Below are 139182 nucleotides of genomic sequence, written 5' to 3'. Positions count from 1 at the left end.
TTGTGTCCTTGGAATGAATCTTACTTGGTCGTGGTCAATAATCTTATGGATGCATTGTTGGATTCTGATAGCTAAAATTTATTGAGGATTTTTGCATCAGTTCATTAGAGAGATGGCCTTTAGTTTTCTTTTTTGTGTTGTCCTTGTTCGGTTTTGGTATTAGTGTAATGTTGGCTTCATAGAACGTGTTTGGTATTATCCCTTCCTTCTTAATTTTTTGGAAGAGTTGTGAAGGATAGGCACTAATTCGTCTCTGAATGTTTGGTAGAATTCATTTGTAAATCCATCAGGTCCTGGGCTTTTTTTTTGGGGATTTTTGATTACCATTTCAATTTGCTGCATGTAATTGGTCTGTTTAGGTGTTCTATTTCTTCTTTATCTAACCTTGGGTGGTTGTAGAGTTGTAGGAATTTGTCCATCTCTTCTAGATTGTTGAACTTGTTTTTTTATAACTGCTCATAGTAGTTTCTGATTATTCTTTTGATATCTGCTATGACCGTTGTGATTTCTCCTCTTTCATTTGTGATCCTGTTTATTTGCACTTTTTCCCATTTTTCCTTTGTGAGCCTGGCTAGGGGTTTGTCTAATTATTTTATTTTTTGAAGAACCAACTTTTGGTTCATTGATCTTTTGGCTTGTTTTTTTAGTTTTGATTTCATTTATTCTGCTTTGATTTTTATTATTTCATTCTTCTACTGGTTTAGGGTTTTTTTGTTGTTCTTTTTCTAGTTCTTTGAGCTTTGAGATTAGGTTGTTTCTTTGAGTTCTCTCTTGTTTCTTGATGTGAGCCTCTATTGCTATATATTTTCTTCTTATTACTGCTTTTGCTGCATCCCATACATTTAGGAAATTGGTGTCCTCCTTGTCATTCAACTCAAAGAATTTTTAAATTTCTTCTTTGATCTCCCCATTAGTCCAGTGGTCTTCCAGTAGTTTGCGTTTCAATCTTCATGAGGTAGGAGAGTTCCTTGCCTTCTTTTTATGGTTTATTTCTAGTGTGATGCCTTCATGGTCAGAGAGGATGGTTGGTATGATTTCAAGTTGGTGTATCTGTTGATATTTGTCTTCTGTTCCAGTATGTGATCAATCCTGGAGAATGATCCATGTGCACTTGAGAAAAATGTGTACTTAGATTTTTTTGGGTTTAGTGTTCTGTAGATGTCTGTTCAGCCCAAGTGCTCTACATCCTTATTTAGAGCTTTAGTGTCTTTGCTGATTTTTTTTTGTCTCGTTGATCTATCCATTGTTGATAGTGGTGTGTTGAAGTTTCCTACTACATATGTGTTTTCTCTGATGTCTGTTTTCAAAGATGACAATAGTTGTCTGATATATTTTGGTGCTCCTTCATTAGGTCAGTAAATGTTAATGAGTGTTATTTCTTCTTGAGGTATTGTCCCCTTTCATCATAATACTACGGACTTCTTATAGTATTTTTTTGGAGTGGTGTTTTAGTCGTAATGAATATCTGGAGTTTGTGTTTGTCTGAGAAGTTCCTTATTTTTTTCTTCCTCAGGGAAGGAGAATTTTGCAGTTTAAAGTATTCTTGGTTGGTATTTGTTGTCTTGGAATTTGTTGAGTATGTCCCTCCATTCTTTTCTTTCCTGCAGTGTTTCTTTGGAGAAGTCTGATGTCAGTCTGATTGGTTTTCCTTTATATGTTACCTGTTTCTTCCTCCTCATCAGCTGCATTATTTCTCCCTTGTATTCATGGGAGCCCTACTACAATTAGGTCTTGCTGTAGTTTCCTTTCATCATGGAAATTTGGTATTCTTCTCGCTTCTTGTATGTCCATTTTTTTTTCTCATCTCCATGCTTGGGGAGTTCTCTTCAATTATCTCCTTAATAGTTTTAGTTCCTTATTCTCTCACCTCTACTTCTGGGATTCCTATTGTTACAGGGCAATCCTGCTCTAAAATGGGTTGCTTGACTGTATGTCCTCCCCCCGCATGCTGAAAAGGGACTCACTCTGCAGGCACACACAAAAGGTTAACAGAGGTTTATTTACAAGGGAAAGGGAAATGAGGAAATGTACAACTCAGGGAGAAAAGAGGGAGATGAATTCTTAAATGCGTCTTACCCATTCCGCCTATCTGGAATCCCAAATGACCCACCGAGACCCAACCTGCCTGGCCAAGAGCATGAGCCAACGGCCCCCAGATCCCACTAACCTGGCTGGTTTTATTTGTAAACTGAGAAAATGGCTACTTAACACTGCCCTTAGGTCCTTGCAACTTCCCATTGGGGATCATGGGAATTGTAGTTCCTAGTGTCTTGATGGAGTGGGGGTGGCATGCACAAAGCCTCTATGGAGTTCTCTCAGGATATCCTTTCCCTCTAACACTATGACTCTTATATTTCCTTTCCTCATGGAGTCATCTATTTCTCAAAGTGTTTCTTCATTCTTTTTCCTTTGTACTTCTCTTTTTCTGTTTTAGTTCATTTTATGTCTATATCTTCGAGAGCACTGATTCATTCTTCCATTTCATCAATTGTATTTTCATCACTTTTCCCAGCGTTCTTTAGCTCCTCCATGATCTTTGAATCTCCTACATTTCTTTTATTTCCTTCCTTAAGGTTTCAGTTTCATTCTTGGGTTCACTAATTGTTTCATATCATTTTCTTCCTTTTTGTCTTCTTTATGTTTTTTAATCATGACAATTTTAAATTCCCTATCTGGTGGGCAGAGAAGTTCTTCCATGTCATTGTTGTTGAGTTCTGGTGGCTTATTCCCTTTTGTGGTGTGTCCTTCTCCTGAGGGCTTTCTTGGTTATTTGTATTTTTCCTTCTCCCTGTTGTTTGTTTTCTAGTTTGTTCTGTATGTTGGGACACTGTGATGCTGGTACTGCCGTGCCTCTGTCTGGGGTGCTCCTTCTGGGATGTCGGGAACTGGTATTCAGACCAAGTCCAGCACTATTGGGCCACATCTCCACAAGGGTAGTGATGCTGTGAATATATGGATGGGTGCTGTCCCCAATGATTCCTGTCCTCTGTATTTCCTCAGTTCTAGGAGGGTATTATGGGGTCCCTAGTTTCCAACAATGGTGCAGGAGCTGCACATTGCTGGTGCTGGCAGGTCACCTGATGGCGGGTCCTGCCCCAGCCCAGTATGGCTCAGTCCAGTTCCAAAAGCGAGGGCTTGGGGCATGCAGGAGCTGCACTCCACTCTGCAAATGCTGTCCTTCTCACCTCTGTTTGTGGGGTCCTCCCTCTCTCAGTTCCAGAGGGGAGTGTTGTGGTCCGTAGCTTCCAAGAGTGATGCAGGGCCTGCACTCTCCCAGTGCCTGCAAGTCAATCTGATGGTGGATCCCGGCGGGGTAAGACCCTGTTGGGCTCAGCTCATTTCCCAGTCACAGGCTTGGGACCTGCAGGAGCCCCTGATCTGCTCAGTGCACGCTATCCTGTCGAACTTAGTTTGTTTCACCTTCTGATCTCAACTTCTTAGATGATTCAGTGTTTCCCCATTGCTTCCAAACTTTTGTTCCTCCTCTCTTGGAACACAGGTTGCAGGTGTTGGGGGTCCCACTTTCTCACTGGTGTGGTGTCTGAGGGTCTCTGAGGATGCAGGTGAGAGTGCTGAGAGCCCAGGATTGGGGTCCCCAGGGTTCTGTGCTGTTGGTGGCCTCATTGGCGTCACAGTTTCTTACCTGTGGGGTGTCTCCAGAGGTCTCCAATGTAGGTGAGTCACTGATTGCTTGGCACTGGGCTACGGCTGGTATCCTTCTCAGGCTTTGGATCTCCCTGAAGATGTTCTGATGTCTGACCAAAGAGTCTGGATTTTCCAGAGGCTTATTATGCCTCCCCTCTTTTTTTCTACAGATGCTTTTTGGAGAGGGGTCAATGTGGGTGCACTGCCATGTTGTGGGCAGGGCTTCTCCATGGTTGGTTTTGGATTAGATCAATAGTATGCTCCCTGAAGATTCTTTCTAGGGTACATGCTGAAGCATAAGTGTGGACCTTCCCACCCATAGCGCATACATGGGGACTTTTTTTTTAAGATTTATTTATTTATTTATAAAAGCACTGGGTACAGTCAGAAGCATGGGAGGGTGAGAGAATTCACCAGAGCCAGAGCGGGGAGCAGAACAGGCAGACTGATGAAGAAGTACACTGCTGAGGGGAGCAGTGTTGCACAATGTGGGACCCTCGCCCGTGGGCGGGGATCGAACCGGCGCTGCAGAGGCTACGGGCAGCTTCATAGCCCAGTGCTCAACCACTGTGTCAGCAGGGGAGGCCCCATACCTGGGAACTTGGTCCAGCTACCTTGGCATGTGTGTGTGTGCGCGCGTGTGTGCATGTGCATGCACGCATCTGGTTGTGGTTGTATGTTTATTACCAGATCTTCTGCTATGTTTTTGATGTTGACAGTTACTTTAAGAATGCCTTTCAAAGGAAGAATTTTGAGATCAACCTAGCAACATAAAAAATGAAAACCCTCTCTTTATCCAAAGGATATTATTATCAAAAATAAATTGGACCATGTGCTTACAACTTTTTTTTTTTTTAAATATCAGATAAAAATTTATCTTCTTCCTGTTTAAAAACAGGAATAGTTTTTTTTTTAAATCAACTAAAAGGAAACTTCTAACTTGAAATTGGACGTTTTGCAATACTGCAAGTGACCAGTGTACAGTGGAACAAACAGTTTGGGCCAGGTGGTAAAGGAATTGATGTAATGGAAGAGTCAAAAAATAATTTCCTATCTACTGTGTTTGTGGGGATGTCACACAATGGCACTTACTCTGTGGCTCACATTTCAATCTGTTTTCCCTTTTCAAATAGGCAATTAGGTGGCAAGTACCACATTTAAAATTATGTAGTTCTTTACCCATTAGTTAACTTCATTGTAAAATATTTTTAGGAAGTAGAGAACTGTAACATGCAATTATTTTTTCTCAGCACTGCTTAAATAGTGTATTCGGTAGGAGTCATGCAATGGATTATGTAAATAAACCACTACATTCATGAGATCATTTGTTATTCTAGAAAGAGACAGAGACAGATATGTTGAGTAGCAAAGATGTACATTGGGAGACAATTTAGTGAGGAAAAGCATTATTTGATAATACATACATCCCAGTATAAACTGTTAGTTGAAAATTTGTGCAAAATGTGATCCAATTTTTATTTCTGAGCTTCTGCATTATAACTAACACTTAAAAATCTGTTATTTTGCAGTGAACATGTATACACATTCTAGTATAAATTTATTATAAATGAAGTATTGCAGAGAACCGCAAGAATATGGATGTTCCACAGATAAAAATATTTTCTTTTTTCATTTTTTAAACATTTTCTTGAGGATTGGTATCTACTGACTTATTTTGCCTCTTCAAGAGTAAAGTGAATCTTTTTATATTTACTTGCTGATTATTATGTACATATTTATATAGATAGATTATAAATAACTTTATAAACAATTATAGATCAGTCATGCTATTTTACTGGCATATTTATGAAAATATAAATAGTAGGCATATATGATGACAATTACTATTATTATTGTTACAAATAATTGTCAGTGATGATTATTGTTATAGCAAATATTTTGCTTTATTTCCTAAAAGTTTTTTCTTTTTTTAAAGCATTGAATGAGTGGCAGCCTCAGCTCTCTTAGATGCTGTAGCTGGTGGTTGTTCAAGTTGATTATACTGACTCCCCAGCCTTTAGTGTTCGCCCATAGGTAGACTTGGTTTACACTACTTGAAAGGTTGCTACTTGAGTAATGACTTTCCCAGGGACAGTAGTGGAGATTAAATCATACACATATTGAAGTCTCCACCTGTATTTATCCATTCATTCAACCCAATTTTGTTCATCATTACATAGCAGATATATTCTACATATTTTATCCTTAAAAGCTACAAGGCCAGTCTGAGCAAGGTGAGAAATTTCAAACTGAAGTAATGAATTATCACCTATTCTCAGTGGAAGTTTTTCCTGCCTCCTTGGAAACAAAAGCATTTCTAAAAGCAGGGATTATAAAAGATAATCTTTACTTGCCTATTTGAAAATGTATAATAAGATTGAATACTAATAGTCATAATTGGCATACTGACTTCCACAGCATTTACCACTAAAAATAGTGCATAAAATAAGCCATTTCTATTCATAGGAATCATAAGTTTCTTTTGGCCTAAAGTTTCTTGAAATTTTGTAATAAGAATCTGCCTGGGACCAGCCTGCGGCAAAATGTCATGTCCAGGGTTGCTGTAAGGATGTGAGGTCCTTGGAGAAAACAAAAGGACTGAGGGGAAGGGGATGAGGTAGAATGAGGAGACACGGACACTAGGTGAGGTGTTAGTATCTTCTGCAGAGAGGCTCAGCAGGTTTTTTATTTATACGTTTTTTGCATGCAGTGAGATTACATTATCATGTGCATAGAAACAAAGCAGAAACAATCAGTGCATCTCTTTTTCTATGGGCTTTTGGCCACTACCTGCTCTCAGTAAGAAGGCAACCTTCAAGGTTAATAAAAAACTAAGCCTTTCACTAAAACTCACTGTTTCAGCTAAACAATAACCTAAGACAGTTGATAGCTGCCAGTACCTCCCTATCAGCCAAAGCCTAACCAAGAAAAGACTCCTTTTATCCTTATGGCCTTCAGCTGGGGACCGGCTGCTACTCAGCTAACAGAACTTTTTTTCTATTTAGAAACTACTAACTCAAATAGATTCTTTTAAAAACTTTCCCAAGAAACTTCTAGAGAAGGCAAAAGAAGGACCCACTGCAATTGTTGTGCTGGATTGCTTGTCGGGCATGCACAACAAACCGTCTCCCATTGTCAAGTGGGCCAAGGTGCCCAACAACTAATTTCTAAACAAACAATTTTCCGTGCTATTTACTTATAGTATGCTGATACATATAATTTATTGCCTAATATACTTTTTGATAAAGTTTTCTCTCTCTATGACCAAGAACAAAAAACAAAGTTATGCCAGATCTTCAGCCCCACGGTGTAAGGCCTTTTATCTTAGCTGTTTGTCAGTATCCTATCTGGCTGGGGCAACAATGCCCCCTGCAGCAAGAATCATTTTTTATACTGTTATTATTTTTTTTACACTGATGTCTTATTTGGGTCCCCTCTATTCCTCCTATAGGTGAAACCATCCAATATGGTTTTCTTTTTCTTTCTGACTTATTTCACTGAGCATAATTCTTTCCATCTCCATCCAAAAATTAGTTTAGCATTTTTGATTGTTGACACAACACAACAAAACCAGATAATTTTAAGCCAGAGGTATCCTGCAGGGGAGGAGGAGGGAGAGGTATCAGAGGGTGGGAGGGAGGAACCCAAGGGCCTGTGGTGATGATGCACTGGTGCACTGGTGAAGGAAATTCTATGGGGACTACACCTGGGGAGGGGAAAGCAAATATTGTTTAAAAATGAACAATGATGTAAAAAATAAATAATTAAAAAATTTAAAAAGAATCATTTTTAAATTATTTGCTTAGTTCTCTTGCCTCTTAATGCTTTAAATATAATTCATGAAACTTGAAAGGACAAAATAGGAAGCAAAAAATGTTTGCTGTACATAGAATAAAGCATGCATGTAAAGAAAAAAATAAAAACAATTACAGTTTCTTTAACTGCCAAGCATATAAGTAGAACTGCAACAGACCTGTTGTTTATACTATACTTCACTTAGTGTGCCATACTGTGGATGATGTGATACCCCACTATTTGATGTAGCAATGAGACTTTTTTAAATGCTGTTAATTATGGTTATGAGACATTATGAATTATATGTTTATGCATTCCAGTGTCAGGAGGTTAAATGTGAGAAGCTGGGAGCATCTTAGAATCAATGAAGGACAGTTCTCCCTCTAAACCTAAATATACCTGCAAAGTTGGTGTACTTGAATCATTTTATTTAATTGAGTTATTACCTTCACAAAGTGGTGCTAGTGGTAATACGAGTAATATTATCTAATAAGATTGAGTTGCTCTTTGTGCTGGGGACTATTCTGAACACTTTGCATAGAGTCTAATGTAATATCATCACAGTGTTCTGTGAGACAAGGACTGTTTTATCCCCCTTTCACTGAAGAGAAATTGAAGCATAGAAAGGCTAAAACAGCTGATAAGTGACAGAGTAAAGTTGGATTCAAGTCCAGTGGTACTGACTCCAAAGGTCAAGCTTTTCTATTCAAACAGGCTGCTCTTTCATTAATGTGGTGAGTGAGAAGAGCTAATAAATGTCCTTTTCCCCAAGAAAATGATGTTGTGGAGACATTGGAATAACTAGCTCATTCATGTTTATAGCTCCAAGAGTAGTGGTGTATTTGAGATCTTGCACTATGATTTCCTAAAGGTGCCTTTAACTCTCATAGGACTCCCCTCCATTTGGCCGCAGCCCATGGTCACAGTGCAGTGGTCACTCTGCTTGCAGAGAGAAAATGCAACCTTAACCTGTGTGATGCCGCGCACAGGACAGCTCTGGTGAAGGTATGTGGTAGCCAACTCAACCAGCATGGGATGGATTTGACTCAGTTTACTTGACTGGAAATGAATTTAGTACATTAACCTCATTTAAGTTAGCTAATTGCCAAAACCTACAAAATGTTTAACCTTAATTCCTAGAATTTACTATTTCTTTGTGTGATACTGACAGGCAGTACAAAACCAGGAAGAAGAATGTGTACGTATTCTTCTAGAACATGGTGCTGATCCAGATATTTTGGACGCTGATGGCAACTCTGCGCTCCACTATGCTGTTCAAAATGAAAATGAGTCCATAATAACAAAGCTGCTTTTACACAAAGCAAATACTGAGGTACCAAACAAGGTATAGACCAAGTAATTTTTTTTTTCTTACAAAACATAGGAACTGCATTTTTTAAGCCACAAAACATTTTATTATCTATATTTCTCTGCTACGTATGCATGCATACATTATCCTGAAGACTATACACAAGGGCCTATCACCACGATACAACTCTGAAGCCAAGTCAGGGAGATCTAGAGAACGATGGTGCCCACGGAAAGGCCAAAAGTCTGTCACTGCATCACGTATGCACCCCTGTTGGAAAAACTTTTCCTTAGTGCCTGGCAGTGGGTGTAGGCTCAGCACCCACAAAAGACTGAAGACATGATAGGTGCTAGGTACTCTGCATGGGTCCAAGAAATGGGTGCTACTAGGCTGGGTACGAGGGGGACTTGAGACGCCACAGCCAGCATGGTTACCCACGGAGAGAAGCAGCAGGCTGTCAGGGCCCAGCACCCTAGATTCCGAAATCAGGGCAAGGGGTCAGGTCATGTCTTGACATCGAACAAGGGCATCCACGTGTGTTGCTCACTATGCTGCCAGCTCTGAACCACTGTGGGCTTCCCGCAGCAAGAAGTCCTGCTCATTCTTGCATAGCTCATCAGTGGGGCATATCTGTACAGGGGAGCAGGTGAAAGGGAAGTCATTCGATCTGCTTTTCCATCTGGACATACATTACCTTCTGTAACCACAGCCCTGACATAGGTGGGTCACATGTACATATTGGAGGGTCGCGCACTCCCTGAATGAAAATGGTTTTAAATAATTGTCTAAAATTCCACTTTAAATAATAATGTGTCTAAAAGATACAGTAGAGGGGCTTAGCATTTTTATAGGGGTGTTTGCCAAGTATTTGTGCACTGAATTGGTTAAAGGTTATTTTTATTTTATTTTTTTTAATATTAAATTTTATTTTTATATTCTCCCATACAATTGCAAACGCCCCATTCTGACCCCAATCCTTCCCCTCCCGCCCCCACCCCCCAAAAAGTGTCTCTGGTGCATAGTTTTTTGTTGATTTTGATTTTCACTTTCTTTTTTGTTTTTTTTTTTGAAAGATTTATTTATTTATTTATTTATTTATACAAGCACTGGGTACAGTCAGAAGCGCGGGAGGGTGAGAGAATTCACCAGAGCCAGAGCGGGGAGCAGAACAGGCAGAAGGACCAAAGTACACTGCTGAGGGGAGCAGCGGGCGGCAGGAGAGGTCTGCGCGCCATGTGGGACCCTCCTCCGGTGGCCGGGGAGCAGCCGGGGATCGAACTGGCGCCGCGGAGGCCGCGGGCAGCTTCGCAACCCAGTGCTCAACCGCTGTGCCACTGGGGAGGCCCGATTTTCACTTTCTTATAGTTATTCATTTTCCTGGTCCCTTATTTAAGTTTTCTAGATTCCTGCTATGAGTGAGACCATCTGGTATTTTTCTTTTTCTTTCTGGCTTATTTCGCTGAGCATGATCCCTTCCAGCGCCATCCATGTTGCTGCAAATTGCATGTGTTTATCTTTTTTGAATGCTGAGTAATATTCCATGGTATATATGTACCACATCTTCTTGATCCAGTCATCTATTTTTGGGCATTTGGGTTGTTTCCAAAGCTTAGCTATTGTAAACAGTGCTGCTATAAACATAGGGGTGCAGGTGCTCTTTGGAATTCATGTTTCTGTGTCCTTTGGGTAAATACCTAGGAGTGGAATTGCTGGATCATATGGAAGCTCTATGTTTAGTAGGTCCAGAAATCTCCACACAGCTCTCCATAGTGGTTGGACCAGTTTGCACTCCCACCAACAGTGCAGAAGAGTTCCTTTTTCTCCACACCCTCGCCAACATTTGTTGTTGCTAGTTTTTTTAATATGTGCCATTCTCACTGGTGTGAGATGGTATCTCATGGTAGTTTTGATTTGCATTTCCCTGATTACCAGTGATGTTGAACATTTTTTTCATATGTCTGTTGGCCATTTGCATTTCCTCTTCAGAGAAGTTTCTTTTTAGCTCTTCTGCCCATTTTTTGACTGGATTATTTTCTTTGTTATTGCTGAGTCTCATCAGCTCTTTGCAGATTTTTGTGATCAGGAACTATCCTACCTCATGGAGATTAAAAGCCACACTACTGGAAGTCCACTGGACTAACGAGGAGATCAAAGAAGAAATTAAAAAATTCTTTGAATTGAATGACAAGGAGGACACCAATATCCTAAATGTATGGGATGCAGCAAAAGCAGTAATAAGAGGAAAATATATAGCAATAGAAGCTCACATCAAGAAACAAGAAAGAACTCAAAGAAACAACCTAATCTTGAAGCTCAAAGATCTAGAAAAAGAACAACAAAAAAACCCCAAAACCAGTAGAAGAAAAGAAATAATAAAAACCAATGCAGAAATAAATGAAATTGAAACTAAAAAACAATCCAAAAGAACAATGAAACCAAGAGCTGGTTCTTTGAAAAAATAAGTAAAATAGACAAACCCCTAGCCAGGCTCACAAAGGAAAAAAGGGAGAAAGCACAAATACACAGGATCATAAATGAAAGAGGAGAAATCACAACGGACACAGCAGATATCAAAAGAATAATCAGTAACTACTATGAAGAGTTGTATGGAAACAAGTTCAACAATCTAGAGGAGATGGACAAATTCCTACAACTCTACAATCACCCAAAGCTAGATAAAGAAGAAATAGAACACCTAAACAGACCAATTACAAGCAGCAAAATTGAAATGGTAATCAAAAACCTCCCCAAAAACAAAAGCCCAGGACCTGATGGATTTACAAATGAATTCTACCAAACATTCAGAGACTAATTAGTGCCTATCCTTCACAAATTCTTCCAAAAAATTGAGAAGGAAGGGACAATACCAAACACGTTCTATGAAGCCAATATTACACTAATACCAAAACCAAATAAGGACAACACAAAAAAGGAAAACTATAGGCCAATCTCCCTAATGAACACTGATGCAAATATCCTCAATAAAATTTTAGCTATCAGAATCCAACAATGTATCCATAAGATAATTCACCACGACCAAGTAGGATTCATTCCAGGGGCACAAGGATGGTTTAACATCAGAAAATCAATCAACGTTATCCAACACATCAACAAAAAGAAATATAAAAACCATATGATAATATCAATAGATGCTGAGAAAGCTTTCGACAAAGTGCAACACCCATTCATGATAAAAGCCCTTGAAATTCTTGGGATACAAGGAACATACCTCAACATCATAAAGGCCATCTATGACAAGCCAACAGCCATTAATATTCTCAATGGTGAAATGCTGAAAGCAATTCCATTAAGATCTGGAACAAGACAAGGATGTCCACTCTCACCACTGCTTTTCAATATAATACTGGAAGTCCTAGCCAGAGCAATAAGACAAGAGAAAGACATCCAAGGAATCCAAATAGGAAAAGAAGAAGTCAAACTATCACTATTTGCAGATGATATGATAATATACATAGAGAACCCCAAAATCTCCACAGAAAAACTAATTCAACTCATCAATCAATTCAGTAAAGTGGCAGGATACAAAATCAACACGCAAAAGTCAGTAGCCTTCCTATATACAAACAATAAATCTGAAGAAGTAGAAATCAAAAAAAAAAACACCCCTTTTATTATCGAAACAAAAAAAAAATGAAATATTTGGGAATAAATCTAACAAAAGAGGTAAAGGACCTATACAAATAAAACTATAAAACACTGTTAAAAGAAATAGAAGAAGACACAAAGAAATGGAAAGACATCCCCTGCTCATGGATTGGAAGAATAAACATTATTAAAATGGCCATCCTACCAAAAGCAATATACAGATTCAATGCTATTCCAATCAAAATCTCAATGGCATTCTTCAAAGAAATAGAACAATTATTGATGAAATTCATATGGAATCACCAAAAACCCCGAATAGCCGAAGCTCTACTGAAAAAAAAATAAGAAGGAAATGGAGGCATCACACTCCCAGACTTCAAACTATACTACAAAGCCATAATCATCAAAACTGCATGGTATTGGAACAAGAACAGACATACAGACCAATGGAATCAAATAGAAAATCCAGAAATAAACCCACAGATTTATGGTCAACTAATCTTTGACAAAGGAGCAAAGTCTATGCATTGGAGCAAAGAAAGTTTGTTCAATAAATGGTGCTGGGAAAACTGGGTCGCTACATGCAAAAGAATGAAACTTGACCACTACCTCATACCATACACAAAAATCAACTCAAAATGGATTAAAGAACTAGACATAAGACCTGAAACCATAAAATACATAGAAGGAAATATAGGCGAAACTCTATTTCCACATCAAAGACTTCTTTACAGACACATCACCCAAAGCAGTGATAGTGAAGACAAAGATAAACAGCTGGGACTACATCAAATTAAAGAGCTTCTGCACAGCAAAAGAGACAATAACAAAAACAAAGAGAAACCCCACCAACTGGGAGAACGGTTAAAGGTTATTTTTAAAAATTTTATTTTCAACCCAGTATTTTTTTCCTAATAATGAAAACACAGGAGAACAAAATTTGCCTGGGAAATAGTCTTTATTTTAAAACTCAAAACAAAAGTAATATGAAAGAAGTCTGCTGCTGATGATGAATTTTTGCTTCATAAACAATATTTTTCATAAAATGATTTCTCTCTCACTGGCCAAGCCTGAGGAGGGAAAAGGGAAAAGGAAGAGAGCAATCATAAACACGTGGGCTAACTTGGAAATTTGGCTATTCAGGGTAATTTCCAATAGAGGAGAATAGCTGTTTTTTCCCCTTTAGTTTATATTTACTCAGATGCTCTTCAGGGTTTACGAATCATAATTCTTATTTGGTAAAGGAAAATTCTGTGGTTTTTTTTTTGCCAAATTCTCAACATATGGAGGACATTGTATTTTTATTTCTGGTCCCCATTCTTCTAAAAAAAGAAAATAATTTTCAGTGGCAATGACAATGAAAACCAGACTAAAAGTGAATTTTAAAAACTGAATTTTCTCTCACTAAAGTAAGATAAAAAAGTTCCATCTTCTAATAGGGCCAACCCAAGGACCATTTAGTAATAAGCAATCAGAATTCATTTGAAGCCTATCTTTTTTTTTTAATTCAGAGCCTATTTCCTTAGTAATCCAAGTGAAGTAAGATTGCCGGATAGTGACATCAGGGTGCCAGGTACCACTGATAGCAGAGAACCAAGTAAATGTGCCTCACTGAGTAATATTCCATTGTGCATATGTACCACATCTTTTTTTTTTAAATAATAAATTTTATTTTTATATTCCCCCATACAATTGCAAACGCCCCATTCTGACCCCAATCCTTCCCCTCCCGCCCCCCACCCCCCAAAAAGTGTCTCTGGTTCATAGTTTTTTGTTGATTTTGATTTTCACTTTCTTATATTCATTTTCCTGGTCCCTTATTTAAGTTTTCTAGATTCCTGCTATGAGTGAGACCATCCGGTATTTTTTCTTTTTCTTTTTGGCTTATTTCGCTGAGCATGATCCCTTCCAGCGCCATCCATGTTGCTGCAAATTGCATGTGTTTATCTTTTTTAAATGCTGAGTAATATTCCATGGTATATATGTACCACAAAAGCAGTAATAAGAGGAAAATATATAGCAATAGAAGCTCACATCAAAAAACAAGAAAGAACTCAAAGAAACAACCTAATCTCGAAGCTCAGAGATCTAGAAAAAGAACGACAAAAGAACCCCAAAACCAGTAGAAGAAAAGAAATAATAAAAACCAAAGCAGAAATAAATGAAATTGAAACTAAAAAAACAATCCAAAAGATCAATGAAACCAAGAGCTGGTTCTTTGAAAAAATAAATAAAATAGACAAACCCCTAGCCAGGCTCACAAAGGAAAAAAGGGAGAATGTACCACATTTTCTTGATCCAGTCATATAGACAATGGAACATTACTCAGCAATCAAGAAAGATAAACACATGCAGTTTGCAGAAACATGGATGGAGCTAGAAGGCATCATGCTCAGCGAAATAAGTCAGAAAGTAAAAGAAAAATACTGGATGGTCTCACTCATAGCAGGAATTTAGAAAACCTAAATAAGGGCTCAGGTAAAAGACTAATTAATACAAAGTAAAAAACAAGATCAACAAGCAACTATAAACTAGAGACACACTACGGGTGCTGAGGGGCTGGGAGAGGAAGGATTAGGGTCAAAATAATGGGGGGTGCAATTGTATGGGGAATCTAACCAAAATGAAAATGCATACATTGTGCAAAAATGAAAAATGATGTAAGAATTATATAAAATAAAATATTAAAAAATAAAAATAAAAAAGAGCAAAAATAAAAGGAATAAAAAAAATGTGCCTCACTGGAAGAAAACCATCACCTTTAGTAGAAAATTCTCAAAATGATCCCTGCAACCCTTAATTCCTCAAATGTTAATGTTTGCCACAAGAAAGTATTGTTCAAAAGGGATTCAGCAAAGTTATACAGATTTTTTTAGAACTGGACATGTATTGTTTTGTAATTTTCTAAAGCAGTAAATGATCATGGAATGTTTCTAGTGGAGCATAGTCCTTAACTTCTGCCAAAAGTAGGTTATTTGGACTATAAGTTAAGAACCACTATTCCAGAGATGACCATTGAGATTATTAATTCAATAAAAAATGGTTCAAGCATTTATTACTGTTTCAGAATTTGGAGATACAGGGATGTAGGTCAGGACTGGACACAGGGCAGGTTTTCTAGGATCCCATGCAGACCGGGTAAAGGAGGAGTTCTGGAGCCCTCAGGGGTTTTGCAGGTCTTTTATTGGGGTTCACCAGGCATATGGCAGGCTGGGGTGCTGGGGGGCCGGGAGACTGGCAGGCCTCCCAGCCCCCAGCAGGTCTTCACTCCGTGGGCTCTCTGGCCTTCTCTCGGCTTCTGTTCGTTCTCGGCTTCTTGGCTTCTGCTCGCGTCCCCGTGATGCCGCCCTTAAAAAAAGCATAGTCTTAGCCCAGGTTAATCCCATCTACATCTGCCCACACCCTATTCCAGGTGCCTGCCATCAGGCATGCATTCAGGACCTCAAGGATCCATCATCTGTCCTGATGGTGGGAGGGCAGAAAAGCCTGACATTTTCTTTACCCTACAAGGGCTTAAAAAAACAAGCATCCTATGGCCTCAAGAAATTCTTGGTTTAGATGGTGAGGAATAAAATAACTTAAGTATACCATGGTAAATTCTGTAGTGGAAGCAAGATTCTTGGGACCAAGAAATTCTTGACAAGAGTGTTGGACAATAACTTTGCATCTGTTGAGGCTAGAGAAAGAAGTATTTTAAAGAGAAAGAACAGCACGTATGAAGTGACTGGTGAGAAGGAAGGGGTTACTTTTAAATTGATTTTTCTTATAGGTTTGAGTTCAGGAGATCTCTTTTAAGTTTTAAAATTCAGTTTAAAATATGTGATTTTGTAAACCATAAATTGTGTTTGTTGTTTACAGATTGGATATACACCACTTTTATATGCTGTGAGTCAAAAAAAATAAATTAATAGAGTTTTTGCTGAGCAAGGGAGCAAATATAAATGCTGTTGATAGGTTTGGAAGGTATGTATTTTAAATTTTATGTGGTTCTAGAGTGGTAACAATTACTGAAACCAGAAAGATTAAATTAAATAAGAAGCACATGGGTTTTAATTATTAATATCAACATGTCCTGTTAGGAAGAGAACCAATTCTTTTTTCCCCAAATATTTTAATTGTGTGTGTGTGTGCGCACACGTGCACATTTATTAAAGCAACATTAGTGTACAGCACTGTATAGAATTCAGAAGTAAAGGATCCCACCTATTCAGATGTATGTTACTATGCCACAACCACCACTATAACACCCACAACCCTCCCACATATCCATTGTGCACCCTCCCACACTGGGAATCTACACACTTCTCTTCATCCCCCACTGGCACATCAGTTCCACAGTCAGACTCCTAGGACTTGCGCTTGGAAAACCAGTTATTCTTACTGTGTAATATGAAGAACAACATAGCAGGATTCATAGTTCTTATGTTAGCTGATGACACAATCTGATTCTTTTGGTTGTATGCCCTTATGTTACCTCACATGGTTTCCTGTGGTTTATTAGTCTTGTGAAGTGTGGACTCTAACTTTGAGTTTACTATATGACACCAACCTGAAATTGCACATCCTTCTAGTAATACGACTTTAGCCTTTCCATTTCAATATTTTTCCTTAAAAGATGTATATTAGACATAAAAAGGTTGATTTTATTTTTTGGATAATACTTGTTATAAATTGCTTTCTTTGAAGATTACTAATTATATTAGCTTATATCCCTATGTGAATATTAATTACTATTACTAGATACTATAGGATCATTGGTTTTTTCCTTTGCCACTTCTAGTTTATTTTCCTGCTTTTACTTTCAATTGATATGGGTGGAAGTAAGAAAGAAATTTCTTCTTTATAAAGAATAAGTTTCTTCTTTATAAAGAAAATTCATAAGTAGGTGACAGAGAAGAGATGTGTTTTAGATTCCACAGGCCTGGGTTTAATTCCTATCTTTGCCACTTGCTAGGTGTGTGACCTTAGGAACATTGCTTATCATCAGCCAATATGCTCCTCATATGAAAAGGAAGATAATAGCACAATTGACACCTGAACAGCACAACTTGAAAAACTCACGAACTATAGCCTTGAAATATTGAAAATATTCAGAAAAAGTTAGATATGTCATGAATGCATAAATTACATATAGATAATAGTCTGTTTTATAATTTACTACCATAAATTTTATACAAATCTCTTATAAAAAATAAAAGTTTGGTAATACACACTGTACACCATCTGTGTGTACAGACTGTGTATGTGCGGCATTCTTAATCAAAGAAAATGTGAACCAATGTAAAGATGCAGTTTTAAATCATTAGAGCATAAAATTGACTAATATATACTAATGACTGACTAATAATTTAACGTCTACCTCCTGTTTCTATTGCAGTGAGCAGAAGGGGTGGGAGTAAACTTACACTATCACTCAATATACTGCAATACTGTGAACGCATCTTATCAATTTCTTCATAACTTTTTGTCTAGTAAGACTTCCAGTCAATAGCAGTCTATAACTAGTTAAAGTTTGGGGGAGTTCAAAAGCATGGATTTTCATTGTGCTGGGTGTCAGCACCCCAACCCCTACAAAGTGCAAAGGTCAACTGTATATCTTTTGAGGATCATTTTGTGTAAGATTGTTGATATAGCACTTAATTTGATGCTTAGCAATTCATTATCAGCATCATTAACTGCAGCTATGAGTATTGTTACCATTATTATCAATATCACTGTTTTAAGCTTGCAAATAACTTTTACTTACCTAACCTTTAACTGATAACAACAGACTAAGGAAGAAATGGAAAATAATTCATTCAGAGCTTCACCTATTTCAGATAAGTGATCTTGGCATTGTTTCTTGTCCATCAAAGGGCCTTAAATTAGCGGCTTCTACTGTGATGGGTCCCAATGGACACGATGCCGCCTTTTAGCCTTCAAGTTAAGTTACAGAGATGAATACTTGCACACGTAAATGGTCAATTCTAGAAAGACAGGCAAGGGATGAATTTCGTAGAATAGATCCAAGTAGCTCTCTAAGTAACTTAAGTTCCCAAGGGTGAAGTTATCTCTGCTATTTTAGCTCAGCCCTCGCGTTTGCTGCATGCCATGATTCACCAGAGGTCATTCATATTCTCCTCCAGCATGGCATTGATTGTTCTTCTGAAGATCGGGGTGGAAGGACTGCTGACCAGTATGCTCTTCTTCATGGTTATATTAAGTAAGTTTTTACATTAAAATGTTAGCTATCACTAACCTGAGGATTAAAAGAATTTAACTGCTGCTTCTTCTGTAACAGGTGGGATTTCATAGTTTGGGTAGGCAGTTGTGGAATGGCATTGCGGTAGTCCACAGCATCGGCCAGAAACCAAGCCATGACTAGACTAGTTGGGAGGTTGGGAGTAGCAGTGGGCACTTTTCGATCTTTATCCTTAGGGATTCTGATGTGATCCACTTCATTCCAGCAAAACTCTACAAAATCATGTCACAAAATCCCGTCACATGTCTGATTTTTCTGACTAGTTATTTGCATTTTGAAAAGTTCATTTTAGCAAAAAATCCTATACTTTCCCCTTAGATGCTATTGCCTATCTTTCCCCCTTGAATTTTCTAAGAACCTAAGCAACACATTTTTTAAATCCATGAGAGACAGTTCTTTTTCACAAGTTGCATGGAGGGCAAATGGTGAAAGGCATGCTGATCATTTTTTTGTCCCCATTGATTCTGTTACTGCAGTGTTGCTCCTGAAACTGCTCTTGTAGTCTGGTCACTATTGACCATTGCTCCCAGGATGCCTCTGCTGATCAGATTCCTCCATCTCCATGGTGATTTCCACTAGGACTTCAATGTCACGACTTTCTTTAGTTCATATACATATAGTCATATGCTCAGCCACTATGTTCTTGCGGCCCCCCCTCCAAGCTTTAGCCACACATACCCTTATTCCCCACTCAGAAACTTAGCCTACACCTTGACCATGAATTACCCTATGAGGGTCTTGTCTGTCTTTTTTGTTAGCAGATATTATTTGGACCCAATCTCAGCTATCAGAGAAGTTGAAGCAGTGGTGCAGGAAGTGCTAAGATTATCCTTTCTCTTTTGGTACCAGATCTGTACCCCAAAGCTGCTTTACATCCTGTGGGACAATTTTTATAAGTTGTGGAAAGTGCCATATTGTCCTTCTCAGAGTAGTGGGTGCTAACTGGTTCATTAAGGTTGATCCCTCAAATGATCTGTTTTTCATAATAGTGAAAACCCCCCAAGTGACTTGTATCTGTGTGAAGTTTCAAATATTTTTCAGAATCTCCTTCACAAGGAGGTAATTCAGTGGAATGGTTAGTTGGTTGTTAGGAAAGCTAAACCCCATCTGTGACTCTTCAATTTCCATGTATTATAAAAGCAGGTTGTGTATTCCAGGTAAGTTGGATATGAACCTGGGGATTACATATCATTCTAAGGACGATCTACTAATTATGAATTTGAAGAGGTAGAAAAGGAATAGAACTAGTCAAACCCAGGCTTGAATTTTTAGTTTTCTGTTCTTCATGTGATTGGTTATGGGGGAAAATTATGTTATCTATCACCTCATTAGGTGATATATTTATAAATATACTTACAAATTCTATAGTAGCTGAGATGCCTTTGAATTCTAAGCCCCAGGGGAAGAGCCATTCACTAGCCAAAATATAACATTTGGTTGTTAGAACTATAAAAAAAGCACACATTTAATGAAGTTTGGTATCCCAAGTTCTACCAGTAAAGTTCAAAAAGAAATTATTTCATTGCTTCAGTATTTCTCTGAGCATTAGTTTTTTTTTTTGTTTGTTTGTTTGTTTGTTTTTGTTTGTTGTTTTTGGGGTGTGGTGGGTATATTAAATTTCCTAATAACTCTGTGAATGGGACAGCCAGATATCTGTTTTAGAGGGGAAAAGGGAGCCAAAGGGAAGTGGTTTGTCCAGGATCAGATGGCTATTTGAAACTTGACATACAGATGCTTTCCATATTTTAATCTAACTCTAATTTCTGCACTCTACAGCCCCTTTTTACCTTTAAGTTACCTGTTTGATTAAAAACAAATTGTCGCTCTTACACATTTGAAGTGTGTGGGATAATTAAAGTTTTGATATTCTCTGTTATTACCTGAAATATTCTAAGAATAAAAATTTTGTTCACATGTGGAATTCTATTGAATCCTGGACCTGCAACATGAGGGTGAGGGAAATCAGACATGGGGGACTGTCATGTCCAGCATGCAGTGAATCTTTATTGTCTTAGTGCTCATTATATACTTTCTCAGAGTGCATTAGGCATAACATCAATGTGCACCATAAAATGACAGCTGAAATGATTAACTATTTTATTTTGCTGCTGATATTTGCCTGCTCTCGACTTTTAAGTGCCAGGTGGTCAGCTCTTATATGTAATCTGATTGCTCATTAGCTAGAGCAGAGGAGTTTTGCTCCTAATTGGTTTTTGGCTGTGGAGATACTGAGGCATGACTCTACACAGATCACTTTCGGGGCACTCAACAGCAGGTCCAGTCACTCAGAGGTTTTCCTCCGTGATGCATGTGTTTTCACATGCCTTAGAGACTCAGGTCAAGACCCTTCTGCTCACTGTGCAGGGTCTCTCTCAACATTCACATAAGTATTAAAATTAGCAATTTTATTAATTTCCTTTCTTTACATATAGCAATCACAAAATAATACTTGACCATAAAAGTGAAAAGGACAAACAGAACAAAAAGAATGAAAAGAACAAAAAGGAAGAAATGAAGGAAAATGATAAAAAGAAGGGAGAGAATGATCTAGGTAAGACTTCAGATAGTGAATTACTCTTGGTGGTGCTACCACAGAGGAAAAATAAGAATACAGGAATTTTGATAATGAAAGAGCAATGAAAAAGATGTACAAATTGCCTGTATACTTAAAATTTCTTAATTGCTTTGTTCTTCAGAATTAAAGAAATTACATGTAGTCATTTGAAATCTGAGACAGTATTGCCTTTCCAAAAAAAAGTTCTTAAAATTTAAGTTTGTATATATGTCCTCTAATAACATTCAAACAAATAGGACTTGTTTTAAATATGTTTATTTTTATAGATTTATTTTTATTTATACAAGAACTGGGCAGAGGTGTGGGAGGGTGAGAGGATTCACCAGAGACAGAGCGGGGAGCAGAACAGGCAGATGGACCAAAGACACTACCGAGGGGAGCCGCGGGTGAGACAGGAGAGGCCTGCCTGCTGCGCCATGTGGGAATCTTCCTGACTGGATGGGAATCGAACCCGTGCTGCAGAGGCTGTGGACAGCTCTACAGTGCTGCGCTTAACCCGCTGCACCACCAGGGAGGCCCCTAAACTATGTTTCTAGTTTTATAAGAAATTAAGGGAAGAATTAGAAACCAGTATTCTATAATCAGTATGTTATTATACATATGTGATAGTTTTATTTTTACATAATTATTCCAGTTACCTGTTGGTGTCACAACTATTATAAAGAGGAATAAAATAAACCCTGCTTAGTTGAAGAAAATTGACTATGTGAGCCTTTCATTTTCTTTACAGGAAATTTTATGCTATAGAACATATTGTCACTCATCAGTATTCTTTATTTTTAAATTCTTTTTAATATAGAGTTGTTACTTGTTTCATATTATTTCCTGATATCCTTGTTTCATCTGTATCTTTTATGCATTTAGTTGAATGGACAGAAGTACACACATTTTCAGGACCAGAATCAAGCACAGATTCAAGTAAAGGTATTCTGTGAAACATCATTTGGACAGTAATTATGTCTGACATATCAACCCTCAAGACAAGAATTTCATTTCATGTGGTTGTGTCAGAGGTTCCCTAACCACACCAGCTCGGGTTATTCACTGAACTGGCAGGACTCAGCATATAGTAGTTTTCATGCATGTGATTGATTTTTTAACATTTATTCATTTATACAAGAACTGGGGTACAGGCCAGAGGTGCAGGAGGGTGAGAGAATTCCCCAGAGACAGAGCAGAGAGCAGAACAGGCAGACGGACTGAAATACACTGCTGAGGGGAGCAGCGGGCAGGACAGGAGAGGTCTGCCGTGCCATGTGGGAATCTCCCTTCCTGGCCAGGAATCAAACTGGCACTGCAGAGGCTGCGGACAGCTTCACAGTGCTGCACTCAACCCGCTGTGCCCCTGGGGAGGGGAGGCCCCTCATGCTTGTGATTTATTATAGTGAAAGGATGCAAGGAAAACTCAGCAAAGTGAAAAGGTGTCTGGGGCAAACTCTGAAGGAAAACAGGTGCAAGTTTTAAGTGTCTTTTCCCTGTGGCATTCTCAGAATGTGCCTAGTTCCTCCATCTCAAAATATGACAGCACATGTAAAGTGGGTGTCTGCCAGCCCCAGTGCTCCAGTGTTTTGCTGTAGCCTAGACATCCTCTCCCTAGCATGTACTGAAATTCCACTTCCCCAGAAAGAAAGCAAATGTTCAGCAGAAACCACATTGCTTGTACTCCTAATTTAGCGCAATTGGGGAATAGAAGGAACCTTCCCCAAATCCACTTTCCCAGACACCCACCAAGGGTCAGCCATTTCAAGCAGGAATTTCTAAGGAGAGCAGTCTCAGGCTCACTGCCTGAAATCTTTCTAGTAGTTATGCTAACCTTAATGTTTGGCTTTATCTTAAAATTTTATTTTAATAGGCAATATAAAGATATAACATAGTATTAGTTTCAGTTGCATCATCCACCTTAAATTACAGTGCTGGTTGCATTTTTGATTTTTGATGAGTGCTTAACAGATATTTATACAGAAACTACTGTGGTTATTATAGATAATTACAATGTATTCTTTATATTCTCTTACTCTCTCAGGATAATTCTGAGACAAAATAAGCATTGCAAGTTCTGATTTAAAATTAAAATAAAAATTGCTTATTAGGCAGATGATCTAATTTGATTCTTATGATGCTGAATCCCATTGTAATTAGAAAACAACGTAGTCAATAATATTTATCAGATTTTTCCTCTTAAGTTTAAAATTAAAAGAGCTTATTTTATATATATTCATGTACATCAGCTAGGGAGATAATACCCATATTTGCTTACTTTATTCTCATTTTTGAAGTGACTGTGCCTTGATAAATTATTATGTGGTAGTAGCAGGTCAGAGGAAACCCTTTGGAAAAAAAAGTCTTTAGAAAAGGTTTAGGTTTACAGCAAACCTGAGCAGAAAGTACAGAGTGCCTGTATATCCTGGCTCCCACACATGTGCAGCCAAATGTGCTGTTGACATCTTGCACCACAGTTGTACCTTTATAAAAATGTGTGCGTCTACACTGACTCATCATTGTCACCCAGAAGTCATAATTAATTTTAACACTAGGGTTCCCTCTCAGTGCTGTGTATTTTATGTATTTTGAAAAATGTATATTGACATGGATCCACAATTGTTGTATTTTACAGAATACAGAATAGTTGCATTGCTCTAAGTATCCTCTGTGCTCTGTCTACTCATCTCTCCCTTCTTTCTAACCCCTGGAAACCACTGATCTTTTTACTGTCTCCATAGTTATGCCTTTGTCAGAATTTCATCACACATTTTCATATATTTGATATGATACAGTTCATATCATATCATATATCATATCATACAGCTTACAGTATCGTACAGCTTATATATCATACAGCTTACATATCATATATCATACAGCTTACAGTTCACATCATATCATATCATACAGTAGATCATATCATACAGCTTAAAATGTTCGCATTTAAGAAGTTCCTTGTTCTTTATGTTTTTTGCTGCTATTCATAAGCATAGCATGTGACAGTAATGCCTTACAAACTAAAAATCCTAATTTCTATAAATGTTGGATGTATAATGGGGAGGGTTGAGAAATATGACATCATTCACTACTATGCAGCATTAACTGAACCATCCTACTCTATGAAGTATATCCAGAGAGACTATTTATGGAAGGAGATAGTCTCCACAGGCTGTACTTTATCAAACTAGAGTCACAGTCTGAAAGTGTTTCCTGTTTTTCCTGCTGCATTGTATAGTGTCTCTAGACCAAGTTTCCTTGTTTTTTTAAATTGACGACATATCATTACTTTACATCCTTGTTAGTTTTCTCACAATGTAGGTTTTCTTCTCTCAGATGTGGTCAGTATAGTTTTCCTGCCACCAAAGCACCCATAGTCCTCCATCATAGTCCATGTTTTAATGTAAACCAAGTGGTGTTGTCTGAAAACCTGGAGAAGTTGTGTTATGTCACAGCAAAATTATTTTACTCTCCTCTAAGTATTTCTATTGGTGGCTGTCCAGAAGAATCATGCTATTTAGGTTTGACATTGTCAGTTTATGATGCTGATTCTGCTAATGATACCATTTTGTGTCAGTTCTATAGGTTTGACTAGAATTATGCTCACTGTAAATAGCAATTCACTGTTGGTACTAAATGTCATCAAATATACTTTGATAAGTGATATCAGATGTCTTGCTGTTCATAAATATAAAGGAGGGGTGAGCCCAAGAGTTCTTTTCTAGTATTGTCTCCAAGTTGGTCCCTAAGGAATATTTGTTAGCTGTCTTATACTCTTAATATTCTATACATTTTCTACTGTTGATTAAAATGTGTTTTTTTCTTTACTAGCAAAAAAGAATTCTCACAAGGACACTCTTAAGAGGTAGGATTTTACAGATTTTAAAAATGTCTCAATTGATGGAATGCAGAGAAAAGCAATCAGTATTCGTTGAGTGTTTTATTTCAGGCTAGACACTGTGTTATGTGCTTCCCATTTGTTATCTCATATAGTTGTTTCAATAGCTTTGCAAAGTAACTGCTGTTCCAGCCCACCACTTTTTACCAATTAGGCAACTGTGCTTCAGGAAGCATCGCATGTGACAATAATGCCTTACAAACTAGATGGTTTGTAAGGAAAATTTAGTTCATCCACGATTCCATAGTTAAGAAGGTATTTGCTCCATGACTTGACCATTAGCCTGCCTGGCTTCCCTGTCCATTCTCTTGTCCCTAGGTACTTGTGCAGCTCTGGCATGAATATATAGACCCAACGCAAACCAACTCAGAAAGTTCAATTTAGTTATGTGCTAATTTTTATTTTCAGGTTTCCCTAAGAAGCTGGCTTAGTCCAGGCATTTGCCCCAATACATTTAACAATGGCAGTGGTAACTAAAACTTTGCACTTACCATCAAAAGTTTTAGGGTAGATCTCAGCTATGGTCATAGACTGCAGGTTTTACATCAGCAAGACTCAATCATGTAGGTCTTCTTAGGTGTAAAGATATTTTATGGTCCTTGAGGTAAATTGTTCTTCTTTAGGTGAAGATGATCTGTGGTTTATAGAACAGCTTATGTTAACCTCAGCATCTATTTAGAGGATATTTCTCATGGATTTCTATACTTTGTGACTTCATAGTTTGGTGTAATCATTAGGCTAGTAGCCTTGGCTAGTACTCTGTAGTCTTTTCATTTTTGGTATACCCTTTTTTATTCTTTTTCCATAACTTTTCTATAAGTTCCATAAGCTTTTCTTGATTTTTTTTTTTAACTTTCTTCTCTGCTGTTCTTGATGATTGTTTTGTTCTATTTTTTTCTACGTCTACCAGGGAGTTATTCTCCAATTTCCTATAGCAAAATAAAAAGCATGTAGAATTTCAGAATTTTAAAGAATCTTAGAGATTCAGTCAATCAAATGCCCTGTGTTTATGTTCTGAGCCAAATAGCTGTTCAAATGAATAATTGAAATTCAAAGAGATTAAACGGATTTCTTTGGGTATGGCATATGGCAAAAATGAGATTTAAACTCAGATTGTTCCTTTTTATTTATTTATTTATTTATTTTTAAGGATTATTTATTTATTTTTTAAGATTTATTTATTTTTATTTATGCAAGCACTGGGTACAGTCAGAAGTGCGGGAGGTGAGAGAATTCACCAGAGCCATGGCGGGGAGCATAGCAGGCAGAAGGACCAAAGTACACTGCTGAGGGGAACAGCGGGCAGCAGGAGAGGTCTGCGCGCCATGTGGGACCCTCCTCCGGTGGCAGGGGAGCAGCTGGGGATCGAACCAGGCGCTGCAGAGGCTGCGGGCAGCTTTGCAACCCAGCGCTCAACCGCTGCACCACTGGGGAGGCCCAGATTTTTCCTTTTTAAAAGAGATTGTCTCTAGGTGACTTTTTAATAAAAGAGAGGTGGGAATTGGATCTAGTGAACACAATGGAAGAAGATAAGAATGAATTAGCAGAGGCGGCCAAACTTCAATACCACCACCGAGTTGATATGAATAAGGGTTTTATAAAAGAGTTACAAAATGTTGGGGTTTAAGCAAGTTATATAAAGAGAAACTACAGGAACAAGTATGTTGGGAATATTAAGTAGAGGCATATTAAATAGAAATTTTAAAGGAGACTTAAATAGTTTGCTGCTTTTTTGTTGAATTGAGGGAACTAGCATACTTCATTTATATCAAAACACATAAAAACAATATGAGCCACCAGGAAGTGTCTCTGTATAGAAAATAGGATTGTGATATCCTCCTCCACCCCAAGTGACAGAAGCTGCCTTAGATCCCCCACACCTACCACGGTAGTTGAGATTACTAACCTACACAGATCTTTCACCTAAGGCAGGTGTTTCTTAGTCTCGGCCTCTCTTTCCATTTCACCGATGTCCCTGTCCATGTGCTGGCAGGGTTGCATGGAGCTAGGATGACTGTCAGGTCAGTCACAGGGCCTCATCTGACTGCTTGATCACAGGCCTGTTTTGGTAGTGAGTGCATAAGCTTTGTTTCGCTAATTTTCCAGCAGCAGGGAAATGACCTACTCTTGGTCATTTGAGCCCAGCACAGCCTTGTTTCTGGAATCCGTGCCGTCATAGGTTGAAGATTTAGAGGTTGGAGACTGCCACTGAGCCTGGTAGATGTGGGGGAATGGGAGCCCTGTAGTAAGGGAGATATTTAAATTGTATGCAAGGGAAATAGTGGCAGAACTCAGGACATTGTCTTTGCAGTAGTCTCTCTCCTTGGGTATCTGAGTACTTATGAACATTTTTAAAGGCTTGCCAGTTTATGGGGACCTGAAAAAGGCAGGACCTATATAGGCAAAATAATCAGAATTTATAATTTTTAATGTTTTAATTTCTCTGAGATTAGTAATTATTCTTTGACTTCAGTACATTTAGTTTTCAAACATTTTAGGGACCTCCCTATACAATTTCAGAGTGAAGGGAAGGAATGAATCCTAATAAGTGGTTTGCATGCTGAAGGAATAAGACTGCCATTTTTGACTGACATAGATTGGTCTTTGAACCAAGGACAGGTTATGAAGAAGAAACAGTATACCTTTCTTCTTTCTTTAAGTTATCAGGTTTATTGTAGTTCAGATAATAAAAGTTATGCCATCTATTAATTGGATTTTCAATGTAACCATCAGTACTTTTTGTAAGAACTACTTTTTTCTCAGAAGCTCTAATTTTTTTTATTATGGGCACTAAGAATGGAATTTTATTGGACATTTTACAGGCTGGGGGAAATAGAGGCAGAAATAGATACAAAAGTTTTTTTTTTTTTTGAAAAAAAATGGATTGCAAATTTGAATTATATAAAGAAAATTGATTTAGCATGAAGGTAGCCAAAGTTTCGCTAGATTTTTCAATGTAGAAATGAAATTTTTTTGTATATTTTATCTCTAAAGGCATCCTATGAAACGAAACTTTGATGATTCGTGTTCTACATTATTCGAAATCATAGATTTTGAAACTAAGGTAATGTGTGCTCTTGTGAAATGTTCTGCTCTGAATTTCGTTTCCATTTAGTATCTCAGTGTGGCATTCATTCATTCATGAATTATTGCCCCATTGGTTTCCTTTTTTCTTCTATCTTAAAAAGCTGACTTTATTAATACATGTTTTAATGTTTACTGGTGTAAATTTGATTTATACACTGTATATATTCTAGGGATATAGTTTCACACCTCAAAAAATGTATGTTATTATACCACACCCGCCACAAAAGCCCCTATAATCCTGCACTATATTCACTGGGCCTTATCTGCACTTCACTTCCTCTCTGCCCCTCTGGTAGCCTCGTTTCTTTTTTTTTTTTTTTTAATGTTTCGAAGGTTCACTTTCTTTTTTTTTTTAATTTTATTTTTATATTCCCCATACAATTGCAACCCCCTAATTTTGACCCCAATCCCTCCCCCTCCCGCCTTTTACCCCACTAGAGTGTCTCTGGTTCATAGATTTTTGTTGATTTTGATTTTCACTTTCTTATAGTTATTCATTTTCCTGCTCCATTATTTAAGTTTTCTAGATTCCTGTTATGAGTGAGACCATCCGGTATTTTTCTTTTTCTTTCTGGCTTTTTTCGCTGAGCATAATCCCTTCCAGCGCCATCCATGTTGCTGAAAATTGCATGTGTTTATCTTTTTTGAATGCTGAGTAATATTCTATGGTATATATGTACCACATCTTCTTGATCCAGTCATCTATTTTTGGGCATTTGGGTTGTTTCCAAAGCTTAGCTATTGTAAATAGTGCTGCTATAAACATAGGGGTGCAGGTGTTCTTTGGAATTGATGTTTCTGTGTCCTTTGGGTAAATACCTAGGAGTGGAATTGCTGGATCATATGGAAGCTCTATGTTTAGTAGGTCTAGAAATCTCCACATAGCTCTCCATAGTGGTTGGACCAGTATGCACTCCCACCAACAGTGCAGAAGAATTCCTTTTTTTCCACAATCTCGCCAACATTTGTTGTTGCTAGTTTTTTTTAATATGTGCCATTCTCACTGGTGTAAGATGGTATCTCATGGTAATTTTGATTTGTATTTCCCTGATGACAAGTGATGTTGAACATTTTTTCATATGCCTGCTGGCCATTTGCATTTCCTCTTCAGAGAAGTTTCTTTTTAGCTCTTCTGCCCATTTTTTGACTGGATTATTTTCTTTGTTGTTGTTGAGTCTCATCAGCTCTTTGCAGATTTTTGTGATCAGTCCTTTATTATTAGTGTTGTGTGCAAAAATGTTCTCCCAGTTGGTGGGTTTCTCTTTGTTTTTGTTATTGTCTCTTTTGCTGTGCAGAAGCTCTTTAATTTGATGTAGTCCCAGCTGTTTATCTTTGCCTTCACTATCACTGCTTTGGGTGATGTGTCTGTAAAGATGTCTTTGATGTGCATATCATGTAGTGTTTCGCCTATATTTCCTTCTATGTATTTTATGGTTTCAGGTCTTATGTCTAGTTCTTTAATCCATTTTGAGTTGATTTTTGTGTATGGTGTGAGGTAGTGGTCAAGCTTCATTCTTTTGCATGTAGCGACCCAGTTTTCCCAGCACCATTTATTGAACAAACATTCTTTGCTCCAATGCATAGTCTTTGCTCCTTTGTCAAAGATTAGTTGACCATAAATCTGTGGGTTTATTTCTGGATTTTCTATTTGATTCCATTGGTCTGTATGTCTGTTCTTGTTCCAAAGGTAGCCTCATTTGTATAGTCATATTTTAACTGTTCATTTTTGTTTGTTCTCTTACTTTGCTTCTTTATTAAATTCTACAGTTAAGTGAAATCATCTAGAGTTATCCCAGAGTCTTATAATCATGAAAGGGATCAAAAAAGAGTCAAAATGAGAGAGATTGTTATAAAAACCTGACAGAAATAGTGAGTTTGAGTGAGAGCAGGAAATTTGTAAGAAGATAGGAGGGAAGTTCCCAGGAATGGATGGAGCAGACCCCATCATGGATGTGTGCCTGAAAGAGCCTGAACCTGTAATGGACAGATGCAGTGGGGGCAGCCACGGGCGTACCCCAGGAGAGTGGGAGCAGCCATGGGCGTAACCCCAGAGTGGCAGCAGCCACAGGTGTGCCCTAGGGGAGTAATCCTATTTTTGTGGATGTCCCCACATTGGGGAGGAACTCCCCTAGACCTAAGCATCCTCAGGCCTCGATATACTATCTATCTCTTGCACTCCCTCTTCTCTGGGTGGAAGGCAGGCTGCCTCAGAATTCCTATTTAAGAAGAACAGCTTGCATTTAGCCCACATATGGCTAATCTTACTACCATTTAACAAGAAAACCCTGTAGCATTTATGATGAGTTACAATGCAAGACCAAGAGGCCTAGCTCTGACACTGTAAGATCTAAGATAGGGCCTCCCCTGGTGGCGCAGGCGGTTGAGCGCCAAGCTGTGAGGCTGCCCACAGCCTCTGCAGTGCTGGTTCTATCCTGGCCGGCCAGTGAGGGTCCCACATGGCGCGGCAGTCCTCTCCTGTTGCGCCCACTGCTCCCCTCAGAGGTGTGTTTCATCAGTCTGCGTGTTCTGTTTCCCAATATGTCTCTGATGAGTCCTTTCACCCCCCCCCACACATCTGGCCTGTACCCTGGTTCTTGGATGAATAAGTAAATAAATCTTTAAAAAAAAAAAAGATCTAAGATAGCTGACTGGATTTGTGTTAGTCCCTCACAAATCTTGAAGGTAAGGCAGATATAACAACCTTCAGAGTTGAACCTCGAGTTAAAGGCTTGGGTCCACTTATTAACCAAGGAGAGGAAATCTTCTTCCCATAGCAAGGGGAGGAAACTATTAAATTACCAGTGATGTAGGAAGGCACTTAAGGGAACTCTCAGAGGGGGGACGCTACCTGAGCAAGAACAAGGCCGAATGGGTTACTGGCTACTTGTGGCTCATTGCAGTTGATTAGGATGAAAAGGAAGTAGTGAACGAATGTGGTTCGAGTTAGGGAAGAGCACTAGAAAATTGGTCATGAAAAGCAAGTCCAGGTCTCGTTTTTATAATCCCAAGAGGTGGAGAGCTGCGGGATGGGACATGTGGAATGCTTATTAGGAGTTCCTGCATTGCTGCACCCTTCTTGCGGTTGGCAGGACTAGAGCTAACCCAGGGTGCACGCCAACTTATCCTTTCACGGGAGATTTCTAGAAAGCAGCAGCCGGCCCTAGTGGCCTTTTACATGGCCGACCCGTGCCCACTATTTTTTTTTTTTTTTTTTTTGCGGCAAGAGTGAGGCCTAGTTTGAAAACAGAACTCAGGAGCCAGCTCTGTTCCCCATTTAGAGAGGGAACAGCGGCTCGACTACGATTGATTAGCAACGGAGTGAGGCAAAGAGAGAGGCATGAGGTGTTCACTCGGTCAGGCTTAGGGCAACTGGAAGGTCATGCCTCCATGTTTTGGGACCCGCTAAAGAGTAGCCTTGGCCTGAGCCCCTCAGTCTTTGTTGGACAGCCAAACAGTCACCAAACACCAACTCCTCTCAAAAAGGAGGTTATAATAGCATGAAGATAGAAAAAACTGGAGAAATCTTACTGATGCCATGGAAAACCAAATGTTGGGAGCCAAAATGATGTGGTTTTTTTTGGAGTGCAGGGTCCGTGGGTTCACCCTGGGAAAGTTTTCACCAGAGCTCCTGTTTCAATGACATGCAGCAAGTTTCTCCACGAGACAGAGATGATGGTTATATATTTTTTTAAGATTTATTTTATTTATACAAGAACTGGGGTATAAGCCAGATGTGCAGGAGGGTGAGTGGATTCAACAGAGACAGAGCAAGGAACAGAACAGGCAGATCTACTGAAATACACTGCTGAGGGGAGCAGCAGGTGAGACAGGAGAGGTGTGCTGCGCCATATGGGTTGCTCCGTGCCTGCAGGGATCGAACCGACACTGCAGAGGCTGTGGACAGCTTCACAGGACTGTGCTCAACCGCCTGCACTGCCAGGGAGTCCCCAGTAGTTATATTTAAATAGCAGGTTTATTAGAAAAGGAACAGGACAGTAAAAGACACTTGCATAGACACAAGTGGGCAGAAAGAACTGTTCCAAAAGGGACAGGTTTGCTAAGAGAGGCCTGCATGGTTGCAGGTGGGCGGCATTGAGGAGAGCCGCCTCCACTGAGGGAGATCAGTGAGGAGAAGTCCTGGCATGGTATAGGTCATGGACAGGCAGGAAGGCTGCTGCCCTGCAGAGGGAGAAGATTGGTGAGAAGAAGACCCTGCATAGTCACAGGTGGGCAGAGAGTGCTTCCCTGTTGTGGGAGCTGCCTTAGGTTTTATAATCTTCAGGAAGGGCCTAATCTTTGTGGGTGGATGGTTTGTGCCTCTATGGCAGTCTGATAGTTTCTGGGTGTTGCACCTCCTGATCTGGGCGTTGATGACTAAGAGTCTTGGTTTCTGTAACTGGGTTAATGGATTACGCTAATCCCTTCTACCCTTACCTCCTTGTATGAGTTAGGTTCCTGACCTTGTATCTCCTTCCTCCATCATCTGTCACTGATCATGCCATATAGGAGAAAAAAGATTACAGGAGGTATACAATTTCAAGAATGCCTGGGGGAGGGGCTCCCTGGTGGTGCAGAAGTTTCAGTCACAGTACTGTGGGGCTGTCTACAGCCACTGCAGCACGGGTTCAAACTCTAGTGGAGGAGGTGATCTACATGGCGCAGCAGACCTCTCCTGATTGGCCTGCTCCTCCCCTCAGCAGTGTGTTTCAGTCGGTATGCCTTTTCTGTACCCCAATCTTTTTCTGGTGAAGCCCCTCACCCCCACACCTCTGGCCTGTACCTCAGTTCTTATATCATAAATAGATAAATCTTTTATTTTTTTAAGATTTATTTATTTATACAAGCACTAGGTACAATCAGAAGCACAGGAGGGTAAGAGAATTCACCAGAGCCAGAGCGGGGAGCAGAGCAGGCAGACTGACGAAGTACACTGCTGAGGGGGGCATTGGGCATGGCAGGAGAGGTCTGTAGGCCAGGTGGGACCCTTACCAGTGGCCGGGGATCAAACCAGCGCTGCAGAGGCTGTGGGCAGCTTTGCAGCTCAGCGCTCAACCACTGCACCACCACCACTGGGGAGGCCCAATAAATAAATCTTTAAAAAAAAAATGATTGCATGGGAGCTGGAGGGAGGTGGAGTGGGAGGAGAAGAAGGAGTCTGTTTACCAGAGATAATAGCATACATAATCTATACATTATCTGCTTAAACTACTTCTCAGATCCCTTTTGAATGTCTTGATGTTATCTTGAAACATTTCCTAGACCATCCCTGGACACAGACCAACACATCCTATCAATGGCTACCTAGGCATCCCCAGGCCTACCTCACAGTGGGGCCCGTTGTCCTTGGGGCCATCATTCAGTAATGTAGTGTACAACTAGATCGGTTTAAATATAGATTAATCAGAACATTCCAGGTCAAGGTACAAACTGGTCAGAATATTCCAACTTAATGACTGTGCCGTCATTGAGGAAGAAAGATCCAGGCACAGCACCCACACATATGAATTTTCTCCAATGTCTGTTTTCAGATTTGATAGTAGCTGTCTGATGTATTTTGGTGCTCCTTTGTTTGTTGAGTACATATTGATGAGTGTTATGTCTCCCTGCTGTATTGTTCCCTTTATCATGGTATAGAGTCATTCCCCATCTCTTTTTTACTTTTTTAAGCTGGATGTCTATTTTGTTTGATATGTAACTATGGCTTTTCCTGCCTTCCTTTGAGTGTCGTTTACTTACAGGATAGTTTTCCATTCCTTTATTTTCAGTCTACCTTTCTCCTTGGTACTTAAATGTGTTTCCAGGAGGCAGCAGAAGATGGGATTCAGTTTCTGTGTCTTTTTATTGGTGCATTCAGTCCATGAATGTTTAGAGTAATTATTTGCATATGAAAGTCCATCACTGCCATTTTGTTCCAAGATGTGGTTCTTTTAATTCCTCACTAAATTGCGTTTGTCCCTCTCTCTGCTTTGGATCCTAAAGCTTCTTTTGATATTTCTTGGAGGAGAGGTTTAATGGATGCAAACTTCCGATCTCTCTCTTGTATAAAAAGGAAAGCCTTGTAGGATAGAGTATTATCTAGCATTCTTTTTCCTTATGAGTATTTTGAATGTCACTTCATTATCTTCCTGCCCATATTGTTTCTTCAGGGAGATATGTTTGTTTTATCAGTGTTCTTTTATAGGTTATCTGTTTCTTCCACCCCATCAGCTTCATTATTTTTTCTGTGTCTTAGACTTTTGGGTTTTTACTATTCTGTGACTTGCAGTAGTTTTCCTTTTGTCTAGGTAGTGTTACAGGGCAACCCGTATATGAAACGGGTTGCTTGACTGTGGGTCCTCACAGTGCGCTTAAAAGGGAGTTATAATAATAATACTCAACTGCAGGCACAAAACAAAAAGGTTAATAAAGGGTTTATTTACAAAAGAAGGGGAAATGAAGAAATGATTAACTCAGGGACACATATGGAGATAATTCATGAATGCATCCTACTAGTTCCACTGAGCTGGAATCCCAATGGCAATAAGTCAAGAGTCAAGCCAAGAGCTGAGAGGCCATGGGGAACCCCAAGGCCCACATGTCTGGTTTTATACCAAGCCTGGCTGCTAGCTCCACCCTCAGTTCCCAGCAACTCTCCTTTGGGTGATGATGGGATTTGTAGTTCCCAGTGTCTCAATGGCTTTGGTCTGAAGTCAGGGTGGAGTCCACAAAACCCGTGTGGAGCTTGTTCAGGACATAATTTCCCCCTAACAGTAGCCTAGTGTTTCCTTTGCTTCCTGTATTTCTATGTTCATTTCCTTTTTCAAGGTTGGGAATTTCTCAGGCGCTATTTCCCGAAATCAATCCTCAGTGCTGTTCTATTTCTTCTCCATCTTTGATTCCTGTGATTCATGCTGTCAGATAATTCTCAAAGGATTTCCTCATTCCTTCCCCTTTTCTATCTTGCTTCTTACTCTTTTTGATTCTTGAGATCACTGATTTGCTCTTCCACTTGATTTATTCTAATTTCATGGCTTTCTCCTGAATTTTTTGTTTCTTCCTGTAATTCTGTTAATTTCCTGTTTAAAGTCACACTTTCAATCATTGTTGCTGATTGGGTTTCTCATAGTGTTCATTTCCCTTTCTGAGATTTGTTTATTCCCATTTTGACATTTTCTTAACCATGGTATACTTGAATTCTGCATCTGATTGGTCAAAGAGCTCTTCTATGTGTTTGTCGTTTGGTTCTGGAGTTTTGTTTCTCTAGTGGTGTGTTATTTCCCTGATGGCTTGCCTGGCATTTCATATTTTTATTCTTGTCCATTTTTGGTTGTGGATTTTCTCTGCTGTAGTTTTGGGTTTTGTTGTGTGTCTTTTCCACTGCTTTGGGTATTCATTAGATGTTGGGTATAGTTACTAGAGTATTGTTGGATCTGGAGTGATCCTAGAGCCTTCCCCAAAGCCCTTTGGCTTTGTTCTGGTTGCTGGGAGGGTGGGTGGGGCCATTGGTTGTAGAGGGTCTGTCACTGGGACCTCATTCCACCCAGGGATGGTATCATTTTAAAATATAAGCATTGGAATGTTATTCAAAATGTAAAGAACATTCTTTGACTTTACTTTCCCACTTCTGTGTTTCCCATAAAATTATTCCCTTAGAGTTTTTAAAGTGCACGTAATAAAATAATTATGTACTAAGTGTACTACCACCACTATTACATCATATAAGTCTACTAATTGGCAAAAGGCACTTAATGAAACTAGTTTGGTATAGTGCCAAAAACTAAGGCTTAGAAGTCATAAAAATTCATGTTGTGTTATGAAGTTAAGTTTATCTAAAAACTAAAGAATTATTTCGGGTCTCCCTAAGGCCAGTCATTATTCTGTGATATACATGAGAGTAACAAAAAGACTAGTGAGCGTAGGTCTTGCACAATGTTACAAACACCATATTTGAAATCAAAAGACATGTTAGTATCTTGGCTTTGTCACTTCCTAGCCACAGAATCTTGAACAAAATTATTGAACCTCTTTATATGTCCATGACCTTGTTTATAAAAATGATATTCATACTTTCTTCTCAGGTATATGTAATGAACAGATGTAGTAACAAATAAAAATAATTGGTAAACTATAAAGAGTGTTATAGAAATATGACAATGCCATCAGGGTGATATTTAGTGCTTTCTACATATTGAATAACTTTTTGAAACTGTGAAGGACAATCAAATGGTAGTGGTATCAAAAAAGAATGGGAGTGTTAAAATTGGCATTTGGATTTCTTATTAGGGCTATGTTAATTGGGCTATTATTAGTGATATCCTTTGTATAGTGATAAGTTGTATATTGTGGTTTGGTACTTGAAACCTTCTTCATAATATTTTAAAGGTTTTGACTATTAAAGTTTCTATCCTTGAATACCAACGATGTGTATGGCACTTAAATACTGCATGTACAAGTTGAGGGGTAGAAGTTGCAGGAGCAGAAAAATTAGCAGCCGATTCATTGTAAGTCTTTCTAAGTATTTCATATAAAGAAACATGAGAATTTTAGGTTAGAATAGATTGGGGGAGTTCATAGTCAGAGTGGGAATGGGAGTAGCAGTAGTATTTTGATGGTCAAAAGTGATCTCTCTGAGTGAGCCAAAAGCTGCCAAGGGAAGGATGAGAAGGAGTCATTCCTGTGAAGGTGCAGAAGAAGGACATTCTGATGAGAGAAAACAGTAAGTCATATCTGTTCATTTTATTTAAACATGTCAGAATTTCTAACAAGGAAGCAGGAAGTGGGGTAAGCATCATCGTAATCCCTTCTTTTCTGTGTTGAAGATATGTGTGAAGGCTTAGCACATTTTAGAGAATTAATAAATGTTCTTCTCTTATGAAAGCTTACATGCTTTTTTTTTTTTTTTTGAGTTAACATAACTCAAGTTTTTGGTTAAAGACCTTAATGAAGAGATTTCGGAACTACTTTGCTGTTTTATTCAATTGTTTTCTCTTTCAGTAAAATTTTTAGTAACTAATTCATTAATGGTAAATTTCACCATTGAGTTTCTTTTCTTAATAAATTGTTAGATTACACTTTTTGTGATAAATCATCAGTATTTCTATGGAAATAATATGGTATTGTGAATGATAAAAGAATAGTCTTCCAACTGAATAGGCCAAAATCCACCACCTCAGACTCCCTTGCTGCATAGGATGACAAATTCACATAGCACTGAGGAGAGTCTGTGTTATCTGAACAATGATAGGCAGGTTTAAAGTTAAGATGTCTCTGTGAGATTAGGTTGGCAGTCAGTCCTGGGACCAGCAGCCATGATAGTGCTGGCTGCTAGAAGGCTACGTAGATCCTGTCATTGAAGATTCCAGGACTGAAATGGGCAACGTGAATGGTTCCGGTGGCAGCAACAAATATCAGCACAACTTGCTGGCTAGTGTTCCTGGAAGATATGACACTGATATCAGCCAGTTTCAATGACAATACAGCTCGAGCCACCTATGGAAGCTTCTTGCAGGTTATCTTCAAATTTGTGATGTAAGTACCATCACATTTCCCCTTGTAGATGTACTGTTCCATTTGGAAGTCAAGGTTAGTGGCGCGTAAATGGGTTCCTGCTGCAAGGAATGTGAGGATTTTCTCCTCCTTCATTTTCAGGCTTGCAAGGGTTCCAGACCCTGTGAAAGTTTTGAAGGAAAAACATTGGGGGGATATTAGTACTTATTAAAATCATAAGAAACTGAGTAAAATTATAAAAGTAGTGAAAACAAAAAGTTCTTAAATAAAGTAATAGCAATGATCCCTAATATCAAACTTTGATTAAAGGTTAAAGAAGGAAAGAAGCATGAAAGTAGTGACTTGAAATTAGAAGACATATCTGATTCTGATAGTGTCTGCAGTGGATTAACTCAACAAGCAAAGAGTGGAAAAACTGATAATCAGCACTGTTCTATTTCAATGACCAAAGAAGATCCTTATAGGTAATAATAGTTTACTATAGGTACTATTTATTTTTTATAAGTTATTCAAATTTGAGTGAGTATAATGATTAACAACTCAGTTTTTTGCTAGAGATATCTAAATTTGCCGAGTAGTCATAAAAATGCAAATTAATAATGAGATATCATGTTTAAAATCATAATATGTACTTTATTAAAACAATAATAACAAGGGTTGACAAATGTGAGGGGTATTCTTAGACACTTTGATAGAGGAATTTGGTAAGTTCATTCTGAAGGGGAACTCAATGGCGTCTTTCAGAATTTCAAGCATATTTTCTATCTTGAAGTAAATGCTGTAAGTACTTTAACAAATAGGTTGATCTAAAGCAGCAAAATTAGAAGGCAAAGAAATACAACACAAGATACATTGAGCTATCAAGGGACTGTGTTTTCATAAGGAGAGAAATATCCAAAGTTCAACCACAAATACAAGGAAAACTTAATCTCTTATCAAATACAGACTTAAAAATTGTCATAAAGAAGTGGAAGAAAACATGGAAAGGCAAGTCAAAGTGAACAAAGGAACTTAGAAAAGCTAATTAGAGTGATAGAACAAATGTCATGGAAATAAAAATACTGATTTAAATAAGAAAATAACAGAATTGTAGGATTGTAAAAAGACCAATAGAGGAGATAAAAAGTTTCTGGAGACAGCTATGGAAATAGATTACACCAAGTGGGGAATGAATCAGTGGTCTCAAAGGCCCCAGGTGGAAGATGAAAGAGAAAGACAAACAAAAGGAAATGAAGAGACATTTCAGTAACTACCTGATTCCATTAGAAAAGGCTCATGAGGATATTGGGTACTCCAGAAGAGGGGGGGGCAGAGCAGAGAACTTATTTCAAAGAAATAAGAGAAGAAAAACTTCCCAAACCTGAGAGAGGAATAAATTATACAGGTCCACAAAGCTAAAAGAATACTTGGTTATTTAAATATAATGAGCCCTACACCAAGCCACATAGGTGTGGCTACCTCATCAGATGAATATTCATGCCAACAGCAACCACCAGTGTATCAATGTTGCTTTACTGTAGGTGTGGGTCCCCTGTCTGTTTAGTTCTAACCCCCTCCCAATACTTTGTGATCCTTTTCTAGTGCAGTCAGTTGTAGTCCTATATTCTTGGCTTGTTTTGTTTTGTTTTCTAGTACCTTTGTTTAGTGAGTGTGAGGAGGAGATGCATTGCATACATACTTTAGTATCTTTCTGCATCTATTCATAAACTCAAAAAATATGTTAAATTCAATATGGAAGCACAATCAGGAGACATTTTATTTTTGAATTTTCCTTTACTTTTCTGATAAATATGTGTCACATGGAGCTGATTAGAAAAGAAGGAGGTTATTACTGAAATACTAAATAATCATGATTGTGTATTTCAAACTCGTCAAAAGAAGAATTGTAACCCACCATGGTATGCTATGAGCTGTAAAGGCCTACAAAACTACCTATCCCCAGTTTCCCTTGCTTTCATTATTGAACTTACAGCAGTAATGTTCCCACTCATTCCTGCTCAAAATTTGCTTTCTAATGGTTACCACAGATTTTTCACTTTGTGATATTGACACATAGTTTTTAGACCCATGGGCTATGTCTGCCTCAATGGAAATCACTCTCCTTTTACATACTTTCTTCATTTGACTCTATGCTGTGGGAGAGCTCACTTGCCTGGTATCCTACTCCCATTTCTTATACTTTGACTTCAATAAGTTTTTCCTACCTCTTTTCAACTGCATTGCCTTTGCACAAGTTGAAATATCCCAGGTCTTCTATCCATGACTTTTACTTCCATGAATATGCTAAAGATGTCCAAAGTTATAGTTACGCTACAGATATCTTAATTTCCGAACTGTACTCCCTGCACTTGCAGGTAGGTTCCTCACATGATGTGCAGTTCTGGGTCAATCAGGACATAACTGCAATTATTTTTATACATGACAGAACTAATTGTTGTTTTGAGTAGGGGAGACTTCTTTGGACATTACACTGATGTCATTTCATTTAGGTTTCCCAGGATCTTTGGCCCCATGACTTTTACTTCCTTGAATATGATAGATGCCCAAAGTTGCATTTACGCTACCAGCCTTACCTTAATTTCTGACATATATTCACTGCACCTGCTCTGGGTCCTCTCTCCAGGTATATCGTACTGGATTACTGTGATCAGAAAGACAACTTTTGTTTTTGTCTATGGGTGATACCATTTTGAGGTTTGTGGCAGGTGAAACTGATGAGGTACATCTTACGTGCATATGACCCTGATGTCACTGCAAGATATCTGTAGTGATGTTTTAAAAGTAAAACTTTTTCACCCATGAGAATTTATCAGAGACCTTCCAATATCTGTTCCCAGTACAAGTTCAATTAGGTGCTCATTTTTACATTAAAAAATACAAAGGCCAAAGAACAGTGCACATTGAATAATTAGTCTCTTGTCTAAGCAGCAGTAGTTTTCCACAGTGAACTCAGATTTTCAGTGTGGCATTGAATATGTTTTAAAATTTCTGGGTGCACTGAACTCTCAGTTATTGTTCTTTCCCTTTCAAACACAGAGGAAACGCAGAGATGTGTGTTTAGGAAACACAGAGATGTGATGTGCCCTATCATTCTGTTTACGATCGATTGTCTATGTAGTGTGGTTTCTCCACCAGTACCTTTGGTGACCTGCTGTATTTCTTTTTCCACCTGCGTATAGCCTCCCAGCATGTCAAAAATGTACTCTTTACCATCACATTGTGTCATAATTGTACATGTGGCTTTGAAGCAAGGAGTAATCTCCTTGCTTATGGTTTTTTCTTCATCACGGTTTTAAGATAATACCAGTGAATGCAGGTGGATAATGTTGGAATGTTGTAAAAGTTGTTTCATTACACTTTATCTTAGAAAACACGAGGCTTACATGGTTTCCTCTTTCAAAGTAGGGTTTCTGACACAGTGAAGAAGACAACCCAACGTGATTCAGCGTCTTGCCCAGTATCTGCGGTTATAGCTAGTACAAAGCCTGTTGTGATTCCAGTGCATGCAGTCGGCGGGAGACACAAACCAGATAAGAATGTCACAAGGTAAAAACAACTCCTCCTTTAAGGTTCAAGGACAATTTGCTGTGATTGCTTTTGTCAGTCCAAGCAAAATAAATTCTCTATTATAGGCAAACACTGCTGAAAGTTGAATGATGTAGATCATTGTGTTTTTCTCACTTCATCGAGGCAGTGTTTTTTTCCAAGCGGGTGTGTGCTTTAGGAGATATGTTCACACCTCATCAGGTGAATGCAGTGCTTGACACCCACCACTAATGTCCCATAATGCTTTGCTAAGGAAGTTAGGCCCCATCACTATTTTATTCTCCTCCCAACCCTTTGTGCTTCAGTCATATATTCTGCTTTTTTTTTTCAGATTTCTAGTTCCTTAGCTTAGTGACTGTGAAGGAGACCTATTTCAATAAATACTTTAATATCTATCCATCAACGATTTATAAATTCAATAAATAGATTCAAGTCAATAAAAGGAAACACATTGAATATATCATCATAGGGTTTGTTTGTTTCTTTTTAAATTTAACTTCAATTTGTTAACCATTTTGTTTCACATGCAAGTGGTTAGAAAAGAAGTACACTATTACAGAAATACCAAATAATCATTGTAATGTACTTGCAACTATTCAAACAAGAAGAAACGTTTATCTCCATTGTATCCGATGAGCTCTTGAAGGCTCACAGAACTATCTTACCCTCTCTCTCCTGTTTTCACTCTTGAACTTTTTTTTTTTTTTATAGAGGCATGTTTATTTATTTATTTATTTGTTTGTTTGGTTTTTGTTTATACATGCACTGGGTACAGTCAGAAGCGCGGGAGGGCAAGAGAATTCACCAGAGCCAGAGCGGGGAGCAGAGCAGGCAGAAGGACCGAAGTACACTGCTGAGGGGAGCAGCGGGCAGCAGGAGAGGTCTGTGCGCCATGTGGGACCCTCCTCCGGTGGCCGGGGAGCAGCCGGGGATCGAACCGGCGCCGCAGAGGCTGCGGGCAGCTTCGCAACCCAGCGCTCAACCGCTGCGCCACCGGGGAGGCCCTCACTCTTGAACTTTTAACAGTAAGGATCCCACTCATGCATGGTCCAAACTTGCTTTGTAAAGGCCACAAGGATTTTTCACTCTATGATAGCAACACATATCTCTTTAGACCCATGGGCAATGTCTGCATCGATGGCGATCATTCTCCAACCACATAATATTTTCATTTGACTTTAGGCTCTGTTAATTTCAGTGGGAGAGCTCACTTACCAGGTTTCTCCCTCCCATTTCTCAGTTTTTGACCTCACTCTGTTTTTCCTATTTCTTCTCAAAGCCCATTACCTTTGGACAAATTGAGGTTTCCCAGGATCTTTGGCCCCATGACTTTTACTTCCTTGAATATGATAGATGCCCAAAGTTACATTTACGCTTCAGGCCTTTCCTTAATTCCTGACATGTACTCACTGCACCTGCACTGGGTCCTCTGTCCTGGTGTATGGTACTGGATCACTGAGATCAGAAGGACAACTTCTGTTTTTGTCTATGGGTGATGCCATTTTGAGGTTTGTGGCAGGGGAAACCGATGAGGTACATCGTACATGCATATGACCATGATGTCACTGCAAGATACATGTAGTGAATGTTTTAAAATTAAATCTTTTTTCCCAAGAGAATTTATCAGAGGCCTTTCAATATCTGTTCCCAGTACAAGTTCAATTAGGTGCTCATTTTTACATTAAAAAATACAAAGGCCAAAGAACAGTGCACAATGAATAATTAGTCTCTTGTCTAAGCAGCAGTAGTTTTCCACAGTGAACTCAGATTTTCAGTGTGGCATTGAATATGTTTTAAAATTTCTGGGTGCACTGAACTCTCAGTTATTGTTCTTTCCCTTTCAAACACAGAGGAAACGTAGAGAAGTGTGTTTAGGAAACACAGAGATGTGATGTGCCCTATCATACTGTTTACGATCGATTGTCTATGTAGAGTGGTTTCTCCACCAGTACCTTTGGTGACCTGCTGTATTTCTTTTACCACCTGCGTATAGCCTCCCAGCATGTCAAAAATGTACTCTTTACTATCACATTGTGTCATAATTGTACATGTGGCTTTGAAGGAAGGAGTAATCTCCTTGCTTATGGTTTTTCTTCATCATGGCTTTAAGAATATATCAGTGAATGCAGGTGGATAATGTCGGAATGTTGTAAAAGTTGTTTCATTACACTTTATCTTAAAAAACACGAGGCTTACATGGTTTCTTCTTTCAAAGTAGGTTTCCTGACACAGTGAAGAAGACAACCCAACGTGGTTCAGTGTCTTGCCCAATATCTGCGGTTGTAGCCAGCACAAAGCCTGTTGTGATTCCAGTGAATGCAGTCCGCGGGAGACACGAACCAGATAAGAATGTCACAAGGTAAAAACAACTCCTCCTTTAAGGTTCAAGGACAATTTGCTGTGATGGCTTCTGTCAGTCCAAGCAAAATTAAGTCTCTATTATAGGCAAACACTGCTGAAAATTGAATGATGTAGATCATTGTGTTTTTGTCACTTCATCGAGTCAGTGTTTTTTTCCAAGCCGGTGTGTGCTTTAGGAGATATGTTCACACCTCATCAGGTGAATGCAGTGCTTGACACCCACCACTAATGTCTCATAATGCTTTGCTAAGGAAGTTAGGCCCCATCACTATTTTATACTTCTCCCAAATCCCTTGTGCTTCAGTCATATATTCTGCTTTTTTTTTCATATTTCTAATTCCTTAGCTTAGTGACTGTGAATGAGGCCTATTGCAATAAATACTTTAATATCTATCCATCAACGATTTATAAATTCAATAAATAGATTCAAGTCAATAAAAGGAAACACACTGAATATATGATCATAGGGTTTGTTTGTTTCTTTTTAAATTTAACTTCAATGTGTTAACCATTTTGTTTCACATGCAAGTGGTTAGAAAAGAAGTACGCTATTACAGAAATACCAAATAATCATTGTAATGTATTTGCAACTATTCAAACAAGAAGAAACGTTTATCTCCATTGTATCCCATGAGCTCTTGAAGGCTCGCAGAACTATCTTTCCCTCTCTCTCCTGTTTTCACTCTTGAACTTTTAACAGTAAGGATCCCACTCATGCATGGTCCAAACTTGCTTTGTAAAGTCTACAAGGATTTTTCACTCTATGATAGCAACACATATCTCTTTAGACCCATGGGCAATGTCTGCATCGATGGCGATCATTCTCCAACCACATAGTATTTTCATTTGACTTTAGGCTCTGTTAATTTCAGTGGGAGAGCTCACTTACCAGGTTTCTCCCTCCCATTTCTCAGTTTTTGACCTCACTCTGTTTTTCCTATTTATTCTCAAAGCCCATTACCTTTGGACAAATTGAAGTTTCCCAGGATCTTTGGCCCCATGACTTTTACTTCCTTGAATATGATAGATGCCCAAAGTTACATTTACGCTGCAGGCCTTTCCTTAATTCCTGACATGTACTCACTGCACCTGCACTGGGTCCTCTGTCCTGGTGTATGGTACTGGATCACTGAGATCAGAAAGACAACTTCTGTTTTTGTCTATGGGTGATGCCATCTTGAAGTTTGTGGCAGGGGAAACCGATGAGGTACATCATACATGCATATGACCATGATGTCACTGCAAGATACATGTAGTGAATGTTTTAAAAATAAATCTTTTTTCCCAAGAGAATTTATCAGAGGCCTTCCAATATCTGTTCCCAGTACAAGTTCAATTAGGTGCTCATTTTTACATTAAAAAATACAAAGGCCAAAGAACAGTGCACATTGAATAATTAGTCTCCTGTCTAAGCAGCAGTAGTTTTCCACAGTGAACTCAGATTTTCAGTGTGGCATTGAATATGTTTTAAAATTTCTGGGTGCACTGAACTCTCAGTTATTGTTCTTTCCCTTTCAAACACAGAGGAAACGCAGAGATGTGTGTTTAGGAAACACAGAGATGTGATGTGCCCTATCATACTGTTTACGATCGATTGTCTATGTAGTGTGGTTTCTCCACCAGTACCTTTGGTGACCTGCTGTATTTCTTTTTCCACCTGCGTATAGCCTCCCAGCATGTCAAAAATGTACTCTTTACCATCACATTGTGTCATAATTGTACATGTGGCTTTGAAGGAAGGAGTAATCTCCTTGCTTATGGTTTTTTCTTCATCACGGTTTTAAGAAAATATCAGTGAATGCAGGTGGATAATGTTGGAATGTTGTAAAAGTTGTTTCATTACACTTTATCTTAGAAAACACGAGGCTTACATGGTTTACTCTTTCAAAGTAGGGTTCCTGACACAGTGAAGAAGACAACCCAATGTGATTCAGTGTCTTGCCTAGTATCTGCGGTTATAGCTAGTACAAAGCCTGTTGTGATTCCAGTGAATGCAGTCCGCGGGAGACACGAACCAGATAAGAATGTCACAAGGTAAAACCAACTCCTCCTTTAAGGTTCAAGGACAACTTGCTGTGATTGCTTTTGTCAGTCCAAGCAAAATAAATTCTCTATTATAGGCAAACACTGCTGAAATTTGAATGATGTAGATCATTGTGTTTTTCTCACTTCATCGAGGCAGTGTTTTTTTCCAAGCGGGTGTGTGCTTTAGGAGATATGTTCACACCTCATCAGGTGAATGCTGTGCTTGACACCCACCACTAATGTCCCATAATGCTTTGCTAAGTAAGTTAGGCCCCATCACTATTTTATTCTCCTCCCAACCACTTGTGCTTCAGTCATATATTCTGCTTTTTTTTTTTTCAGATTTCTAGTTCCTTAGCTTAGTGACTGTGAATGAGGCCTATTGCAATAAATACTTTAATATCTATCCATCATTGATTTATAAATTCAATAAATAAATTCAAGTCAATAAATGGAAACACACTGAATATATGATCATAGGGTTTGTTTGTTTCTTTTTATATTTAACTTCAATTTGTTAACCATTTTGTTTCACATGCAAGTGGTTAGAAAAGAAGGAGACTATTACAGAAATACCAAATAATCATTGTTATGTATTTGGAACTATTCTACAAAAATAAGTTTGACCCACCATTGTATCTATGAGCTCTTGAATGCTAAATGAATACTGGGTTATTTAAATATAAAGAAATCTCCACTAAATCACATAGGTGTGAATCTATCTAGTGATCAAGGCAAGAATTTCGAATGTGGATAGGGAATGAAGACAGATAACCTATAGAGGTACTCCTCCCACCGGCTTACAGCAGAATTTTCTGAGCCAAGTGAGAATGGAATGACATATTAAAAATACTTAAAGAATAAATCTGCCAGCTCTGAATACTGTATCTTCAAGACTGTCCTTCACATCTGAGAGAGAAATGAAGGTCTTTGTAGAGCAATTGAAGCTACAGTAGGTTGCCAACACTAGACCTCCCTCATAAGAAATGTTGAAAGGAGTGATGATAATTAAATTTAAGAGAAGAAAATCTACAAAATTCTAAACAAGGAAATAGGTAGAACCAGAAAACTAAAGGTCAAATGACAGTGACATGTGCTTACAGAGCAAATACCTCAAAAATCACCTCAAGCACAAGCCTGCACTCATCAACCAAAAGGTACACAGCATCTGGTTAGATAAGAAAACAAAACCCACCTTTTTGCAATCTCCAGGAGCATAAGTGAGCTCCAAAGATAAGCATGTAGTTGGAAAACATCCTACAGGCAAGTGGGCCCTAGATAAAGGCAGTGCTAGCCATGCTTATATCTGATAAAATAGGCTTCAATCTAAAACAGATAATGAGAGACAGAGGTTGACATTGTATAATGAAGTGATCAATACATCAGGAAGACAAATCACTCATCAGTATATATGCACCAAATGAAGGTGCATCAAAATATATAAGACAACATTTACCAAATCTGAAAACAATCATTGGCAACCACAGGACAGTAGCGGGGACATCAACACCTCATTTTCATCAATGGACAGACAAACAGACAGAAAATGAGCTTGGAAACAATAGTCATAAATGAGGAATCAGAACACATAGGCTTAATAAGCAGTTACAGGGCACTATCCCCACAAAGCTTAGTACACATTTCTTTTTTTTTCTTTTATTCTTATATTCTCCATACTATTGCAGCCCCCTTATTTTGACCCCAAACCCTCCTTTCTCCACCCCCATCCATAGTGTGTCTCTGGTTCATAGTTGTTCTTTGATTTTGATTTTTTTCTTTTTTATAGTTATTCTTTTTCCTGGTCCCTTATTTAGGTTTTCTAAATCCCTGCTATGAGAGAGACCATCTGGGATTTTTGCTTATTTCTCTGAGCATGATCCCTTCCAGCTCCATCCATGTTGCTGCAAATTGAATGTGTTTATCTTTTTTTGATTGCTGAGTAATATTCCATTTTGTATATGTTAGTACACATTCTTGTTAGGGAACATGGAACATACTTCAGGACACACCACATGCTGGATCACAAAATGAATGTTAATTCATGAAGATTGCAATCATAACAATGTCTTCTCTGATCACTGCTGCAGACCAGCACAGCAGTAGACGATGAGGCCACCTCAGGGTTGAGAGAAGCGTGCAGGGTGGTCAGGGCGTCAGCGAAAGAAATGACAAACAGACACACTTCAAGAGTGAAAATCTGAGTACGTTTCTTTAAGTTTGTGACCAGTATATATATATATATATGTTTTCCAAAAGCACAGGAATGAATATCTAAGAAATTAGCTTGCTCATGGGCTCAGTCTATCACCATCAGGGAGGTGATCTACATAACAAGCAATGACCATTATAGAAGAAAGAAGGAAGTTTAGAAAGACAAATAAGGGATTAAAGTTTGTAGTTCTAGGAAGACTGGATAAGATTTTTAGCATTCTTGTAGTGGTTCTTGGTGGTCATTATCTTTTGATAAGCTTCTGCCTTTTCAGGGAACTTCTGCTGCACTTCCTCACTTCCTCTGCTTCAGGCTGTTCCCCCCCCCATGCTGGTTGCCCAGCAGGATCTAGGGACCATGGGGAAAGCCATTCCTAAAGATCACTGCGGGGGGAGGTGCAGCAGGTAGGGTTTTGCTGTTCTCCCCCTGGGCACTGGTTGCCCCGTGGACCTAGGGATGGTTAGCCCTAAAGGTCACTGCAGGGGGAGGTGCAGCAGATCACAATGGTATCAAATGAGAAATCAACCACAACAAAAATGGGAAAAAACACTAATAAATGGAGACCGAATAACCTACTATTGAATGTTTATTGGGTTAATGAGGAAATCAAAGAAGAACTTTACGAATACTTGAAGATAAATGAAAATGAACACATGAGTATAACAGAACATACAAATTACTAACAGTGAAGTACATAGCAATACAGGCCCACGAGAAATATTTAAAATATATAATCTCTAACCTTATAATTTAAGAAACTTGAACATGTAAAATCAAAACCCAGGAGAAAGAAGGAAACTATAAAAATTGGAGCAGAATAGACGAATAGAAATAAAAAAAAGGCAGTCCAAAATATCAGTGAAGCAAGAAGCAAGTTCTTCGAAGAACACACAAAATAGACAAACTTATAACTAGGTTCACAAAGCAAAAAAAGGAAGATTCTTAATAAATATAACCAAAACCAAAAGAGAAGTTGTAGTACATATCTCAGAAATACAGAAGATTGTGAGATCATATGAACATCTACATATGAGATCATATGAACATCTATATAACAAGAAATTGGGTAACACAGAAGAAATGAAAAAAAAAAGTTAGAAAAATACAGGCTTCCAAGACTGAATGAGGAAGAGATAGAAAACCTGAGCAAAGCAATTACAATGGAATCATTAAAAGTTTTTAAAGTTTTCCAATCACGGGCTTCCCTCGTGGTGCAGGCGGTTGAGTGCAGCGCTGTGAAGCTGTTCGCAGCCTCTGCAGTGCTGGTTCGATTCCCACCGGCCAATAAGCAACCCACATGGCATGGGAGACCTCTCCAGTCCTGCCTGCTGCTCCCCTCAGCAGTGTATTTCAGTCAGCCTGTTCTGTTCCCCACCCAGTCTCTGATGAATCCTCTCACCCTCCCCCACATCTGGCCTGTTCCCCTGTCTTGTATAAATAAATAAATCTTTAAAAAAATAAAATTAAATAAATAAATAAATAAATAAATAAATAAAAGTTTTCCAAACACCAAAAGCCCAGGACCAGATGGTTGCAAAAGTGACTTGTACCGAAATATCTAAGATGTCTACTACTTACCCTTCTCAAATGCTTCCTAAAGGTTGAGGAAGAGGGAATGCTTCTATGAGGCCAACATTACTCTGATACCAAAATCAGACCAAAACCTTCCAAAAAGAGAAAACGAAGTCCAACCTACCTGATGAACATAGATGCAGAATACCTCAAGCAAGTGTCTTGACTATTTGATAGTCTTTGCTCTTTTAAATAAAGGCAGCTCTTGCAGGTGCTCTATCATAAAGTTGGGTGTCATCTGCTATTCCTGCCTTTTTCTGTTGCACCTGAAAACTAACGTTTCAGTAAATCATCTAATGTCTAACAGCCAAACATATCCACAAACCGGTGACATTTTCCAAGCTGAATCCAGATCATCTTCTCTCTTGTGTAATATAAGAGACCATTAATATGTCCCTTATCGCCCTTCCTTTTCACTCAACACATCATTTTATTTTTTAAAATATATTGTTTGTTACAGTTTAAGTTATTTTTTTTAAGATTTATTTATTTATTTATACAAGCACTGGGTACAGTCAGAGGCGCGGGAGGGCGAGAAAATTCACCAGAGCCAGAGCTGGGAGCAGAACAGGCAGAAGGACCAAAGTACACTGCTGAGGGGAGCAGAGGGCACAGCAGGAGAGGTCTGCGTGCCATGTGGGACCCTCGCTGGAGGCCGGGGATCAAACCAGTGCTGCAGAGGCTTTGGGCAGCCTTGCAGCCCAGCGCTCAACCACTGCGCCACCAGGGGAGGCCCAAAACATCATTTTAATATCAGTGGGCCTAGTAAGGCATAAGTCAGATTATGTTGTTCCTCTCTTCTCAAAACACTCTAGTTGACTCCCAGCTCACTCAGAGTACATGCCAGCATTCTTCCAATCTCTATCTGGAACTAGCCACTGTTCATCTCAGATGAGTTTCTATACTTCCATTTGTGGTTTCTCTCTGTTTGTCTCTCTCTGTGTCACTTGTATTTCTATATCTTGTGCCTTCCATTCCTTTCCAGCCCCCTTGAACTTTGACTCTTCCTTCATCCTGGCATACCTCGGTACTTGCTGTTCATTCTAACTGGAGTGCTCTTTCTTCTGAAAAAGCATCTGCATATTGCAAAAAGCCAAAACATTTGGAAAAGGTGTATAATCCTCACGCCTGCTCCCTTCATTCCTACAGTTGGTTCCTCAAGAGCCATTTTCTCAGTTAGACCTGCCTTGGCCATTCTGAGTGATATTTTGACTGCCACACTCTTACAAACCTCCAAATTTCCTTTTCTGCTTTAGTGTTGTCTAACAGGAAGTGTATTTTCCTTCTGGTTCAACGTCTGTAACTTCATTCTCAGGGTAGGAGTTTGATTATTTCTCTTCCATACATTCAGTGCTTTTAAGAGGGGCTGAAAATTTACTGCTCCTTAAAAATTTAGTGAATCAATGGAGTTGAAGCTGTTTGTATTGTGTTACATTTTATACTAATTCTCACTTGGACCAGACAGTTTTGTGTGGTTCCACGCTGAGTCTCCTTTATCAATTGAATGCCTGATTGTTGTGGCTGTTTGCAATATGCAGATTTACCTTGTTGAATGTTTGCCTATTTCAGGACTACAGTCTAATTGTATGCTTCCTCTTTAGGCCTCTTACTGGTACTTATGGTATTTTTAAGTAAGGTAAAATAGTTAGATGAGTAAGAATTTTTTTTTTTTTAAATTTGAGGAAAAGCGTAGTATTGGTAAATTATCATAGGAGTTGAAAGAAATCTGGCCCCAGAATTATGAGCCCTCAACTTGTGCACATAAAAGATGCTGTCTGGGGCCTCCCCGGTGGCGCAGCGGTTGAGCGCTGGGTTGCGAAGCTGCCCGCGGCCTCTGCGGCGCCGGTTCGATCCCTGGCTGCTCCCCGGCCACCGGAGGAGGGTCCCACATGGCGCGCAGACCTCTCCTGCCGCCCGCTGCTCCCCTCAGCAGTGTATTTCGGTCCTTCTGCCTGCTCTGCTCCCCGCTCTGGCTCTGGTGAATTCTCTCACCCTCCCGCACTTCTGACTGTAACCAGTGCATGTATAAACAAAACAAACAAACAAACCAGCAAACAAATAAATAAAGCATGCCTCTATAAAAAAAAAAAAAACACATTATAAAAGATGCTGTCTGTATTGTGCCATAATTAGGGAAAAGTAAGCCGATAGGACACAGAGTTTTCCAACACAGCCACATGTTCCTCCAGTCTAGAGACTGGGGAAGAGTGGAGATTAAGGACTGCAGTTCCATGAGCACTGTGGCTAAAGATAGGATTTTCAGCTATTCCTGGATGCAGCTGAGTTATGTGGAGTCAGGTCCTGGGCCTTGCAGGGTCACTGTAGAAATGTGGTCTGTGAGCCTGTACACAGTGCACTCGAGACTGGGACTCCTCAGAGATGTCATGGTGTATGGGACTAGAGCACTCAGCTCTCAGAAAGGCATTTTTTTTTTTTTTGTCCATGGGTGATACCAAGCTTTTTTCTTGATATGCTGACCTTATGAGGTAGACATGTTTGGTCATTACCCTGATGTCATTCCAACATAAACTTATTTTAAAGTACATGTCATGTCTCCCCCCCAACATATATCTCTGATTTCTTCCATCATATTACAGTGCCTCATACTTTTCCATAAGTTGCACATATTTTTTTTTTCTCAGTCATTTTTATTTTGCTTGCATGTTAAAAAGATAATATTTTGGATATACATGGTCAAACTGCTGATGAGAACTTTTGAGGTCTACTTTCTGCAACTTTCAAATACGCAATAGAGTATTATATGCTCACCATGCTGTATTCCAAGGCATTTCTTTTTTGTTTTGTTTTGTTTTTACATTTTCAGTAATTTCTTTAATATGCCTTCTGGTTTATTCTTTCTTTTAATATATGTTTTACATCATTCTTCATTTTTGTACAATGTATGCTTTCTTCTCTCAGGTGTTGTCCCTCTGAAGTTCCCACCACCAATTCACCCATGTACCATCACCGTAGTCCCTTGTGCTCTTCCCACCACTGTTTTGATCTTTCTCCATTCTCCTTCCCTGCAGAATGTCTCTGATTTATAGTTGCTTCTTGGTTTTAATTTTTTTAAAGATTTATTTATTTATTTGTTTGTTTATTTATACAAGCACTGGGTACAGTCAGAGGCCTGGGAGGGTGAGAGAATTCACCAGAGCCAGAGCAGAGAGTTAAAGAGACAGAGTGACGAGGTACATTGCTGAGGGGAGCAGCGGGCGGCAAGAGAGGTCTGCATGCCATGTGGGACCCTTGCCCGGTGGCTGGGGATTGAACCAGCACTACAGAGGCAGCAGGCAGCTTCGTAACCCAGCTCTCAACCACTGTGCCACCAGGGAGGCCCTTGGTTTTAATTTTTGATTTATTATAATTACCTTTTTTTTCCTCATATCTTATTTGGATCCTCTACATTCCTCCTATAAGTGAAACCATCTGCTATTTTTCTTTTTCTTTTTGGCTTATTTCACTGAGTATAATCCCTTCCAGCTCCATCCATGTGATTGCAAATGGCATTAGTCTATATTTTGGATTGACTGGATCTTCTTGATGCAGTCATCTATTTTGGGCTTGGGTGTTGTTGCCATAATTTACCTATTGCAAAAAGTGCTGCAGTAATCATTGGGGTGCACGTGTCCTTTTGATTTAATGTTTTTGTGTCCTTTGGGTAGATTCCTAGGAGTGGAATTACTGGATTGTATGGAAGCTCCATTTTAGTAGTATGGGGAACCTCCACACAGATTTCCATAGTGTTTGTATAGTTTGCATTCCCACAAGCAGTGTAGTAGAGTTCCTCTTCCTCCACATCCTCGCCAACATTTGTTGTTACTAGTTTTTTTTTTTCAATATGAGTTGCACCAATTATTTTTAAAATCAAAGCTAAAAGTGTACTATACATTGAATTCCTGGTTCTCTATATTAATTGTCATAACACGAAGGAAGTGAACTCAGACTTTTAAATATAACAGTAAGGATGTTTCAAAGTTTCTAGACCAATCCCTCTCTCAGTATTTTATTCGTTGCCTTTCACATTTAGAAAACACTTAGATACATGTGCCTTGTGTTGGGCTCATTCAGTAATCTCTGTGGAATGGATTCCTCCCCCGGTAACTTACCTCCTCATTAAAACCTGCCTGTGCTGGGCTTTCCCTGGTGGCACAGCAGTTGAGCGCTGGCCTGCGAAGCTGCCCACAGCCTCTGCAGTGCTGGTTCGATGCCCGAACACTGGCAAGGGTCCCACATGCGTGACAAACCTCCCCTGCCATGCCCGCTGCTCCCCTCAGCAGTGTACTCTGTCAGTCTGCCTGTTCTGTTCCTTGCTCGGGCTCTGGTAAATTCTCTCATCCTCCCGCACTTCTGACTGTACCCAGTGCTTGCATAAATTAATGAATAAATCTTAAAAAAAAAAAAGCCTGCCTGTGCTCACTTAAAGGATGTCATATATTGTACTATTACCCTCAGATTGAATCCAAATTATACGCATGCCTTTGAGGCAAGGAATGTGTTTCCTTGCTTATGGTTGTGACTTTATCACTATCTTAAGAATAATCAATGAATGAAGATAGGTAAGAGTTGGCATTTTACAAAAGTTCTCATTCACCATTATAAGTAGAGATATTATAAAATATTAAATGTTCAAAGTTTCCTTTTTAAAAAAATAGGTGTTCTGGCTTGCTTAACATGGGAGTAAGGGAAATGGAAGTATTTCATGGTCTTCAGTAGAATCTATGGATGTAGCCAGTGTGAAGGCCGCTGTTGTGTTCTCAGGGAATAAGGAGAAGACGAGAACAGCTGCACTTGCTGTGGGTGTGGAGGACAGGAGATTTGAAAAGATGCCACAAGGTGAAATCTATAAATTTTCCTTTCATATCAAAGGAATATGACCAGTCATTGCTTTTAAGCAAATCATACAGGATAATGTAGTGAACGGGAGAAGCAAAGAAAAATCTTACTCTTTAGGACAAATAATTTTGAACGGTGAATCATGTGGGCCATTCAGTTTTTGGCTTCTTCATAGAAGGGGCATGGAACAAGCTTGTGTATGAATTAGGGCACAGTTTCATACTTCTTTTTTTTTATGGTTTCATACTGCTTGAGATGTATGTTACTTCACAACACACACCACGGAAGCATCCATAGCACTCTATCCTAGAATATTTGGCCCCCATGCCTATGTGTTCACATCCCTCCTACATTCTCTCCCTGGTAGCCTGAATTCTTCAGTCCTATATTCTCGTTATTTTTATGTTTGCCAGTTTTTTGTTAGGGATTTGGAGAGGAGCTGTATTCAAAAGAAATGATTTGTTTCATAGATGTCTATTCATAGATTGAATACTTAAGTTGTATTCAGTAAATTGGACCATTTTCAAGAGTCTTTGCTGATGTGATTTTATGAATTCTTTTAAATTTTTATTGTCTTTTTTTTGTTTTAACTGAGGGTCACAGGAAGGTGATTTAAAAAGAAAGAGGGAGTACTGAAAAATGTAAATAATCATAACAGGGTTTTGCTGGCTACAGTCAAACAGGAAGAAAATGGATCTACCTGGTCACGCCACTTAGCTAATATGAACTACAGGACTATCTACCACTTTCTCTGGAATTCACTCTTGAACTTGCATTGGTAATTTTCCCAATCACCCATCCTGCAATATTGGTCTCGAAAGGTCACCACTGATTTTTCAGTTTAAGGAATTGACACATACCTTTTTAAACCCAGGAGCTATATCAACCTCAATGGAAATCTCTTTCCTCCAACATCATTTCTTCATTTGACACTCAAAAGTTATTTTCAGAGGGAGAACTCTCTGGGTGTCCCCCTCACATATCCTATTCTTCCATCTCAGTCTGTTTTTCCTATTTCATTTCAACTCCATTTTACCTTTAGACAAATTAATTTATCTCATGGTCTTCTCTCCTATGACCTTTACTTCCTTGTATATGCTGATGACCCCCAAATTTATACTTACACTGCAGTTCTCTTATCTTAATCCTGGAATGCATTCGCAGTGCCTGTGCCTGTGGCCCCTCTCAGCTATCTTGGTGTATGGTACTGGAACACAAAGATCCCAGAATGTCATTTTCTGTCCATGGGTGATGCCAGATTTTTATTCATGGTAGGGGAAACTGATGAGGTACAACTTAGTTGTTCATGAACATGATATCATTCCAAGTATGTGTTTTTTAAAACTAAATCTGCTCTCACCCATGAGATATTTTTTGGCTTTCTTCCATTATATTATATAGGCCCAATGCTATTTTTCAACAAGTGCACATTATTACATGGAAAGCCAAATTCAAAATAATACTGGACATCTAATTAATAGATCCACGTCTAAACTTAATTTCTTTCCCACAGTGAACACAGACTTTTCAGTGGAGCATTTAATATGTTTCAAATTTTCTGTAGCATTCAATGTGTTCCCAAAACACTCAACTCTCAGTGTTTTGTTCTTTCCCTCTCAAGTATAGGAAACCCATTGATGTCGTGTGCCATATCCTTGTATTTGTTACAGCCATGTGGAGTGGTTTCTCTCTCAACTCCTTGCCTGATGACCTGCTGTATTTTTGTACCCACTTTTAAAATCCCCTGGGTGCTCACTTACAGCATGTCATGAATATACTCTTAACTATCTCATTGTATCAAATATACTCTTAACTATCACATACTCCTTGCTTGTGGTTATTATTTCATCATGGTTTTAAGATATATCAATGAATGAAAATGGATCAAGTTTGGAATATTGCAAGATTGGTTTTATAATCTTTTTTAAAGATTTATTTATTTATGCATAGAAGAACTGGGGTACAGGCCAGAGGTGCGGGGGTGGCGAGAGGATTTACCAGAGACAGAGTGGCGAGCAGAACAGGCAGACTGAGTGAAATACACTGCTGAGGGGAGCAGCAGGTGAGGTAGAAGAGGTCTGCTGTGCCAAGTGGGTTGCTACCTGGCCGGGGATCGAACTCGTGCTGCAGTGGGTGTGAATCGCTTCACAGGCTGCGTCCTAACCCCTGCGCCACCAGGGAGGCCCAGTGTTTTATTATTCTTTATCTGTAGATTTCGTAAACAAAATGAACTTACATGATTTCTTTTTTTAAGTAGGGTTCCTGAGCTACAGAAGAAAGTAGTAAAGGAAAGCCAAAGTGATGTAAGGTCTTCAAAATCTTTGGACCTATCTATTAGGAAACCTGTTGCTGTAGTTCCAAGGAATGTCAATGACGGGAAACATCAACCAGATGAGAATGTCACAAAGTAAAATCTCTATTCTTCCTTTCTGGTTACAGGAATATTAGCTGTGACTGATTTTCTGAAATGAAAGAGCCTGTTGTAGTGGACAGGCCAAAGCAAAAACCTATTACTAGTGTCAGACAAATACTGCTGAAAGGTGGACAGCGTGCCCTGTGAGCATTTGGTCAATTCATAGAAGGAACCTTGTTTTCCAAGTCTGTGTAACATTTAGGGAGTAAGTTCACACTCATCAGATGCTACATTACCACATGGCATCCACCACCCAAATAGCCCTAGTGCTTTGCTCTTGACCTTAGGCTCCCCCCTAAAGTTCCCATCCCCCCATCCCTTGTGCTCCTCTTCTAGTGACTCACTCCTCTAGTCCTTTATCCTGGTTTGTTTGGCTTAATTTATCCTATGTGGAGGAGATGTATTGCTATAAACACATTAATTTTGATTAAGCATCCATTCATAAATTCAATAGATATATTCATTCCAATCAATGCAAATGCATTCAGGAGACTTTTGCTTAAATGATCACATGAATTTTTTGAATTGTTATACCATTTTGTTGACAATTGGTGTCACTAGATGTGATTAGAAAAAAAGTACACTAATGCAGAAATATTAACTAATCGTGAGTAGGTATTGCAAACTACAGTCAAACAAAGACAATGTGAACCACCACATGTATCATGTTGCCAACCAAACCTACAGATCTACCCCCAATTTCTCTTGTTTCAACTCTTGAATTTACACCAGTAATTTTCCTATACATGTCCTTTCCTAAAGCTCACTTGCTTTTTTTTAAAGTATTCATTTTATTTTTTTATGAATACAAGAATTGGGGTATAGGACAGGGGTGTAGGGATTGAGAGGATTCACCAGAGACAGAATGGGGAGCAGAACAGGCAGATCTGCAGAAATACACTGCTGAGGGGCACAGCAGGTGAGAGAGGGGTGGCCAGCTGCACCATGTGGGTAGCTCCCTGGGCAGGGATCAATCTCAGGCCACAGTGGCTGGAGATAGCTGGATAGTGCTGAGACTTAACCCCTGAGCCACCAGGGAGGTCCCTCTAGTATTGCTTTCTAAAGCTTACCACTGATTTTCCACTTTAAGGTATTGACAGATCCCATTTTAGATGGATGGGCTTTATTTGCCTCAATGAAACACTCTCTTCTCCAACATAATTTTTTTCATTTCACTCTGGGCTCTGGTATTTTGAAGGGGAGAACATACTTATCAGATGTCCTCCCCCCCATATCTTGTTCTTCCATCTCAGTCTGTTTTACCTATTTGTTTTCAACCCCCTTTCCTACAGACAAATGGAAGTCTCCCAAGATCTTCTATCTCAAATGTTACTTCATGAATATGCTCATGATCTGATAAATTATTTTACAGAACAGATCTCATACCTTAATTTCTGGAATGCATTCCAGCGCCTGCAGCCATGGCTCCTCTCAGATCCCTGGGTGTATGTACTGGACTGTTCACCTCACAAATCCAATTATTTTTTTGTCCATGGGTGATGCCAAATTCTTGTTTTTGGTGGGGAAACTGATGAGGTACATGTCCAAACATTTAGGCATGACCCTTAGGAAACACAGAGATGTGATGTGCTTATCTTATTGTTTACATTGTAATCTCTGTGGCGAGATTTCTCCTCCAACTCCTTCTCTGGTGACCTGCTGTATTTGTTGTTTTCTTTTTTGCCTATGCTGTCAAATCTCCCAGTTGCTACCTACAGGGTACTCTAACTATCACATTGTGTATCACAATTGTACATGTGACTTTGAAGCAAGGAGTAGTTTCCTTGCTCGTGGGTGTTACTTCCTCATGGTTTTAAGAATATATCAATGAATAAAGATGGATAGTGCTGGAATTTTTTAACAGTTGTTTTATTATATTTAATGAGTAGAGTTCTTAGAAACCATGAGGTTTACATAGTTTCTTCCTTTAAAGTAGGGTTTCAGACAAACAGAACAAGCCAAGCCAAAGTGATTCAAGGCTTTCAACCAAATCTGTGGGTCTAGCCAGTACGAAGCCTGCTGTGATTCCAGTGAATATGGATGGTGGGAGATGGGAACCAGATAAGAATGTCACAAGGTAAAAATCAACTCTTCCTTCAAGGTTCAAGGAAAATTAGCTGTGACTGCTCTTCTGAAATTAAACAGCATATTGCACTTTCAAGCCAAGGTGAAAATCTTCACCATTATCAGACAAATAACACCTAATACTTGAGTGATATGGACCAGTAAGTATTTGGTTACTGCATAGAGGGAGCATTGTTTTTGAAGCCTGTGTATGTTCTGGGAGATATGTTTCCACCTTATCAGATGAATATTACTGCCAACAGCAACCACCAATATATCCGTACTGCTTTACTGTAGACCTTGGTCCCCTCCCTTTTTGTTCTAACCCCCAATGCTTTGTGATCCTTTTCTAGTGCACTCAGTTGTAGTCCTATATTCTTGGCTTGTTTTGTCTTGTTTTCTAGTCCCTTTGTTTAGTGACTGTGAGGAGGAGATGCATTGCATACATCTTTACTATCTTACTGCATCCATTCAGAATCTCAATATATAGTTTAAATTCTATATGGAAACACAATCAGGAGACTTCAATGATCATATGAATTTGTTTCAATGATCATATGAATTTTTGAATTAATTTGCTTTAATGATCCTATGACTTTTGAAGTAGGCTATTACCAATATTACTGAAATACTAAATAATCATGATTGTGTATTACAAACTAGTCAAACAATGAATTGTGACCTACCATAGTATGCCATGATCTCTTAAGTCCTACAAAACTACCTATTCCAGGTTTCTCTTGTTTTCACTCTTGAACTTTTACCAGACTCATGGGCTCTGTCTGCCTCAATGGAAATCACTCTCCTTCAACATAATATCTTCATTTGGCTCTATGCTGTGGTAATTTCAGGGGAGAACTCACTTACCTGGCATCCTGCATCCATTTCTTGTGCTTTGACTTCAATCTGTATTTCCTACCTCTTTTCAACCCCATTGCCTTTGCACAAATGGAAGTATCCCAGGTCTTCTGTCCATGACTTTTACTTCCATGAATATGCTAAAGATGTTCAAAGTTATAGTTACACTACAGATATCTTAATTCCCGACCTGTACTCACTGCACTTGCAGCTGGTGCTCCTCTCATGATGTGTGGTTCTGGGTCACTGAGGACATAAAGGCAATAATTTTTGTCCATGACAGATGTCAAATTGTTATTTTGGGTAGGGGAAACTAAGTTTGGACATGACACTGATGTCATTCCATGATTTGTGCAAGGAATATTTTAAAAATAAATATTTTTCCCCCATGAGAATTTATCAGAGATCTTCTAATATATGTTCCTAGTACTATTTCAGTTAGGTACGCATTTTTACATTGAAAAAAACACAAAGGCCAAAGAACAGTACACATTTAATTAGTAGTCTCTTGTCTAAGCATCCATCAGTTTTCACAGTGAACTCAGACTTTTCAGTGTAGCATTCAATATGTTTTATAATTTCTCGGTACACTGAACTCTCAGTTCCTGTTCTTTCCCTTTCAAGTTTAGGAAACACAGAGATGTGATGTGCCCTGTGCTACTGTTTATGTTTTATTGTCTATGTAGAGTGGTTTTTCCACCAGTGCCTTTGGCGGACCCCTGTATTTCTATTACCCGCTGTATAAAGCGTCCCAGGTGCTCACTTACAGCATGTCCTAAATGTGCTCTTAACTATCACATTGTGTCATAATTGTACATGTGGCTTTGAAGCAAAGAGTATCCTCCTTGCTTATGGTTATTACTTCATCATGGTTTTCAGAATATTCAGTGAATGAAGGTGGATAATGTTGGAATTTTGTAAAAGTTGTTTCATTACACTTTATCTTAGAAAACATGAGGTTTACATGGTTTCTTCTTTTAAAGTAGGGTTGCTGACAACGGGAAGAAGACAACCCAATTTGATTCAGCATATTTATCAGAATCTGCGGGTCTAGCCAGTACGAAGCCTGTTGTGATACCAGTGAATGTAGTCGGCGGAAGACCCGAACCAGATAAGAATGGCACAAGGTAAAAACAACTCTTCCTTTAAGGTTCAAGGACAATGAGCTGTGATTGTTTTTGTCAGGCCAAGGCAAAATTGTCACCATTATATGCAAACACTGCTGAAAGTTGAATGATGTAGATCATTGTGTTTTTGTCACTTCATCGAGGCAGTGTTGTTTTCAAGCCTGTGTGTGCTTTAGGGGATATGTTCACACCTCATCAGGTGACTGTGGTGTCTGACACCCACCACTAATGCCCCATAATGCTTTACTATAGACGCTAGGCCCCATCCCTATTTTATTCTCCTCCCAACCCCTTGTGCTTCAGTTGTATGTTCTGTGTTTTTTCAGATTTCTAGTTCCTTAGCTTAGTGACTGTGGAGGAGACATAGTGCAGTAAATACTTTCATATCTATCCATCATCAATTCATAAATTCGGTAAATGGATTCAAGTCAATAAAAGGAAACACAATCAAGATATAATTTCTGTAATGATCTTTTTTTTTTTCAATTTTCCTTCACTTTGTTGACCATTGTGTGTCACATCAGGTGGTTAGAAAAGAAGCAGACTATTAAAGAAATACCAAATAATCATTATTATGTATTTGTAACTATTCAAATAAGAAGAATTGTGTATCCCATGTGCTCTTTCAGGCTTACAGAACTATCTATACCCAGTTTCTCTTGTTTTCACTTTTTTTTTTAATAGAGGCATGTTTTATTTATTTATTTATTTGTTTGTTTGTTTTGTTTATACATGAACTGGGTACAGTCAGACGCGGGAGGGTGAGAGAATTCACCTGAGCCAGAGCGGGGAGCAGAGCAGGCAGAAGGACCGAAGTACACTGCTGAGGGGAGCAATGGGCGGCAGGAGAGGTCTGCGCGCCATGTGGGACCCTCCTCTGGTGGCTGGGGAGCAGCCGGGGATCAAACCGGCGCCGCAGAGGCCGCGGGCAGCTTCGCAAACCAGCGCTCAACCGCTGCGCCACCGGGGAGGCCCTTGTTTTCACTCTTGAACTTTCACCAGTAATGGGCCCATTCATGCCTGCTCCAAACTTGCTTTCTAAAGATTACAAAGATTTTTCACACTATGATAACAAAACATGCTTTTTTAGACCCATGGGCAATGTCTGCCTCAATGGAAACCATTGTCCCACCACATAGTATTTTCTTTCTTTTTTTTTTTTTTAATAGAGGCATGTTTCATTTATTTATTTGTTTGTTTGTTTGTTTATACATGCACTGGGTACAGTCAGAAGCACGGGAGGGTGAGAGAATTCACCAGAGCAGGGAGCAGAGCAGGCAGAAGGACCTAAATACACTGCTGAGGGGAGCAGCGGGCTGCAGGAGAGGTCTGCTCGCCATGTGGGACCCTCCTCTGGTGGCCGGGGAGCGAACCAGTGTTGCAGAGGCCACAGGCAGCTTCGCAACCCAGCACTCAAACGCTGCACCACTGGGGAGGCCCCCACCACATAGTATTTTCATTTGACTCTAGGCTCTGGTAATTTCAGAGGGAGACCTCCCTTACTAGGTATCCCCCTTCCATTTCTTGTTTTTTGACCTCAGTCTGTTTTTCCTGTTTCTTTTCAATCCCATTTCCTTTAGACAAATTGAAGTATCCCATGATCTTCTGTCCCATGACTTTTATTTCCTTGAAAATGCTAAAGGTGTCCAAAGTTTTTTTTCTGCTCAGATCCTATCTTAATGCCTGGCATGTTCTCACTGCACCTGCAGCTGGGCTCCTCTCTGGGTATCTGGTAGTAGATCACTCAGGTCAGAAAGGCAATTTTTTTTTTGTCTGTGGATAAATCCAAATTGCTGTTCTTAGTACAGGAAACTGATGAGGTACAACTTATTTGGATGATCCTGAGTCATTCCCGAGATATGTGTATTGAATATTTGAAAGTAAATCTATTTCACTGACAAGAATTTCTCAGATTTCTTCCAGTACATGTTCCCATATATTTTTTAATCAGGTGCACATTATTACATTATAAAAATAAAAGCCAAAGAACAGTACACATTTAATTATTAGTCTCCTGTCTAAGCATCAGTAGTTTTCCACAGTGAAATCACCTTTTCAGTGTAGCATTCAATATGTTTCAAAATTTCTGGGTGCACTCAACATTCAAAGTATTACTCTTATCCTGTCAAGTTTGGGAAACACATTGATGTGATGTGCCCTATCAAGTGCTTACCTTGTAATCTCCATGTCATATGGTTTCTCCCCCAGCTCCTTGCCTGGTGTCTTTCTGTATTTTTGTACCCACTATTACAGCCTCCCTGGTGCTCACTTACAACATGTCCTAAATGTACACTAAAAAACTATCACATTGTATCAAATAGTACTAGTGGCTTTGAAAAAGGGAGGATTTTCCTTTCTTATGGTTATTAATTCATCATGATTTTAAGAATGTATACATGAGTGAAGATGGGTGTGTTGGAATTTTGTAATAGTTGTTTTGTTATGCTTTATTAGTAGATTTCTTTGAAACCATGAGGTACACGGTTGCACTTTAAAGTAGGGTGCCTGACACCAAAGAATCACCAATGTGATTCTGTGTCCTGATCGGTATCTGAGGGTCTAGCTGGTGTGAAGCCTGTTGTTGTATTTCCAGTGAATGTTGATGGCAGGAGACATGAACCAGATGAGAGTGTCACCAGGTTAAAATTAACTCTTCCTTGAAGGTTCAAGGAAAATTAGCTGTGATTGTGTTTTTTTTAAATCATTGCAGTTGTCAGGCAAAAACTATCTCACCATTATAGATAAGGACTGCTGACAGTTTAATGATGGGGACAAATGAGTTTTGGTCTCTCATAGGGAGAACATTGTTTTCCCATCTTGGGTATGATTTGGGCCATATGTTCCCATCTCATCAGATGTATGGTATTGCCCGACACCCATCACCAATGCCAGTATTGCCTTACTGTAGATCTTAGGCCCTGTCCTGGTTTTGTTCTCTGCACAATCCCTTTTGCTCATCTTCTAGTAAACTCCTATCTGTAGTTTTATATCCTGTGTTTGAAATTGTTTACTTTTCTAGTTCCTTTGTTTAGTGACTGTGAGGAGGAGATGCATTGCAATCAATACTTTAATATCTAATCAATATCTATTCATAAATTAAATACATAGATTAAATTCAATAACGGACACAATCAGGGGAGGTTTGCTTTATTGATCATATGAATTTTTGAATTCCCCTTCACTTTGCTGATCATTGTGTGTCACATGCAGTTAATTAGAAAAGAAGTCAATGTTACAGAAATTCTAAGTCATCATGGTTGTGCATTGCAAACTAGTCAAACAAGAAGAATTGTGACCCACCATGGTATGCCATGAGCTCTTTAAGGGCCACAGAACTATCTATCCCGAGTTTCCCTTGTATTCGCTCTTGAATTTACACCAGTAATGGTCCCACTCATTGCTTGTTCCCTGACCTCAGACTCTTTTTCCCACTTGTTTTCAAAGCCCATTTCCTTTGGAAAAATTTAAATACCTCAGAATATTCTGTCTCATGTCATTTACTTCCTTCTATATGCATATAATCCCCAGTTTTATTTTGGTACTGCAGACATCTTACCTTAATTCCTATCATGTACTCACTCAGCCCGTGGCTGGGGCTTCTCTCACATCCCCTTGCATATGACACTAAAATGCAGAGATATTAGAGAGGCATTTTTTTTTCATCTGGAGTGGATGCTAAATTGTTGTTCTGGACAGGACCCTGATATCATTCAAACAGAATGTATTTTATAAATACATGATGTCTGACACACAAGATCTGCTCGGATTTCTTCCACTATATGTGCCTAGTACTGATTTCAATCTATGCGCATTATTACATTAAAGAAAACAATGTCTATATGCAGTACACGTTGAATTCTCAGTTTCTTGTTTACGAACGCTTTTCAACAATGAACATAGGCTTTTCAGTGTAACACTCAATATGTTTCAAAAGAATAACTATAAGAAAGAAAATATCAAAATCAACAAACAACTATGAACCAGAGTCACTCTATGGGGGGTAGGGAGTGTGGAAAGGAGGGATTGGGGTCAAAATAAGGGAGTTGTCATTGTATGGGGAATATAAAAATAAATTTAAATTTATAAAATAAAACAAATGAAGGGAAAGAAGTTTTCATTAAAAATGGATGTAGAAGGAGCATACCTAGAGATAATAAAGGCCATATTTGACAAGCCTAAACCAAAAAAAAAAAAAAAAAATTCTGGGTGCACTCATCTCTTAGTGTTTTGTTCTGTGCCTTTCATCTTTGGGAAACACATAGATGTGATGTGTCCTATCCTATTGTTCATGTTGTAATCTCTGTGTGGAGCCATTTCTTCCCTGGTAACCTGCTGTGTATTTATACCCCCATTTTAAAACCTCCCAGATGCTCACCTACAGCATATCATAAATGTACTATTACGTGGTATCAGAATTGTGGCTTTGAAGCAAAGAAGTATTTTCCTGCATATGTTGTTGTTACTTTTGTTTTTAAAGGAGGGTTCTTGGTTTCCTGAAGAAGTTAGCAAAAAAGCGAAACAGTATTTTATCACCTTCATCAAAATCTGTTGGCCAAATCAACAAGAAGAGTGGTCCTGCCCTTCCAGTGAATGTGAATTGCAGGAGTCATGACCCAGTTGAGATTCCCCGAAGGTAAAATCTATAAACTTTCCTTTCAGTTTAAAGGATTATTAGCAGTGATTACTGTGTGGGAAACAAGCAGCATAATACATTTGACAGTCCAAGGCAAGAGAAATCTCACCCTGATCAGACTAATACTGCCAAACTATGAACTATGAGAATCACTTTGTGTTTTGCCCCTTTGTTGAGGGAACATTCATTTACAACCTGTGTATGATTTAGGGGATAAGTTCACACCTCATCAGATGGATGCTACCACAGGATACCCTCCACCATCACACCCACACTGCTTTATTCTAGACCGTAGGCCCCTCCTTTGTGTTGTCACCCTGTCTAACTCTCCCACACTCAGCCTCAATTTTTCAGTCCTATGTCCTATATTTGTTGTTTTTTTTTTAATTTTGTCATTTGCTTTGTTTAGTGACTTTGTTGAGGAGATCTGTTGCTGTAAATACGTTGAGCTCTATTTACAGTGATCTACAAATTCAATTAATAGAAACATTCAGAATATTTTGCTTATAAGATTTTATAAATTTTTATTGTTCCACCGTTTTGTTGTCCATTGAATGTCACAAAGAGGTGGTTTGAAATAAAGTAGAGTAGTACCAAAAATACTAAATAATTCTGATTGGGTATTGCAAAATACAGCCGAAGAAGAAAATGGTCTCCTCCATGGCTGTGACACTAACCTAAGTCCTACAGAACTGTCCATCCCCTAATTTTTCTGTGTTCACTCTGGTGTGAGAAACAATATCAGTAATTCAATTGGAGAAAAGTGAAACTTGCGTAACAACAGCCATCCATAAAAAGAGTGAACACTTTTGCATAATGGAAATCTCTCCTTCAAAATAATTTCTTCATTTGCTTCTCGGGACTTGTATTTTCTGAGGTTAAACTCATGTATCAGGTTCCCCCCAAGCACTTCTTGTTCTTCCATCTTAGTCTGTGTTTCCTATTTCTCTTCAACTGCATCCTCCTTTTATCCAAATTGAGGAGGAGCATTAACATTCAGTCCTTGATCTTCTGTCTTCTAACAAAAACATGACTGTTACTTTCTTGTATGTGCTAGTGATCCCCAACTTTATATTTGAACTGCAGACCTCTCCTGTCTCACACGCAGCTCCCTCAGCAGTGTCTTCAGTCTGTCTGCCTGTTCTGCTCCCTGCTCTGGCTCTGGTGAATTCTCTCAAACTCCCATGCTTCTGACCTGTACCCCAGCTCTTGTATAAATAAATAAATAAATAAATAAATCTTAAAAAAAAAAAGAAAACAGGACCCAATATGCTTTTTGTCACTTCATGCAAGAGATAACGGCTTACAAGCCTGTGTATGATTTCGGTGCTAGTTTCATAGTTCATAAGATGTGTGTTACCATAAAATACCCGCTACCAAAGCACCCATAGTACTTTACTGTAAACTTTGGGTCTCTCTCTCTTCTGTCTCATCACCTTACCTTCAAATAGATTTAATTCTCCAGTTATATTTCCAGTGTATGTTTTGGTAGTGTTTCCAATTCCTATTTTGACTATTTGTGGAAAAGCTTATTGCAATAAATTTCTCAGTTTTCTATTCATGAATTCAATGAATAGAATCAATTCAATAAATAGACACATTCCAGAGACCTTTGCTGTTATTTGCAGGTATTATATGAATGCTTTGAATTGTTTGCCATTTAGTTGACTTTTGAGTGTAAATGGATGTGACTAAAAAAAGCATTGCAATACAAAAATAGTAAATAATCATGATTGGGTATTGCAAACTACAGTCAAAGAAGAAAATGGGATCCTCCACAGTCATAGTACTAAGCTTATCAGTTATACAGAACTGTTTGCCCATCCCCTAGTTCCTCTTTTATATTCACTCTTGAACTTGCACTTTTAATTTCTCCACTTACCGCTCTTCCAAACTGCCTTTGATCAGTCACCACCAAGTGTTCATTTTATCCACACATACTTTTTACACTGATGGGCTATATTTTCTTCAGTGGAAATCTCTCTCCTCCAACATCATATCTTCATTTAACTCCAGGACTCTTTTTTAAGGGGGAGAACTCATTACTAGGTGTCTGCTGTGCACTTCTCATTCTTCCACCTCAATATATTTGTCCAATTTCTTCAATCCCACTTCCTATTTTAGGGATTGAAGTATCCCAAAATTGGCTTTGATCTTTTGTCTCATGACTGCCACTTTTTATATATGCTAATGTCCTCCCAAATTTTCATTATTCTTTAGACCTCTTGTCTTAATTCCTCACTTTATACACTGCACCTAAGTCTCCTCTTAGATCCCTTGGTGTTGGTACTCGAACCCGCAGATATTAGAAAGGCCTTTTTTTTTTTTTTCTATGAGTGATGCCAAATTGTGGTTCTTGGTGGAGACCTGATGAAGTAAAACTTATTTGGTCAGGACCCTGATGTCTTTCCAACAGATGGTTGTTTTAAAAGTTAATCTATTCTCACCCATGAGATATTTCTTAGAATTTTTCCATTATACCTGTTTCATACTGTTGGACTCTTGGAAAAGTCATGATACATTTTTGCTTGAAAAACACAGAAAAAATATGTCATGACTTTTCCAACAACCCAAAATTTTTCAATCAGTTGCACATTATTGCATTACAAAAGGCCAATATCACATGACACATCTTATTAGTACATTCTTGCCTAGAGTCAATAGTATTTGGCAGTGAACTTAGACACTTGTGTAGCTTTCAAGATATATCAGAATTTCTGGGTCACTCATTTCTCAGTGTTTTGATCTTACACTTTCAAGTTTTTGGGAACACATAGTTGTGATGTGCCATATCTTTGTATGCATGTTGTAACCTCCATGTGGAATGGTATTCTTCCCTCTGTGTCTTCTTACCTCCTCTGCAAAGCCTCCATTGTGCTCACTTTCAGCATGCCATATATGTGCTCTTAGCTATCAGATAGTATCATGATTGCATTTCTGACTTTGCAGCATGGGGTTTGTTTCCTTGCTTTTCATTTTTACTTCTTCATAAATATTTCAAAAATTAATCAATGACTAAGTTGTGGTATTTATAAAAGATGTTTTATTAGTCTTTATCAGAAGATTTCTTAATAAACATTAACTTTTACATGGTTTGTTTTTTAAAGGACAGATCCTAGCTTGCAGAAGAATGTAGTAAAGGAAAGCCAAACTGATCCCTGGTCTTCACCAGATTATGTGGGTCAAGTCAGCGAGCAGGCTGGTGCTGAACTTCCAGTGAATGTAGATGTCAGGAGATATGACTCAGATGAGAAAGCCAGAAGGTAAAATCCATAATTCTCCCTCTAATTTTAAAGGAATATTAGCAGTGATTATTTGTTTGGAAATTAAGCAGCATGGTATAGTGTGCTAGGCAAAGTATGAGAAGGCTCAGTCTTTTCGGACAAATACTGCTAAAAGTGGAAAGAGGAGGTCCAGTGACATTTTCTTATTTCACTGAGGGAACATTGTTTTTCAAGCCTCTGTATGTGTGGTGGGATAGGTTCACACATCACAAGATGTACTTTACCACAAGACACCCACCATCACAGCACTCATAGTGCTTTAGTGTAGATCTGGGCTCCCTCTCTGTTCTGTTTTCTCTGTCTCCTGTCACCGTATAGTAGCATCAGTTCTGCAGCCATATTTCCAGGGGCTGTTTTGGTTTAATTTTGCTTGTTTCTTTGTTTAGTTATATTGTGGAGGAGCTGTTTTACATTAAATACTTTGCTTTGTATGAATGATTCAATGAATAGTTTCATTTCCATGAATGGAAACATTTCAGAAACCTTGCTTTCTTAATTTTATAAATATTTTGAATTGGTCTGCCATGTTTACCAATTATTACCACATTGAGGTAATTAAGAAAAATTTTAGTAATAAAACGTCCTGAATAATCACTATTGGGTGTTGGAATCTACAGTAAAACAAGAAGAGAACAGGATCCTCCACTGTCATACTACTTAGCTAAGTCCTACAGCAACATCTATCCTCCTCCTTATTTTCACTTTGAATTCGCTCCAGTAAACTTCTTACCCACCCCTCCTCCAAAGTTGCTTTTTAAAGATTACTGCCAATTTTTCACATCACTGTATCCACACATACTGTTTTAGACTGATAGGCTAAATTTTCCTTAATGGAAATCTCTTTACTGCAACATTGCTTTCATTTGATTACAGGTCTGGCATTTTCAGAGGGAGAACTCACTTACCTGTGTCCCTGATGTATTTCCTTTTCTTCTACCTCAGTCTGTGTTTCCTAGCTCTTCAACTCCACCCTCCTTTTGAGTAAAATAAAAATCCCAGGATTCAGTCCTTGATCCTCTGTCACATGACTTTTATTTCCTTGTATTTATTAATGATTCCAAAATGATATTTCCACTTCAGATCTTTTTTTCTTGATTACTGAAATCAAATCCCTTGCTGGATATCATTCTTTTTGATGGACGGTTGTTGTTATGCAAGTTTCCCTTTTCTCCAATTGAATTACTGATATTGTTTCTCACACCAGTTCTTCTGTTCATGTCTTCACTCTTGCAGAGTATCGGTTCCTTAGTGGCATCTCTTGTTCTGTCAATGTTTTGGGTGTCACTTCGGTTGTTGTCTTTCTCTTTCTTTTGCTTCTGACATTGAATCTGATGGTCAATCTTGTCAGGTTTCCCTGCCAAATATATCCCGAAGCCAATATCCTGTTACATGTTGAATCCCAAATCATCTGCTCTCTTTACTAGTGTCCGAAACTTTTATTTGGTTTCTTAGTATCTGTCTTTTTTACTCTTTAAAATCAGTGGCCTATTTTGACATAGCAAAGATTATGCTGTTCCTCTGTTTTGACTCCCTCTTCAGCCGCAGTACATGCCAATGTTCTTCAAATACAAAGCAACCCCTACACTTTATGTTCCTCTTAGATCAGTTTTTGTCTCCCTGAAGTCTCTGTCTCTCACTGTCACTTGAATTTCCATATTCTAGGGGGCCTCCCTGGTGGCACAAGGGGTTGAGCACAATACTGTAAAGCTATCTACAGCCTCTGCAGCATGATTTTGATCCCTGGCCGGTCAGGGAGGTGACCCATATGGCACAGCCACCTCTCCTGTCCAACCCGCTGCTCCCCTCAGCAGTGTATTTCAGTCAGTCTACCTGTTCTGTTCCCCACTCTATCTCTGGTGAATCCTCTCACCACCTCCCGACACCTCTGGCTTGCACCTCAGGTATTGTATGCATAAATAAATAAATCTTAGAAAAAAAGAATTTCCATATTCTGTCCCTTCCGTTGTGCTCCAACCACGTTGACCTTTTCAACATTCTGTCACCCTGAAGACATACCCCTGTACTTGCTGTTGATTCTAACTGGAATGATTTATCTTCTGATATCCTTATGATTGCTCCTTTCATTCCTTCACAAGCTACTTTCTCAGCAATATCTGAGGGGTTGGCCATTTTGAATCTTATTCTTATGCCTTCCCTGCTTACAAACCTCCAAATTTCCTTATCTCTGCTATAGTATACTCTAGCAGGATATATGTTTTGACATCGAGTTCATCATCTGTTTACTTCATTCTCAAGGGTAGGATTTTGGTCTGATCTCTGCTATTATTTCAGTGCCCAAACTGGGCTGGAATATTATCCCCTGAAGGCTCACTGAGTGAATGGAGTTTCATCTGTGTGTTTTATTTTACATTTTATACTAATTCTCACTTAGACTAAACAGTTTTGTGTGGGTCCCTGGTGAAAGTCTACTTGTCAATTATATGCTCTTTGGGATTCCTTTGGCTCTCTGCAATATGCTGTATTTGCTCTATGCATGTTCTGCATTGTGTGGTTTAAGCTCAGTCATATATTTCCTCACTTTTAAACCTTTTACTGGTATATGGTATTTTATATAAGGTCAAATGGATCTGATGAGTAGAAAAAACTGTTTATATGCTATTACTTAAAGAAGCAACTAGTAAATTATAGGAGTTAAAAAAATTCTTGCCACAGAATTATGAACTGTCAGTATGTAAAATTAACTTACGATGTTTGTCTGTATTGTTCCCCATGGTAGGAGAAATGTATGCTGTGTGACATGGTGTTTTTGAACACAACCACCTGTTCCTCTAAATAGGCTTTGGGGAGAATGGAAATTAAGGTCTGCAGTTCAATGAATGCTGCCCCATCTGGAGTGATTGCTGAAGGCAGGGTTTTCCAGCTGTTCCTGGATGCAGCTTAAGAGTGTGTGGAGCCAAGTCTTGGGCCCTGCAGGGTCCACTGCTGAGACTGGTCTGTGAGTCTGTACACACTACAACGAAGCTGCCATCCCTCTGAAATCTCTTGTGTATGGGACTGGAGCACTCAACTCTCAGAAAGGCATTATGTTTTGTCCATGGGTGACACCAAATTGTTCTTGGAAGGGGGCATGATGAATTATGACTTATTTGATCATGAACCTGAAGTCAAACCAACATATAGGCATTTACACCCCAGCCCCAGCATATTTCCTGGATCTCCTCATTCATATTGTATGTGTCTAATAGTATTTTTCCATTTACATGTTATTATATTTAAAAAGAAATTGATAAGCATCATATATGGCTAATTAGTATTTCCACATCTGTGTGTCATAACGTTGAGTCAGTGAACTCTAGGTTTTAAATTTAGCATTTAGTAGTTTTTAAAATTACTGTGGTGGGCCTCCCTGGTGGCACAGCGGTTGAGTGCTGGGTTGCGAAGCTGCCCGTGGCCTCTGCGGCGCCGGTTCGATCCCTGGCTGCTCCCCGGCCACCGGAGGAGGGTCCCACATGGCTCGCAGACCTCTCCTGCCGCCCGCTGCTCCCCTCAGCAGTGTACTTCGGTCCTTCTGCCTGCTCTGCACCCCGCTCTGGCTCTGGTGAATTCTCTCACCCTCCCGTGCTTCTGACTGTACCCAGTGCATGTATAAACAAACAAACAAACAAAAAAAAACAAACAAATAAAGAAAGAAAGAAAAACATGCCTCTATATAAAAAAAATAAATAAAAAAAAATAAAATTACTGTGGTGACTTCTGTTCCAGTATTTTACATTTTGTAACCTGATTGTTCTTCCATTTTTGTTTTTCCTGTTTCTCTTCAACCCTTCCCATTTTATTTTTATTTTACAAAAGTTGTGTTTTAAATCATCATAAGTATTTTTTTTAAATTAGCTTTATTTTGTTTCTTTTTCAAAAGTAATATTCCTGGCTTGCATAAAAATGGAGTAAAGAAGAGCAAAAATGAAACATGTTATTCAACAGTATCTGTGCCTAAAGTAAGCAGGAAGTCTGGTGCTTTGCATTCAGTGACTGGTGACAGCAGAAGATATGAATCAAGACAGAATAATGGAAGCAATGTCTATAATTTCTTCCTGTATAGGTAAAGGAATATTAGCAGTGATTACTCTTCTGGAACTCAGACTGTATGATGTAGCTTATAGGCTAACACAAGAAAAATCTTACACTTGTCAGACAAATACTGCTGAGAGGTAACAATGAGGACCAGTCAGTTTTGGGTGACTTCATCGAAGGATCATTGGTTGACAAGCCTGTGTATGTTTGAGGGGACAGGTTCCCACCTCATCAGGTGGATGTTACCACACGATCCCCACCGCCAAAGCACCCAGAGTGCTTTATCCTAGACCGCTGGATTCTCATCCCTGTTACTTTGTCACCTTCTCCTTTCCTTCCCCTCTTTTAGCCTCAATTCTGTAGTCAAATTTCTAGGGCTTGTTTTGTTAGTTATCTGGTTCCTTGGTCAGGGTCTTTTGTTAGTGATGCAAGGAGTATGTTTCCTTGCTTGTGGTTGTTACTTCATCGTGGCTTTCCGAGTTAATAAATGAAATAGGTTAGATAAGTTTTGGAACTTTTCATTTTTTTTAATGTTTACAATAGATTTCCTCTAAAACATTAGTTTCTTATGGATTTTTAACTAGAGTTCCTGGCTTTACTAGAAAAAAAGGAAAGAAAAGCACCTATGAAATTAATATGCCAACAGAACCTCTGACAGTAACACATGAGATGGCTGGTGTAGTATTTCCGGAGCAAGGTGACAGCAGGAGACATGAAAACAATCAGGATGTTGGAAGGTAAAATCTATAAATTCTTCCTGTCTTGACAAAGGAATATTAGCAGTGTTTACGTTTTACTGAAAATAAAACAGCATAATCTGGCATACTTACTGAGGCAAGAGAAAATGAACTTTATCTGAAAGATACTCCTGAAATGTGATAGATGAGGATGAGCGATTTTTTTTTTCTTTTTATTACCAAAACGACCAACAAGAACAAACTACGCAGCAAGCGTAGGGACTGTGAGTGGAAAGGATCTATTGCAGCCACCACACCCCGTGAACGGGAGCTGCGGAGAACCCTGCAGGATTCGCCGCGGGGGTGAGCTCCAGGCGCCATTAAACAGAGACCCCGCCCCCCAGGAGGAGGCCAGGACCAGCACACAGCCCCGGGCCACCCGGTAAGCTTGCGCGGAAAAGCGGTGCGCTGGAAAAGCAAACGCGGATCGGGATCGCGCGGAAAAGCAGCGGGCTGGAAAAGCAAACGCGGATCAGGATCGGGATAGGGATAGTGCGGAAAAGCAGCGCGGTTGAAAAGCAAACCTGGATTGGGATGGCGGCTGCCCAGGTCCGCGCGCCTGCGATGTAGGCGTGCAGGGAGACGTGCGCAAAGACCCTCACTGAGGTGAAAGTCCCTCACTGAGTATCCAGGAACCAGGCACCCAGGCACGGGAGCGGGGTGCAAAAGACGCCATTCTGTGGACACTGAACTGGGCTACAGCCCACGTCCTGGACCTGAGGGCTTTGGAACTGAGATCCGGGGCACAAAATTCGGGGTGTGGGTTCTCCACGACGGTGGGGCACAAGGCAGACACAGCACCCCAAAGCCATTGAGGTTTACCCTACCATTCCCGCTCTGTTTCCTGTCCCACGGGGTGAAAAAAAAAAAAAAAAAAAAACAGCTCCCCAAGTGCTCTAGGAGAGATCTCTGGCGCCACCTAGTGACTTGAAACCAGCAGAGGCTCCTGAAGGAGCCAGTGGCCAGCTGGGAAGTTAGCCCACGCCGGGCCCCTGCCGACCAGTAGTCTGAGCCCACAGGGGGAGCGAGTACCCAAAGCCAGGGCAGACCAGGCACGCAGAAGAGTGTGCCTGAGACTGGACACGCAGGGAGTGTGCCCCGCATCACCATTTTAGAACAGGGACATTTCTTCAGTAAAGACTACCTGCAGAAGGCTTCCTCAGGAGCCAGAGGTGAGTGGGGGAAGTTCGCCCACGCCAGACCCCCTCTGGCCTGCAGTCCAAGCCCAGAGGGGGAGCAGGAACCCACCGCGGGGCAGACCAGGAGCACAGGGGAGTGTGTCCCCACATCGGCATTTTAGAACAGGGACCTTTCTTCAGTAAAGACTGCTTGAAACTGACAGATGGCTCCCGGAGGAGCCAGAGGGGAGCAGATAAGCTCACCCAAGATGCCGGCCAGTCCCAGCAACACATTGTCCCAATGCATACGGCAAATTAGAAAACAGACAGTAGGGAGTAGGAGAACCACAAGCAACATAGCAACTCCTCAGGGAAGAAGCACACCACAAAAAGAAAACCAGCCCCCAGATTGCAACGACAGTAACTTGGAAGAACTTCTGAGCCTTCCAGAAAGAGAATTTAAAATTGCCATGATTAAAAAAATGACAGAACTCATAAAGGAAAACAATGATAAGGGAAAAATAATCAATGATCAGAAGAATGAAATTGAGTCCCTAAAGAGGGAAGTAAAATAAATGCAGGAGATCAAAGAATTAATGGAAGAACTAAAGAACTCTGGGAAAAGCAATGAAAGCAGAATTGATGAAATGGAAGAACGAATAAGTTCTCTTGAAGACACAGAAATAAAAAGAAGCAAAACAGAAAAGGAAAGAGAAGTACGAAGGAAAAAGAACGAAGAAAGACTTCGGGAACTATCTGACACCATGAGGAAAGGAAATATAAGAGTTATAGGAATACCAGAAGGAGAGGAGAGAGATGTAGGAACAGAGAAAATATTCCAGGAGATAATTGAAGAGAACTTCCCAAATGTGAAGAAGGAGCTGAAAATTGATATACTAGAAGCAAGAAGAACACCAAGCTTCCATGACAAAAGGAAAAATACAGCAAGACACATAATAGTGAAGCTTCCAAGAATCCAGGACAAGGAAAAAATAATGAAGCTGACAAGAGGGAAGAAACAAATAACATTCAAAGGAAAACCAATCAGGCTGACATCAGACTTCTCTGAAGAAACATTACGGGCAAGGAGAGAGTGGAAGGACATAGTCAACTGACTCCAAGAAAACAGATGCCAACCAAGAATACTCTATCCCGCAAAGCTTTCCTTCCTCTATGAAGAAAGAATAAGGACCTTCCCAGACAAACAGAAACTATGGAACTTCATTACCAATAAACCCTCACTCCAAAAAATACTACAAGGAATCCTAAAGCCAGAACCTCATAGGGACGAATAACAACAAAAGAAGGCAAGGAAAAAAAAGATATTAAAAGAATAAATAAAATCAAAGGAAAGACAAACACAATGACAAATACAGATGCTAACATATCAATATTAACCCTAAATGTAAATGGACTAAACTCTTCAATAAAAAGACACAGAGTTGCAGCCTGGATTAAGAAACAAAACCCAACCTTTTGCTGTCTCCAGGAAACACATTTAGCTACAAATGATAAAAATAGACTCAAAGTTAAAGGATGGAAAACAATCCTACAAGCAAATGGACCAAAAAAGAAAGCAGGAACAGCTATACTTATATCAGATAAAACAGATTTCAAACACAAAAAAATAAAAAGGGATCCCAACGCTCACTACATTATGATCAAAGGGACAATACTTCAAGAAGAAATAACACTAATTAACATATACTCACCAAACGAAGGAGCACCAAAATATATCAGACAACTGTTGTCATCTCTGAAAACAGACATCAGAGAAAACACATATGTAGTGGGAGACTTCAACACACCACTATCAACAATGGATAGATCAACAAGACAAAAAATAAATAAAGAAACTAAAGCTCTAAATAAGGACCTAGAGCATTTGGGCTTAACAGACATCTATAGAACACTAAACCCCCAAAAAATGGAGTACACATTTTTCTCAAGCGCACACGGATCATTCTCCAGGATCGATCACATACTGGGGCACAAGACAAACATCAACAGATACACCAAGATTGAAATCATACCAACCATCTTTTCTAACCATGAAGGCATCAAGCTAGAAATAAACCATAAAAAGAAGGCAAGGAACTTTCCTACCTCGTGGAGACTAAAAACCACACTACTGGAAGACCACTGGACTAATGAGGAGATCAAAGAGGAAATTAAAACAATTCTTTGAATTGAATGACAATGAGGACACCAATATCCTAAATGTATGGAATGCAGCAAAAGCAGTAATAAGAGGAAAATATATAGCAATAGAAGCTCACATCAAGAAACAAGAATGAACTCAAAGAAACAACCTAATCTCGAAGCTCAGAGATCTAGGAAAAGAACAATAAAAAAAACCCAAAACCAGTAGAAGAAAAGAAATAATAAAAACCAAAGCAGAAATAAATGAAATTGAAACTAAAAAAACAATCCAAAAGATCAATGAAACCAAGAGCTGGTTCTTCAAAAAAATCAATAAAATAGACAAACCCCTAGCCAGGCTCACAAAGGAAAAAAGGGAGAAAGCACAAATAAACAGGATCAGAAATGAAAGAGGAGAAATCACAACGGATACAGCAGAAATAAAAAGAATAATCAGTAACTACTATGAAGAGTTGTATGGAAACAAGTTCAACAATCTAGAGGATATGGACAAATTCCTACAACTCTACAATCACCCAAAGCTAGATAAAGAAGAAATAGATCACCTAAACAGACCAATTACAAGCAGCAAAATTGAAATGGTAATCAAAAACCTCCCCAAAATCAAAAGCCCAGGACCTGATGGATTTACAAACGAATTCTACCAAACATTCAGAGATGAATTGGTCCCTATCCTTCACAAACTCTTCCAAAAATTGAGAAGGAAGAGACAATACCAAACACGTTCTATGAAGCCAACATTACACTAATACCAAAACCGAATAAGGACAACACAAAAAAGGAAAACTACAGGCCAATCTCCCTAATGAAAACTGATGCAAAAATCCTCAACAAAATTTTAGCTATCAGAATGCAACAATGTCTCCATAAGATAATTCACCACGACCAAGGAGGATTCATTCCAGGGACACAAGGATGGTTTAACATCCAAAAATCAATCAACGTTATCCAACACATCAACAAAAAGAAATATAAAAACCATACGATAATATCAATAGATGCTGAGAAAGCTTTCGACAAAGTGCAACACCCATTCATGATAAAAGCCCTTGAAATTCTTGGGATACAAGGAACATAACTCAACATCATAAAGGCCATCTATGACAAGCCAACAGCCAGTATCATTCTCAATGGTGAAAAGCTGAAAGCAATTTCATTAAGATCTGGAAAAAGACAAGGATGTCCACTCTCACCACTGCTTTTCAATAAAATACTGGAAGTCCTAGCCAGAGCAATAAGACAAGAGAAAGACATCCAAGGAATCCAAATAGGAAAAGAAGAAGTCAAACAATCACTATTTGCAGATGATATGATAATATACATAGAGAACCCCAAAATCTCCACAGAAAAATGAATTCAACACATCAATCAGTTCAGTGAAGTGGCAGGATACAAAATCAACACACACAAGTCAGTAGCCTTCCTGTACACAAACAATAAATCTGAAGAAGAAGAAATAAAAAAAAAAACATCCCTTTTATTATTGAAACAAAAAAAATCTAATATTTGGGAATAAATCTAACAAAAGAGGTAAAGGACCTATACAAAGAAAACTATAAAACACTGTTAAAAGAAATAGAAGAAGACATAAAGAAATGGAAAGGCATCCCCTGCTCATGGATTGGAAGAATAAACATTATTAAAATGGCCATCCTACCAAAAGCAATATACCGATTCAATGCTATTCCAATCAAAATTTCAATGTCATTCTTCAAAGAAATAGAACAATTATTGATGAAATTGATATGGAATCACAAAAAAACCCCGAATAGCCAAAGCTCTCCTGAAAAAAGAGAAGGGAATGGAGGCATCACACTCCCAGACTTCAAACTATACTACAAAGCCATAGTCATCAAAACTGCATGGTATTGGAACAAGAACAGACATACAGACCAATGGAATCAAATAGAAAATCCAGAAATAAACTCACATATTTATGGTCAACTAATCTTTGACAAAGGAGCAAAGACTATGCATTGGAGCAAAGAGAGTTTGTTCAATAAATGTTGCTAGGAAAACTGGGTTGCTACATGCAAAAGAATGAAGCTTGACCACTACCTCACTCCATACACAAAAATCAACTCAAAATGCATTCTATTTTTTTTTTCTAGCTGAAGCTATTATGGCAGAAGTGAATGTTTCATCTGTACTCACTCAGAGCTTTGCTGTCTTTGAAGTTTTAAATTTTTAAAATACAATAGGGAAGGAAATAACAATACAACTATGAATTGCATTTGTAGAAGGCAGAATACATTGAATATACTACAGCTTACATATGCATAATGTATATATTGCTAATTCAGGACCTACACACTGTCACAGTACTATCTTCATAATTTTCTCCTCCACAGTTATAAGACTGACTATAATTTTGTAGTCTTAAAAAAAAACCCTACCATTAAATGGCACTGAGAGCTAGTGTTGAAACTTTTAACTCCTCAGAAAATGAACAAAAATAGAACTAAAATGACCTCCCTACATACACGCACAAGTCCGCATCAAAACGGCTTCCTATAAATGGAACAAGTGTGGTTCCACATTCTTAGAAAGAAAAAAAGATCCGTATTTTCTTTGTGGAAGCAACACTGAGTGTTCAAGTAAGAGGAAGTTACAGGAACTGAAAGAACCTTTCAAGGAAGAATGAATAGCTAAGTGAGTTAATGAAGGGAATGAATAAATAAATGCATTCAGGTCATGATACTATTAATTTGGACCAAGCTGTCTTCAAATGTTCAGAAATTATCCCAAAGAAAAGCAGACTAAATCTTAGTAATATGGCATAAATTAGAGTAATGCGGTAAAACTAAGTAGGACTGGAATAATTATTTTATTTGAATACCAATTTTGAACAATCCTGGGATAATTAATGATGGTGTGAAAATGATTTTTGGGAAATGAATGATTTTGCTAAATATTTCTATAGAGATTTTCTTTTAGGGGTGGGAGAACACCAGCCATTTATGGCTGCTTTGCTCTGGTAAAGATTTCCACTCCTTTCTTGCCATCTGCAAACCTGCTGCAGCTTGGAGTCCCCAGTTCTCTTTTGTACTCCTGCAGCTGAAACGGGAGATTCAAATCACAAGAACTGGGAAGAAGGGACCATCAGGTAAACTTTATGTTTGTGTATATTTGTACAATCGTCCACAGAACTCTAGATTAAGAACTGGAAGCTCCGAATCAGACGCTCAATAGCTACATGGTTTAGAACAAGCTGTTCTGTTCATCATAATTCTGTTTTTTCCCATCTGTGAGTTATGTTGCTGACATCATTGGGTTACAACAGGGATCAAATGTGTTGTGGAAATGCAAAGTGTATTATAGATTCATTATTATTAACTCTAAAGTAATTCTGTGCTGCTTCTCCACCCCACTTTCCCAGCATTTTTGCCTCTAACCCAACACTGCCCTTGTTGATAGGTTGTCAGAGGCAGTGCCCTGCACTATGTGAGATGAAGAAGCTCAAGAGAGAGGCACCAAGAGGTCAGTTGCCCCAGGTTACCAGCTACACCCCCCACTAAGATTCATAGCCTGGAAGAATATTTCTGATAATTACTGTGCAATAACAGAAATGTTTCTGAACAATTATTTATTCTAGTTCTGAGTTCTCTCATTCTCATCTCTAAAATTAAGACATAGGATTGGTATGAAGAAGGCTCTTACCCTGAAAGTCACTGTTTCTGTACTAGAAAGAGTTCCATCCACTTTATGAAGTTATGGGTTGTGTATGATGGGGCTTGGTTTACTGAGTTTTGCATGAGATGGGTTTTCAAAATGACAGCATGTTACAAAATACACATATTTTATTATGTATAAAGTACATATTTTAGTGGGTGTGGAAAGGAATGTCTACTGACTTATATGAGGCAGAGCAGAAACTTGGTATTGATATTATAGGTGCATGATTTATAGGTCTGAACACATAATCAGAAGGGTTCTTTAGAAGGAATTTTTTTCATTCTTTATGAGGGTTCACAGACTAAAGAAATAATAGTTTAAGGTTAAGGAATATTAATATGTGCATAGGCATCAAAAAGCTGAAACCATAACTAACTAGACTACCGTCTTACCACCAACACAGGGTTTCTCAACAAGGCCATTCCTGACAATTTGAGCTGGATAATTCTTTGTTATGGGGCAGTCCTGGGCATTGGAGCATATTTTACAACATCCTTGGCCTCCACTCACTAGATGCCATTAACACTCTCCCACTTGTGACAAACCAGAATGTCTCCACACATTGCAAAATGACGCCTATGTTTGTTGGGGGCAAAATTACCCTTGAGAGGCAAAATCACTGCTGGTTGAAAATTACTGTTTTAATTTTGTGGTTAACAATAAGCACTTAACAGCTACATTCTGACAGCTTTAAGCTGCTGGTGATAGAAGGGGGGAAGTGAGTTGAGAAGACTCTCTACTCAAGAGAGACAGCAGAAGAAGTTCAAGCTCAGTTCAGAATGAGTTCAGGAAGACGTTTGGAGGCACTATGGAGGTCTTTCCTTGCAGAAGGAAATTCAGCCCTTTTTTTCCTTTCATGTTGCCACATGCCTCCTTTCTCTGACTCTCCAGTAGGAAGTTGTGTCTCAAAGCTCTTCTTTGAGACTTCATCCTGCCTTCACCTGGATGATTCAGTATTTACACAATGGCCGATGACATGAGAAAGCATCCCAGAGGTGACATGGTTATTTGCCCTGGCCTCATCCACAGATATGTCTCTGACTCCTGTAACAGACTTGTCCATAAGTTTCAAAAAATGTAATTGGAAATTCCACTTCTTCTCTTCAGACTTTTGTAAAGATAAGTTTTCCCCTTTAATTGCTCATTTCTTTCAACCTAATATTTTCCTGTTAGTAGAATGCATGTATACTTAGTGATTTGCTCCAAACTTCATACATCTAATAGATGTCTTTGCTGGAAGATCCTTATTATCCTTTTTTCTTAATTTTTAAAAACAAAATGTTTGTCAATATATTAAGGGAGAAAACAGATACAAAATGGTACCATAAATAAAAGGTGGGAAAATTGTTCTACCAATGAAAAGCTAAAGCAAACAGAAGTGAGCGATTCTGTCCAATATATCAGCAGGGAAAATGTGATCTAAAGCATGAGGACATAGGCTTGCTTTGGAACAGGACAGCGGGAGTGTTGGATACAGAGCCAGGTCTTGCTAAGAATGATCTTAGAACTGGAGAGCAAAAGAACGAGACCCAGCCCCCAGGAAATGGGACTGGCAGGAATGAAGAAGGAAGCAGTTTCCAGCCAGCTGGCTTGCGATCCAAAAGGCACTGACGTCATAACACTAAGGGTATTAACTCATGAGTCCTCAAATGTTGTAGGTAGAAGAGTCAGGTAGAGCCTGGACTTACCATGTTGTGGATTTGTTAATACATTTAGGTGTACTGGAACCATAGACATACTTAGCGTAAGCACACTTAGGTGAGCAAGGGTAGAAGAGGGCAGGGAGCCTATTCCTAAAATGGATGAACCTCTGACAGTGTAATTGGGTTTAGAAGATGTGAAACAAGCCCTGGCAAAATCCTCCATATGTATCAAGGACTGTGGCATTTCATACAATAAATGATTATTATTTTTAAGATTTGTTTATTTATTTATACAAGAACCAGAATACAGACCAGATGTGTGGGAGGGTGAGAGGATTCACCAGAGACAGAGCATGGAATGTTTTAAATGCACTAAAGAAAGACATTCTTCTTAAATTTGAGCTTATGACAGTGTAGATTATTCTTTATTATTCAATAGATCTAGTGAGAAACTAGTGGGTCATGCATTACAAAAATCAAAACAACTGTCCAACAAATCTTTTCCAAGTAGAAGAGTGAGCTCCTGGGAAGTCCTGTGGTGGTAGCTTGGGGATGGAAAAACAACTTCTATACTCAGGGAGTGTGGAAATCTGGCACCATTTCCCTTTTTCTTTCTTGTACTGTGCCTCCGCCTCCAAGAATTCAGTGTCAGCAAAAGCAGTTGGTACAGAAGTTGCAAACTGCTTTTGGAGATCTTTCCTCTCTGTTTAGTGGAATTCTGGTTTGAAGATGTAGAGGCCAAACTACTGCTTTTCTTTCTCTCAGTTCTCCCACCATTTGACTATGGACTTGGGCTTATTTGTGAAAATTTCCAGCAACCAGAGTTAACTACGGTCTTTGTTCTCTGGCTGAACAATGGGAAGAGGATCTACAGCGACTGGAGAACATTGGGCAGATCACCACGAGGGAAGTTCTTGGGAAAATGACTCTCACAGTTGGAAGGTGGGATGACTCAGGTGGTTTGCATTTTAGGAACAGCATTTTGGCTACAGCATAGAGAACAGTCTGAGGGGTGAGGAGAATGGAGGCAGGATCGCCAAACTAGGCAATCTGTATGTAGCTCATTCAGCCACAAGATGATGATCTATTCATAGTAGTGATTAATAGAGACCAAAAAACATGGAAAAATTTCAGGGATACTGGGCATCCCTGGTGGCTCAAGGGGTTAAGATGCAAGCTATGAAGCTATCCACAGGCACTGCAGCATGAATTCGATTCCCAGCCAAGGAGGTGACCCACATGCTCAGCAGACCTCTCCTGTCTCACCTGCTGTTCCTCTAAGCAATGTTTTTCAGTACATCTGCCTGTTCTGCTCCCCTCTCTGTCTCTGGTGAATGCTCTCACCTCTGGCACCTATTCATTTAAGCAATATCCCATTCATACAAGAAATACAAGAAATATCCCATTTCTTGTATGAATACATAAATAAATCTTAAAAAAAATTCCTGGCTGCTTAAGGGACATAGAGTTTTGAGTACTCAACATGGGGAATGAGAGAAAGTTCAATGGGTGGCACTGTCATTCTCTTGAATGAAATAAGGAGAAATAGCAAGTACAGAGGAGAACATAATGAGGTCACAGTCAGTGATGTGCTCCATCTGGGCACACCCCTGTGGAAAGGGCTTGGCAGTTGTGTCTGCTGACCTACCCAAAGTACGACAATATTGAAAAGATGAGCAAAAAGATGAGCAAAAAACCCAAAAGTGGTTAAGAGATAGGAGGAAATGATATTGCTGAAGTAGGTCAACAAACACCTCGTGGAATATCAATATCCAGGACTATTATTGACAAGCTTACATTTTTTTTTAATTATATTTTTATGTGAATAGTACAGTGCGTCAGTTCTCATACTTTTTGGTTCTATAATGTATTGTCTACTTTTTCGAATCATTGAAAACTCAAAGATGATTTCATGGCTATAGCTATCAATATTTATTCTACTAGAAATAAAAAAATAGAGAAATTTTAGACTTGAATGAATTCACTATAAATAACAAGTGAATTACTAGTTAATTTTATGAAAATAACTATTTTAATACAAAAATTAGTGATCAGAATAACATTATTTTTTAAAAGTATGCTTTTTTCAAATCTCTTTAATGTCTGGCTTAATAGAAAAAAACTGAATTACCCTATCTGGTTCTGCCAGCATTGTGTTTTGCTATCACGGTTTATGCAGCACTTGGAAAACTCCCGTTTGGTTTTGTGGTATCACAAAACAATAAGAGTGAAAAAAAAAAACTAAATAACATCTTAAATATTTATTAAGAGTTGGATCTTGCAGATTCCCAGAAATGATCTCCTAGGATTGTGGGACTACACTTTTAGAATCCCTGCCACACGGCAGGGAAGCTTGACTATACTGAGAATCTCAGAAATACATTCTTGATGCCACAGCCAGGATCAGACTGGAATAGACCAATTGAGATTTCAAAGATGATTTTATGAGAGGTTGTCTGGTTGATATCACTTTTCAAAGTTGGGAACGGAGTCTAGAATGTTCACTCAGTTCATTCATCAAATATTTACATTATATGCCAGGAAATAGACACCAGGGCTCTTTCTGTTCTCTTTGGGGAAGATGAGACAGTGAACAAATAAACTAGTAAAATATGTATAAATATAAAGTAGAATTTATTTATCATGTATATGTAAGGATGGCAAATTCTATGCAGAAAAACAATGTGAAGAGGTATAGGGAAGACGGGAAGGCTGTGCACAGGACAAAGGAAGGCCTCCTTGGGAAGGAATTATTTGAGTAAAGACCTGAAGGAAGTGAAGGAACCCATTGGATATGTGGCAAAAGTGCTTTCCCAGATTAAAAAAAAAATCTTTAATTTTCCCCCTATTCCTTCTGTAATCAAATCTATTGTATCTGACATTAGCTACAAGTGTAAGAAGATGAAATAACTGTTCAGTGTCTGCTAAGTACCAAGCACTTCATTAGCTTTCATTTCCATATGAGATTTGGGACTTTCAATAAGATTTACAACTTAGTGAAGGAAAGAAAGCACATGTACACGATTACTGTATTTGTGTAGTTTTTATGAACAGAAATAGCTGGTTTGAAATTGCACCACCGTAAGTTTCTATGCACCAGATCTATACAGAGTCTACAATTCCCTTTCAAGAGGTACAGATGTAGGAAGGGAATTCTTCATTAAAGGAGGGTAAATCAGGAAATTCGTACCTGGTTACACTTAAATGGTTTACTTGCGTTTACAATGTGTGTTCATAAACGATCACACTTACTCTTCACAGCAATCCAAGAAGCTGGTATTATTCTAAGATATACAATGGCCTCCATTTCTGAGCCGAGCTAACAGGTTCAGAAGGCGAGATAAATTAGCTGGCCATGTGGAAGTGTTGGGACCAACTTTTACCCTAATTTGCCTTTCCGCACAGTGCTTCCCCACGCCGTATGGCTGTTATGAGCAGCAACTAAACCAAAAAATCGTTACATTCCCCTGACTCAGCCCCTTCCCTTTGCCAACTGCACAACCAAGGCCAACGGAGGCCAGGGCCGGAAGGAGGAAGTGCGCAGGCGGGTGAGGTCACACACTTCCGCCCTCCGGGTATGCGCTTGCGCGCAAGAGGACTAACCGCTCGGGGAAGCCGCCTGGAACTCTGGGTTGGCGCAGACGCAGAGCAACCTCCAGGCGGAACTGGGGCTTCGCCGGCTCCAGGGACTAACACACCCGGTGTGAAAAGGTGGTTGCACGCGGAGCGGTGCGCATGCGCGGGCAGTCCTCGGGGTGAAGGGTTGAGAGCCGGACTGGGCGGCCAGCTGGGCTGGAGCGGAGCAGCGTCAGGATGGACGAGGACGTGCTGCCCGCCCTGAAGGTCCTCATCATCGGCGAGAGCGGCGTCGGCAAGTCCAGGTGAGGCGGCCCCGCGGTCGTGACGGAGGCGGCGTAAGGGGCCGCAGTGGCAGCGTCTCCCAGGCCGGCCAGGAACCGTCAACGGCGCGGCCGAGTGGCCGCGCGGTGTCCCCACTTGTGCACCGCGGGCCCCTCCGCCTCGCGGCCCGGCGGCCCCGGCTCCCGCGGCCTCGCTGCCCGCCCTGCCCGCCCCGCCCCGCCCCGCGCCCGCAGCCCGCGCCGGCCCGCGTGGCGGGTCTTGCTCCCCCGTCGTGGCGAGAGCGCCCCGCGGCTGCCGCCCGCCGCGCGAGGCCTGGGCGCCGGGGCCGCGCTGGTCCCGAGGCTCGCCTGGGCGAGGCCGCGGCCCCGGGCTCAGGCCGCTCGTGCCCCGGGGAGCTGGAGTCGGGACTTTATCACTTCGGGATTCAGGTTGGACTTTCTCTAACGACGTGACGCGCAGGGAAGCCTCGTGACGCCGCAGGTCGCAGTCCTGGCCGCGCTGCAACGCCCGCCCCGTCTGCTGCTGTCGTGTTTCATGAGTCAGCCCTGAAAGATCTCTTTGGTCTTCCAGCTGCTTGAGTCACTCCCTGTGCTCTGAGATAGTTTTGCTGAAGCTGTGAGCCACCCTGACAAATGATGGTTCCATTCTGCCGCAGCACAGAAGATAACAGAGTGTTGTTTTTTCTTTCTAGGCGCGAGGGGAGTGATACTGACAATAGTTAGACTTGAGTGTGTGGCGGAGACATGGAGCTCGCGGTGTAGGAAGAGCGTCCTGATTTCGTCCAGGTCTGTGGAGTAGTTCCCCGGGTGAATTTATCCTCACCATATTTCCTGTTATCGCTCCTGATATGCTTATATGTCAAGTCACTTTCTTAATCGCTACAAGTTAAGGATTTTTAGAGACTTAAGGATTTGAAATCTTATTCTCTAATATGTTCTGAAGTGTTATGTATTAAGTATGGTAATCTATTTTCATATTTTTTTCTCCTTTAATGTCCTCTGCACCGGAGTGAAGGATTTGTGTTCAACAAGGATTGCAGTCATGGAACACTGGGTTAGGGAAAGTATAGGGTGTGGGTGGGAGGCAGAGGATGGTGGGAGAGAGAGAGAAAGGGGTAGATAGAATGATCACCATTCGTTTTGACGTTTAAAAGGTAAATACTGGCATTATCTCAATAAGATCTCCATAGCCTTATGACCTGTCTTAGTTTCTTGAGATGTGACTCTCATTTCGGTTAAGGTATATCATATTGCTAAATCTGAAGTCAAGATAAAAATCATTTCATGTGATTCAACCCAATAAATGGCAGGGCACTTTTTCTAAATGTATTGGGTGGATGACTGCCTAGGAAGGCTCTGCGAGAGGTTTTTTGAAGATGCACTCGAAGTACAGTGTTGATTTGATTGAGGTTCTTCCACCCCACCACAGTCTTTTAAGTGATTTCTTGTTCTTTGTTCTCCTCCCTCGAAGGTATGTGGATCTGATCTGTTCCAAACTTTTCCTCAATACTTTGTAGTGACTTGTCAGATGCTCACTGCAGTAGTTGAACATCTTTAATAGCTCTTTCAAGAAAGGATGGCATTTGTGAAAATGTTGTCTTATTTTTCTAGCTAGATAAACATTATTTATGATATGCTATGTAAAATAAACCTTGATAATTACCTTTCTGTATAAGATGAGAATAAATAATTCCACTAAAATAGAAATACATGCTTTTTAAAGTGAGTTAGTATAAAATTATAGGTCTTGGATATAATCTTAAAGGGTTCTAGCCACTAGTTGGTTTCTGTTTTTGTAGATCTAGAGTTAGTTGCATTGAGAGATCACTTGTGTTGTTGAGAAATCATTGCTCAAGAGTCTTTAATTCAAATTTGTGGGTTATTTTTCAAGTTAATTTCAGACTGTTGGAGAATAAACTATGTGTGAGATCAGGATTTTGAAATTAATGCTTCCATTTATGTGACCTTATATGAACACTGAAGGCCTTCATTTTCCGTTTGACAAATGAGGGTAGAACAGAAATTTCTCAAACCCTACCTGATGTTAAATATGTCAAATTCTTTGATTCTGTGGCTAGGCATAGTGAACTATAGTAGCAAAGTGTTTCAGAAAGGGTTAGAGAAACCTATTATCCAAATTGCTTTCCCTCCAATGCCCTTTTTATCCCCTTTCTCTTTGGGCAGTTTCATACCGGGGATTGAACTGGTGCTGCAGCGGATGTGGGCAGCTTTGCAGCCCAGTGCTCAACTGCTGCGCCACCAGGGGAGGCCCAGCTTTTAAAGTTATTTTATGTTCCAGAGTGATATGACCTTCACTTTAACAGCACAAATAGTGTAGGAAATGGATGGTATTTCTTGTTCAGCAATCAGAAAAATTCATAATATTTTGCCTCCTCTTGGACTCTCGGGCTCCTAGCTAGGCGCTCGCTCACACAGAATTTCCATCAGAGAAGATGAAAGATGCAGGTGCACTTTTACAGGGAACATTATCTGGTAGCCTGTTATTCAAATAACATTTTGAAAGACTGCATTAGAGAGACAATTAATATGGGGAGAAGATAGAAAATGAGGGAGACAGCCCAGGTTTGTTCATGTATTTGTATGATTTCATCAGTTGCCCATCTCAGAGAATAAAATATGTCTTTAGAAGAAACAATTCAGTAAAAAGAGAAAAACATAAAATAAAACCTTGACATATTAGTAAATTCAGGAATCTAGTTTGCAATCTCTCTCCCTCTCCATCTCTCTCCACCCTATGAGAGAGAAGGAGAGAGAATGGCTGTCACCCCTACTGGTAACAACTCTTTAAAAATTGTGCGTGCATACTAAGAACATCTTGCATTCATTCAAATATCTGTTTCTTCAATAAATGACAAAAAAATAAATCTTTACAGCTTCATCATGGTCTGCAGTTGAGTCTTGGCTCAAGATATAGTTGGCTTCAGGATTATATGGATGAATTGTACATTATTTTAACACCTGGATTATAATTGTTTTTATTGTTGTTGTCTAAGAGAGAGAAAAAATAGAAATTTATTAAATTTCTTTCCATTCAGGGTCTTTTAAAATCCTTATCTTGATGATTTTACTCATCATCTCAGTGGTGATAGTTATTATTTGGATGATTTGATAGTCACATGGGTTTACTCAACCTAAACCTTCGAGTGGATGAGAATCATTTTATTGGAACAACACAGCAACAGAGGAGGGAAAAAGTGGCATCATTCGGATTTCTTTAAGAAAACCCCTGGGTGTTGGACAAAGCTGTACAAAACATTGCCCATCACCTGCTTTCATGCCAAGCATAGATGCACGCTCCTTGGCTCTGTTTTGCTGTTGTTGATATAGTTGTGTTTTACCCTGAAGTAAGCCCGCCTCCATGTGTTTGTAGTATCTGATAAACTGAGTCTCCAAATACTCATGGGAAGACTTTGAGTTTGAGGAACAATTTCCATTTGGTTGCATTTGGTTGTGTCACATTATGGAATTCCTTTTCCTCCTCTGCCTTTCTAAAAGGTCGCTCTCCATAGAGAAATTGAATGGTTCCTGTATTTGGGATTTTGCTTCAGCTCAGCCAGCTTGTGCTGAAGATCTGGAGGGCGTGGCTAGAGTCCCCAGTGAGTGATGACCTTGTTACAGTGAAATGAGTGTGGGCATTTTCTTTTGAAATCCCCCTAGAATGTCAGTTCACATTATGGCTTTTCTACTTTGGAAAAGCTAAAAACCTTATGTTGAAACTTCAAATCTAAAAAATTGTTAAGATAATTAGTGCCATTTGAATTTTAATTCAAAATCAGTTTCTTTTAAATACCCCCAAAATTGATGTTGATGCCCAGTTTTTTAGAAAAGAGAATAATCATGATTGATAATGTCATAGTAGTATACTTTTTTTACCCACTTTTTCAAATTACAAGTCACTGCATGTTAACACACATAGATAAAATACACGTTTCTCATTCCCTTACACGTTGCAGCTACCTTCCCATCAGCACGAGCACAAGCATGCAGCTCCCTGTGTGGTGCTGAGTGCTCATATGACCTGTATGGGTTCCACGGTGATTGGCAGGTTTCTCCTTGACAGGTATCACTTCCTAACATATGCATTTGAGTATCTGCCTTGAGTGTTTCTTCCTCAGCCCACGGGCAGAGACCGCTGTTCACTTTCTTCATTGTTTTATGCTAAAAGCCTGGAAGAGTGTTTGCCACAATGCAAGTGCTTTAAAACAAATTGTGAAGTAAATGAATTGTGCACTTTTAATACTGGGAATGTAAAACCAGGAAAATGGCCTATTAGTACAGCTGTTAAAAAAGGCAAGAGCACCCTCAGCCCAGTCCCCCGTGCTCCTCCCTCCTTCCCTCTGCAACCTGTCCTTCCTCCTTCCCTGCAGGAAGTCTCTGATTAATAAGTGTATGCTTCTATTTTGTGTGTTGTACTGTTGTTATTCTTTTACACTGATATCTTATTTGTTTTCCCTATATCCCTGCTATAAGTGAAACCATCCATTATTTTTCTTTTTCCTTCTGGCTTACTTCACTGAGCATAATTGGTGAAGGAAATTCTATGGGGACTACACCTGAATGGGGTTGCAAATATTGTTTAACAATGAACAATAATGTCTAAATTAAAAAAAATAATATCCTCACCAAAATAAAAGGGCATCTGTAACCCATCTCCTTCTTCTAATGGAGGGCATTCTTTGAATCTGTTCTTCCTACTGGGTTTAAAATGGGTTTAAAATGGGTTTAAAATGGCTAATGAAAGAAGTGCTTTTAGTGGCTCCTCCTTGTGGGTGACTTCATTGCCAATCCCTGACCTGCCGCTAGAGATGATCTGGACAGGAAGAGTGAGTTCAGGGCATCATCCATGCAGAGTGAGGAGAATGAGACACTTAGCAGTCAGATGCCCTTTGAGAAAATATTGAACTTGAGAAGTCTCAAAACCTTTTCCTTTCCAAAGAAAGAATTTATCCATTTCAATTATATAATAAGAGAGATCGTGATATTATTCTGTATTGTCAAAAAAAATAAAAAGTAAAATAGCTGGGACTACATCAAATTAAAGAGCTTCTGCACAGCAAAAGAAACAATAACGAAAACAAAGAGAAACCCCACAAACTGGGAGAACATTTTTGCACACAACACTAATGATAAAGGATTGATCACAAGAATCTACAAAGAGCTAATGAGACTCAACAACAACAAAGAAAATAATCCAGTCAAAAAATGGGCAGAAGAGCTAAAAATAAAATAGTTTTAAACTACAATTACCAAATATCAGTTCCTTTCTTTACAGCAATAGGTAATACTTATTTTTATTATCTGTATCTGTTTATCTATAAATGAAACATATATCCATTATCGTTTAAGTCTCATTTAGGTATCAAATTTAACTGATAAAGAAAATCCAAACAGATCAATTACTAGCAAGGAGATTGAATCAGCAATCAAACCCCTACCAAAAAACAATAGTCCAGCACCTGATGGCTTCAGTGGTTAATTCTTTTTTTTTTTCAGATTTATTTATTTATACAAGAACCAGACCAGATGCACAGAAGGATGAAAGGATTTATCAGAGACAGAGTGGGGAGCAGAACAGTCAGACGACCTAAACACACTGCTGAGGGGAGCAGCAGGTGAGACAGGAGAGGTCTGCTTCACCATGTGGGATTCTTCCCGTCTGGCCAGGATCGAACCAGCGCTGCTGAGGCCATAGACAGCTTCACATTGTGGCGCTCAGCCACCCACGCCACCTGAAAGGACCCTTCAGTGGTAAATTCTTCAAAATTAAAAAAAAAATTATTGATAGCAAATTTAGTTCATCCTAATATATGATTAAGAAAGTGCATAGAAAAGTCCCAGTATGGAGAATAAGTAATAATAATTTGAACCTTTACATAGTAATGCATATAGGAAGTATAATACACATAACATACCACTGATAGTATATATAATGTAGAAAATTCTTAATTCCAGGCATAAAGGCTAACGATAAGAGGAAAAAAATAGAACAAAAACCTGCAAAGTTTTACCTTACACACAATTTTTATAGTTTACAAAAAGATGACAACACTTCCTAATTTAGTAAAAATATGTTAATGTAGGACTAATTAAATTTTCTCAGGATATTTTAAAGAACATCTTGGAATGAGATTTCCTAATCAAGGAAACATGCCTTTGTTTTCAGTTTATCAACGATCCTTAATAGAGCATTTTTACCAGACTGTGTTGGGGCAGTCAAGAATTCTATCATTGGGCACTGATTTGTTAGTGGATATTCCAACAAATCTTCAAAAAATGGTTAAGAATATGGAAATAAAAACTAGGGCATGAATAGCACCCAATACCATGACAAGAAACATAATCTTAAAACATGTCCTGAAGATGTATGTGTTAGCTAAGATAAAACACACTCCTATTATTGTTGACAATGCACTTTGTAACACTGGTTAATCTAGCAAAAACAATGCCTCAGTTGCTTTTTGGTTTGCTGAGGGTTTAGAACTGGAAACAAATGCATATGAAATATGTGCACAAAAATCAAAAGAAAACCCTATACAAATCACAAGATTCATCATGAATACGGAATCAAGGTTGACATGCCAGAATCCCATGAAACCTGTTATTCCTACAATCACAGACCCAATAGAAAAAGTGATCCACAAGGATCAGAATGGGTGGGGAATTAACAATAAAGAAACAATAAACATAGCTACAGATGCAAAAATGACACTGCCAATAGAGTTTTCTAAGATTGCAGAATAGTGATCAAAATAGATAAATGCTGGGTTATACTCCATTAGGGGAATCTCACACCCTTTAGCAATACTTCCTAATTGGTATAACATGTTCTTCGTACTGTGGGAAGAAGAAAAACACCCGTGGTCTGAATGAAGGCCCGGGAAGAAGTAATGTCATGTGATGATGAAATATTAATATCATATGTAAAAATTGGAATATGCACTAAAAAAACAGGAATGTTGTTTATAAAACTACCTCTGTCATTTACAGCGAAGATGTTGTCTTCCATATACTGTACATATGCTTGTAACCAAAACTGAGTTTATTTTGAATGACATAGTCACTGTTTTCAAAAGTGGTCAGACATTTCCCCAATGTTTGCCTAGTGTCTTTATCCCAGTAGTCAACTGCTTCAGTCATGATAACCATCACTATGGGACCATAATCTGAAAAATGCTCTTCATGGATGTTAAAAGAGGGTGTGATATAGGAATCGTCACTTGCCAAATGTCGAAGACCTAAACCTTCCTGCACTTGGAAGCAACCATATATACTGAATGCAATGTACAGAAGGTATAAAACCACTATCACAAACTTGGACTTAGTGTTTGTGAGAAAGGGGCCAAAATAACCTCTAAAGAACAAGTTCATTGGATGGATGCTCGATTCTTCATCAGTTCAAAGAGAACTATATGGGAGGCAGCAGCACCTTATCAGCGAGGAAGAATTTTGGTCCAGGTTACCCTCTGACTTTTGCAGCCTGCGCTGAGAGGCCACTTCTCTCCTACCATCCAGGGCCATGCATGCGCCAAAACAGGTGATGTTATAAAAATAACAGAAGAGGAAGGTTGTCCCTGTGTAAATGCAAAAGTAATGCATGGACTTAAAGGAGGTCATCACCCCTGTAAAGAAGGCCAGGATATTTGTGAGAGTGGTGATGGAGATGGACACTGCCACGTGGGAGAAGATGTCAGACATTCGCTGTTGTACTCTGCCCATGATATAGGTTTTCTGCCAGGCAGAAATCATGAAAAATATGTCATCAATGCCAACATCTGTTAAAAAAAGTCTTAATGCACATTCATATCCATGAAAGTGTAAATAGCACAATTCAATAGGTTTCCCCCTTTTCTTCTTTTGAATGAAGCAACATTGTTTTACATCCTTGTTGAGTTTTTGACAGTCTAGGATTTCTCCCCTCAGGTGTGGCCACCTTCGCTCTCCCAGCACCAGCGCACCTGTGGTCCTCCACCAGAGTCCTTGTGCTCTCCTCCCTGTCCCTCTTGCCACCCTCCCCTTCCTCCCCCTGCTTCCTGGATGTGTCATCTCTAGGTCAGCTTTCAAGACTTGCTTTGAAAGTTTGACTTTGACCCTTTGTCTAGATTCCCTATCTTTCCACATCTAGGTGAAATGATCCTTTGTCCCTTAAGGTCTTATTCTTTGTCCCTTAAGGTCTTATTCATCTTGCACAATCTGTGCCGAGGTAACACTTTCCTTGGTTGTCAATGAGTCCACAACAGAGCACTCTCCTCCCTCTGTAATAAGCTTTTGGTTTGCACGGATTCCTATTATTTCCACACAGCACAGTATACTCCTCCTCTCCAATTATGGTGCCTCGGTGTTGATATCAGGAAACCTGGTGGATGCGTGTTAGTTCAAGCAGGATTAGCAATCTGTTTCTGATTCCACTAGAATACTTCAGAGGCCATTTTCTCTCATAAGCCATTTCACAGAAATGCACAAACACTTTCAGCCAACATTCTGTTACTGAACCTATCTGACCACCAACAGCATCAGTCTATCATTGCAGTATGAATTGAGAGGCACAACATCATTTACAGGCACGTGCACACTAGTTTTCCTGCTAGTGTTTTTCTTGGTGGGAATATAGAGGTTTCCTATGTTTGAATTCACCAATCTCCTGTGGAAAGGGGAGATGGTTTTCAGTTAGTTTTCAATTCTGAATCACATGGAAATGAACATACTTACTCTACATTTTGGAGCATTTATTCAATTATTAGGACAAATTCCTAGAAATAGAATGGAGAGGTGAAAGACATGCACCTTGATTCCCATTTTTAAGCCTTTTGATTTGATACAAATATTGGACTAAGAAAAGTATGAGCCAATTGGCAATCTTCTCCGAGCAGTAGAAGACAGTGTTCATTACACACAACCACCCCAAAAGTTTCAGTCTTGCAATACTTAATCTAATAAGAAAACAAGGCATCTCACTTTTGGTTTAATTGGCATTCCTTGATTGAGATGTCATATATTTGTCTCCCTTACATTTTCAGTGACTTGTATTTTCCCTTTTCAGTGTTGTGCGTGTGTGTGTGTGAGTGAGAGAGAGAGAGAGAGAGAGAGAGAGAGAGAGAGAGAGACAACTGCCTGCTCATGTCATTATCTTTACTTTTGCATTTGGGGTCCTTAGTTTTTCCAGTTCTGAAGACACAATTTAATGTTTGTCTTCATTTCTGACACCTCATTTTGGATCTGTAGTCATCTAAGCACTGTTTTTTTTTACTTAATCTATCATAAACTCTTTCTGTTATCTACTTTCTCCCCAATACACTCATAGTGTAACCTCACATTTGCTTAACTCACCTAGTATTAGAAATGGTGCATTTGCAACTATTGGCACAAATGGCACCCCAATGTACAACATAAGTCCAAAACACTCACCACTGCCAAGGCAACAGAAATCACTACAATGACTGCATTAAATATTTTGTTTCGTATACCGCTAAACCTGTAAATAGGGAGGGAAAAATGATGGATTTTTGCAGCAGCTTCCATATTTAAATTTCATCAATTCATGACATTTTTGATTTGGACCTGTTCTGAAATCTCTTCTGCAATTATTCTACACCTGTCTCCTGGAGACCTTTAATTCCCATGTGCTATCCCAGACCAACTACACCAATTCAAAGAGGGAAAATAAAAGTTGACATTTTGTGCTTTAACTTAACTATCTTCTAATGCAGCTGGCCAAGCACTAATTCCCTGATGGTGTTTCAGAACCACATACATGTACTGGAGCACAGCAGATGGTTAATTCCACTCTAGTGTTCAAGGAGTTGTGTGTGAATAGAACACAACACTAAAGGGCAGGCATCTGTAGTTGAGAAAATACCCACATCCAATTATCTTTGCACTCATTTCCTGAATTCCAACTAGCTATTAACACCAACCTAAAGGGTTCCTGTACAACAGAGATAGTATGTGGTTAATAAAATGCATGAAAGCATCCTGCTAAAACAGTTTCAAGATTATCCTTTATTGATGAAGTGGGTTCTAGAAAAGTTGCTATTAATTGCAAAAAATTGTTTTGAAATGTACTGTTTTTGGATCAACACAAGACTTTTCTGTTTCTCTGTTGAACCACCAGATATTGGAATATAGAGAGAGCATTTGGAAAGCATGTATACAGTACTTTGCCTCCACAATTATCACATTACATTTTAAAATATTGACAGCCACCTGTGGTTTTATATTTTAATTTTATGTGAACAATTTTAAAACAAATGATTGATAAAAGTCTCTCTGGATTTCTATAGGAAAAAGAAACTGAGTTTGAAGACTATGAGAGACAACTAAGGAAATAGAGCTACTGATTCCAAAACAGAATGTGACTAAAAGACTTTTTCAGACCATATTCACATAGCAAAACTTTCTTTTTATTAAAAGTTTTCTGCACCATTGATGTGGTCCTCTTTTTCTGAAACTGCTGGTGCCTTGAGTTAAATTTAGGGTCCAAACACACACACACAAATTTCAGAGCAAAAGTAAATCGCTTGGGTTAAAATAAATTTGAACATAATGAATATTTTCCTTTTGCAATACTTCTTGAAAACAATATTTATAAATGTTTAAGATAAGAACATAACAAAGATAAAGTTCAAATGCAAAAAGATTAGTGAGAGCTACACAGGACATGTTTAGTCTCAGGCCCTTTTACAAGATTCTCATTTTTATGTGAATTTCTAGACACTGAAGTAGGAAGGTAAATTGTTGGCTACAGTGACTTTACTTTGACTAGTTGTGCTGAGGTTCTCTAAGCAACTGTTAATAATTGTAAGTGAAGGAAATATATGAAAATGGACACTGTAGGAGACTGATGAATGCACTTGCAGATATTCTAAAACCCTACAAGAAACTTAATAGAAGCAGTTTATCAAAATGATTAGAGAATGATCAAACTTCAGATTTCCTAAGACCCCAGATCAGCAGATCTTGATTCACTAGGTTTACAACGACACTGCAGAACCATTGTGTCTAAACTTTTCCTCACATGATTCCAACGGTCAGTGAAATTGAGGCATTTCCTGGCAACAAAATGGCCAATTTTCTGAATATTCTAAAAACTTGACAGCATCAGGCTGAATTGGAAATGATTACACTTTGGGGAGGAGTTCACATCTTTCTAAAAGATAACAATATTAAACACAGAACAATTAAAGTATATTTGAGAAGAGAAAGAAATTCCAGGTTTTATCAGAAATTGATCTAATGGTATAATATGTTTTGTCATTTCTAAAATGCAAATTTGAAATAGTCTACAAAATCAATATACCACTACTTGCCATAGAATGGTGTTCAATTTGGCCATACTCTCTTGGGAAGGTCTTACTATTGTCCAAATGATTTCATTCCAAGCCAAAAAATATGGAATGCTCAAATGTGTTGAATCCCTGAGCTAAGCAAACATAAGATAGTTGCATTGATAACAGAGAGAGGGAGGGCGAGATGTCAAAAGAATCTACAAAAGCACTAGCTGGAAAATCAGTTACATATATTCAAGTCCAAGAAAGGCAAGTATTAGGACTATACTCAGCACTTGTGCCAACTGAAATTTCCTGGTCCTTTTCCTCTTTTGCCTGCTCTAACCCAGGAAGTAGTCTTGCAGTATGGAAAGGAGGAAGGCATACTAGACAAATACTATGAGAAACACTATCTTAAATATGCACAGAATACTAAAGGAGAACACTGACAGGGAAAGCAATATATGAATGAAATAATAATATATATAGAAAAACTTAAGAGGAACAAAACACATTCTGGAGCTGAAAAGCTATAAAACCAACCAACAAACACACACACAACACAAATAAGTGTAACTTAGAGATGCTGACCAGATAGCATTGTGCTGGAATTGCTCGCCAGAACAATTAGTCAGGGAATAGAATAAAAATCCAAGCTGGAAAGGAAGAAAAGTCAGTATGCTGTTTCACAGATTACATAATCACAGATAGGAAAATTCCAAAGCATCCACAAGAAAACTACTAGTTACAAAAAATTCAACAAAACTATAAGATACAAGAACAATTTATAAAAATCAGCTGTGTTTCTATTTATGTGCAAAAAGGAATTGCAAAAGGAAATTAAGAAAGCAATTCTATTTAAATAGCATCTAAAAGAAGAAAATACTTAAGAATATATTTGACCAAGGAGGTAAAAGATGTGTACACTGAAAATTATAAAACACTGGTGAAAGAAACTGAAGAAAACCTAATTTAATAGAAAGACATCCTTAGTTGATGTGAAGGATTAATATTGTTAAAATGTCAATCACCTAGCAGTCTACTGATTCAAAACAATTTCTATTGGAATTGCAATTTCCATTTTTCTTTTTCAGAAATGGAAGAGCCAACCCTCAAATTCACTTGAAATTGCAAGGAGCCCAGGATATACAAAGCAATCTCGACTAAGAAGAAAAAGTTGCAGGAATGAGATTTCCAGATTTCAAAACTTAAAAAGAGGTACTGTAATGAAAACAATGTGGCACTAGCATGCAAATAAACATACAGACTGACAGAATAGAATTGGGAGTCCAGAAATAATCCATAAATAAAGCCAGTTGATTGACAAGTGTATTAAGTTTAACAGAATGGAAAGGTCTCTTCAATAAATGGTTCTTGGTATACTGGATATTCACATACACAGGGATGATGCTGGGATGTTACTAAATACCATAAACAGAACTGAAATAGAGATTGATCAATAATCTAAATAAAACAGTTAAAACCATAAAACTTGTAGAGGAAACACAGGGTCAATGTGCATGACCTTGGACTTGTCAATGGACACTTAGATATAATACCTAAAAGACAAGTACCAAAAATAATTAGATATGTTGGATTTCATCACAAAATAAAAAAAAAAAAAATGTTAGTCATTACAGGCCGTTGTCAAGAAATTGAAGAGACAGTCTACAAAGAGGGAGAAAATATCAGCTAATTAGATAGCTGATAAGGGGCTTAATAACTGAAATATGCAAAGTGCTAATGAAAAACGTGAGTCAACAACAAAAGGGCAAACAACCCAATAATAAGAAGTGCAAAGGACTTGGATAGACATTTCTCTAAAGAGAATATACAAGAGGCTGATAAACAATTGAAAAGACAATCAACGTGATCAGATATTTACAGAAATGCGTATCATCACCACAATGAGATACCCTTGACACCAACTAAGACAGGTAAAATCGATAAAAGGGAAAAGAATGAGTGTTGGTTTATAGGAAGACTGTGTAAAAACTGGAACCCCTATCTACTGCTGGTGGGATTGAAAATGGTGTAGACTCTGGAAAACAATGTGATGGTTCTTCAAATAGCTTGGAATTCTCATGCAACCCACCAATTCCACTTGTAAATGATTCTCTTCACATGAGCACACCATGTTCCTTGCAGTGTTACAATTGTCAATAGAAGGAAATTTTCCAAGTGCCCACAAAAGACCGTGGGTAACCAAATTGTGGAGCACACATACAATGGAGCACAGAGCCATCGAGTGGAATGAAGTTGTCACATGTGCAAACCCTGGAAGCATTATGATAAGTGAAATAAGTCAGTCACAAAAAATGTATGATTCCATTGACATGAAAACCTAAGAAAGGCAAATTCATAGAAAGAATAGAGTCAAGGTTAATCAGGACTGGAGGAGAGAAGGGCAGCAGGAGCCACTGCTCACTGGTCACAGAGTTCCTCCTTCGGGTTATGAAAGATATTTGGAAACAGTCACGACAGTATGCAGCCGTGGGGATGTGACTGATGCCAGTGAACTGTACACTTAAAATGGTTAGAATGGCACGTGTTACGTTAAATATCTTACAACAAATATTTTTAAGTTTAAAAACTAATAAAAGTTTTTTACCTGTAGCATGATATGATTGCAAATAATATGATCAGAAGGTATGCCGTGTAAAACAAAGGTACCTCTTTCCTAGCAGTCACCTCAAATTCCAGTTTCCTAGAAAGTGATGTGAAGTAGACCATCTGTCGTAAAAATACACGCAGGTAAATAACTTTTAATTCCAATATTTGTGTATGTGTGATAAGATCTATCAAAATATTATAGCTTATTGATTGAAACATATTACAGTTCTGTAAAAGAGTAAAATATGTGAATTATGATTTTAGAATAAAGGTAATAAAAAATGTTCCCCACCAATCCATGCCATGCTTTCTAAGATTTATTTCGAAATCCAATGTTTGGGCCTCCATTGGTGATGCAGTGGTTGAATGGTGGGCCGCTGTCGAGGGTCCCACCTGATGCGACAGACCTCTCCTGCCACACTTGCTGCTCCCCTCAGCTGTGTATTTCATCAGTCTGCCTGTTCTGTTCCCTGCTCTGGCTCTGGTGAATTCTCTCACCCTCCGGGCATCTGACTGTGCCCAGTGTTTGTATAAATAAATAAATATATCTTTAAAAAGAAAAGCCAATGTTTACCATTCCTGAGTATACAAATTCTGAATTTTCTCTAATACTGTGTAATCATTAATAACTGTCAAAATTTTGGCTTTTTCTAAATGATGAGTAGGTTGCTATCTTTTGCTATTTATTTATTTATTTATAAATAAATAAAAAATTATTTATTTATAAATAAATAAAAATTTATTTATTTATTTGTTTGTTTGTTTGTTTGTGTGTTTACAGAATCACTGGGTACAGTCAGAAGCCTGGTAGGGTGAGAGAATTCACCAGAGCGGGGAGCAGAGCAGGCAGAAGGACCAAAGTACACTGCTGAGGTTGAGCAGCGGGCGGCAGGAGAGGTCTGCGCGCCATGTGGGACCCTCCTCCGGTGGCCCGGGAGCAGCTGGGGATGGAACTGGTGCTGCAGAGGCTGCGGGCATCTTCGCAACCCAGCGCTCAACCGCTGCGCCACCAAGGAGGCCCTCTTTTGCTATTAAATACAAAATATAATTTCAGCAGGGCCTGGTATTCAAAGCCTTTTCCCAGCAGGTGTCTCTCACCAGGCCTGGCCAAAAGTATTAGCATGTTTGCTCAACATCTAAGGTGCCTGGCAGGATGCCAGAAAATACTGGAGAAATCTGAGCTAGTTGTGTTTTTCAAAAACACCAGGGAACTTCAGCTTAAAGGTTTGTTTTGTATTTCAGTGACACCAGGCAAGTTTTCGGGGGCTACAGAAACAGCACAGATGTGAAGTGAGAGAATTCTGACTAGAAAACCCAAAGGAACCCTGAAGATCAATGTCTGCCCTGAACATGCCCACCCCTGGGGTGTAGAATGAGTTTTTTCCACTAGAATGTGACCCAGTATCTAGGCTGGCGGCTTCCCTTGGTGTCCCTTGAAGAAAGCTGGCTTAAGCATCAAAGAGAGTGGAGCAGACCCGGTTTCAAGTCAAGGCCTCCACCAAGTAGCCAGGCGTGGACACATCCCTGGACAGGTCTTATCCCTCCCATCTTCTCCTACCTCTAAACCCAACCCAGGGCACCTGGATGTTCTTCAAGGCCAGAAGCTTTTCAATGGTGTGAATTTGGTCCAGGAAATCGAGCAGCCACTTCTGGCTGCGCGTGCTGTCCTCTGGGTCCGCGGTCTTCAGGTAGTACTGCAGCCACACGGCCTTGGCTTGCAGGAGTAACCAGCTAATCCCCGAGCCAGGACCTAGGACGGTTCCTCCCAAGAGGCCAGCCAAGTAGAGGGGCTCCAAGGAGGTGTTGTAAATAGGGAAGTTGATGCTTTTCAGGTCCATGTTGTTATTCTTCTGCCAGATGAACAGGAGTGGGTTGGAGGGCATGCAGGTGCTCTGGTACCTGGCACACACCTGAGGGTAGAGGACCTGGGTCCTGTCACCCTGGGGCGTGGTCAGCGTCTGCACCGCCTCGTCCAGTTGACTAATTTCTGAGAAGATGACTTGATCCAGCAGATTGGCAGTGTTGGAGACCATCAGAATGGAGGCGAAGTTGACCACAGTGCTGGACCGCAACGGGGAGAAGAGGTGTGACTCGGTGGTGGAGAAATGTGCCTGCACTAAGCACTGCTCGGCCTTGGCCTGGCTGCCCAAAGGGGTGTAGTGCTCCTCCAGGCTCTCTTCCGTCTCCCTGGGCAGGTAAATGCACTGGTGCCCAGGACAGCTGTCAGCACCAGGGGTGCCAGCAGGAAGAGCCAGGGGTGCGAACCCAAGCCAGCCCCATCCTCTGGAAGCCCCAGGCGAGGGGCTGGTCCCGGCAGTTGGTGTGGCAGCAGGGCCTCCCAGGGGGTGGCTGCTGCCCCTGGGCTTACGGGACCGGTGAATCCCCTCTCTCAGACGGCTGGCGGGGTGGGTCTGAGGAAGGCCCCGAAGCCTGGCTAACGTCGGTCTCCTACCCCTCACTGGACATCAGGACCTGCTCTGGCTGCCCCGCGCAGGCGGGGTGCTGCTGGGGCCCAGACGCCGCCTCAGGATCTGCTCTGCTCTAAGACTCTGGCTCGGGCCAGTCCTCCTGCCCCTGAAGCCTCCCCTTGCTCAAATCCCCCTTGGGGTGCAACCTTGGAAGAATGGATACCCATTTCCTGATGGACCCACCAGTTGTTCAACAAGAGAACGAGAAAGCAGTGACTGGATGGCGGGCCCAGGCCCTCCCCGCAGCGGCTTCCAGGAGCAATCCACAGGGAGGCTGTGCCAATGGTCACAGCTCCTGTGACCTTGGACCTCTGCTGTGCATACAGGGATGTGGGCGGGGAGCTGCGAGGGGGGTGTTTTGCTGGAGAGTGGTGTCTTCAAGCTGGCCTAGTGGAGGGGAAGTGGTTTCCAGCGGGTGTGTGCTCCTGCCCTTAGGAGTCCCCTGCCTGAGGGGCCTGCATTTGCTACACTGTTATCAGTCGTGGTGTTCACTCCTGTGGCCTGGCAGGGAGAGAAGGGGAGAAGGATGCCAGAGAAGCCCAGAGTGAAGACCTGCCTAGGGCTTTTCATTTCATTTCCTTTATTTTTTTAGAGTTATTTATTTTTATTCAAGAACTGGGGTACAGGACATATGCGAGGGAGGGTGAGAGGATTCACCATAGAGCAGGGAGCAGAACAGATTGACTGAAATACACTGCTGAGGGGAGCAGCAGGTGTGACAGGAGAGGACTGCCGTGCCATGTGGAACCCTCGCTGGTGGCCGGGGCCACGGACAGCTTCACGGTGTGGCACTCAACCTGCTGCGCCACTGGGGAGGCCTCACTTTTCATTTTTAAAGTGAAGAGAAATCAAATTACTAATAAAATGCAAGTCATGAAAGTTGAAGTAGTTAGATTACAATCACTGAAAGTGGATATTCAGAAGAATAAAAAATATTGCAGATAAAGAGGTGACCACATAGTGAAAAAGAGTTTGATTTATGGGGCAATCCTCAAATGTGAGGAGATTGTAGTCTCAAAATATGTTTTTAAAATTCCAGAGCAGAAGAAAATAGTGAATATTACAATGTCGTGCATAAATTAGAGACTTGATAGAGAAATCAGTGCAATCCAAAAGACTAAAGTCAGAAACGAAAGATTACCATGGATCATTCTGAAATTTAAAACAATTATAAGAAATTACTCTGAGAAATGACATGCGAACAAATTGTGCACACTGGATGAAACAGACAAAAATCTTGGAATAGAAATGGTACCAAAGCCAAATGGACCTTCTTCTCTCTAGTAAGGAATGATTCAGTCAGTGAAAAGCCTCTTTGAGCATGCTTTTAACTGGGCTTTGGAAAGGCGGGTGATGTACAGTTCCTATTATAAGGACATTTGCCTTGCATTTTCCCATGATTGCAATCACTTTGCATTAATAGCAATTATGTTTTTTTTTTTAAATTTAAGTAGAAAAAGCATTTGCATAAAATCTCCAGATTATAAGGCTACACTATCCAAGAGTTTATGGGAGTATCTTTTACAATCTCTTAAAGGAGAAATAGATTTTGAATGTTGGTTTTCCATAAAGTCATGGTTGAAAGGGGGAAGGGCTGTTGGCCTGTTGACTTCGGGGCCTGTGGACCTTTGGCTTCCCGGGAGCAAGGCCACCTCCATCATGGCTGCCTTCACTGCGTCCAGCCCGTGGTCATGGTTGGGGTCATGGGCTCGCCTCCGTGTGTGCCCACACCTCTGTCTCCCGCCTGCGGTGTCTGCAGGCCGGCCGGGGCATCGCTGGCGAGATGGCCCTCGGCCCCTCGGCCCTTTGCTGTCGGCCTTTGGCCGGACCCCGGGGCCTCTGCCGCTGGCCTGCACCTGGGCTCCACCCACTCCCACAGGCCCCGGGCCCCTCCTGCCTGGGTCCCTGCGCTGACCACTGGCCCCACCCGAGTACACCTGGTCATCTGCGAGGGCCTCGCCGCCCCTAAGATGCATACAAGTGCTTACCTGCGGGCACACACAAAGATTCACACGCCGGTGCCGGCCAGGCTCCAGGAGAGAAGGCTGGTTCTGGCTGTACCACTTGGGGTCCATGGGTTTCATTTTTTTGGTTCTGGGGATGGCAGTGGGCCCTGGGTGCGCCTTTGGCTGGCCACTGTGTGGTTTGTGCTGTGTATTTCTTGGGCAAGCTTTGGGGTTGGGCGACTATTTTTGGAGTATCAGGAGTGGGTAGAGTGCTGTGGATTATGGCAGAATATAGGAAGGTGATGACAACAGCTAGGAAAACAACCCAACTGCTAAAAACACTGATGAATCTACCCATGTTGGGGTTTGCCTTTCATTTGGGTAGAAAGCAGGATGCTTGAATTTAAACGGGTAAATTAATCCTTGGAAACCTGGGCAGGGATGAAGGGGTGGGGGCCACAAGTAGATGGTACTCAGGGCCAGCCTCCTATCCCAGTGGGCACCTCCCCAGGAATGGCCAGAAGTTGATGAATCCCTATTGCAGTTGGTGCAGGCCATATACAAAATAGAAGAGACTTCAGATAATATAGCGCCTGTGAGGCAGCAGGGACTGCATGCGGGTGGTTCTCACAGCTCTGTGAGAGTCTAGGCACAGAGAGTGATCCAGAATCCAGCAACTGCAGGACTAGAGGCAAGATCTGCAACAGTGTTTGGTGATTCTTGGGTAAGAAGTTCAGAGAAACCAACCCACCGTTATGAAGACACCAGACTCCTCAGGAGAGGAGGAAAGGGAGTCTGGCCCTTTGTCCGAGTGTCATCCAGTAGTGGCAAACCAAGCTGCCACCTCAGAGTTGCCAGACTCCTCTGGAGAGGAGAAGGCTGGCTCCATGTTCCGGCTCGCCGGGTGGTGTCTCAGAAAAGGAAGTGGCTGGCGATAGCTTGATGGCGCTCTCTTTACCCCTGTGCCACCCGGGAGGCCCCTCTATCATGCATTTATAAAGAAAATGGTTCCTCCGCAGGACATGGGCCACCCTACAGAAGCCACAGCAAACAGCGGTGGGCTCAGGGCGGCCCTCTGGAAGGGGACTCCTGAGACAGGGGCGGGGCCGGGGCTGAGGCGCCCGCTCTGTTGTGCGTGAGACTGGGCGTTCTGGGCAGACAGACGGAGGGAAGAGATCTGAGACATCTGCGTGGGACAGGGGCCCCCACGGCGCTGTCTGTTCACAGAGCTGGACGCAGCTTCCTCCGAACAGAACGTGCTGGAATCAGCCCCCTCCGAGCGGCCTGTGGGGCCAAGCAGAGACCAGGCGCCCCCCACGCACAGCGGCTCACCGTGTCTCCAGGAGCCAGAGACTGCCCGGGCCCTTTTTGGAGCAAACTTGGGCTCTGGGGCGCCCCTGCGTGTGCGAGGCGGGGTGTGCGTGAGTGTGTGTGCGCGTGTGTGTGTGAGGGGTGATGATGGGGGTGGGTTGTGGGCCTGGCCATGCCAAGTGAGCCCATGGGGGGCAGCCCCCCGCCCCCCGCGGCACTGGGGCCAGCTCTGCCCCTGGGTCCCTGCGGAACCACCCGCGCTGTGACCCCGGGGCCCGCGGCAGAGGCCCGGGCTGGAGAGCCCAGAGCGGCGCGAGCAGCGCCTCTCCCTGGGGCCGCTGACGCTGGGCGGCCCTTGGCTCCGGGCGGGCAACCGGGAGGCTTTTCTCGGCGCATGTCGGGCGCGAAGCGACGCAGGGACCCGGCTCCGTCCCTGAGCGGGAGACCCTGTCCCTGGCTCTGCTGATGCTGACCCTGAGCGCGTCCCCCCCCAACCTCGCCTCTCCCTGGGTGCGGGCTCCGGGCTCCTCCACGGCCCAGACAGTGCGGTTCCGAGCTCCTGGCCAAGCTTCACCCGCTGGGCTCCTCCTTCCTGGGGCGGCCCTGGCCCCTACCCTCCCCGCCCCCACCCCGCCCCGGCCCCGCCCCAGACCCGCCCCCCTGCACGACCACCACACCCCTGGCCACACCCTGGACACGCCCCCCAGCTCCACTCCGCTGGCCCGCCCTGGCCCCGCCCCGCCACCCCAGCCCTGCTTCAGGCCGCCCCTGCCCCGCCCCCAACCGCCCGCTCCCCCTCCTCCACAGCCCGCGCAGCCCGCCTGGGCCTATGCCCGCCCTGCCCTGGCCCGCCCCTGAGGCGCAGCACCCCCATCCCACAACTTGGGAGGGGCAAGCGGCGGAAGTGGAGTCGGGCATTGGCTTCCTGGGCAGGGACAGGGACAGGCGCCATCGTCCACCCTCCTCTGGCCTCAGCGCAGTTCCAGACGCTCGTTAGTGGGGTCGTTTCCCTGAAGACTCTTTCTGTCTGGTCGCTGTCAGGGGAGAGAAACACAGCTGAGCTTCGTAGTTGATTTTGTGTCCTGCCACCTTCCTGATTTCATCTTCTCCAAGTTACGTTTTTTTTTTTTTTTTTTTTTTTTTTTTTTTTTTTTTTTTTTTTGTGCAGTGACAGAGACTTGGAATGAAAGATTGCTGCTGTTTCTACCACAGCCCGGGTCGTCCGCCACACCCGAGGCAGTAGGTCTATTGGTGGAATCTCCACACACAGCCTCTTCCTGAGACCGGAACCCTCAGCAACATGGCCCTGGAGGGATGCAACCTCGGCCCTGTCGCTGACTTCCTGGGAAATGCCGGCTGCCTTTCTTCCTGCCACCCTCCTGTTGCCCAGTGAAGACAATCAGGGATTGACTCTGATATGCGCTTTGATCAGATCAGCATGCTCCAGAGAGAGCCGTGGCCACCTGCTCTCTCACAGGCATCTGATGGAGTTCAGCCTAGACGGGAGTGATCCCTGAATGGCCTTCACGGCAGACCCTTCAGGCCTGTCTCCCTGGCAACTCCCCCTCCCCTGGCCTCTGGATTCATCTCCCCTCACCCTCCTGGGATGGCTCAGTCTCTGACAGAAATGGCATCCTTCCGTGCCTCTTCCAGGAACCTCCTGGAGTAGGAATTGAACTCAGAGCAAACAAGTTACGCGTCAGAGGAGGGGTGCCTGTGCAGATCCCTAAGCCGTGGGCAGTGCCTTTTTTCTCATCTGCAGCCTGGGCCCCTCACCTTGGCCCTCCATCACCCTTGTCAGTGTTTTCTCTGTTCTTCTGGAGAGGCCTCCTGACAAGGAATTGACTGTCCTTTCCTTCACACGCACAGAAATCTTTCATAGCAGAGCACTCTATCTCTACACAGGGATTCCCAGCAGCCTTCCTCCAGCGCAGATTTGAACTCACCACATTGCATTGTGCTTTCTTCACACCATGCCATTGTGCATTTTCACCAAGCTATCCCAGGGGGCTACCACCTAGGACCCAGTGAGTGGTCGTCATGGTGTCCACATGCTCATCCAACCCACGGGCCCATTTCAGCTCCCGTCACCTGCCCTGCCCGCGTGAACAGGTCTTAATTCCATTCAGATCCTTTTTTGTCACTGCTCCTGAGTCCTTTCCTCACTTTCACAGGGATGAAGAACAAGGACGACTCCTGCATGGGTGGCCTTTTCTGGGTGGCCTCTTTCAGTCAGGAGGTCTTCATGTCTAGGCCTCCTTTTCTTTCTACCTTTTATGTCTGTCAGTTTTCCGCTGGCTGTATTGACAGTGTACGCTGAAGACAAAGCCTGTCAGCCTGAGTGCTTTGGCCCCTGAGGTTCTGTGTGCTTGAAGGGCCTGTTCCCTCACTTCCTTCCCACAGAGCTCCCTCCTCAGAGGGGCCTTCCCAGAACACTTTGCTCAAAACACCCGTCTCAGTCACCTTCACCTCTTTCCAGCCCTCTCTCCATCACACCTACTCTTCTCTACCTGGTGTGGCTGCTCCCCACACTGCATTTCCTGACCCCGCAGCTCTGTGGCCACGTGGGCAGGCTGTGCTTGCACCAGATGGCTTAGCATTTCCTCCTCCTGGGTGGACTGGACACCTTCACCCCATCCTGACAGCCGTGAGCACCTATGTGTGTCGTCTTCATTGACTTCACAGTGTTGGGCAGTTTCCAGGGTGTCCATAGGTCTCCTAGGGATCCCCACTCAGTGCATTTTCTGACCCACTCGCCTGCTCAGGAATGAATGAAGCCGGACCTCTGTGCTCCTCCATGCCCATAAAGCAACCCGCCAAAGCCTGACAGTTTTCCACATCCAGCTCTCTCTCCCCCGAGTTCCCCTGAACGTTACTCCCCAACGCTGCCATAGGCCGCCCATAGGGAGATACTCCTCACTTTGCCTTCCCTCTGGGGTCTCACTTTCTCCCTAGTTGAAAGCACAGAGGGTGCTGCCCCACTGGATCCTGCTGGACCAGGTTCATCCCCTTCCCCAATCTCTGCCCACAGGCCCGGGCTGGGACTCCTCTCCAATTCTTAGGGTGCTTCTATTGGGAGGATGGGACTCACTCATGTTGGCATCACCCACCCGACAGTCCTGCTGCATCATGGCGGTGTGGAAATTCAAAGTGAAATAGAGGTAAATAGCCTCTGTCTTCTCCAAAGATCGTGACTATCTAAAAGTTCTAAGATAAGTGGGGAAGAAAGTGTTCTTACAATCTTTAGTGGAAATGTTGGTTAGGATATCAATTTTGTGTGCAATTCCATTTCAAAATTGCTCAGATGGGTTGAGCTTTAGATTAGAACATTGGTTGTCATCATTGCTACCTTGAAAGTCACCAATTGTAAAAAACAATAAAGGGCCTCGATGGATATTGCAACAGGCGTCTGCATTGTATTTGTGATGTTCTTTCATTGACGGCTGACATCAGTTCATTTAGAGTGAAATGTTTTCAGCTAAAGATAAAATTCCTTTTTTAACAAAGGGGCTTTAGACATTGTTGTCATTCTCAAGTTTCCTTGAAAAGGCTCTGGTTATTCCCAGAGGTTTTTGTTTTTTTTTAAAGATCTATCTATCTATCTATCTATCTATCTATCTATCTATCTATCTATCTATTTATTTATTTATACAAGCACTGGGTACAGTCAGAAGCACAGGAGGGCGAGATAATTCACCGAGCCAGAGCGGGGAGCAGAACAGGCTGAATGACCGAAGTACACTGCTGAGGGGAGAAGCGGGTGGCAGGAGAGCTCTGCGCACCATGTGACCCTCCTCCAGTGGCCTGGGAGCAGCTGGGGATTGAATCGTCGCTGCAGAGGCTGCGGGCAGCTTCACAACCTAGAGCTCAACCGCTGTGCCCTGACAGGACATTTTGCTGAGGCTGGTCTGCCACAGGATGTCAACATGGGGTGATTTGATTTGGAACACAGGAATTTCATTCTATTCTACCCTATTGTTTTTTTGTTGTTTGTTTCTTGGTAACTAGGTAGAGGAAGGATCTTTCAGTTATTTCAAATTTTGTTTTATGAGACATCATGTCTCCTTTCATCATTTTGCCTTTTTTCTTTCCATAGGTATGTACAACTTTCAGAAATCTTGTATATGAAAGCTGGAAGGGTCTGGGCTTTGAATTAGTGTCTTACTTTCACTTTTTTTATCAAAGCAATATAAACCTTATGGGTTAAACAGAGTACATTTATAATTACTTTTTTCAAGGCAAAATATATTTATTTGGATTTGCAAATGAGCAGGAGTCTAGGTTTAGTCCAGAAACCCAAACCCCCTCACTAAAATCAATGAGGTGTATTTGACATTCACTCCAAATGAAGCTGCTGTGCCCACGCCTGCCTGACTAGCAGGAAGGCCACAATTTCATCCTTAATAGTAGTTTTTCTATGGCCATCAAGGTATTATTAATTTTAAAAATAATTTTAGCAGTTCCTTTTCACCTGCCAAGGATCAGGGATGTAAGTGCAATGACGATGTTTTCATCAGTTTTAGTCAACCGGTTCTGATCATAAGAGAGGGCTGCATGCATTATATAAAATTTGAACAGTCGAATGAAATAAAATGACCAATGGCCAACTATGATTTTTCATCAAAAGAGAAATATTTTTTATGAGTTAGCTTACTTTCTTCCTTGTGATTTCCAGTATTTTGAATTGTGAACTATAACACCCTTGTATAAGGGCAGGTTGTATAAATGTAGAGTTTAAGAATCACCAAATGAACTCCCATTCACTAGATGGAGAAACATAAAATCACATATCATCATCATCTTCTCTGAGTTCGCACCAATATGCGACCTTTACAGTAACTATTTCCCTTGCTTTTCATGACAAGTTCTCATATAATTCTGTATTATTAAATGTATAATTAAAACATGATTTTCATTTTGTCTGGTATTTAAAATATAAATAAATTCTATTTTTTATTTTTTTTAATAGAGGCATGCTTTATTTATTTATTTGTTTGTTTGTTTTGTTTTTACATGCACTGGGTACCGTCAGAAGGGCGGGAGGGTGAGAGAATTCACTAGAGCCAGAACAGGGAGCAGAGCAGGCAGTAGGACCGAAGTACACTGCTAAGGGGAGCAGCGGGTGGCAGGAGAGGTCTGCGCGCCATGTGGGACCCTCCTCCGTTGGCCGGGGAGAAGCCGGGGATCGAACCGGTGTCACAGAGGCCGCGGGCAGCTTCACAAACAAGCGCTCAACCACTGTGCCACCGGGGAGGCCGTAAATAATTTCTATTATGTGCATTTTCTATCTAGACTCTTTCACATAATAATATGTGGGCAAGATGATCCACAGGATTGGCTGTTGCTAGAGCCTCATGTTTTCACTGCTGTATAGTATTCCACTTAATACCAAGTAATTTTTCCACCCTATTCTACATTCACACTAGATTATTACATTGATATTTTCTATCCAAACTGCAATAACACTATCTAGAATTTTATATTCCACTTTCTTCATTGAACACTGTAAAATTTTTTGTATATGTGAGATATATTGGACAGTTTCCTGGAGTTTTAATTTAGATTGTTTCCAATCATTTGTTACTGTAAATAAAGTGCCAGGAAACATTTTCTCATGGGGAACATTTTCACAAATAAATATTGTTATTTGTGTTCAAAGTCACTTCCCAAACACTGAATTACTACTTCCACTATTACATATATTCTCTCAGGATTGAGCAAGTGTCCAGGATTCAGCTCTTTCAGAGTCAGATCTTCCTTGGGCCATTTTTCTCTATCCAGCATATTCTTCAAGGCTTTGACACACATAAATCCCCACCAGCACCACCCTAGTTCCCATCTGCACTGCATGCTCATTGCCTTTGGCCACCATTGTGGTCCCCTTCTTGCTGGCCCTTGGCTTGGGTTCCCTTCCTTCTCTGTCAGCTTTCGGTGTGTGTGTGGGGAGGTTAGGGAGAGGGAGGGGGCGTGAGCCATGGGGGCTCATTCTTGTTGGCTTTGGCCCCATATCCCCTCTGAACCCCCAGGCAGGAGGCAGCACGCACAACTCCTCCATCATCTGCTCTGTCCCAGCAGCTTCTTTTTCCTTGGCCCTGATGGTCCCCACACCAGCTGGTCCCTGAAAATTTCTACCAGTGTCTCCCCACATTACTGTCCCCAATACACCATGAAAGGCCAAGGGTATAGCCTGCTGGGAACATCTTTGGGCCAAGGTAAAGGGCCTAGGAAGGAGAAGCTGCTGGACCTAAGGCAGGAGCACAGCGCCATTTTGTGGTGATGGCGGTGTGGTGCAGCCTGAGGAGGAGAATGACAGTGGGGCCAAGGGGAAGGGCTCAGGGGAGGTAAGGGCCAAGCATGGAACAAAGCCCTAGTCTGCTACCCACGTATGCAAAGCACTGAGCAGGTTCCTGCTGCCCGCTGTGGTCCACTGCTTAGAGACCCTGGCTTGGAAACCAGGGTCGCTAGCTCTGGAACCCCGCCTGGACACCACAAGATGGTCATGAGGACCACTTGATGGTGCAACAACAGTCACAGACACTGGGCTTGAACTGACACAGATACAATAAAGGCTTTACAGGTTGTTTCAAATTTGTTCTGTGCAGGGGAAGCCAACAGTAATGGGTTCCAACTGTCAGAAAGCTGCTGAAAACATTTAATCCTGTCATGACACCCAAGAGAACATTTAGGAGGCATCTGGTTTGACACAAACTGAAAGCTTCCTGGAGACCACCTGTCTGTACACTGCAGATGAGAAGAGTAACATAAAAGAACGTCTTTCAGCTAAATATTGAACTTTCAGAGTTAGTGCATTTTTTTCAGTGTGATTTAGCATTGTCCTCCAAAAGTACTCTTGGGAAGCCTTTGGAGCACAAGTGTTTGTCCTCATAACGAGAATGTAAAAACTCAGAAGTGAGATATCTGTGTGTTTTACCCACTCTTGAGAAAAATTTCATAAAAGTAACTCTTTCAACTAAATATTGAACTTTCAGAGTTAGAACAGGTTTTCTTTGAAAAATGTCTCTTGATCCAGCAGCACTCTTTGGAGGTATTTGGAACAAAAACGGTCTTTTTCTCACAACAAGAAAATGTAAAAGCACACAAGCGAGGAATCTGTGTATTTTACCTACTTTCCTGAGAAAAGTAACAAACAAGTAATTCTTTCAATGAAATGTTGAACTTTCAGAGCTAGACAGGTTTTCTTTGGAAGAAACACCTCTTGTGCTCAAAAGCACTTTAGGAGTAATTTTGAGCACAAGTGTTTTTTCTCACAAGAGAATGCTGATACACACAAGTGAGATATCTGTGCATTTTACTTACTTTCCTGAGAAAAATAACATAAAAATAACTCATTATTGACTTTCAGAACAGTGCATTTTTTCCAGTGTGATTCAGCATTTTTATCAAAAAGCACTCTTTGGAGGCATTTGGAGCACAAGTATTTATTCTCATAACAAGAGAATGTAAAAAACAGATGTGAGATGTCTTTGTATATCACTTATTATTCTTGAGAATGTGATATAGAAGTAACTCTTTAAAGAAACACCACTTATAACACTATGTATACTAGATCTTTGCATATTCATCTTCCCTGCACTTGGCATACTCTTTGTATCAGTGAGGTATCACCATCAGAGACATAATATTGACAATAAACTGGGATGACCCTTCTGTGTGTTCCAGTAGTGCCCTGTATTGCACCTATGTTTGTATATGTGATTCATGGCAATTGCCTGTTTGTTTCTTTTTCTAGTTGACAGTGTATGTCTGTTGAGGGTGGGCTGTGTCATGGCAAGTTACTTAATTACAAAGCCTTTTAGCTAAAGAATATAATTCTTGAGTGAGCCCAGAGGGGGAACGGGCTTCCAAGGCTGGGGCAGACCACGTGCACAGGAAAGTGTACCTCCGACTGGCCATTTTAGAACAGGGACCTTCCTTCAATAAAGACTGCTTGAAACTGGGAGAAGGCTCCCTGCACCGCCAGAGGTGAACTGAAGGCCCCCAAAAGCCTGGTCCAGCCTGGCAGGGAGTTGGAGCCCAGAGGGGGGTCCAGTGATTTGGAGCCTAGAGCACAATCCAGCTGCCCCACCTCCAGGGAAGTCTGTGGGACTTCAAGATACACCTTTGGAATTTAACAAACACAGAAGGAGGAGATATTCTGTGATGGCACCATTAACATACTCAAAGTACAGCTGCCTCACTGGACTTTTGGCATAACAGTATTTGACTTGATTGGACCGCCAGTGTCCGAAATCCCAGAAAGAGCACACCAAAAAGATGATGGCCAGTACCAGCAACACAGTGCCCCAACGCATAGGGCAAATTAGCAAACAGGCAGCAGGGAGAAGAAAAAGTACATGCAACCTATCAGCTCCTCAGGAAAAAGACACACCACGAAAAGAAAACCAGCCACCAGATTGCAGCGACAGTGACTTGGAAGACTTTTGAGCCTTCCAGAAAGACAATTTAAAATTGCTGTGATGAAAAAACTGACAGAAGTCATTAAGGAAAATGAACTCAGAAGAATAAAATTGAGTCCCTAAAGAGGGAAATGAAGGAAATGCAAGAGAGCAGAGGATTAAAGGAAGAGCTAAAGAATGTTGGGAAAAGCAGTGATAACAGAATAGGTGAAATGGAAGAACGATTATGCACTCTCAAAGACACAGAAATAAAAAGAATCAAAACAGAAAAGGAAAGAGAAATAGGAATGAAAAAGACTGAAGAAAGACTTCAGGAACTATCTGACTCCATGAGGAAAGGAAATATAAGAGTTATAGGAATCCCAGGAGGAGAGGAGAGAGATGTAGGAACAGAGAAAATATTCAGGGAAATAATTGAAGAGAACTTCCCAAACATTAAGAAGGAGCTGAAAATAAACATACAAGAAGCAAGAAGAACAGCAAACTTCCATGACGAAAGGAAAAATACAGCAAGACACATAATAGTAAAGCTCCCAAGAATCCAATAAAAGGAAAAAATAATGAAGCTGACAAGAGGGAAGAAATAGATAACATACAAAGGAAAACCAATCAGACTGACATCAGACTTCTCTGAAGAAACACTACAGGCAAGGAGAGAGTGGAGGGACATAGTCAACAGACTCCAAGTCAACAAATACTAACCAAGAATACTCTATCCTGCAAAGCTTTCCATCCTCTATGAGGAAAGACTAAAGGCCTTCCCAAACAGAAACTCTGGAATTTCAATATGACTAAACCCCCACTCCAAAAAATACTACAAGGAGTACAAAAGCCACGACCAACAGAGGGATGAATAACAACAAAACAAGCCCAAAAAAAGTTATTAAAATAATAAATAAATAAAATCAGAGGACAGACAAACACAATGGCAAATACAGATGCTCACATATCATATTAACTCTAAATGTAAATGGACTAAACTCTTCAATTAGAAGACACAGAGTTGCAGGCTGGATTAAGAACCAAAACCCAAACTTTTGCTGTCTCCAGGAAACACATTTAACTACAAAAGATAAAAATAGACTCAAAGTTAAAGGATGGAAAACAATCCTACTAGCAAATGGACCAAAAAAGAAGGCAGGAACAGCTCTACTTATATCAGATAAAACAGATTTCAAACTCAAAAAGGTAAAAAGAGACCCCAATGGTCACTACATTATGATCAAGGGGACAATATATCAAGAAGAAATAACACTCATTAACATATACTCACCAAATGAAGGAGCACCAAAGTATATCAGACAACTATTATCATCTCTGAAAACAGACATAAGAGAAAACACATATGTAGTATGAGACTTCAAAGCAGCACTATCAACAATGGATAGATCAATGAGAAAAAAAAATAAGCACACTTAAGTGCTAAATAAGGATCTAGAGCTCATGGGCATAACAGACATCTATAGAACACTAAACCCAAAAAATCTCAGTACATATCTTTCTCAAGCACACATGGATCATTCTCCAGGATTGATCACATACTGGGACACAAGACAAACATCAAAAGATACACCAAGATTGAAATCATATGAACCATCTTCCCTGACCATGAAGGCATCAAACTAGAAATAAACCATAAAAAAATGCAAGGGACTCTCCTACCTCATGGATATTGAAACCCACACCACTGGAAGACCACTGGACTAATGAGATCAAAGAAGAAATTTAAAAAAATACTTTGAGTTGAATGACAAGGAGGACACCACGTTCCTAAACATATAGGACATAGCAAAAGCAGTAATAAGAGGAAAATATATAGCAATAGAGGCTCACATCAAGAAACAAGAAATAACTCAAAGTAACAACCTAATCTCAAAGCTCAAAGAACTAGAAAAAGGATAACAAAAAAACACCAAAACCAGTAGAAGAAATAAAAAAATCAAAGAAGAAATAAATGAAATCAAAACTAAAAAAAAAAAAAATCCAAAAGATCAATGAAACCAAAACCGGTTCTTAAAAAAAATAAATGAAATAGGCAAACTCCTAGCCAGGCTCACAAAGGAAAAACGGGAGAAAGCACAAATAAACAGGATCACAAATGAAAGATGAGAAATCACAACGGACACAGCAGAAATCAAAAGACTAATCAGTATCTACTATGAACAGTTATATGGAAACAAGTTCAACAATCTAGAGGAGATGGACAAATTCCTACAACTCTACAATCACCCAAAGCTAGATAAAGAAGAAACAGAACACCTAAACAGACCAATTACAAGCAGCGAAATTGAAATGGTAATCAAAAACCTCCCCAAAAACAAAAGCCCAGGACCTGGTGGATTTACAAATGAATTCTACCTAGCATTTAGAAATGAATTAGTGCCTATCCTTCACAAACTCTTTCAAAACATTGAGAAGGAAGGGATAATACCAAACAGGTTCTATGAAGCCAACATTACTCTAATACCAAAACCGAACAAAGGACAACACAAGAAAAGAAAACTACAGGCCTATCTCTCTAATGAAGATGGATGCAAAAATCCTCAATAAAGTTTTAGCTATCAGAATCCAACAATGTATCCATAAGATAATTCACCACAACCAAGTAGGATTTATTCCAGAGACACAAGGATGGTTCAACATCCGAAAATCAATCAATGTTTTCCAACACATCAACAAATAGAAACATAAAAACCATATGATAATATCAATAGATGCTGAGAAAGCTTTTGACAAAGTACAACACCCATTTACGATAAAGGCCCTTGAAATTCTCGGGATACAAGGAACATTCCTCAACATCATAAAGGCCATCTATGACAAGCCCATACCCAGTATCATTCTCAATGGCAAAAGCAAAATCATTTCCATTAAGATCTGGAACAAGACAAGGATGTCCATTCTCACCATTGCTTTTCAATATAATACTGGAAGTCCTAACCAGAACAATAAGACAAGAGAAAGACATACAAGGAATCCCAATAGGGATGAAAGAGGTTAAACTATCACTATTCGCAGATGATATGATAATATACATAGAGAACCCCAAAAACTCTACAGAAAAACTAAACTAGTCAGTTTAGTAAAGTGGCAGAATACAAAATCAACATGCAAAAATCAGTAGCCTTCCTATAAACAAACAATAAATCTGAAGAAGAAGAAGTAAAAATATCCCTTTTATTACTGAAACAAGAAAAAAATCAAATACTTGGGAATAAACCTAACAAAAGAGGTGAAGGATCTATACAAAGAAAACTATAAAACACTGTTAAAAGAAATAGAAGAAGACACAAAGAAATTGAAAGACATCCCCTGCTCATGGATTGGAAGAATTAACATTATTAAAATGGCCATCCTACCCAAAGCAATTTACAGATTCAATGCTATTCCAATAAAAATTTCAATGACATTCTTCAAAGAAATATGACAATTATTGATGAAGTTCATATGGAATCACCTAAAACCCCTAATAGCCAAAGCTCTCCTGAAAAAAAAAAATAAGGGAATGGAGGCATCACAGTCCCAGACTTCAAACTATACTACAAAGCCATAAGCATCCAAACTGCATGGTGTCAGCACAAGAACAGACACACGGACCAATGTAACCAAATAGAAAATCCAGAAATAAGCCCACAGATCGATGGTCAACTAATCTTTGTGCTAATCATCTACTCTGCATATTTTTAAGAATTTATGTAATTGCACCCTCAGATAGTTGTTTAGGATTTATGTGGTTGTTTTTGTTTAAGTGTGAGATTAATATTTTAAAATATACACTCTAGGCTTGAAACGGAAAATGCAAAGTTTAAAGGTACAATCAAAAAACAAGCATGCAAAAGTGAACATCTTCAAAAAACTCTGCTAAGTACAAATACGGTAAGTCAAGTCTTTTAACTTCTGTGAAAAGGAATTTTATTTCTCCAGTGGCAGTATGTTTCAGTGGTTTGGACAGTATGAAAGGCCTCAATGGTAAACTTATTTATTTATTATATTCATGTTGCTGCTGCTTGTTCCTGGTAGTGTAGTTAACTTTGTAGAGGAAGTTAACTGACTTCATAAAATGTGTTATTTTTGTGATAAGATTCTAGTAAAAAAAATTGTATTAGTCTAAAAGCAGTATTACTACATTTTGTTTATCCATCAATCGATGAACTAGTTTTTCCACCTTCAGGTTATTATTGATGATGCCTTTGAGACCACTGGCACACAATTGCCTGTTGATTTATTTAGTTATTTATTTTTTACATGCAATACTTTTATTTTAGACATGCAAGGAAAGCTCTTTCAGAATATTTAAAGCAAGCAGCTGTATATAGATAACCAAAGAAGCAACATCTTGTTACAGCACACAGCATCCAAAGCAAACAGGCATGAGAAAATGCATATTTATGCAGCATCAAAACCAGATGAATAACATTGCAGGGCAGTGGAAAAAAATGGAAATGAAAGGCCCGTGTTTCCCAGTGCTTTCTACGTGTGATTCTAAATTTTGTATTTGGTAGGCCATCCTGGTGCTTTAAATGACCACAGTACCTGAGAATGGTAAGAATGGAAATAACAGATCGGCATACCTGTCCAGTGTGCATCGTCAATAGGTCTTTCAGTGGCAAACCAATTTGAGCATCTTTTGAATTTATTGTTTGATAACGTACTAAACTCAGGCTTCAAACTCTTTAGATATAAATATTAGTTATTTGGTACTTTTCCTTTTACAATAAAATATGTTGTATGTTTTATTAAGAGTATACACAATAATGATCAATAGTAATGGTTTTAATATTTAGAAATATAAAACTACAGTTAACAATTTAATAAGTATTTAAATGAAGGCTTAATCTGTTATAAAACAAGAACTACTAAAAATAGATATTTAAATTTTAACTATATAAGTAAACCCAATATTAATGCTTTGAAGGGGGTTTACTTTCCATGGAACTGATGACACTGCATCAGAGACTTTGGACAGTTTTCTGATGATTCCTAAAGGGACTGATTGTTCTCGCTAGCACAAAGGTGATTCCATGAATGTGGCATTACACATTTCTTAAAACCTGTGCTTTACTTTCAATATTATATACTAATACAGATTTTTACTTTCTTGTATTATTTCCAAATATGCTTTTATGTGATACATTAGAACACATTAGCTCATTTGTTCATATAGACGGTGTAATATAATCACATAAATATAGTTTCATTTCTTTCAACATTTTCAGACCAAAGCACACTGTGTATCATGGCACTGCATATTTCAATCCAGTGTTTCACTTTATCTTCTTTGGTAAACATTTGAAAGATTACTAGGTTTTTCCTCTTGGAGGATTAATCACAGATGGTTCAAAAATGGTGACATGTATATGGTTTAAGATAACATTACTCTAAACATTCAAGGGTCATATTTTTTCAAGAAGAAATTCAATCAGTTGTGAGCAGGAATAAGCTACATCAAGAACACATATAGAATGAAAATAAAACCCAAGAAAGACGTGCAAGCAGGGACAAAAATACAGTTGTATAGGTATTGATTCTAAAATGTTCTATTATTAGACGAGATAATATGAGTCACCAAGCTGAGGATATTTTCTTTCATTAGCATATCAGCTTTCTATTTCCTCTGAAATGTGGCATATGAGATGAGCAGTCACTTAGTACACAGGCACATTAAAATATTCATGGCGTGGCTCCTGCAGTGGCTTTCAGCACATTTTTCTTGGATGTTTCCTGAACTTCTCCTCCCAAAAGAAACTCATCCAAAATAAAATAAGCCTTCTCAAAATTAAAGATGATACCAAGCTCACACACACTGCCAAAGTACTTGTCAAGTAATTCCACGTAACGATGAATTATTTCCAAGGTAATTAGTTCATTGTCCTGGTCCTCAATAGCACAGCAAAAATACAGGCTCGCATATCTTTTGTAAACAATCTTCAAGTCTCGCCACTCAAGAAAGCTGCACATTTTAGGTTTCCGGGCCAAAATGGATTGAACGAGTTCTCTTGTGATCTTCTTCTCTTTGTCTGACAGCGGGACATACCATTTCTGGAGTCGAAGCTTTCCTTGACGACTAAAAAGCAACATGAACTGCACGGCGGCCGCGGGCCACGGGCGCTGCTGGGCTTGGTTGGGGCGCGGGCGGCGGCGGGGAAGCCCCTGTCACCAGCTCGGGCAGAGGAGGGAGCCGGCTGGCTGACCACAACTGCCTCTTTGAATCTCTACTAATATTTTCAATGTTTAAAAATTCCTCCAAATTTGAATCCTGTTTAGATCTAGAATTCTGAATTTTTCTTGTTATCTACACCTTTTGGTGAGATTTTGGGATTGATTTGCTTTTAAATGTTGTAATATGTTCTGTTCATCAAGAATGAATAGTCTGTCATTGTGCAAGCATTTTTCTGGAAGGAACGTACTTTTCTCCTTTAAAGATTTTAAAAATGATGAGAGATGCTAGTGAAAGAGTATGAACTGTTTCATCCGGACCTTATAGAGTAACATAGCGCTCCAGCACTCGCATGGTTCAGAAACTATGTTTTCCCATTTACTTGAGTTAATCAGCCTTTCAAAAATTTAATGATCCTATCTCAGAAAAGATTGATGTTTAATGCAGGATGCCAATGTATTGATGTATCGTGCAAACTCTGTGATTATTTACCAAGCAGAACAAGATTCTTCTGTCATCCAGACTCTCCTTTATAGGAGAGGTTTCTTATGATTTAAGGTTACAAGATTGCATTGCATTGTGAACCCTCAGTTGGAGCATGGAGCAATGAGGTAGATGCATTAGAGACAACGTAGTTTCTTTAAATCGCAATAATTAGATTCCTGCAGTGAATGTAGAACATTCCTACTGACTGGTCCATATTCTTATAGTCTAATAAACATTGAAAGTTATTCACAGTCACATTATATTAGCATTAGCATACTTTATAGATACTGTGTTCATAGGAATGCACTGTGAAGGACTGTGGCAGTGCCAGGAGATATCCCTTTATAGTGTCACATAAAAATTATTAAGGTATCAAAAATTGAAAATATAAGAATATCCCAAAATAAACTTATTCAAAAATGATGAGTGATTTTTTACTGTTTCTTATAGAAATGAGCTAGAATTATGACATAAAATTATTAGTCACTTTAAGGTCTGTCCTGTAGCTCAAAAATTACTAAGAGAGCTTTTCAGGACTCGGTCAATAGACCTCTAAGTTCTCGAAAAGATTCTCACCATGTCATGCATCTCTAGGCCTGGATTAAGATAGGTGATTAACAGGGAAATGCAAATCAAAACTATAATGCCCAGGCATTAAAGTATATCAGAGTCCAATGGAAGGGGAAACACAGATGATAGATAGAAAAAGCTATAGAATTGAACAAAAGTTACATTTTTTACATAATTAAAGAAGACTTAAATTTTACACCATCTTACACCAGTGGGAATGGCACAGATTAAAAAAAAACTAGCAACAAGAAATGTTGGTGAGGATGTGGAGAAAAAGGAACTCTCCTGCACTGCTGGAGGGAGTGCAAACTGGTCCAACCACTATGGAAACCTGTGTGGAGATTTCTCAGCCTGCTAAAATTGGAGCTTCCATATGATCCAGCTATTCCACTCCTAGGTATTTACCCAAAGGACACAGAAACATTAATTCCAAAGGGCACCTGTATCCCTATATTAATAGCAGCAATATTTACAATAGTTAAGCTATGGAAACAATCCAAATGCCCAAAAATAGAGGACTGGATCAAGAAGATGTGGTACATACACATAATGGATTATTACTCAGCAATCAAAATGATAAGCTCATGCCATTTGCAGCAACAAGGATGGAGCTGGAAGGGATCATGCTCAGCGAAATAAGCCAGAATGAAAAAAAAAAAATACCGGACGGTCTCACTCATAGCAGGAATTTAGAAAACCTAAATAAGGGACCAGGAAAAGGACTAATTATAATAAAATCAAAATCAAAATCAACAAGCAGCTATAAACCAGAGACACACTATGGCAGGGGGTAGGGGAGAAAGGAGTCAGATCAAAACAAGGGGGGGGTGGGAATTGTATTGGGACTATAAGCAAGATGAAAATGCATACATTGTGCAAAAATGAAAAATGATGTAAAATATATAAAATAAAATTTAAAAATATATATGATTAACACAATTTTGAGATGAATAACCTGGATTGGGAAGCGAGAGGTAGCTCTAACTGACTCAAGCCTCCAAATAATATAGTCAAGTATTTATCTGAAAAGAACTTCAGAATATTTCCCAAAGGTTTGTGAAACAGGAAGTAATCCAAATAGTAAACCGAGAGAGTTGATAATCTGACCCTTGTGAAAAACATGTACATAATAAAAGAAAATCAAGACAAAATATGCCGGTCAACCTAAAATGTACAAGGTTAGCAATCTACACAAGTAGTCCACACCTGTGCATTTGGTGTAATAGTCTGAGTATGTGGTTGAGGAAATTGTCTCTGAGAAGTAAACTGGAAGGAAGAGCTGGAAATACAGTTGAACCTCAGTGAAGTTGGGAGGGAGGGGTTATCAAGTCTGGAAATAGTATGTGACAGGCCTCCCCTGGTGGTGCCTCCCCTGGTGGCACAGCGGTATATCGCTGGGCTGCGAAGCTGCCCACAGGCTCTGCAGCGTTGGTTCAATGCCCGGCCTCCCGCGAGGGTCCCACATGGCGCAACAGACCTCTCCTGCAGGGCCCGCTGCTCCCCTCAGCAGTCTGCCTGCTCTGTTCCCCACTCTGGCTCTGGTGAATTCTCTCACCTTCCTGGGCTTCTGACTGTACCCAGAGCTTGTATAAATAAATCTTAAAAAAAAAATATGTGCTGACTGGCAGACATTTCATGTTGCAACTATCCCTAGCCAGCCAGGGAGCAACCGACATGGCACAGCAGACCTCTCCTATCTCTCCCACTGCTCCCCTCAATAGTGTATTTCAGTCAGGCTGCCCGTTCTGTTCCCCACTATGTCTCTGGTGAATCCTTTCACACACACCCTGACCCCCGCACCTCTGGCCTGTACCCCAGCTCTCATATGCATAAAAATAAATAAATCTTTAAAAAAATCAGATTAAAATATAACAGAAGGGAATAAATGATGAAAAGATCAGTCTGTTTACGAGCCCAGGCATTAAAGTATTTCAGAGTCCAATGGAAGGGTAGAAGCAGATGATAGATTGAAAAAGCTATAGAATTGAACAAAAGTTACATTTTTACATAATTAAAGAAGACAAATTTATTTAAAGAGAAAAGTGATTAACAGGAAAGGAGATCTTGAATCCTATAGAAGTATGTTTGTAGAAAATGAGTCTTTCACTCATCCTAAAGTGATTCGATCAGCATAAATGTAGTGGGACTACATGGGAATTTTCCAAAGATTGTCTCAGAAGGAATGTAATTTAACAAAACCTGAAATATATTGAACTATTGATGAAAATGTCTCTAGGGCATCTTCAGTAACTAAATTCTTTTTTAAAAATTCTTTTTTAAAAATTCATTAGAACTTGGTATTTTATGTGTGAAAACCTCTTTTCAACAAATAAATTTTGGCAGTTTAAATTCCAGAAAGAGTAATAATAAACATGTCACATCAACTTAACTTGTATCAAGAAAAGTCATGTTTTTGAAATCTGTCTTTGCTGCCATCAGGTTTATAAATGACATTTTACAAACCTATCGAACCCCATATTACTCATGAACTGTCAAGAATTTTTTTTTTAAATAATAAATTTTATTTTTATATTCCCCCATACAGCTGCACATGCCCCATTCTGACCCCAATCCCTCCCCTCCCGGCCCCCACCCCCCAAAAAGTGTCTCTGGTTCATAGTTTTTTGTTGATTTTGATTTTCACTTTCTTATAGTTATTCATTTTCATGGTCCCTTATTTAAGTTTTCTAGATTCCTGTTATGAGTGAGACCATCCGGTATTTTTCTTTTTCTTTTTGGCTTATTTTGCTGAGCATGATCCCTTCCAGCGCCATCCATGTTGCTGCAAATTGCATGTGTTTATCTTTTTTGAATGCTGAGTAATATTCCATGGTATATATGTCCCACATCTTCTTGATCCAGTCATCTATTTTTGGGCATTTGGGCTGTTTCCAAAGCTTAGCTATTGTAAACAGTGCTGCTATAAACATACGGGTGCAGGTGTTCTTTGGAATTGATGTTTCTGTGTCCTTTGGGTAAATACCTAGGAGTGGAATTGCTGGATCATATGGAAGCTCTATGTTTAGTAGGTCCAGAAATCTCCACACAGCTCGCCATAGTGGTTGGACCAGTTTGCATTCCCACCAACAGTGCAGGAGAGTTCCTTTTTCTCCACAACCTCGCCAACATTTGTTGTTGCTAGTTTTTTTAATATGTGCCATTCTCACTGGTGTAAGATGGTATCTCATGGTAGTTTTGATTTGCATTTCCCTGATTACAAGTGATGTTGAACATTTTTTCATATGTCTGTTGGCCATTTGCATTTCCTCTTCAGAGAAGTTTCTTTTTAGCTCTTCTGCCCATTTTTTGACTGGGTTATTTTCTTTGTTGTTGTTGAGTCTCATCAGCTCTTTGAAGATTTTTATGATCAGTCCTTTATCATTAGTGTTGGGTGCAAAAATGTTCTCCCAGTTGGTGGGGTTTCTCTTTGTTTTTGTTATTGTCTCTTTTGCTGTGCAGAAGCTCTTTAATTTGATGTAGTCCCAGCTGTTTATCTTTGCCTTCACTATCACTGCTTGGGTGATGTGTCTGTAAAGATGTCTTTGATATGCAGATCACGTAGTGTTTCACCTATATTTCCTTCTATGTATTTTATGGTTTCAGGTCTTATGTCTAGTTCTTTAATCCATTTCGAGTTGATTTTTGTGTATGGTGTGAGGTAGTGGTCAAGCTTCATTCTTTTGCATGTAGCAACCCAGTTTTCCCAGCACCATTCATTGAACAAACTCTCTTTGCTCCAATGCATAGTCTTTGCTCCTTTGTCAAAGATTAGTTGACCATAAATATGTGGGTTTATTTCTGGATTTTCTATTTGATTCCATTGGTCTGTATGTCTGTTCTTGTTCCAATACCATGCAGTTTTGATGATTAGGGCTTTGTAGTATAGTTTAAAGTCTGGGAGTGTGATGCCTCCATTTCCTTCTTTTTTTCAGTAGAGCTTTGGCTATTCGGGGTTTTTGGTGATTCCATATAAATTTCATCAATAATTGTTCTATTTCTTTGAAGAATGACATTGAAATTTTGATTGGAATAACATTGAATCGGTATATTGCTTTTGGTAGGATGGCCATTTTAATAATGTTTATTCTTCCAATCCATGAGCAGGGGATGTCTTTCCCTTTCTTTGTGTCTTCTTCTATTTCTTTTAACAGTGTTTTATAATTTTCTTTGTATAGGTCCTTTACCTCTTTTGTTAGATTTATTCCCAAATATTTGATTTTTTTGTTTCAATAATAAAAGGGATAGTTTTTTTTTTTTTAATTTCTTCTTCTTCAGATTTATTGTTTGTGTATAGGAAGGCTACTGACTTTTGCGTGTTGATTTTGTATCCTACCACTTTACTGAATTGATTGATAAGTTGCATTAGTTTTTCTGTGGAGTTTTTGGGGTTCTCTATGTATATTATCATATCATCTGCAAATAGTGATAGTTTGACTTCTTCTTTTCCTATTTGGATTCCTTGTATGTCTTTCTCTTGTCTTATTGCTCTGGCTAGGACTTCCAGTATTATATTGAAAAGCAGTGGTGAGAGTGGACATCCTTGTCTTGTTCCAGATCTTAATGGAATTGCTTTCAGCTTTTCACCATTGAGGATGATACTGGCTGTTGGCTTGTCATAGATGGCCTTTATGATGTTGAGTTATGTTCCTTGTATCCCAAGAATTTCAAGGGCTTTTATCATGAATGGGTGTTGCACTTTGTTGAAAGCTTTGTCAGCATCTATTGATATTATCATATGGTTTTTATATTTCTTTTTGTTGATTTGTTGGATAACGTTGATTGATTTTCGGATGTTAAACCATCCTTGTGTCCCTGGAATGAATCCAACTTGGTCGTGGTGAATTATCTTATGGATACATTGTTGGATTCTGATAGCTAAAATTTTATTGAGGATTTTTGCATTAGTGTTCATTAGCGAGATTGGCCTGTAGTTTTCCTTTTTTGTGTTGTCCTTATTCGGTTTTGGTATTAGTGTAATGTTGGCTTCATAGAACGTATTTGGTATTGTCCCTTCCTTCTCAATTTTTTGGAAGAGTTTGTGAAGGATAGGCACTAATTCGCCTCTGAATGTTTGGTAGAATTCGTTTGTAAATCCATCAGGTCCTGGGCTTTTGTTTTTGGGAAGGTTTTTAATTACCATTTTAATTTTGCTGCTTGTAATTAGTCTGTTTAGGTGTTCTATTTCTTCTTTATCTAGCTTTGGGTTATTGTAGAGTTGTAGGAATTTGTCCATCTCCTCTAGATTGTTGAACTTGTTTCCATATAACTGTTCATAGTAGTTACTGATTATTCTTTTGATTTCTGCTGAGTCCGTTGTGATTTCTCCTCTTTCATTTATGATCCTGTTTATTTGTGATTTCTCCCTTCTTTCCTTTTTGAGCCTGGCTATGGGTTTGTCTATTTTATTTATTTTTTCAAAGAACCAGCTCTTGGTTTCATTGATCTTTTGGACTGTTTTTTTAGTTTCAATTTCATTTATTTCTGCTTTGGTTTTTATTATTTCTTTTCTTCTACTGGTTTTGGGGTTTTTTTGTTGTTCTTTTTCTAGATCTCTGAGCTTCGAGATTAGGTTGTTTCTTTTAGTTCTTTCTTGTTTTTTGATGTGATCTTCTATTGCTATATATTTTCCTCTTATTACTGCTTTTGCTGCATCCCATACATTTAGGATATTAGTGTCCTCCTTGTCATTCAATTCAAAGAATTTTTTAATTTCTTCTTTGATCTCCTCGTTAGTCCAGTGGTCTTCCAGTAGTGTGGTTTTTAATCTCCATGAGGTAAGATAGTTCCTTGCCTTCTTTTTATGGTTTATTTCTAGTTTGATGCCTTCATGGTCAGAAAAAATGGTTGGTATGATTTCAATCTTGGTGTATCTGTTGATGTTTGTCTTGTGCCCCAGTATGTGATCGATCCTGGAGAATGATACTTGTGCACTTGAGAAAAATGTGTACTCCGTTTTTTTTTGGGTTTAGTGTTCTATAGATGTCTGTTAAGCCCAAATGCTCTAGGTCCTTATTTAGAGCTTTAGTTTCTTTACTTATTTTTTGTCTTGTTGATCTATCCATTGTTGATAGTGGTGTGTTGAAGTCTCCCTCTACCTATGTGTTTTCTCTGATGTCTGTTTTCAGAGAGGACAACAGTTGTCTGATATATTTTGGTGCTCCTTCGTTTGGTGAGTATATGTTAATGAGTGTTATTTCTTCTTGAAGTATTGTCCCCTTGATCATAATGTAGTGACCATTGGGGTCTCTTTTTATCTTTTTGAGTTTGAAGTCTGTTTTATCTGATATAAGTATAGCTGTTCCTGCTTTCTTTTTTGGTCCATTTGCTTGTAGGATTGTTTTCCATCCTTTATCTTTGAGCCTATTTTTACCTTTTGTAGCTAAATGTGTTTCCTGGAGACATAAAAAGTTTGGGTTTTGTTTCTTAATCCAGGCTGCAACTCTGTGTCTTTTTATTGAAGAGTTTAGTCCATTTACATTTAGAGTTAATATTGATATGTTAGCATCTGTATTTGCCATTGTGTTTGTCTTTCCTTTGATTTTATTTATTTATTCTTTTAATAACTTTTTTTTTGGTCTTCTTTCGTTGTTATTCGTCCCTCTGAGGTTCTGGCTTTAGGATTCCTTGTAGTATTTTTTGGAGTGGGGGTTTAGTCGTAATGAAATTCCGGAGTTTCTGTTTGTCTGGGAAGGTCCATATTCTTTCTTCACAGAGGAAGGAGAGCTTTGCGGGATAGAGTATTCTTGGTTGGCATCTGTTTTCTTGGAGTCTGTTGACTATGTCCCTCCACTCTCTCCTTGCCCGTAGTGTTTCTTCAGAGAAGTCTGATGTCAGCCTGATTGGTTTTCCTTTGAATGTTATCTGTTTCTTCCCTCTTGCCAGCTTCATTATTTTTTCCTTGTCCTAGATTCTTGGGAGCTTTACTATTATGTGTCTTGTTGTGTTTTTCCTTTCGTCGTGGAAGTTTGGTGTTCTTCTTGCTTCTTGATTATAAATTTTCAGCTCCTTCTTCACATTTGGGAAGTTCTCTTCAGTTATCTCCTGGAATATTTTCTCTGTTCCTACATCTCTCTCCTCTCCTTCTGGAATTCCTATAACTCTTATATTTCCCTTCCTCATGGAGTCAGATATTTCCCGAAGTCTTTCTTCGTTCTTTTTCCTTCGTACTTCTCTTTCCTTTTCTGTTTTGGTTCTTTTTATTTCTGTGTCTTCAAGAGTACTTATTCGTTCTTCCATTTCATCTATTCTGCTTTCATTACTTTTCCCAGAGTTCCTTAGTTCCTCCATTAATTCTTTGATCTCTTGCATTTCTTTTACTTCCCTCTTTAGGGATTCAATTTCATTCTTCTGACCATTGTTTTCCCTCTTTAGAGAATCAATTTCCTTCTTCTGATCCTTGTTTTCCTTTATGACTTCTTCCACTTTTTTAATCAGGGCAATTTTAAATTCTCTTTCTGGAAGGCTCAGAAGTTCTTCGAAGTTACTGTCGTTGCAATCTGGAGGGTGGTTTTCTTTTTGTGGTGTGCTTCTTTCCTGAGGCGTTGTTAGGTTGCGTGTGGTTCTTCTACTCCCTACTGTCTGTTTTCTAATTTGTCGTATGCATTGGGACACTGTGTTGCTTGGACTGGCCGTCATCTTGGGTGAACTTCTCCGCTCCCCTGTGGCTCCTCCAGGAACCATCTCTGGCTTCTGCGGGAGCTTTCTGCTGGTTTTAGGCAGTGTTAACTGAAGAAATGTCCCTGTTCTAAACTGGCGAAGCGACACGCAGTCCCTGCGCATCCGGTCTCAGGCACACTCTTCTGCGTGCCCGGTCTGCCCCGGACGTGGGTGCCTGCCCCCTCTGTGGGCTCAGACTGCTGGTTGGAAGGGGCCTGGCGTGGGCTAACTTCCCAGCTGGCCACTGGGTCCTCCAGAAGCCTTCTGCCCTTTTCAAGCAGTCTTAAGAAATGTCCCTGTTCTATGGGGTGTTAGTGACTTTTTTTCTGGTCGCTAGGTGGCGCCAGAGATCTCTCCTATTGTCCTTGGGGGGCTGGTTTTCAACCCCCTCACCCCCGTGGGACAGGGAACAGAGAGCGAGAATGGTAGGGTAAACCTCAATGGCTTTGGGGTGCTGTGTCTGCCTTGTGCCCCACCGTCGTGGAGAACCCACACCCAGAATTTCGTGCCCCGGGTCTCAGTTCAAAGCCCTCAGGTCCAGGACGCAGGCTGTAGCCAAGTTCAGTGGCGCAGGAATGGCGCCTTTTGCACCCAGCTCCCGTGGCGCGTCTCCCCGCAAGCCTAGGTCACAGGCGCGGGGACCTGGGCAGCCGGGATCCCGGTCCGTGTTTGCTTTTCAAGCACGCCAAGCGTGCCGCTTTTCCGCGCAAGCTTACCGGCAGCCCTGGCTGTGAGCGCGTCTCCCGGGGTCTTTGTTCTTCTCTAATGGCGCCCGAGAGCCATTCGCTCACCGCCGCTGCGAATCCTGTAGGGTTCGCCTCAGCTCCTGTTCACGGGGTGTGGTGGCTGCAATAGTTCCTTTCCACTCACAGTCCCGCTTGCTGCGTCGTTTGTTCTTGTTGGTCGTTTTAGTTTGTTGTTTTCCTCCTCTCTGCGGGTCGGAGAGTGCCGCCTCTGTGGGTGGGGGAGGGGAGCAGGGTTCTGCGCTTCCCTCCCTTCTAGTCCTCTTTTATGGCAACTTTCTTCTTTGGGCAGTTTGCTGGAGTCATCCGTTTATCTTCCGTGTCCCACTTCTCACTGGGACCTGCCGCTTTTCCTCCCTATTAACTTTTTTTAATGGGAGATCTTACTCGCAGCGTCTCCTCGCCGCCATGTTGCTCCGTCCCCCAAGAAATTTTTTTAAAGAGGAGTGAATTTCTAGATTTTCAAAAAGAATTTTCTTTTAAAGCTTTTATCAAAGCCTGAGGATGATAAAGAACAATTAAAGAAATATATGGAGTTAAAGCAGTCTCTGGAACATAGTTTGGATCAAGAAATGCAGAAAAACAGTGAATTGGAAAAAGATTACTGGGTATGGTTTTTAATATTTCGACCATTAATTGACTTAATTTGACTATTAAAACATAAATACAAATTCATTTTATGTCTGTAATTTTATTATTAAAGAAACCCTTTTAAAAAAATTACTTCAGAAACTTAGAACACAATCTGAATGCATTAAATATTAAATTTATTTTTTAAATATTAAATTTAAATATTTTAAATATTTTAAATTTAAATATTTTAACTATTAAATTTATTTTTTAAACAATAGTGACAATGCCTTTTGCTTAAAACATCAACTACATTCTTCATCTTCTGCCTTGAGTTTTTATTTCTGCAAGCTCTGTTTTCCCTGATAGTCTCTCATGTTTCATTTACATTCTTCGATTCAGCATTCACATTACTAGATATCTAAGAACTCTGTGTCATTGCTGAATGTTCGTAATTACCTTGACTTGCCTTATGTATTCTTTCTGCTTTTGTTAGTTATAAAATGTATCATTATACAAAAATTTATACATGACTTTCATTTGTTGACATTTTGCTAGCAAGATCGCTCCATCTCTTCTTAAATCCGTTTTGGGGAGTCATCAAGTATCGCTGTTGTTTGCCTTTCTTCTAAAGCTCTGCTTCTTTTTCTTCAACTCAGGCTTGAAAGATTTTCTCTTTCTATTGAACATTCTCTTTTTATAGTTTGATGTCAGTACATTTTACCAAAATGTATTCTGTGTCTCTTAAAAACAGAAACATCAATTCCAAAGAGCACCTGCACCCCTATGTTTATAACAGCACTATTTACAATAGCTAAGCTTTGGAAGCAGCCCAAATGCCCAAAAATAGATGACTGGATCAAGAAGATGTGGGACATATATACCATGGAATATTACTCAGCATTCAAAAAAGATAAACACATGCAATTTGCAGCAACATGGATGGTGTTGGAAGGGATCATGCTCAGCGAAATAAGCCAAAAAGAAAAAGAAAAATACTGGATGGTCTCACTCATAGCAGGAATCTAGAAAACTTAAATAAGGGACCAGGAAAATGAATATAAGAAAGTTAAAATCAAAATCAACAAAAAACTATGAACCAGAGACACTTTTTGGGGGGTGGGGGCTGGGAGGGGAGGGATTGGGGTCAGAATGGGGGGTTTGCAATTGTATGGGGGAATATAAAAATAAAATTTATTATTTAAATAAAAAAATCTAAAAAAATAAAATAAATTAGTAGCTAGTAAACAGAAAAAAAAATAAAAAATAAGAAAAAAAAGAAAAAAAAAACATTCAACTGTAAACATGATTTCTTCTTCTTGGATACTGACGTCTGTGTTATAGCTAATATTTATTTATTTATTTATTTATTTTTATAGAGGCAGGCATGTTTTATTTGTTTGTTTGTTTGTTTTGTTTATACATGCACTGGGTACAGTCAGAAGCGCGGGAGGGTGAGAGAATTCACCAGAGCCAGAGCGGGGAGCAGAACAGGCAGAAGGACCGAAGTACACTGCTGAGGGGAGCATCGGGCGGCAGGAGAAGTCTGCGCACCATGTGGGACCCTCCTCCGGTGGCCGGGGAGCAGCCTGGATTGAACCGGCGCCACAGAGGCCGCGGGCAGCTTCGCAACCCAGTGCTCAACCGCTGCGCCACCGGGGAGGCCCTATAGCTAGTATTTAATAGTGGGTTAAGTTTTATATTGACATACTAAATATGGATATGAATAATTTATAAGTCTACATCGTTACCACATTAACTTTTTATCTGCCATAAATGTCATAAAAATTTTCTTTATGTTTTTTACAAGAGTATAATTTAGATAGTATGCTTTCAAACAGTGGTAAATGGAGACAAATGAGAGGCTCACGAGTGATACATTTGTTTACTTTATATATAGAAACAATATCTGTTAAATATTTACTTTTAAGAAGTTGATTTATCATTCTGTATATTCCCACAGATTTAAGAAACTCCTAAAAATGTCAAAAGGGAAGTTAAATGAATATGAAAATGGGGAGTTTAGTTTCCATGGAGATTTGAAAACCAATCAAACTGAAATGGATAGTCAGATTAATACGCTAAAAAATAAGGTAATGTGTAATTAGTGTTGATACCCCCAAATCACTTAATTTGGGGAAATATAAGTCATTCAATTCTTGGAGCAGCAAAATAAAGCTTTTCCTCTTACTTATATAGACTTGATACTGCTGAAAATGATGTTTTTTTTTCCTATGTCATTTCTCTACAAAAAAGACCTACTGTAGATTTTCTTAGGTCTCAAGCTTTGGCTGGTGATCTGAATCCAGGCAGCACACATCACAGGACCCCAAAGCACTACCACTGAGTTGGGTTTTTGTGTTTGTTTGTTTATTTGTTTTTTGTAATGGCTTTCATTGAGATGTAATGAACATACCATGCAGGTCACTCAAAGTATATGATTCAGTGACTTAGTATACTCAAAGAGTTGTATAGTCATCAACACAATTAATTTTTAGAAAATTTCATCCCCCTAAAAACAAACCTTATACTCATTAGCCATCACCCTCAGCCAGTTTCATCTCTCTCCCCAGCAGCCCTTGGAACTACTATTCTGCTCCCTTCTATAGCGATTTGCTTATTTCAGACATCTGCCGTCAATGGACTCCGACAATGTGTTCTCTGTGTCTATGAGTTCAATTTTTTCTTTAGATTCCACATATAAGTAAGATCATATAGTACTTGTCTTTCTTTGTCTAACATTTCACTTTGCTTAATGCCTTTAAGGGCCAAGCAAGTTGCTGTAGTTGGCAAGATTTCTTTCTTTTTAGTGACCAAATGATACTCTGTTGCATATATGCATTTCATCTGCTTAATCCATTATCCATTGATGGACACTTAGGTTGCTTCCATGCCTTGGCTTTTGTAAATATGTTGCACTTGTATGGGCGTACATTAATTGTTTAAGGTCAGTTTTTTCATTTCCTTCAGATAAATACCCAGAAGTAGTATTACTAGATCATTTTTTAAATTTTTAAAAATATTTTGAGATGCCTCCAATTTAGATCCCGCCAGCAGTGGACAAGGGTTCCCTTTATTGTGCATGCTGTATAACACCTGTTATTTCTTGTCTTCTTGATAGCTTACTGTGCTTTTGATTTCACTTCCCTAATAATTAGTGATACTGAGCATTCTTTCATGTACCTATTGCCCATCTATATGTCTTCTTTGGAAAAATGTCTAGTCAGATCCTCTGTCTATTACTTGTGCTATTGAGTTGAGCAAGTTTGTTATGTATTTTGAATATTCACCCTTTATTGGATATATGACTTGCAATATTTTCTACCATTTGTTAGATTAACTTTTTGATTTATTTATGGATTCCTTCACTATACAGAAGCTATTTAGTCCCAATTTTTGACTTTCACTTTTGTTGCTTTTTCTTTAGTGTCAAGTTAAAAAAAGTCATACCCAAGACCTGTGGCAATGAATGAACTGTGTATGGATTAAAATAGAGGTCCATTTTCATTCTTTTGCTTGTAGTAGTTCAGTTTTCCCAACACCATCTAGTGAAGAGATTGTATATTCTTGGCTAGACCTGTTTTTATTATCAAAATGGTGCCAGTTATTTATTCCTGCATAATAAACCACCTCAAAACCCATTGGCATAAGATTTATTTTCTTTGTGTTTATTTTGTTATTGAATGTACAGTTTAGATATAGGTCTCTGCTCGACCTCGCTGCAATGCCTTAAGACTGGTGCCTAGAATTAGTATTTAAAGATTTGTTCACACACATGTCTGGCCAACTCAGCTAGCTTTTAGCTGGGACGTTGGCCTGGATAATCTCAGCTGAAAGCGCCTTTTCACAAAGTGGTGGCTGGGTTCTAATGGCAAGCTTCAGCAAGCTTCTCAGGACAAAAAAAGTCAGGTGGAAGCTGATTCACATTTTCTAACCTGGCAGTTACAGAACACAGAGCATTTATGTTACTTGCTTGGTAGCTAGTTACTAAGACTAACCCACATTAAAGTGAAGGAAAGTCATGGAGAAATGTCAGTCTGTAGACATGTGTAAAAAGGGCCACTTCCTCTCACCTTGTCTTACCAAAGAATTATTATATCGACAATAATTACAGTATGTAAAGGAAAGCAGCTCTTCCCAACTCAGTATCATTGAAATTCCAGCAAGTTTTTTTGTTTTTATTATTTAGTATGGTCCCTTATTTGTGCAAAGTGACAAAGGAATAAAATTTGTAGAGTCTTATTTTCAAAGTTTTATTTTGGGGGCATTTATTGACTCAGGCCTAAAGAATTCAATATAATTATGGGATGTTAAAGTGGGGTAAGAGGCCAGAGACTGTCTACTAAGAGGTGACTTAAAATTATTTTGTGAAAGGAAGATAAAGCAATCATAGGAAAGAGTATAAAATCAATTGCAAATGTCACAACAAAGGCAGTGACAGTTAATATATTTTTGTCACTTAGTGGTTTTAACTTTATTCTTCATTTTCTGAGTTACCACTTGTATTGCTCTAAGATTCTACTTCAGTCTAGATAACATTCTATTGCAACTGAATTTATTTCAAAATTTGATACTGGTTTTGAATCAGGCTATTTTCAGTCAGCTTCCTTCACTACCAAAGTTTTTATTTTAATCATTCAGATTGATGATCTTACTGCAAAACTAGAAACTGCATCTTCAAACTATCTATATTTGGATGCAAAAAATCAAGTTCTTCAACAGGAGTTACCATCTATGAAAGCAATGCAAAAGAAATGTGAAAAACTAGAGAGGAATAAAAAGAAGTTGAAACAAGAAGTAGTGAACCTCAAAAGTCATATGGAAATGAATAAGGTAGAACACTATCAAGTGGAACAGTATAAATGAGAGGTCAAAGAAAGAGCAAGGCAGGATATAGTGGAAAAATTAAAAGAAGTTAATCTATTTATAAAGGTAATTTGTTGATCTGTGACATGCTTTAATTTCATTTCACTGCATATTACATTATGGATATGTACACTGTATGCATTTTTTCTGCTTCTGTTACAGCCATTACAGTCATTTCTTTTGTAGATTTCTAGAAAGAAGGCAGCTTTGTTTCACCCTTTAGGTATTTATGCTTCCCACCAATGGGATCTTGATCTCTCAACATTATTTCGTAAGAGAATCATTTTATTCTTTTTGAGACCAGTTAATATAAAACAAGAATCTTAGGAAGAAAAGGAAAAAAAGTACCATATTCTTATTCTCAAGTTATATTATTCAGTTAAAAAACTTTAAATTGATTGTATTAGTCTTTGAGTTATCTGTTATATGAGAATTAATATAAGAACAATTTAACTATTCTTTATAATTTATATTTAATTTGGTTGTAATTCATTGATGATAAATATTTTAAACTTAAGCTTTTTATTTATATGTGAAATTATTCTCTGAATCATTGACTTAAAACTTAAGGAAACAAATGTAATTATTCAGATTATAATTATTTTTAAAATGTGTTCTTTGATTTGTTTTAGGCACAAGCAGCATGTCAAGAAAACTTAGAACAGTTAAGGGAGAATCATAATACTTCAATAAGAAGTCAGATGGACCTCAGAATTAAAGATCTGGAATCTGAACTCTCCAAAATGAAAATCTCTCAAGAAGATTCTAATAAAATAGAATTGGAAAAATACAAGCAACTCTACCTAGAAGAATTAAAGGTCAGAAAATCATTAGCAAATAAACTAAACAGGTAAGTCAAAACATAAAATAGTGGAAAATTAATTTAGCTCTTCGGTTTGCCTCCATAGCATAGATTGAATTATAGATTCAAGATTCATGAGATAAGTAGGAAGTGAATACCACATAGTTAACCTGATCTGTTAGCCTTTGAGCTAAATATTTTTGAAACTTTATAATTTAGAGAACGATAATGTAAAATTACTTATCAGAATTTCCCTAAATAGGAGTAGTAACGAGTTTATCATGTAGAAGATTATAACTTAAACCAGATGTCCAAATAATAAGAGCATTTTGGCACTTGGTAAATTAACTTTTATGATTGTGATCTTTGTTGTTATCACTAGAAGATGCCTTAAGACAGACTATCCTTTATAATTTTTCTGCTCTATGTAAAGGCATACATGTAAAATAGGGGAATGTTATCTTAGGCCTGAAGGGTAGTATAATTCACAAAAGCCATGGGGGGGATCTATGGATTATAGAAAGGGTAGATCTCACCACCTACGCCTTGGTAACCATGTTATGAGCTCATAGCCTCTGGAGCTGTTTAGTTCTTTTTGATCATCCACCAGTCTATTTATTTTTCCCCTAGAGATTGTGTTCTAAATTTATTCCTCAGTGCCAAATGTTTCATTTCTCTGTGGGGATGAATGAAATGAACAAGAGTGGTGCACACAAATGCTTGAAAATATTATTGAGGGATTTTTTTTCCATCTCTGTACTGATTTCCTAATTATATCTAATGGCATCTTCAAGGAGTTTTCTGGAAGAGAGCAGGTGCTACCTCCCAAGCCATCTCCATCACTCACAGCCCTCCCTATTTTGAGTTAAGGAGTCCTCCTAGAAACATATGTACTTCCTTAGAACAATTTTAAAGCTGTGATTGTAAACTGTAGGTATGCTGCAACACATGCTCATGGTTAAAACACTGTTGAATGGGAAATTCCATTTACTTTTATGGCAACATTGTGTGGGACATCTTAGTAATAGTTTAGTGCTCAATAAACATCTTAGTCCAAGAGAAAACTTAATGATTTCTCTTTCTACCTCAAACCAGAGGTCTTCAAGTAACAGCATGGAGACTTTCTTGACCAAGGTTAGTTGTAGTATCTTTTTATCCCTGGCTTTCAGGTTTCAATACAATACTCCTTTTCAATTTGGTGAAATTCAGAATAATGTATTTGATTTATACACAGTAAGTAAAAGTCAGTTGTGCTAATAAAGGAGTCAGAAATTTTGCAATTTTATGTCACATTTTCAAAAATATCCATCATTAATCTTAGTCAATAAATGTAATATAATTGACACATTTAACTTTTCTTGAAAAGCTGTATTTAATTAGATTTTAGAAATTAAATAGTTATGCCTAAAAACCAGAGGTATACTTTGAAATGCTTTGACATACTTTCTAATTGATTTCATTTTCATTGTGGTTCAAAGAAATTTAAAAGTTTTCCTATACCCGTGCCATACCCTTCCCACCCCACCCCCTACCCTCCACCCCTGACAAATGTTTATGCTTGTTATTTAAAGGAATCCAAGATTAATCCCTTTCATAAATTAAATAAAACTGCAAATAATTGTAAAAAAAATTAGTTTGTTTTTGAGTTAAATTTTTTGAGTCACATTTTCTTACATGAGAGTGCATCCTTAATTGCTATTATGGCATTTTTATCTCAATTGATATAAAATGTCTTTCTGAACAATCGTAGAACATTTTTCAAATAGTTGAATTGAGCAAATACCTGAAAGTTTAAAATGAAGTTCACTTATGTTTCTATATCTGGCAATTCCCTGAATAACTAAGATGACAATGATATGCCATCTTTGAATAGCAACTAGTTTTCATTGTTTTTAAACTATCCATTTCAATCAATGCTTTATAGTTTTTTATAGTGTTTTCCTGATCTTCTTAATGTAGATAAACTTATCCAGAGTATAGGTCTTTGTTTAATGAGTTCTCAACCTTATATATATATATATATATATATATATATATATATATTTTTTTTTTTTTTTTTTTTAAGATTTATTTATTTATACGAGCACTGGGTACAGTCAGAGGCACAGGAAGGTGAGAGAATTCACCAGAGCCAGAGCGGAAAGCAGAGCAGAGCAGGCAGACTGATGAAGTACACTGCTGTGGGGAGCAGCGGGCATCAGGAGAGGTCTGTGTGCCGTGTGAGACCCTCGCTCAGTGCCTGGGGATTGAGCCGGCGCTGCAGAGGCTGCGGGCAGCTTCACAACACAGCGCTCAAACATTGTGCCACTGGGGAGGCCCGGTAGCTTCATTTTTAGTAGACTGAGGAACCTCCAGACAGCATTCCACAATGATTGGACCAGTGTGCATGCCTACCAGCAATGTAAAAGAGTTCCTTTTTCACCACATCCTTACCAACATTTGTTGTTGTCTTGTTTTTTTTTTTTTTTTTTTTTTTTTTTGATATGTGCCATTCTTACTGGTGTAAGGTGGTATCTCAGTGTGGTTTTGATTTGCATTTCCCTGATTATAAGGGATGTTAAACATTTCATGTCTGTTGGCCAATTGCATTTCCTCTTTGAGAAATGTCTTTTGAGTTCTTCTGCCCATTTCTTGACTGGATTGTTTATTTTGTGTTTGTTGAGCTGTGTGAGTTCTTTGTCTATCATAGTGATCAGTCCCTTATCAGTTGGATGGAATGCAAAGATTTTTTCCCAGTCAGTGGGGTGTCTCTCTGTTTTGGTTAATGTCTCTTTTGCTGTGCAGAAACTTTTCAGTTTGATGTAATCCCCGGTGTTTATCTTTGCCTTACTATCACTGCTTTGGGTGATGAGTCTTTAAAGAAGTTTCTGAGATATATGTCTTGTAGTGTTTTACCTATATTTTCTTCTATATATTTTATAGTTTCAGTTCTCATGTCCAATTCTTTTCTCCATTTTGAGCTGATTTTTATGTGTGATGAAAGGTGGTGGTCTAGTTTCATTTTTTTGCATGTAGTGGTCCAGTTTTCCCAGCACCATTTATTGAACAAACTGTCCGTGTTCCACTGCATAGTCTTTGCTCCTTTGTCAAAGATTAGTTGTCCATATAAGTGTGGTTTTATTTCTGGGCTCTCTACTTGGTTCCATTGGTCTGTGTGTCTGTTTTTGTTCCAATACCAAACTGTTTTAATTATTATGGCTTTGTAGTATAGCTTGAAGTTTGGAAGTGTGATATTTCCTTTCTCCTTTGTTCTCATCAGTAGGGCTTTGGCTATTTGTGGGTTTTTTTGGTGGTTCCATATGAATTTCATCAGTATTTGTTCTTTTTCTTTGAAGAATGTCATTGAGATTTTTTATTGGAATAGCACTGAATCTGTATATTGCTTTTGGGAGGATGGCAATTTTAATAATGTTGATTCTTCCAAACCATGAGCAGGGGATGTCTTTCCATTTCTTTGTGTCGTCTTCAGTTTCTTTTAACAGTGTTTTGTTATTTTCTTTGTATAGGTCTTTCACCTC

General features: G+C 39.6%; 2 protein-coding genes and 1 pseudogene across 2 annotated transcripts; 1 reads left to right on the top strand and 2 right to left on the bottom strand.

The window, feature by feature from the left end:
- Positions 1–27058: 27058 nt before the first annotated feature.
- On the top strand, positions 27059–68533 carry LOC119243986 (uncharacterized). Its single transcript, XM_054695468.1, has 11 exons — positions 27059–27069; positions 28043–28112; positions 37931–38085; positions 41024–41167; positions 43383–43526; positions 45419–45562; positions 56425–56577; positions 58517–58660; positions 60489–60632; positions 65110–65265; positions 68373–68533. The coding sequence occupies exons 1-11, from the start codon at positions 27059–27061 to the stop codon at positions 68530–68532; spliced, it is 1425 nt and encodes a 474-aa protein (XP_054551443.1). The 3' UTR covers position 68533.
- Positions 68534–91982: 23449 nt separating this feature from the next.
- LOC119243985 (patched domain-containing protein 3-like) lies at positions 91983–104215 on the bottom strand (annotated as a pseudogene).
- A 15231-nt stretch (positions 104216–119446) lies between these two features.
- LOC119244450 (AP-1 complex subunit sigma-2-like) lies at positions 119447–119966 on the bottom strand. The gene has a single exon (XM_037510225.2). It carries the CDS (start codon positions 119890–119892, stop codon positions 119485–119487), a length of 408 nt encoding a protein of 135 aa, XP_037366122.1. The 5' UTR covers positions 119893–119966; the 3' UTR covers positions 119447–119484.
- Between the last annotated feature and the right edge of the window lie 19216 nt (positions 119967–139182).

The sequence above is a fragment of the Talpa occidentalis genome, unplaced genomic scaffold (assembly GCF_014898055.3).
Source record: "Talpa occidentalis isolate TD23 unplaced genomic scaffold, MPIMG_talOcc4v2.1 talOcc4.14, whole genome shotgun sequence".
Lineage (NCBI taxonomy): Eukaryota > Metazoa > Chordata > Mammalia > Eulipotyphla > Talpidae > Talpa > Talpa occidentalis.
The sequence above is the reverse complement of the archived record's forward strand: the minus strand, read 5'-3'. Positions and strand labels throughout refer to the sequence as shown.

Coding starts and splice junctions, on each gene's coding strand:
- LOC119243986 (XM_054695468.1), top strand. Junction 28,113..37,930: donor TCATAGATTTTGAAACTAAG/GTAATGTGTGCT, acceptor CTTTGATTAAAG/GTTAAAGAAGGAAAGAAGCA. Junction 56,578..58,516: donor CCAGATGAGAATGTCACAAA/GTAAAATCTCTA, acceptor CTTCCTTTAAAG/TAGGGTTTCAGACAAACAGA.
- LOC119244450 (XM_037510225.2), bottom strand. CDS start 119,892: ATGTTGCTTTTTAGTCGTCAAGGAAAGCTTCGACTCCAGAAATGGTAT.